We start from the raw sequence: 144,179 nt of genomic DNA, 5'->3' as shown, positions 1-144,179 counted from the left end.
TTCAAAAAGGAAGGTTTCCTTATTAACACTGTCACTCACAAATTTCTAATACACCACTTCCCCCTCCAACAAGCAAATGCAAAACTGGGAGCAGAAATGGTTTTCCCACACTGGGATTCCACTCTCACTGCAAAGCCACAGGGTCCAAGTCAGCTTAGTCCAGCCACAGCTCTGACACAGCTGTGGGACACAGGCTGCATTAAGAGCTCTGCTGACCACAGCATTGTCCTGCCCAAGCCTTGCAAGGCAAGGGGATGATGAACACACCCTTCCTCCTCAAGCTGTGTCTATGGCATGGGAAGACAACACCATATTGAAGAGCTTTACACAACTGGTCAGGAAGTTGTGTAAAGACCTGTGTAAAGTTCCTGACCTAAGCAGGTCAGGAAACATTAAAATGCTGAATTTTCAGCATAATAGTATAATGAGGAACTTTTATCTTTCAGCATCAGACACATGAACAAACCTTTCATGAATTCATGTTATACTTCTAGTGTGTCTATTATAGCATCCAAAGTGGGTGCTGCAGGCAGCAAAACCAAGGCTCGACCCTTTAGACACTTATTTATGGACATGGTTTCTGAACTCCTGCCTTGGTAAAAGTAGGATCCATTTTCCTCAGCAGTTCTACTGAATTTGCCAAGATGAATGATAAGCTGTGCTGGGAAGGAGACACTTGTAGTGGCACTATCACCTAGGCTTTAGGTGACTGCCAAAACATAGACCTCTTTTCATGCTGAGTACATCATCTGAAATAAGTCTCAAACACCTTAGTGTCCACACTTTGAGACAGTCTGTTTTCAGTATCACAAAATGCAAATCTCAGTCCATATGTTGAGAATATATCTCCTCAACAGAGAAATCTCCTGTTTTAATGTCTTTAAGCTCACGCAGTCATGAGCTCATAAGTCATTAATTGCATATTTTTAATTAAATGGGACACACTGGCAGATAGCAAAATATGAATTAAGACAGCCTATAATTACTATAACAACAAAAACACAGAATTCATCAGAAAACTAGGAAAAGGTTCAGCCAATTCTAAGTACTGTTCTAGCTACTCAGTAATAACTTGCAAAGATTTTCTTACAGAGACAGGGTAATCAGATAAGAAACATTGATTAGGACTTTAGCAATTTTTTTTTCTTGGAGAGGAATGAAAATTTTGTGGTGGACCATGTTAGTATTAAAAGAGAAAGTATAGATTTTTCTCAAAAAAAGTTAAAGGAATTTTTATTTTAATCATTTTTATTTTATAGATTATACACCAAATTATTTTGGAAAAAATCCCCATCCCTTGCATTATACCACTGTCTGCTAATAATTTTAAGAGATAAATAACATTTTTCAACTCAGTAACTCCTCCTAATGCAACAGCATCACCTTCAAATCTCCCTGCCTCTTTATGATCTCCATTTTGTTTTCCCTAGTTTGATTTGAAGCTTCTTACTTTCTTCCACTAAATTTTTGTATAATACTTACAGCACGGGGTTGCAGGCTGACTGGTATTTCCAGATATTACCAAAATAATAGCAAAGCTTATCTGACCTGATATTTCTACTCTTCCCTCCCCACGCTTACCTCCTACAATGAGCAGGTAAATATTCCCACTCATTTTTTAGACAAAAGACTACAAAGACAACTTATTTGGAAGAAAAAACAAACAAACAAAACCCCTCTGAGAGAGTGAGACAGAAAAGAGACCACCTGACTTGCAGATATACAAGGCTGCCAACAGCACTAACATACACCATTCCTGTAGACTCAACTACCATCTGTGTGCTTTACGCTCATTAATACAAACAGAACTTTAGTACCTGACTCAAAGTTTTCCTGAGATTCAGCTCCGTTGGGAATTAGAAAAGACAGATGCCACAGGCTGTGCGTGTGTGTGAGAAACAACACAAGCCAAGTAAAACTCCACACAAAGACAGAAGGTACTTATAAGATAGCAGGCAGAAGGAAAATTTCTTGAACAACACAGCACCAGATATCTAGCAAGACTGCAGATTTAATAGGCCAGTTCCCATATAGAAGTATAGTCAGAAAAGGTAAGCATAAATGAGTTAAGACAGGCTGGAGGACAGTGATGAACTGCATTTAGAATTATTAATGAAAGGGTTCATTTGCAAATGACAGCTCAAGTTGCTGGAGTCATGGCCACTTCTGGCATGCTACCTTCTTGGATAATGTCCTATTATACTTGCTGCAAAAAGTCTTTAAAACAGGAAAAAAAAAAGAGAAAAGAGGAAGGAAAAAAAAAATCTATCTTTACGATGACCTCAAAATCAGAACCAATTTACTCAGCCTGCCCTTCCACAAAGACCACAACTATCCAAAAAGCTCAGGCATTATCACCTGAGTGATATTACAGCAGCAGTTACAGTCCTTTATAAGTACTGAATTGGACATATGATATTATAGATTGTTTTCAAGAATGAAAATTATGGTATGGGCTGGCCCTAAGATGCTAATGAACACAACTTGCAAAAGGGAGAGGGATACCAATGAAAATCCATTTTCATGCTTAGTTATCAGTCATGACAGAGACAGTTTTTAAAATACAGGCATAAATTGTCAGTAAGCGAAAGAAACAGTGGAAGATTCATTCAGGCTGTTTGGAGGAGAAAAAAACCAAACAACAACACATCTCACTAGTCTCTGACAACTCTCTTATCTGAACAGATAGGGATTTGGAATTAGATCATGCAGGGGTGTGGATGACAGAGTGCTCCCCTTCTGTACAAGTTTAATTTGTGAGAGGCTAAGCTAGTTTCAAGGAAAGCAGAGAGTACGAAGTTGCTGCCTGGATTTTCCTGGTTATCCTGGAGAATGCTGCAGAAGAGCCACTCCAGACAAATAATTAGGACAGTCTCAGTGAAAGACTTTTGGGTTTGCTTTCTGGCTCCTGTGGATAGAGAGCACCCGTCCCCGCATACAAGAGAAAGTACACATCTTCAAAGGATCCAGTGCCAGACACTGGTAAGGAATTTGTCAGGGAAAGACCTTAGAGTTCAGATGTAGATTAGCTTGAGGAGGTTTAGGGTTCAAAAGTTCTCCTTCCTAAAAGGATGTTTTGACCACTCTTTAGGCTCAATATTGTCTTTCCTCCTCCATGGAAGATCTCTGAGCAAAATAGCTCCAGGTTACCTGGATTAGACAGTGCCCCCACTCCAAAACTTGGCTTTCCCGCTTCTCATGATTCTTGAAGGAAACTGGGCTTGAACCACTTCACAGTGAGAAACTGAACACCATCCATGCATTAACACAACACCAATCTAAGCACTAAGCTGTTTTGCAAGATGATCTGTCATTTGTTCTTTACCAATAAAATCCATTTTAGAAGTAGGTTGTAAACATGAGTGCATTTTGTAGGTGATTCTCATCTGTCAGCATGCTTTAGGTATCATTAAAACTAAGTCACTTCAAGAGTTTGGCACTGAAACGCTTCAAAACGTTCCCACCACTGATTATTCTAATAAATCATCTTATTGTTATATCACATTTTTCTACTGAAAGGAAAAACTAAACTTCCAGGCAGTTCCAATCTACTGTAAAGCTTTGTTCTTTGAAGGCTCAATTCCACTCAAATGTCCCTGACAGGCAATTCTATTCTTTCTGAAGAATTAAAGATTTTAAAGGTGCTCTCAGAAAAACCCTAGCGATTAAGCACTCAGATTTCTATTGGTCCTATACCAAGGCTTGTTTGTTTTCATCTAGACTAACCTAAAAATGGTCTTGTACTTTTTTCACTAATCCTCCCAAATCAGTGCAACACAATATAATTTGCCTTTTTCAGTCTCCAGCAATCTACTATTGAAAAAGCCTTTACAATCACTGCATTTAAAAATCCCCATTGCTAGCAGTCAAAAAGCAAGCAAACAATGCGATGGTTCTGATTTTCCACATCAATCTGTTCTTCTGCATTTCAAAGAAAAAATGTGATTCAGATCTGAGTTCAAGTGAAACGTTCCTTGCCTTTAAGGTTTGGAGAAAAAGAGTCCGAAGGAAAATGCCACTAGATAGTTTCTGCCTTGTTTTCAAACATAAGTTATTAGTGATTGTCTTGGTTTGAAAGACAGATATCTGCTAGGAAGGGGCAGGACCTCCCTAGAGATGGAGAATTCAAATCCCCTCCCTCCAAATTATTCCAATTAAAAGGAAAATTAAAGGAGCTTTCAGGCAGAGGTATGGGGGTAGGAATAACAGTTCTTTACTAGTATATATGGCAAAACAACAAACAAACAACAACTACAGCATCAATAATAAACAGAATCAAGAACCTTGAGGGCTTTCTTTTACAAAAGCCCAGAGCAGTTTGATCTCGGCGCCCCTGCAGGGCTCCGAGAGGCCGAACTGGAAGGAAGGAAAAGTCCCGGGCTGGTGGATGAGATGAGGAGCTCTGCGCTGGCAGCTGGAGCAGCAGGGGTGTCCCGGCAGGGCTGGGCAGTGCAGGGCTACAGAGTAGCAGGGGAACCTCCAAGCTCCGAAGAAGCAGCGGCGGTGGGGGGAGGCTGGAGAAAGCGAGTTCAGGATTCCCGGGTACACAGCAGATGACGATAGATTTCTCAGGACGAGGCAGAGGCAGAGGGCAGCCTGACCGTCCTCCTCGGCGCTGAGAGCAAGAGTGCCTCCCCCTCCCCCAGATCTGTCTTTTTGCCTTTCCCAAAGCTAATCATCTCTCCCCTCTGAGGGACACTCCCAGGGACTCAAAAACAATAGGTGTAGCCTTGTGCTGCCATATCCCTCAAGTACTCCTTTTGTTCTGACTAAGTAGTCATTAAGGCTCCTTGGAAACTTATGGGAAAAAATTCTGTGAGAAGAAAAAAAAAACAAATCTAATCCCCAACAGTGATGAAGTCCACTGGGCATTAGATCTAGATCAAATATGAATGTAATTCTGTTGAAATAATGAGAATATGATACAGCTTAGGACAATTTTCTATTTTTGGTTGAGATTTATGAAACTTACGGAAAGGTAGGCTGTACCTGGCCTAATGCAAATCTATACTATACACTCACCTAAAGAAAAAAAAAGATGAATTAATTTTATTTAATAATTTGCATTAACACCAGTTCAGTGTTTTGGGTCATATGGTTGAGATATTTGGGACATTTTTAACTGATATCCTTAAGCCCCCAGCTAGATTTATTTTATCATCAGGCCACAAACTCTGATCTATTTTTGTAAACGTGTGATTGCACAGCTGGGTAATTTTTCAGTCCTGTGGAGAAACTGTAGAGAACAGAAATAGTTTAAAAGACAATTTTGTGACAGAATCCCTCCCATTCTAAATGTCTTACACAACATGATACTGTTGTATGAATATGACTATAACAAAATGGAACTTACATAGGTAGATACAGATTATTCACATTACTATTCTTTTCAGTATTCACACATCAGAGAACCAAATTGCTAGAAGAATTTTTGGCCTGTGTAAATGGATAGTACTTCATTGACTTCAGTGGAGTTCTGCAATTGACATCAAAAGGTGATTTGAGATGATTTTGAGCTCTCAACTACAAGCATAATGAGAAGGAAGTCAGTTGTCAAACATGGAAAACCTTTTTAAAAAAATAAAAGAATACATACTTGAAAACTAAACTTCCTACAATGGATTAAACAGGAGAGGAAATATGAAGTCATGTCTTTCTTCATGCTTTGTGCATAGGTAACTTCTCAATAAGTTTAGTTAGGTTTCAGCATACATTGTGCAGTTTTTGAATAGGATCTTGTTTCCTCTGTAAATTCAGCACCTCTTAGTGGGACCTGGAAAAACTCAGGATCCCTAATGCATTTCCTTTCAGGTGGCTTAATTTACATCCTGTTTATGAAGTCTCACATTTTCATGTGACAGGTGAATGAGATAAATTATTATAAATACATTCATGATGTATTTATCAGAACTGTATCATCAGTTCTGCACAGTGTAGTGCATAATTTACTCTATTCCATGATCAGTGATGAAGAAATTGTTCTTCAAAATATCAGGACTAGGTATCCCCCATGAGCAGGTATCTCAGTAAAAGCTGAACTATTTTTAGTTACTACATTGGATTTGCAATTATTCATATTCTCAGGCATTTTTAGTCTAGGAGAAATAAAAAAAGCATAGATTTAGTAGGATTACAGGGCATTTTTTTCAACATCACATAGACCGCCAAGGACAACTATATCCTAATGTTTTTCTCAACTCCCCTGACTGGTGGTGGCAGTTCCCATATGCAGGAGTGGGGAATTTTTGGTCACTGTACTCATCCATCATTCCCACTGAAGGCTAGTAGGCACCTATGTCTCGCAAGACCCCTAAATTAATTTGCAGATGGGATGCAGATGCACACAGCAATTGGGAAAGAACTTTCTGTCCTCTTTCTTTGGCTTTTTTGGCTTCTTGAGGAAGATGGAGCTTGGGATAATCTGCATCCTTGGTACTCATCTTTTTGCCTCTACCACCACATTCCCCTAAAGTCTTGTGTAGCAGCCTTACCACAGGTAACTAAAATGGATGAGTTTTACAACAGCAAATGCTATTTTGCCACCTTGAGTTCCCCAGGTACCAGCACAGGGGCTGTACATCTCCCTGGGTCACAGAGCCTCCTGCCTTGGCAGGCAGCCCAAGAGCTGAGAAACAGGGGCAGCCATGAACCTCGGAGAACCAGGCAGCTAACTACTGCAGAGACAGAAACGCCCTTCCAAAAGGCTCAGCAGCAGGTTTACAGCCAGGAGCACTCAAATAATTTTCCTACACAAATAAATACATTAATAATTTCCAACCATTTTCTGACAACACTGAAATGTTTTTGTTTTCAACAAAATCTTGGTTTGGTTTTGTTTTCTTCTAACACAGAAAATTTTGTTCCTTGATGAGCTCTGTTTACCTCCTTGTATCCTGCCTGTCCTCTCTGATGTGTATTTATTTCCCCTTCGTTGTTTTTATTTGTTTACTACCTAGCAGAATGAAGCATTACTCTTAGCTGGGAGATGTAGGAGGTATTGTAATGTGAACAAGTAATTACTATTATGAATATTTAATCAGGAATAGGATGAGCCTTGTCTAATACACACAGCCATGTCTTAGTCTCTGTGTAAGAAGACACGTGGTCAGAATTCATATTCATTCTGTCTCTTTGTTCTCAGAAACAATTTGAAAAAAGAACAAACCAGAGCTATAGCAGGACAGAAAACTTTCCTTTTGTTAGTGGAATCACTAACAAATGGAGCAACAGCAATAAGCCAGCATAATCACAGGGAGCCACAAGTGGGCTGCTCTTTACAGAGAAGCAAGCCAGGGGCTGAGGCTGACACAAGGCAGGCACGGGCAGTGTCCTCACTGACAGGGACTGCAGTGCTGCAGGATGCTGAGCGTGGAGAGCAGAGGTGTCCTGACAGCAACACTAAGCAGGCTCAGCCAAGAATCCAGATCACTGAGCCAGCCCACAGGGATGCATCAGGCCTGAGATCAAGCCCGAAGGCAGTAAGTCAGGTCAGATCAGTTCAGGATCAGCAAAGTCCATGTACAGCCACAGGCACAGCTGCAAAATAGTGAAGCCAAGGACCAGGGGCAAGAGGCTGAGCAAAACCAGAACCCCTGAGTGAGAGAGGGGCTCAGGGAAAGACATCTCCCAGCCTGTTCTCACACAGCTCTTCACAGCAACACAGCCACACTGCATCAGAGCTATTAGCCTTGAGCACAAGGGTCTGGATTCTGAGATCCCTGAGGAGAGGCTGTGCAGACTTCCGTGTCTATACAAACCCGAATATTTCCTCTCTATTGTGGTCCCTCTCTCTGAAGGAGAGCACTCATCAGGAGAGACATCTGCTCAGATTGGTCACTGAAAGTATTTTACAGCCCTGTGTATACCTGTAGCGAGGAATTTTACAGATCTCCTGGAATATGAGCAGCCTTGCACAATATTCTTCAGGGTAAGAATTTTTTTTCTCCCTGTGTTTTAATTAAGCTGCACATGGTGTTCCAATAAGCTCTGATGCCATAGGGTCAGCCACAGCCTCTGAAGCATCATTTACAAGTGAAGTTTTGTAGCACAATGAAACCCACCACCTTAACACAAAAGCACTAAGAAAAGTAGCAAGATAGAAAGAAAATTGGAGCCATGTACTTTGCTGCAAGGTCAGGCCCTTTTGGAGGCTATGATGAACCTTCAGCCTCTAATTAAAACCAAGATATGGTAGTTTGTTTTGGTAGCAGAAATACCACAGACAGACTAAAAATACAGCAGGCCATCAGCTGTTGGCTAGACAGCAGTTAACGCCTGTGGTTTTTTGTACAGCTTCTGCCCAGCAACTGTTCAGTTCAGAGCCTAGCAAAAATAATCCCACGTCATGCACCTACTTCCAAATTAACCTCTGGTACTTCCAGTCCCCAAAACTCGTATACAAGAGAAAAGAAAAGAACTTAATAGAGCTCCAATGCATAATTTATTATGAAAATTTAATTTGATTTTAAAAAAAGCATTTGTAAATAAATGATATTTACTAACAAACGAAATCCCAACCTAATTTAAACTCTACAACACAAGGGAGCCAAATTAGGAAATGCTGAGTATCACCGTGGAGGCCTAACCAGAAAACAGACTGGGGACACAGATCTGGGTGCATCAGAGCTTGCAGGGCAGGAGCACTGCTGCCCCTTAGTTTATTTGCCATTATATATCTCTGGCAAGGTGACCATGGATTGGAGAAGGGTATCGCCACCTCTCCATCACATTGGCCCAGGAGGCTGTCATTCAACCTCCCCTTCTCTTGGAGAAAGAATTCATAGCATTGCCAATATTTACAAAACATGGTCCTGTGTTTACAATTCACCAGCGTGAGAAACTGCACATTTCTCCTTTAATATGAACGCTCAGCAAACCAGGAAAATTCATGGCAACAGCTGAGACTCTAAGCCCACAGAATCTGGTGCCTTTTGCAAGATTTTCAAAATCTCCACATAAGCAGGATTTTGTTACATGCTCTGTATGATTTTGTTTTTCTCCCAATCTATTACAATTATATTAAATGACAGAATAATAGAATTTTTTAAGATTGAAAAAGACCTTTCAATCATTGAGTCACTGCCAAACCCTCCACTAAACCATGTCACCAGGTGCCATATCTACACATCTTTAAAACAGCTGATTCCAATGCCTGGCCATCTTTTCTGTGAAGAAATTTTTCCTGATATCCAGTCTAAACCTCCCCTGGCACAACTTGAGGCTGCTTCCTCTTATCCTGTCACTTGTTGCTTGGAAGAAGAGACCACCTGGCTACACTCTTTTCTCCAATCTAAACAACCCCAGCTCTCTCAGTTGCTCCTCATCAGACTTGTGTTCTAGACCCCTCACCAGCTCTGTTGCCCTTCTCTGGACACGCTCCAACCCCTCCATGTCCTTCTTGCTGTGAGGGGCCCAGAACTGGACACAGGATTTGAGGTGCAGCCTCACCAGTGCCACCAGTACAGGGGACAATCACTGCTCTGCTCCTGCTAGTTACCTTCTTGCTGATTCGTTGGCCACCTGGGCACACTTTGGGCTCATATTTAGTCTTCTGTCAAACAGCACCCCCAACTACCCAAAGCTTTGTAGCAAATATACATCACATGGTGGATTAAAACTCATGTCTTCCTACTGATGTTAACCAGCTATACCAAGACTTCACTATTTGCATATCAGATCACCTCCTCCACTCCCTAAAGTACAACTTTTTTTTCAGTAAGGTCAAGGAAAAAAAAAAAGCCCTTTTAATTAAGAACTTCTCACTTTTTTTTATTATCTTGAGAAGGAAATTGGGTCAAATTGGAGTCCACTACCCAATATTTTCATATTTCTGGAACAAAACTACTACTGAGCTGATGTGATTCAGTACCATTGCACAAGAAAGTCCTTTTTTTTTTTTTTTTTACAAATGTTAATACCAACATAGATGAAAAATTCTTTTATAAGTATAAATCACAATCATAGAATGGTTTTGGAGCAACCTTTAAAGATCGTCTAAGTCCACCCATGACAGGCTGCAACATTTTTCACTAGATCACGTTGCTCAAAGCTCTGTTCAACCTGACCATGTACAGTTCCACTGACTGAGCATCCCCAATATTTCTCTCCTCCAGTCTATACAACCCCAGCTCTCCCAGTCTTTCCTCGCAGGAGAAGTGTTCAGTCCTTTGATCATTTTCATGACAACTAAATATACGCATCACAAGTTTTATGGCAAAGCTCCTGCTAATGTATAGATTGTATAATCAGTTCTCATTCTGATGCTAAAGAAAATTATTTTCACTGTGTCATTACAAAAATGTCAGATGTATTAACCATACATACAAGAATTGGAACACAATAGTTTTACCATGTGTTTTAATTGCTCCCTTCCCCCTACCTTCCTGACGTGTGTTTTTCCGTATATAGAAAAATTTCTGGCTCCTGGGACATACTAGAAGTCTTTGTATCTCCAAATGTGGTATAGTACTCCTGTTCATTAAGCAGCTGGCAGTGAAAGCCACAGAGTTTAAGCAGATGATGAATAAAAACTTTCTCTATCCATAGCTACAAACCTCAGCCTCTCTTCAGGTGTACCCATCTGCTATACAAGAAGATATACACCCATATGTCAAAATCCCTGGTTTGCACTTGTAAAAAAGAGGGATGTCTTTAACAATTTTATTAAATAATCTGTGGGTGCAAGCATGAGAGAACCAAAAATATGCAGCGTTTTGAACTTTTCTGAAGTCTCTAAAAAGCTGTTAGGTTTTTTGTTTTTTTGTCAGCATTGATGTTCTTTGGCTCTTCCAGAACATGTTAAGTGTAATACCAGGGAAGAAAGCGAAGGCTGCCTGGTCCTTACACCACTTTCTGGAGCTACACTACACACCTTCAGGCACATAAATCACTTTGGTGGACCAATGCTTCTGCAGTGTGGCCATAAATGTAATAGTCTGCAGGTGATGTAAGAGATGGCACATTGGATACAGAAAATTCATCATGTGGTGCCTTTGTTAAAGCCCCATAGTGGAGAAAGATAAATTTGATTTTTCTTCCTTTCCTAAAGAGTGCATGGGATCTGATTTTCATTCAATTTACTCTGGTGTAAACTAAGGGGAAATCATTAACATCTGTTAATGTTCAGGGATTTTTCATTTATATTTACATGAAGTTGTATAATGAATGGAATGAATTATTTCATGGCTCATTGTTTTCACCCTGAAAAATTTCACTGGCAACTTGATCCAAACACACAGGTTCAGCTTGACTCACTGATATTGTCTTTCAACATAATTTGATACCTTAATTGTCAAATGCAGACCATTATACATCTTATACATGAAGACAAACCATGAGAACCTAAGTCAACTCTAAAGGTAGTAATACCAATAGAGAACAAAATGAAAATATAGTTCAATTGTGCTTAAATAGAATGCTTGTGTTACATTTTCTTCTTCAGAAAGTAAAGAGTTGTGGAGCAAGACTCAAGAGTTGTGGATGTATGAGTCATGGTAATATACAATCTCAAAGATGGTGTAAAAATAAAATCAGGTTGGCTTTGTTGAAAATTTATTTTGGGAAAAACTTTGTAAATAACTCTCATAAAGCCAGAATGGCTGCTCTACTTCTTGAAAAATGAGATGATTTAGTCTGAATTTCCTTTATTTAAAAGCTGTAAAATAAAACAAAACAAAGCAAACATCTGATTGTTACACTTGACCCAGACCAGTCTCACAGATTTCATTCCAATTTGGAATACTAGTGAATTTATATATCCTTGACTATACTTCTGCAGAATTACTGCTTTTACTTGATTTGGTTTTTTTTTATGACTTCCAGGCACAAATATTTTTTTAAGAAAAATCCTTCGGAGAGTTAAGATTTGGGGCTTGAATAGATTTGGAGAACAAAGGACAGCACTATGGACATTTTGACTGATATGCTCTGTAACAAAGCCCTTTGCAGTTGTTTCTGCATCAGACCCATGCCAAAATTCCTTCTTGAATAACAGCCTCTCTTCTAGAAAGATTTAGAATATCCAGGGGATGAAGAATCAAAATCTTTCTGGACTATTTTTTTTTCACAACACAAGCTATTATTGTCACTAAGGCATACTTAGTGTTTCTGTTATATATCCTTATTGGCCTGTTTTGGAATAGCTTCTCACTGATCTCTCATGTTGCAGGGTTTTTCCCATTCATCTCATCATGTCCCTGAAGATTTTCAACTGTAGCAAAGACCATTACCAAATCTCATATCTGAGCAGTGTGCTTTCCCTCAGTTGCAAACATTGCATTTGGCAGAGTCAAAATTCATCCTCTTCATGCAGACCCTTTGTCCAATTGCTCTGGATGGGTTCATATGAGTACTTGTCATTTACTGCTTCATGTTTTAAGACATGGGAAGATTTCACAAATAGTATTTGGTACATCTGATTTCCAACCATTAAACATCTATCCATTTTTTCACTGAAAAACATGTTCCCATTTCAAGTCACTATCAAAGCCCCCCAATAAAATTTCTCTTAGATAATGCCTCAGTTGACAATCCTCTTCTTAGTCACTTTTTAATATGGACTACATTGACCACAAAATTTAACTGTCTGAAATGGCAGCCTCTTTTATAGACCAAGTCAGAAGCATCTTACAAAATTCTATAACCAAATTTATATACAATATGAGTTTTTCTGCCTTGGCTAAGCCCAGTAACTTGCAAGCTTGAAAGCACTTGCAAATCACAGCAAAGCCCATGGCTACTTATGGAGAACTGACACTGGGTTCAAGCATGTTCCACTCTTAAAGAAGTAAAAGTCACAATATATAGTTCATCTGTTGCTGTAGCTATCACATCAAAACCCTGGATCCACAAATGTCCCAATTTGTTTTTGTTATAAAATTTTAAATTAGAAACCAAACTATAACAATTTTATTTAATTTAGATGCAAGGTATCATTTCCACTGTTCAATAAAACAATTGATTCTAATAAATTTTGCTTGAGATTTTTCCATTTTAAAATAAAATGGTAATTTATCAAACCAGGTCAATTTTTTTCTCATTATGAACGTAAGTGTGGGAGAAGGCATTTTCACCAGCACTGAACCCATCCAGGACATGAGAGGCATTCAGCTAAACATTTTTGTGGGAAGATGTTCCCTAACACTATGTGACCTCAAAGGGACTGGTGGAGGGCAAGAAGACAGAAGCAAACAACTTTGTGCAGTTTTGGGTCAAATTTTAGTGTCCCTCAGCAGAGAGTTAAGGAAAGAAGAATTAAGACAGTTAAAGAAGCCTTCTTTTCCCATTGTTTTAAAGTGTTGAGACAAATGCACTGATCTTCCCCAAAAGAGTGAAAAACATCCGGTTGTCCAAAAAAAAAAAGGCCATGTGGTCCTGACACAGAGCAGGAAACAGGCAGAGTGATGGAGGTTGGAAGGACCTGCAAAGAGCAACTCCAAAGTAGAGCTGCCCTGCAAGTGACTGAACTCAACACATGTGAACAGAAGTCATGAATATGAAAGGGAAATTGAATCAACAGAGGTGTCTGTCTCTTTTTTTTTTCTATATGTTCTTTTCTGAAGGCTTGTTACATTCTGCTGTGTTAGTTCACAGAACTAGCAACTAGATGCATTAAAATGAAGCAATACTTCCTGTAGGCTTCAGCAAGATTTTCATCAAGGTTCAAAATAAATAAAACCGAAGATCTGTAAGGTCCCCTATCTCTCTCAGTACAAGGATCTATATTAGAGTCACAATCGATCATGTGGTGCCCCTGGGATTTGATTGCAAACCCATTTAGCCCACCAGCAAGTCTCCAACAAAGGCTGTTAGAGAACCTTTAGGGCAAAAACTATGAGAAGTAGGACAAACATGGGATTACTTTCCCCCTAAGTATCTGCCAAGAACCATCTTTCTTTAAAAGCCTTGAAAGAATCTGATCTTAAGTTTATATCAGGATCTATATTCCAGGCAATTATGTTTTTTAATTATTCATTCATTCTGTGTAGTTCCCTGTCCATTGAAACCACAAGGTCCAAATGCAAGAGATTTAGGTATGCCAATATGCAGATTGAAGCATGAACATTTCACATACATCTGGCCATGTCTCTACTTCTCAGAGGCTTTTCCTTTTACTTCTGCCTTTGTGTCTGGGACTCCTAACCTGGAGGACTTTATTGCTTCCCTCTCCCTTATCTCACCAAGAAAGGAAAAAGAGAGCTTCTCCAAAACACCTTTTCCTCTTCATAAACATGTCTAGGACCTGTCATTGTCAGCTACATCACCTGTGTGTGTGGATTCTTTCCACAAGCTAGTATTGCCATGAAAACATAAAAAGAGAAGCAGGGGATTTGATTCTCTATATTTGGAGTGCATAATTCAGAGCTGGATGTAATTTTCAGTGCAGCAACCTTTAATTGGCATAATATATGCTTAAGGAACTAGAGAGTTACTTGTTTTGTTGTCATTTTGTTTTGTTACGGGCATAAGATTTGGTTTGCATCTAGAAAGACAAAGTGAAGCTTCAAGTTTTTATATATTTGGAATACTTTAATAGACAATATAATGTTTTAACTTAATTAATCTAGCCTCCTTAGCCAGAATGCGGTAGTACAGGCCAAATCCTCAGCTGACATACTTCAGCATAAATTGAGTAAATCCAGTGCTTTCAGATTAAATAATTGCAGAGGTGTAGAAAAACTAAAAAATATTTATAGAAGCTACCCATAGGGATATGGTTGCATACACAAGTAAAACTAATAATACAAAAGCATATAAATCTCTATAGTGTGCACTCCATTTTTGTGAGGAGGAATACATAACTAAAAGAAAAACTCTATAGGCATGCTTTTTGTCTCACATGCTAATCATCTTAGCTCAGATTCTTTCAGAATGTGTGAGCTTTCTCTCATCCCTCTCCCAAAAGGCTATTATAGAGCAAATCACCTCTGGTTTTGCCTGAGAGAACTGGTAAGATTTAAAAGTGTGGGTAGACAGCACAAACAAGATAAATTCAGAGTCACCATTCTGAGAAGTCTTAACCCAACCCAGGAGACTCTCAAGTCCTAAAATTGGGACATCCCCAATACCAGTTAATCAAGTGCTCTATAAATGTTCATACTTTTGAAGCTCTATACTTGACTATCTATTTCAAAGTTAACTTTATAAAGAGAAGAGAGATTTATTTGTGGGAAAGTTTTATGTGAATACACTTTTGTCCCTCCTCACATGGGAACAAGGATATTTGCTGCTCATATTGTCCACCACTGACTGTTTTGCTTTACAAGTTTCAGACATCCATGCTGAACCAACAATAAACACTGGATGCAAAGAAAAGCCAGCAATCAGAGAAAACAGACAAAGACAATTATCACATTGAAAACTGTTTGAGCAGACTATTTGCTAAGTTCTTGTAAACAGTAGAAAAATCCAAAACGTAATCAACCTGCAACCAGAAAAGAGTTTCTGCAAACTTACTGGTCGTCAAGAAATTTGTCGCATTTTATTACCACATTTTATGGGGTATCTTTACTTAATAGGTACTATGGAAACTCTAAGGAGACATGACCACTCCAAAATCCTTGTCTGGATCTGATCACCATCTGCTTTCGTCTTTCTTCTTTCCCATCTGAAATCTGAGCTTAGCACAGTAGGACAGAGAACCATCAGCAAAGCAGGTTCTTTTTCTTCTACTGCTTCCTGGGACATTAATGTGCCTTAGAACAAGAGGAGAGGTTGCTCCCTGCTTTCACTGGGTCTGTTGTCTCTATACATACAGACTTGGACAAGTTAATGCACAGATCTAAAGATCAACTTCACCTTTGGTCTCTTTGGTGAGTTTGCTTCAGCTGACTGACCAGACCAAAGCCTCCTGTGATGAGGTACTCAGAGGATAGTAGACTCAGGGATAATACTTTATCTCCCACATATTATGCAAACAAGCATCTGGGGCAGTGTGGAAATGTAAATTGAATCTTCCAGATTCCAACCTTTTTTATCTTTGTCCTCGAAATTATCCTTCACACTGGACAGGGTTTTTTTTTCCCTTTAATGAAGCCAGTGATGGAAATGGCTTACTACCTACAAATAAATTTTATTCATGTGTAATACTTGATATAGAAAGTGTTGTGGCAAATAATACTCCAATGTGTGGTATTAACGTAAGTATTAAGTTGATCTAGTTAAATGGGAATTCTGTCTTATTGGGTAAATTAACTTTGGTAAAAAACCTAGACAAAATATCAAGGTTGCCTACCTAAATTTAAGCACATTAAGGCATATTTTTTGATCCTTGGTAGAAGCATCCTCTGCTCACTCTGGCATGGCTCTGCAACATCAAAAGTATCCATAAAATCAGGGAGAACTGTAGCTATGCAGCACATTGGGGCAGGGGCCAACACACCCTGGTACAACTTACAGTTCATAGAGAAACATAGTTTTCAAGCTTAAACTCTTGGAATGAGTAGAGTGAAACATTCATATGGGGTTTTTTTGGATCTGGGCCTTACCTCAGTTGGACAATTTTGATTTAGGTGAGCACCTGTGCTAAATAGTCCATATTTGCAAATGTGGTTAACAAGCGTGATCTAGAGCGAAGGAAACAAACTCAGTCCTGGTATTTCACTCATTTCATTCCACTTAAAACTGTCTTTCAATTATATCTCACCTGCCATTTTAAGATATATGTAGATTGTGTTTAATACATTCTTTTCTTCTCATGAGCATCATTTCTCACTACACCTGTCAGGTGCAAATGCCATATATTTGGACCAAGAAAACTCCAAACATTTGATGATTAGTATGTGTATTCCCACAATTGGTAACAACAACTGCAGTAGGAATGGAATTGACATTTTTAGTAATTGAAATGCATAGTCCTAAATATTTATGATTTTTAACATCTACCTCCACCCCAAAAGTAAAATGCTATAGATCAGCCTAACCTGCAGATTATACTACATTTGCATTTGTAGTTGCAAGACTCAGTTTTAAAGAGAAAGAAAGAGGACAATACCAGAATGATTAAGGAAGGAAGCTGCTTCTTTTGGATGCTGCACATGTTGCTGTAATCCTTGCTGATTTCAAACAAGAGGCAAAAACCCCAAACTTACTACATTAAAACATTGAAATACAGACCTGGCTTTTATTCCGTGCCCTTCAACTCTGGGAATTGTTTGGAGTATATACTGATGTCCACAATGATCAAGTAAAAAAAAATCTCCTTGTGGTCTACTACACATAATCCTTTCTATAACCCTCAGACTCAGGTGTAAGTCAGGAGGAGGAAAAGAACTAAAAGGTTAAAAAACAGTTCTGGTAAGGACTTCAGGGAAGATGGAGACCACACAGTGTTATTTATTTCCACTTTTTTTTTTTTTCAGATGGAAAGTTTGTGACTGACATGTTGGAGCAGAATTTAAGCCTGGCCTTTCAGAACTCAGGTAAGGGCCCTGAAAATTCAGGCTATGGAAAATTCTGCTCCTTCTTCTTATATAAGGTATATATTCTTCTTGTATAAGATTCTGGTACTTATGACCTGGCATTTTCTAGTCTTATGTTAGTTCACTGGCAACTCTAGCCAGCACACAATACATCAGTAAAACTGGGATGCTAAGGCTGCTAGAGCATTTTACCTTCCTTACAAAAAATTCAGCACAATTTTTATTCTCATACAGTCATCTGATCAAAATAATCTGTGTTCCTGGTATCAGACACATCAGGAGTTCATTTAACTCTGGCCTGGTTGACGTGCTGTCAGAAAACAGAAGTTTTAAGAGTAGGTGGATCCTTGGCATAGGGGACAAGAACTCCAGTATTTGACAACACATTTCAGACATTTAGTACACAGGATAAAAGTTCAGATTTAAAGAGGTAAAGGCATGCAGTAGGCCAGCTGGATATTAAAAAGGTTTAAAAAATTGCTCCCTAAGTGGTTGCTCAAGGAAAAAAAAAAAAAAGGATACTGGTAGAAGGGGAAAGGATATGGGAGAGAGCTGGCAGGGAGTCTTCATGCAACAGACACCAGAAGACTCCTCATCTAAAGACTGACCATGTAAGTCAGACTTCAGGGGGAGAGAAAATAGGGCTTTTCCTAGGGACCCAAGTTAGATCATATACCAGTTGCTGTGAATTAGAAAGGCCCCAGTTTACTGTGTTGAAAGTAACACTAGAGAAAAAGATTCACTCTGAAAGAACCCAGAACTGGAGGAAGAGACAGGTTTATAAGCCTATTTTATTTCCTACTCACTTTGTGTTTTCACTACCCTTTAAGAAGTTTGCTTTTTTAGTTTGTATTTGATCTCAGTGACTAGAAACCTCACTTTTAAAAAGGTGCAAGAAATCTAGCTCAAAGCTACAGGCTCCTGGAGGATCATAGCAGTGACACGTTTTACTTAAAAAAAAAAAATCTATGGGCCAGTGCTATTTATGCCAAACAAATCTGAACCACTGTAGAAGGGTGCTTCTCTTCTGCTTATTACTGTGAAGGCGTCTTTCAATTACAATGAATTTGCTTTAGTGCAAACTATTCTAAAACAGGAGCTGAACCTAATTAAAGGAAAAAAAAACAGCTTTTTTTCTACTTGCCCCTGAATTCTAACATTATCTCAGAAATGGACCATATTTACCAGATCAATACATATTGTCTTCAGATATATGTTAATGGATAAGAAGAACAATGAATTATTAAGAAATAAGCAATGATGCTTTTGCTACTGGAGATAATGTCTTTAAACAAGACAAAGCCAGAAACAGAATAAAATTAAAGTTTTTTCTTTGCCTCAAATCACTTTTATATACCAGTTCTCACTGAAACAAAGTAATACTAATATTCAAATCAGCAGACTTAACAAATACGAAAATCAGTCTAAAAACATGTTCACAATGCATAAACCAAAAATGCAGAATGATTATAACATGATATATATATAAAACCTCTTCCATGGTGGTATTTTGACTAATATACAACCTAAAACTTCCCTGGCATAACTTGAGGTCATTTCCTCCTATCCTGTCACATGGGAGATGAGACTGATCCCTACCTCACTGCAGCCTTGTTTCAGGTAGTTTTAGAGAGCAATGAGGTCTTTCTCCAGACTGAATAACCCAAACTGTCTCAGTCACTTGTTCTCAGACTCGTGCTCCAGACCCCTCACCAGCTCTGTTGCCCTTCTCTGGACACGCTCCAACCCCTCCGTGTCCTTCTTGCTGTGAGGGGCCCAGAACTGGACACAGGATTCGAGGTGCAGCCTCACCAGTGCCACCAGTACAGGGGACAGTCACTGCCCTGCTCCTAGTGGTCACAACAAGCCAGGATGCCTTTGGCCTTTTTGGCCACCACAGTTGGTTCATGTTCAGCTGCTGTCAGCCAGCACCTCCAGGTCTTTTCCCAACAAGCTTTCCAGCTGCTCTTGCCCCAGCCTGTAGTGCTGCATTGGTTGTTGTGACCCAAGTGCAGGACCTGGCACTTCACTTCTTTGACTTTGGTCTATTGATCCAACCTGTCCAGATCCCTCTGGAGAGCCTTCCTACCCATCCAGCAAATTGACACACCCAACTTGGTGTGATGTGCAAATGGAGGGTGCACTCGATCTCTTTGCCCAGATTGTTGATAGAGATATTAAACAGGACTGGCCCCAGTACTGAGCCCTGGGGAGCACTGCCTGTGACCAGCAGCCAGCTGGGTTTAACTCCATTCACCCCTATAAAAGGAAGTATTCCTCTGGTATTTTTATAGCTATTTTAAAATTTCCATGCCAAACTCATTATCCAGGACAGGTGCAGGTGGACAGGATCTTACTTTGAATTTATGAAGAAAAGAACTGAGAGAAGAATTTTTTTTTACTGTGCTATGGACAGAGAAGCAGTACCTTACTGTCTCATCTTTCCCCTGAAACTTTGCCATGAAAAAACGACATTGAGTACCAAGAACCTGGAAGATAACTGAGAAAATCACAGTGCTAAAGAAAAATCATACTGCAGGTTTCAGACTAGCGTAACAGCATCTCTCAGATCGTGTCCTGGCACAAAAAAATTGCAACAAATCAACTGAAAATGGAGAATTTTAAACATTAATTTGAAGTGAAATAAGTCCCTTCAAATGCAAGGTTTGAAATTGGCATGTGGCTTTTCAGTTTAATAAAGTGAACTACTGAGTTCAGCAAAGTCAATATTTTATTTATTTCGATTGAAATACCTGAAGGCACCTCTCCAGCATGTTCAGCACCTAATATACTATTAAAAGTGCATTTTAAAATTAAACAGCACCAAATCAATTGATTCAAGAGGAACTCACCCAGCTGCCTATTGAAAACTCCTTTTCCTTTTTCCATTTCAGAAATGAACCTTTACCTAGAGAAAAAGACTTTGCAGCAGATCAGAAACTCAGTGAAACCAACTCTAAGACAGATGTGTCAGCAGCAATTTAATTCAAGTTAATTAGGAAATCGAAAACCAAAATGGTCTCAACTGATCTAGTTAAACTTGTGTATTATGCTTTTGAGAGCAAATGTATGTAGGAGAGGATAATATTCCAACTTTGTTGCTGAGATGCAAGTGGCTTTTAGATAATGTGCAGCCAACTAATGAATAGTTGTGCTTATCAGAGAATTTAATTTGGCTCTAATGATATCATTCCGACTAAATAGATAATTTGCTTTACATATGAACTTGATATTGTAAAACACTATAGCTACTGCTGCATGAATATATTACTAGGAAACACAGGGTTTCTAATTACCCATCTTAATTATGCCTCTATAATCAAAGAGAATGCATAAATTAAAAGAATGAAATACAAAAACCTGCACTTTATCTCTGGCTTAGTAATAATACAATATAAGCACTTAGTCTCTCTGTAATTTCTTCTCTTTATATGCTGCTATCTTACTGTTTACCTAAATCCTGAGAGCACCTTGAGACATCAGGAAACAGGAGAAATAACTGCTTCCTGCTCAGTACTCATAACAGAGGACTGTTTTGTGATTGCCTTGAGTGCCATCAGACTTCACATGGGATAGCTCCTTCCCTATAAGACTAGCTATGTGAAGATAACAACAAAAAAGGGATCTCCAAAAGAGTTAATTCACTCAGCTATTGCTCCAAGAGGTGATTTCTCTCCTTGCACAACTGCCCTACATTACCTGTGCATCTTCTGCAGATTCCAGTGGAGGAAAGATTCTTATCTTCTTCTTCTTCTTCTTCTTCTTCTTCTTCTTCTTCTTCTTCTTCTTCTTCTTCTTCTTCTTCTTCTTCTTCTTCTTCTTCTTCTTCTTCTTCTTTTTTTCCCTTCATTTTCCATTTGTCCTCAGCATTTGGAGACCTAGGTGCCATTGACTTTATGCAAGGCTCCAAGCCCCTTAGACAGCTATGAAGAGTCCCATTCTACACAGTAGAAGTGATGGCAACTATACCTGGTCTGCAGGAAATGAATCAGTCCTGAGCACACCAACATTATCAATCACCTTTCCAATGACACTTATTTTAATTTTAATTTTGCAGCCTAAGACCAACAAGGGATAATTTTTGCTTGTACTATCCAGGGAGAGCAGCAACACAATTGTTATGTGGACAGTGCAGTCAAGCTTCTCTGAAGCTCTGTCAGGTAAATAACTAGGAACACTCCTCTTTGTGTGCTCTGCTGGGAGAAGGCCAAGGCTCTTCATACATATTAAATATCTACATCAAAGAGAAATATCCCACTACAATGATAGTCTTCTTCCTGAGTTCTATTACCTTTCATGTTCAACATGTGATTTTTAGCTTTTTCAAAATCTCACTCAAAGCAGGATGAAAAATATATTTACTCTAGGGATAATGATCTCAACAGTTTTGACTCAGATTTATAGTATATGTTACAAATTCTTCAGTTCAAAGGTAATGTCCCAATTCAAGTGTTTTAATAAAGAGGTGTGAAACCATGCAAAATGTTACATTGAACAATGAAACTTCAGTACAAGTTTTAGGACTGGTGCCTTTTCTCACCAAGAAGATATAATACAAGTCATAAATCAGTGATAAACAGACAGTAAGAATAATTTGTTGCAGAGCTACTATCATGTCATAAGAGAAGGTCTTCAGCAGTACTGAGTATTGAGTGAAAATTGGAGCAAAGATTTTTTTTCCATGAGATTGCTAATAAAAACTAAAAAAACCCACAAAAACAAGTGAACAAAACCTGCCCAAACCTCCAGATAAGATTATTTCTTTCACAATACCAGTAACTGCAAGTTAAGACCCTTGAATTACATTTGCAATTTTTTTTTTAATAATTTTCTGAACTTGTATTTAGTTGCAAAATCTTTTAAGCAGGAATATGCTGTGAGGATCTTAAGAAAGACTTTATAATTAGGTAATCTCATTAATGACACACAATGATTTGCAAGCAAAATATTTTCACACCATAGTTGAAAGCATCAGCAGATTGCCACTTGAGACAGCAAGGAATATTGCTGCTTGTCTTCAGAAAATATAAGCAGGTATAGTACCCCTTTTAAGCATTCACCCTATGTAAGAAGGAGAGTGTGACACGTTATTTAGCAGAATAACTCTAGAGAATGAAGCCAATTTTTAGGTATTCTTTTGAAATGTGCCATTTAAAGTCATCCTCAGAGGACAGACATATCAGCAATAGGGTTAATCACCTCAATTTGTTGGGTTTTTTCCCTGATTTAGCAGGATATCTTGAACAAAATCACTGGGAATACCATGTTTATTTGTTAAAGCCATTGTGCAATATGATAGTCAATTGATAGCTTATATCTAAGCAGGTTCTACACCATATTTAAATTCAGCTCTCATCACACAAGAAGGTTTAGTGAAAATTCAGACACCAGATTCACCTAAAATCAGCAACTAGCACAGAAACTTATTACAAGCACGCAGCTTTTTTTCTCAGGAAGTCTTCTGGTGTTTCCCTTGATCCAGTGGCCCCTTTAGCTGATTTCTTAATATAGGAGGTTTCTTCAAGTTCCCTCATGGTCTATTTAAACCACTGAGAAAATAGGCAATGTCACTGATCACAACAGGGGCCTAAAAAGCCAAATTCAACTGTGGCTTGACAAGTATGGATGAAGAAAGTTAAACTAATCGGCCTGGTGCAATAAAGACTGTGTCTGGATACAGATTTCCTGGTCTCTCCATGAAAGAATGAGGATTTGTAAACCGGTTTCAAAAAGGAGGCAAGAACAGACATATGAGCTCTAAATATTTCTAAGTCTAATGTACAAGGTTTACACCAGAAATCTTGACTACACTGACACAATCAGCATAAGCAAATTATTTCTTTCAGAAGTCTCTGTGCACCAGCACAATGGCAGAGAAAAGTTTTCCAGTGCTTTCACTCCCACTAAACTGAAGGTGACGTTAAAATGACTGTCACAATGAACCACTCAGCACAGGTCTTCCAACCTGAACTACAACTCACAGAAAGAAGACTTCAGGAGCTGCAGGGATGGGGACTTCAGGAAAACAAACATCCCACCCCAAAAATGTAGAAAAGTAATCTGCAATTCACAAACAGGCAGTGTCTAAAAGAGACAGATACTTGATTTTGCTGTAGATAAAAGAACAGTCTTGACCATCAAGATCAAGTTCCTTTGTGAGCTGATGAGAAGCTTTAGGCATCAAAAAATTCCATTTATTATTTGTACACTCACACAAAGGTTCAGAGGAGGGAATGATGTTAAACAGCCATTATAATCTCCCAATTTCAAAACTGCTAAGACATTGGGAAGTCCTGTCTGTCCTGAATTGTGTTTGTTACCAGAATAATTTCCAACAGAAATTTCAAATTCTCCAAGAAAATCATCATTAAGACCCTTTCTTTGAAACATTCTCTCTTCCAAAGGCAGAATAAGAGATTTGGGCTATGTCACTACAGCAGCTCTGTACATCGTGAGGACTTTCTCTACATAATAGAAATAAAAAATAAAAATTTCATCTATCTAAGTATTTGAGTTACCAAGAAGATTTGCACTTTACCTTTGGGAGTGGAGGGAAAACTCCATGCAGTTGCTACCCTTAGCCTGAATACACATATTGGCCGAAACAAACAGGGAAGTGTTATATACAAAATATTCTATCACATAATTTGTTTTAGATAAGCTCATTCACCTGCAAAACCAAGGGTGGCAGGTACAAATAAGAAATGTGTTGCACACCTAAACATCAAAAACCGGAGTATGAGAGCCACATGCATATGGACAGCATCAGCAGCAGAAAAGGCAGCCATAAGGAAGCATAAATCTGTAAAAGGGAGGTTAATTAGACATTTGGGAATGATAAATAGCAGATCACACACGATTACTTGATGAAGGAAAAAAAAAAGGACCAAAGTAATCAACTGGAAAAAGTCCAAATTAAAGGGAAAACAGTTTAAATGCTAAAAGAATGAAGATCAAACACAAAGTCATAGCCTATGGATAAAGAAGGGATAAAAAGTTAGGGGAGTACTTCAGCTACAGTTATGGGAAGAGATTAGAAAAGTTTTTTCATGCTAGAATTCTCCAAGACAAAACATATCAGCTGAAATGTCTAAAAGAGGAGAATGCACCAATAAAGAATGTTATATAAGTGAACATTGATACAAGAGACTATAACATATTTTGATTTTGATATGGAACATAAAAATGTAAAGGGATAATAATAGGAAAAAGCTTATCTAGGAAGAGAATAAAATAAGACAAACTTAATTATGAAGTAGAAGAAAAGCAAAATGACATAGTCAGACAAAGAAAATGACAACATAAAATAGGAACAGAGAGTTACCAATGTGATGAACCAGAATGACAAGTCCTAAGAAATCTTCAAAGAGAAGTCAGTTATTAGCAGAAGGAACTTAATGGGATGTATACCTATTGGTTAGGTATATTTATCTAACGTAAACAAAAAAAGGAGAATAAAATATACAAATCTCCTCTGCTACAAAGCCTCTGCAAAATAAAGAGAAAGAATAACTCCTTGACTATGCAGCTCTCTAGAGAAGTTGTTCAACCAGACCAGCAAATGAGCAAACTACTTGAGAAAATGTCCCTCCAATGTAGAAGAACAATGGAAAATCCATTCCAGTCTTGTTTAACATTTCCCGTATACTGTCAAGTAAAGATGTGCTAATTGCACCCATGTGAAATATCAACCAGAAAAAAAAAAAAAAGGTCTTTTTTTTTGGTAAGACAAATTGTCAACTATTATAATGTGCTCTTTGTTTATTTATTTATTGCTATTTAAATTGGCACCTGATCACCATTAGTTACAGAAAACACTCTTGCAGGGTACCTTGCAGAAATGTACTTTGAAGAAACACAGGTAATACAGGTTTATTGTTCATTAATACATTTCTGATCATGCAGATCAGATTGATATTTGGCAATTTGGATTTTGTTGTTTTGTTTGGGGTGTTTTCCTTTTTTTTCCCCCTTTCCCTTCTCTGTACTTTTTTTTTTTTGCAGAAGCTGATGCACCAATTACCATGGTCAATTGAATTACCAGGTCATCAACAGCATTTTATCACAGTTCAAATATTTGTTTCCTAATCTACCTCAAGGGGTTGCTAGTATTTATTTATTTCTGTTCTAAAATAATGGTATAACTTCTATCTAAGCTCTTCACATGCAGTGCACTTCTATCTCCCTTGTACATCCTCAATCTTCCATTCTCATATTTGCCAAAGTGTCTTTCTGGGCCTTACTCCAGACAGATTTTCCTCAAGTTTCCTCCTGCATGTGAGTTCTACTATTAAAAAGTCAATCCTGTATAAGCTTTGTGCTACATCTAAAGCAAATGCTGGTGCTGGCATTTGACCTCCCAAACCTGATTAAGTGACATAAAATACCTTTTTCCCCATAACATACCAGACATGTGACAGACAACTGATTATAATAACAATTCTAGCCTCCCCTCCTTTTTTTAATTTTTAAAGTGAAAAATTTGTACCCCACTCTTTATGGCTTTTCTTAGTCACAGTGTAAAGGTCACTGCACCATTTTTTCATCAGCTTAACACCTTACAGTAAGAACAGACACATCTTTGTGCACGGAAGTGAGATTATGAAATTATAATCCTGTTTTTGGTTCTTTGCCAGAGCTCATGTGAATTCTGCTTTTATTCCACACAGAATGATCAAATGTGTGCTATTTTGTAACATGGATGTGGACTGACAACTGACCTACTTCTGTCCCAGGGCTGAAATATTAAAGGTGGTTTTACCTTCCACTGTGGAATACCAAAATGGTTAAAGAAGGTAGAAAATGTTTTTGAAGCACAGTTAACACTAATTTTGTAATCTTTATTATTAAGAAGTACTTTCTCAGCTTTTTAAGAAATGCAGAACCAGACAAAAACAGTGAATTTAGCAAGAAGGGAGTACCACCAATGTCTGCTGTGGTACACAGTGTGGACAGTCCTTCTACACTTTTACATGAAAAATGGGAACAGGAAATCAAAAACTAGAGGGTATGCAGCAATATAATAGAATTTTAAAAGAGACTGATACAGAGAGAGGAGAAACAATACAAATCCAGAAAACAAATGAAGACAGTCCTAGTTATTGATCATTATTGCTATATTGTATTCTGCAGTTCAAGAGAGGAAAGCCATGGACTGATTTAAAGTGGTGGAAGTAACCAAGGACAGAAATTTCACATGTAACTTAGGACATTCTTTTAGTCTCATGAGGGGAAAATGAAGATGTGATTGTTTCAGACCAGAGAAGAAGTAGAGGTTCAGGACAAACCAACTCCAAAGTTATTAAAAAATTAAAAAGCTTAACTTATAAGTAACATAATACAACTAAGTTATTAGAATATTTGTAACAAGAATTAGTTTATTAAGAGATGGGGACAATTAGCCATTCCAGTCAATTTGTACTTGTAAGAAATTTTATTTAAGCAATTGATTCCAAAATGACATTTTAGGAAGTAGCAAGAATTTTTACAAAACGCTTTTACTACTTTAGAATCCAGGATAAAGATCAGATTCAGCAGCAGAGGAGGTGATGGAACATTTGACTATGCTACATTGGAGATTATCTGTGTTGAGCATATCAAAAAAATTGTGCCTGGGATTAGCTATTCAAAGAAGTTCTTTATTTTCTCCGTCTCTTTCTAATGCACACTACACTTCTTTCTACAGAACAATTTACTTTATTTCAAGGTTTATTAGGTGTTTTATTTCTAGTAGATGAATTAGGAAAAACTAATAAACCTCAGACCCCTTGGTACTGCACTGAAACCTAACACTTAAATAAGGGCGTCCAATAATCACTTTAAAGAAATGGTTAGATGTAAACAATTTTATTACTTGACGTAATTTATTATGTATTAGGGTGCTGTATGGTCACCATATCCCTATGAAATGAAATATAAGGGTGATAATAATAATAATAATTAATACTTCATATTTATTTTCACTACCTTGGTATATTTTAAATGGTATTTTGTGTAGCAGATTATATAAAAAGAGTGAAAAAATACTGTACAAATATATGTGTGTGCAGAACAAAGGCAACAGTGATTTTGCTGTCTGCACACAAAGTAACATATTCTGTTAAAACTTTGAAGTACCATTATGTTAAACAAAATGTATTATGATTCAGAGATTAAAATGCATTTTCAATTGATTCACATTCCCAATTAAATTTATGGTCAGCAGAGACATAATGATATTATTCACAAAATTGTACCAGATATAATAATAACACCCAACTGCATCTGTGCTGTAAAAAGTATAACAATAGTGCACTATCACTGGTTCTAATTACCTCTTATCCTTTAGAGACTGGCAGGTGGCCAATGAAATGTGGATATAAAATCAGAATATAATCAGATAAAGGGAGATGAAACTGTTATTGGCTTTTAGTTATGTAAATTAAGAATTTTACTCAACAGGTTATTTAGTCATCCTGATGAGTGGAAACATTCATTTGGAAGACTAATTATACAGTACTTACAGTGATTAGAACATCCAATTGTTTCTATTGCAAAGAGTATAAGGTACATCTTGAATTATATTAAGAAGTTAGTGGTGAGAAAGAATTTTGTTTATTTCCTTTACAGGAAATCTCCAAAGGAAGCCTAATACAGACAAAAGCAATTGTCCCAGTGGTGAACCTGTAAGAAATTCTCTCTCATCTAAATTGATTCTCTCTTGCTCTGCCTTTCAGACCTGCTTTGAGTAAATACCTTGCACGCAGATGTACTCAGCTACTAGAAACAGTCTTTCAGATGAAGCACAAATGGAGGACCTGATCACTTGCAATCTCTTGAGATGGCACAGTTCAACTGAAAGGACAGCAGTGTTTGCTGATATCCCTCCCACCAGGTTTCCTCAGCTACTGGGCTAAGCAAATAGCAGACCTATTTCCTTCACAAATATTTGAGTGAAGTACAAAACAAATTGTGACTTGTACTGTACATGACCATATCACATTTACTTCATATAAACATGGTTATTTCCTACCACCATTACACACTGAAAGGACAATTTTCACTTGCTTTTTGCCAGAGGGAAAAGCCTCTATTATTCAAACTTCCTAAAAGGCCATGTTACTTATTTCCATGAGCCACTTAAAATTGAATAACAGCATTTCACGATTTATTTAATGGATTAGTACATCATTAACCATGGCTTGCACAGGTGTGCAATCTACAGGCAACCCATACAACAACAGTAATTCACTAAGATATTTTGCATGACAAACACCCACCGTGCTAGTTCATGTTCATTTCAAAGGGGAAGGATTTAAGCTGCTGACATAACAGCCTCCAACACTGATCACTGTGAGAGATGAGAGATAGGTGACTGCAGATAAGGAAAACACGGAAAAAAGCAGAGGGCTTTATTCTCCAAAGACATAGCTGAGTCTATTAAAGTTCACTGTGCAAGTTTCCATTGATTTTTGCTTCTTATTTATACAAAAGACCATAATTTGTAGCATTAAAAAAAACCCAAAAACCCCAATGAAGTAAGACAATTTGTTACTATTTATTGCCTTGGCTACTGCAAGTACAACTGTCTCCTTCACAGTCCCACTTGACAAGCACAAATCTTAAAAAAAAAAAAGGTATTACTTTTCACCTTCAGAATTATATACCACCATATTGTGTTATTGTGCAATGATAACTACAATTACTAAATTATTCTTTTTATCTTCCTTTAATCTTATTCTATACTATTTGTCTTGTCAGAATGCTTGTCTTATCAGAATTGCTTGACTCACAGAAACATAGAATACCCTGAATTGGAAGGGAACCACAACAATCACTGAATCCAGCTCTGGCTCTGCACAGGAAAATTCTAAAAAATCACACTGAATCAACACTTCACTTCAAACTTTTTTTCTTTTCTGATTTCACTCTTTTTGTACAGCAAGTAAGCAGATTTTCAGATAGCTACTCTCTATTAAATATCCTACTTTCAAATTTAGGAATAATCTCAGCAAAGGTGAGATAGAATATCTGTATATCAGGACTATTTCTTTCTTCTCTATCTTTTGTATAGGACCAAAGATGACAGGATTTGGAGTTCTCTACTCTACTCTTAATTGTTTAGAAGAAAGAGAAGCCACTTCAGAGCTACAACACTACTGAAGTTCTCTTCATTATGGAAACATTCCCCTCTGCTCACTCTGGGTTGTAACTATGTTGATTGCAAGGTAGATGCAGCAGGGTAACCCCAATCCCACGGCTGCAGCAACTACTGCAGGACACATTGAATGAATTATTGCTCAATTTTCAATGCCTCTTTTTCTTGAAGGAAAAGGACAAAGAGCATGACCTTCTTGAAGTCCTTGTTGCTGAGGTGCTGTGTATCCGATACAGGTTTGAGACCCAGAAGATAAACCTGGACTGGGGTCCTTGGGATGCCCTAAATATGGCACAGTTGGCTGTGGCAGGCCCTTGTCTTTGACATCCTGTTATGAAATTTCAGGGGCTCCTGCGTGTAGGTGAATGTCTACTGTCCTGTGCAGCCCAGTTTTCCTGACTGCTAGCACTCAAGCCACCTTTGCAGTCCCAGTCTGCCTTGCAGGCCACTGTCTTGTCACTCTTATTGCTTGATGGCCAGAGATGGGATCTGCAGTCCTGCTTTGTGGAGCATGATGGTCACTCCATCAGCTCATTAGCCACTGCATGCACAGAAGGGAGAACGGATGCACAGCAAAACTGTGTCAGAAAAGCCGAGGGGGGCTCTACTCCCAGGGCAAAGCTTCACATGCAGCTGAGTTTGCAGCAGGACTAAGGGGTGGAAATTGAATAGGCAGATTTTGACTTGGTTGGTCTCCACGCAGGAGACCACTCTCAAGGTGCCAGAGGAATAACTTTAGAAAATATAACAGACCTTGAAGTCAGCAAATCAGCAGTGTTATCTCTCCTCTGAGTTGAAAAAAGCCTTGCACACACCTTTCCTTTCAGCCCTGAAAGCATTTAAAGAACATGAATCACATACCAGGATGGCAGTGTAGAACATTTCCACAGGAAGCTCCCAGTGTTGGGTAGGAAAGGCAATAGACTGAAGGAGAGTCTCTGGATATCTGTGTATTAGGTTCCTTTGCCAGGTCCCAGCATGAAGAGCTCAGAAATGCTCTCCTCAAACAGAGCAATCCTAGGATCCAAGGAGGACAAGCTGGTTGGCTTGGTGGTACATTTCCCTGTCAAGGTCTGTTGTAGATCTCTACACCAAGGCCCACGCACAGAGTCCCACACAAAGAGCAGTTTTTCAGGTCTCGGATGCATAACCTTCACCTTCTTGAGCTCTTGTCATTGCTCATCAGTCTTCTTGCACAGTCACAAGATTAACAGATTAAGAGACTTCTGGTTCCCCCTTCAAGTCCTTTGCCTCTGCAGAACCTCTGTCCAAAATACTTTTGAAAGTATCAGCAGAAGATAAAGCTGAAGACAGGACTGATAGCAAGGCCACAGTACTATTCCAAGTTTGATTCAGGAAGAAAAGACAGGCACACTTACACTGTATCTTAGCCTCGATTGCAGGCCTTTGGATAAAATGAAGTAGGGCTCAGGTGTAGAGATGGGGGGAGGTCGCAGGAGAAGATGATCAGGACCATTGAAGTCAGTCAGTACTCTCAGGGACCAGACAGCTAAACAGAAGTTTATCTTCAAAACCATAACACTGCTTTTTAAAAAAACCCCTAATGTAAATACAGCCACTATGGAGATTAGATAGACAGACAGACAGACAGACAGACAGACAGATAGATAGATAGATAGATAGACACATATAAAGTCTCCTAGAGTTAATTACTTTTATATGGGACTGAAAAAGAAAAAAAGATGTGAATAACTCAAAGCCCCCTCTGTAGAATCATGTCATTTAACATTAATCCCAGTGGACACAAAAAGCACAATATTTTTCCATTAAACTCACATTCTGCCTCCAAAGAGTAACTTTAGGGGAAACAGGCTAAAACTGAATGTCAGAGATTTTCCAGTTCAATGACACAAGACATGCACTGAAATTGCATCCCTAAACTTACATGTTGCTCGTCACAGTAAGATAACAGGCCACCTGATTGCTAAGCCTCTTTTTTTGTTTCCTGAAGCAACAATAAAAAGAAGTTTTGAAGCTGCCTAAAAATCATGCCCTTTTCAAATCAAATACACAAAGGACACAAAAAACCTGACATATCACTTCTTGCTATTCATTTCTTCCATGGTAATTTAGTAGTTTTTATGTAACGAGAAAGAAAAACGGAAGTTAGTCTAAGAAATTATTTGATTTTTTAAATCAAAAGTTATTTAAATTATTAGAACTGAGCCAAAGTAAGAACTTGTTTCTAAACTCTCAAAATCTATGGGAAAGGCCAGATTAAGCTCTCATATTTTGAAGAGGTTTCTAGCTCTCTGAGAGGAAGAGGAAACTGTCTAATGTTATCATATCTAAATATTGCCATGTTTAGATACAAATCAAGACCAAAATGTTGCAGTCGATATAATGACCATTCAGAAAGGTTTTATTGGGATCAGCAGAACCTGTGAGACATCTTTTGTAGCCACAGGACAACATATTCGTTATCTGAATCACCATCTATTTGAAACACTATTCCTGCTCTTCCCTTTTCCTCAGCAAAATGGGTGTTTTGCTGACACCCAAAGGTAGAAATAAGAAAGGTACCGTGCGTCCTTGTGCAAGCGCAGAGAGTAGTGAAGTGATTTGCAACCTGCTTCTTATTTATACAATTGTTTGAGGCTGTGTGAATTGTTTTTATATTTCTGATAGGTGTAAGTGAAGGAAAAAAGAATAAGCATTCAGTAGGTCAGTTATTGATATGAGAGTCTGAGCAAGCAACAGCAAAATTCACTATGCTAATTTATCTGCATGGGTCAATGGCTATTGACTAGCTGAAAATAAAGGTCGATCACACTGATAGATTTCAGTGCCACAGCTATGAACATATATTAATAAACACAGCACAGAATGATTTTTGACTCTGTTGGAAAGGACAGATAATCAATATCCCTGTGTCCTTGACGAGGCTGAACTCTGTACTTGGATTATGTTAATGAAAGACTAAATAAAGTGCTGATGTTTTTATATAATTAAGATATGGAGGAAAATAATAAAGTAGTTGTTGACTTTTGTTTGTTATTTGATGCTGAAATGAATAAAAACCCCATCTAAACCATTTTTAAAAAGTAACATTTTTTTTCACAAGCATCCTCTCCTATCCCAGATATTAATACTACTATACTCTTGCTGCAAAAACAAATTCAGTACTTTGCACTGCAAAAAAATGGACAAGTGGTTTGGACGATTTGTATATGAGCCCAGAAGATTGGTGTGGTTTTTTTGTTTGTTGGTTTGGTTTTTGGTTTTGGTTATATTTGTTTGTTTGTTTTTTAAAAGGGACTGTTTTTTTTAAAACAGGTGGTCAAGCTATAAAGGTCCACTGATGGCCTGGCTATTTCATCCAGACAGCATTGTTTTCTAAGACATTTGAAGTTTCCTTTTGGAAAGAAACAAAAGTGCAGAATCCTGGCAACCTGACACCATCTGGGTGCTGCCATCTCTTTCCACTTATTTCCATACCCCACCACTCTGCCTGGCATGTAGATTTGTACAGCTGAGCTGGATGAGGGAGTTAATCCGGGTGAAAACTAACCTCTTAGAGTGAGGAAAGGAGTAGGATGCAAATGGAGCAGCTCTCCACTCCCAGTGTGGTCTTTAAAGTGTTGAGAGGCTGCGAATAGGATAAGGAAACTGAAGTAGGGCTCAGCAGCATGGCCTAAAGTAACCATTAGCTGTAGTGGACGCATCCTGAGATGCAAACTGCAGAGGAGTGAGCCTAAATACATACCTTAATCATGTGTGACCTGTTCTGTGGAACGACTGAGTTTCAATCACTCACCACAAGGACTGGCACAAGTATTTTATTATGCCATTTCACTACTTTTCATGGTCATTTCAAGAAAAACCTAAATTATTCATGTATTTCATGAAATATCTGGCATTAATATTCCAGCTGTACTGTGAAACCACTTATTGAATGAAATGACTAACATTCCCACTCACTTAGAGAATAGGTGCTTTGTAATAATAAATGTTAATTTTCTGGAATCCCATGGAACTGTATGGGTCCAGCGGTGAGCATAAAAGGCTGCACTGTGCTACAAATACATATAATAGATATAGTTTCACTTCTCTTCTTGAGTTAGCAATTCCAAACAATCAGGAACCAGATATTTTACATGTTATCTACCTATTATTTTCTGTATTTTCCTGCTATGAACAAAAACTTCTGCCAGTTCTCAAACTGCTTAGATGATTAGCTTTACATCAGAACAGCAAGATTTATTTAAAAATAACTTTAATACAGAATAAGAAGTTTGATTATGTGTATCTTTTCATATACATACATACATATATATATATCAAATCACAGATTCCTAGATGATAGAGATAAACCAGGATTTCAGAACTGTAATCTCAGTTCTACACCTACACATAAAGGCACACAGATAAAGGCAGGTGCTAGTAAATCTTTGTGTCTCTTCCAGTCAACCATTTGAACTGTGCATGCTCTTGGATGAGCCTGCATCTTGGTGGTATCCACACACTGCTTGACAATAACCCGGCAGTGAATGTGTCCAAACTGCTATTCCTTATGCTGGACAAACCTTTTGCACTTGCATTATGTTGCCTCCTGGTTTTAGCTACTTTTTCTTTCACTACACAAAAAGTTGATATCTCACCTCTTTCTAAGGCACAGAAAAATGCCTTATAATAAGAAAATATCTGCATGAGAAGCAGTTAGTGAAATATAAAATCCTTGTGGATGTGAAAAATCAGAAGCATATCAGTATTTGTCTTTAATCCTTTTATTCTCCCCTCATCTCTCTGTTTGAAAACTTTTAGCTTTTCTTTCCCCTCTGAATGGAGCCCCTGCACCAATTGTCTTTCTAGTGTCCCTATCAGTAAACGAGTTTGTGTCTTAAGAAAGAGGTGGTTTCTAGTAACTAATTCACATCCCCCTTTCCTTTCAAAATAGATTTAATTTTTACTAAACCATAAACCTGTGTACTATCACTTACATTGAATGTAACAGGACAAAATATTTTTTCTGCAGTAATATTTTGTGTTAAATTTATCTGAATTTGACCATTCAGCTCAGTTTAAAATCAAGAATTCAGATTTTCCAAATATTTTTCCCTTTTCTTTTTCAATGGAAGTAGAAGTCAAATTGAACTGATTTTATTACTAGCTTACTTTGTTTCTGAAACAAACACAGCAGTTTCAAAAAACTTTTTCCTGCACAAGCAGTAATTTCTGCTTTCAAATTAACATTTTAATCCTTGACACTTTGTAAATATTTTTCCTAAAGTAGTAAGGTAACAGCTTTTGCAAACTCCTACATTACATATGAGATGTAAACCCTTTAGTTTCTTAGCATGAACCTGTTAGGTTAGATATAAGTCTGCTTAGAGATGTAAGCAAAATCATAACTGTTTATCTTTGCAGTTACCTGAACTTAAAAAAATCAAAGTTTATGCCGATTATCCTTAATATTTGCTGTTTCCGGCTTCAGTTAAGTGACAATTTGTATTTTAAAATGCGTGTGAAAGCCCGTACGCATACACAAAGTCCCTTCTACTCCATCATTTCCATCATTCATAATGGCTAAAGCCGAAGAAGCACAAGAGAATTCTTCGTTCTCTAACCAGCATTCCCAGCCACTCACACATGAAAAGGAGACTTCTTATCAGCTAAACAACTTATATCTTCACCTTCCCATCCATCTGCTGAATGGAAAAAGAGTTCAGATCATGAGAATCACGGAATTTCACTGTAAATAAAAGTGTTTAGCTGTTTTATGTTCTCCCCTCCTGTTCCTCTTCTGCCTCTTCACACGTATTTCCCAGATTTCTTTTTGAATATGACAAGAAGACCTTTCAAGTATTTTCCTCCTGTAATAGCCCAAACCATCTTTGAGCTGTAATGCCAGTCCATGTGTTGCACTGGCTTTCTGGACATCCTAAAAGCTGGTACATATATTTCACTGAAATAAATATATCTGCAGATTTGAATCAGTATAAAATGAATCAGTATTAAGCACTATAAAACCAGATTAAAGAATACTTCTACTGATGTATCCCAGTGATAATATTTAGGTGTCACAATATCAAGGTAAATTGCAGTATAAAAACTGGCTATTGATCTGCCAGTCATTTAGGTCAGACACCTGAGTGTAAATCCCTCTGGACCTGTCCTGGCCCACATACCTAGCCCTCCTTCCCATGGGGCAGCATTTTGGAGATCACTCAGCTTTTATTCTGGTGTGGAATCAGACCCCTGTTGGGGCACACAGACAGAGTCCTGGGTACCTCAGTTTAGAGGAAAGTTGCTTTTGTATACTCTTCATAAATCAAGTCTTAGAAGTTGCAGAGATACATGCATAGTTTTAACCTTAGAGCATTCTGCCCAGTACAGAAATTCACAAGATTGTTGCTTCACTCCTGTTTTTGAGGCAAACCTGCCACCAATGAGAGTCCAAAGTGTAAGATGTTTATTGAGCTTTAGTGCAAAGTGGGGAAGCTTCTCAATCTCCCACTTGAATCCTGGATGTCTCAACTGGGCACAGAGACAATGTTATCTTGGTTATTTTCAAATATATTCTCTGGGAAGATAAAATTTGAACATGAAAAGATGATATAACGATCAGCTGCATATTTTTAGCTGCATGCAAGAATATAAATATTCTTGAATATATATATATATTCTGTATGCAAGAATATAAATATATATATAATATATTTTTTTTATTAATATAAAATATTTACCTGATCCCATCTAGTAGCTTCTCAACTGCTCAATGTCCATTAAATCACAGCAGTTAAAACACACTTCCCCTCTTGTCAGCTGCCCTCTATATCTGAGTCCAGGGGCTTCCACATTTATCAAGCACTAATATGTGTCTAGAAAGCAAACAGGCTGAAGGTGAAGAGGTATCACCCATCAGCCTGTCAGCCAGGCAAACAAAACCTGGCATACAAGTCCAAGTGCGTTGTGATTCTTTCTTTTCAGAAAGATGTTCAGCAGAATAGTGTACTCTGGAGATGCCACACCTCCCAGTCAGAGAGGTGCCAGAAGTAACTGTGATGCTTAAAGTATTATGGGAATCAGGAAAACAAAGGAATCTTAAACTGTCTCCTGGTGTTAATTAAGTGGAGCTGGCCAGGTATTTGCTTTCAAAGTATTTTTAATAGATTGTCTTGGGTTATGTAACCAAAAAAAAAGTGTATTCTATTTCATCTGTTGAAACCAGTTGGGGAGATGTTTGTTTTTCTCTGTCTCTTGTAACTCTAGGGGGGATGAGGATGGATGCCTTCTGATAATAGCCCATCTGTTAAAACCAGGTGGGGCAGTGTTTCTTATCTCTTCCACCACTGTCCACTCTCCAGGGGATATCTTCTGTTAATGGGCCATTGAGGCTCACCAGTGACATGACACATTACATCATCCCATTGTGAGATGCTCCACCCAGTGGGGAGGAGCCAACCATTCCCTACCCAGATAAAAACTGAGATGTAGGAACACCAAGCATCCTCTTTTCCACTGGATTCTCAGAGGAAGACCAGACTCATCTCACTGTCACTACAGGATCACCTCTACTCCGACAGAACCACACTTGCCACTCCAGGAGGACTCATTTGGACTGCTTCCAACACCTTGGCCAACAGGGTATCAGGTCGTATTCTTGACTCCATCAGTATTTTCTGGTTTTTCCTTGCTTGTTGTTTTTTTGGGTTTTTTTGGTTTTTTTTTTGTTTTTTTTTTTTTGTATTTATGTATTTATGTATTTTGCATTTAATATTCCTAGTAAAGAACTGTTACTCCTATTCCCATATTTTTTGCCTGAAAGCTCCTAGTTGCAAAATTATAATAATCTGGAGAGAGGGATTTTTTTTATATTCTCCATTCCAAGGAAAACTTCAGTTTTTCCCTGACAGATACCTGTCTTTCCAAATCAAGACATAGATTTAACAGAACTGGTGGTGGAAAAAGATGGTTTTTCACCAGCCTCTAGATTATATGGGGATTTTTTAAAAAAGCCAACATAATCCAGACACAAACCCCTAATTTATATATCCTGGTACCTCAGTTTCAAATGGAAGTATTTTTTTTCCTGTGACTTCTTCTTTCCTTGACATTTCAGCATATTAATACTGGGAAAAAATGCAATGAAAAATACTTCAAAATAACTATAATTTGTTTGGTTTGATGATTTTTGAATAATTTTGGGAATCTGGAGAGGTCCCAGCTGACAAGAACCTGGCAAACATTGTCCCAGTTTTCAAGAAGGGCAAGAAGGAAGACTCCAGAAACTAAAGGCCTGTCAGTCTGACAAAGTTATGAAGAAGATTATTCTGGGAGGTATTGAAAAACACCTGAAAGACAACAGAGTCATTGGTCACAATCAGCATGGCTTCATGAGAGGGAAGCCTGCTTATCAAATCGGATTCCTTTTATGACAAGAAAACCCACCCAATTAATCAAGGGAAGCCAGTTGGTGTAATCATTTTGGATTTCAGTAAAGCTTTTGATAATGTCTCTTACAGGATCCTTCTGGACAAAATGTCCAGTGTGGAATTGCATTTTATGGAAATGGTTTGCTCTAGCTCACCCCTGGAAAGTGTATGGTTTATCCCAAGTCTGTACCCTCCCTGCAGTATCGTGTATCTGTAGCTCTATTGGCTGAGGAATGTTACCGCGCCCCTTTGAATCTCCCTGTCCAGAGTGCAAACGGAGAGGGCTCCTCCTCTTTGCCCGGGAGGCCTCTGGAGGCTCTGCTCTCTCCCCTTCCCTCTCCCCTTCCCTCTCCCCTTCCCTCTCTCCCCTTCCCCCTCTCCCTCAGTGACCATGCTGCCTTCCCGGGGTTGAACTCCAAATAAACCCTCATCTCATCAGCACCTCAGCAGCCGTCTGGAGTCTCTTTGCCTGCCTGCACGGGAACACCAACGACCCTAGAGCCCGGGGGGCTCCCGGGGAACCCTCCCCGGGGACTCCCCCTAAATCAAAATTACAACAATCCAGAACACAGCTGTATAAACACATCATGGATAGGTGATGGAGTCAGGTACAAAGGGCTACAATGAGTGGGATGAAATCAAACTGGCAATCTGTCACTGGTGGGGTTCCACAGGGCTCCATCCTCAGCCCTGTACTCTTCAATATCTTCATAAATTACTCGGATGCAGGACTGGAAGGGATATTAAGCATGTCTGCAGATGATACAAAAGTGTAAGGATCTTCTGACTCCCTTGAAGGTAGGGAGGCCCTGCAGAGAGGCCCTCATAAATTAAAGGACTGGACAATCAACAATCATCTGAAGTTCAACAAGGGAAAATGCCAGGGTGGGGTGGGATGGCATGGCATGGCATGGCATGGCGTGGGGCAACCCTAGATGTATGTACAGACTGGGGAATGAGATGCTGGACCTGGGAGTCCTGGTCAAGGGCAAGTTGAACATGAGCCAGCAGTGCCCTGGCAGCCAGAAGGGCAAACCCTGTCCTGGGGGCACCAGGCACAGCATGGCCAACAGGGCAAGGGAGGGGATTGTCCTGCTCTGCTCTGAGCTGGGGCAGCCTCACCTCCAGTGCTGGGGGCAGGTTTGGGTGTCACAATATAAGAAAGACATTAAAGTATTAGAAAACCTTCAAAGAAGGGCCAAGAAGATGGTGAAGGTCCTTGAGTGGAAGTCGTATGAGGAGAAGCTGAGGTCACCTGATCTGTTCAGCCTAGAGAAGAGGAGACTGAGGGGAGACCTCATTGCAGTTACAGCTTCCTCCTGAGGGGAAGAGGAGGAGCAGACAGTGATCTCTTGTCTCTGGTGATCAGTGACAGGACCTGAGGGAATGATCTGAAGTTGTCAGATCAGGGAGGTTTAAGTTGGCTATTAGAAAAATGTTCTTCACCCAGAGGTGGTTGGGCATTGGAACAGGCTCCTCAGGGAAATGGTCACAGCACCAAGCCTGACAGAGTTCAAAAAGCATTTGAACAGTGCTCTCAGGTACATGATGTGATTCTTGGGCATGCTCTGTGCAGGGCTAAGAATCGGACCCAATGATCCTTGTAGGTCCCTTCCAACTCAGCATAGTCTTATTCTGTGATTCTGTGATTGATTCAACCTTTTTTTTTTTTGTGATTACTAAATGAGAAATATTTTCAAGTTCTCAATTCTTAAAATATGCTCACAGACAAAAATAACTTTTTAGCTACCAATAGGTCACATTATTAGGCACATGAATATTTCATGTGAAAGGAAACCACACAAAGCATGCTAATCTAGCAAAAAAATTCTCCTTAACCTCTCTGTTGTGTCTCTGTATAATTTTGATGGTGGTTTTTTTTTTTTTTGTATTCTGCTTCTTTGTATTCATTTTTGCCCAGGTATTTGATCTTTTTCCTTTACCTTTTTACCATACTGTTCTCTTCAGTCTTTGCCCTCCATCACTGCCACCATGTGGAATAAGGATGATCCTTCCAAGGGCAGTGGGCTCAGTAGGATAGAGGAAAACTTGTCCTCACCTTCCTGATGCAGGGCCAAGTGGCAGGAACAAGGAGACAGGAACACGAACACATGAACACATCTTTCTCCTGAGGGAGAAATAGACTGGGAGACAACAGAACAAAGCTGGTAAAAAATCAAGGCCAGGTCCAGATTATGCACTCTATGACTTCACAGGTGTAGAGAAGGACCCAACAGAAAGATCAGACCTTCCCTCCAAAATAGCAGAGGCAAAGAAGACCTTCCTAGGCACAATACAGATCATTGTTTATTTCCTTAAGATAAGGACTGCAGAGAGAAGAGGAGATGCTGAAAAAGGATGAGGCATTTCCCAGCCAGAGGAGAAATGCAGAAATTATCAGTCTGTTTTTACTAGCACAGGATAGTGTAATAAATTTCACTACTTATTCTCAAACTGTCCTCACAGGCAGGTGGTGGTATCCAGGCCTGTGGATCAAGACCATAAAGTCTTAAAGACAGTCTCTCAGGAGCTCCAATTTCACTTCAAAGTGCATTTCTTTTTCTCTTTCTTTATGTCAAGTCTTCCTTTCCTGCTGTTAGAAAAGATACAGAAAATGAATTTATATATTCTCAAGCCTTAAGATCTTCACCACTGAGGGATGAGCCCAGACAGACCCGCACAAAATACAGTGTACAGATTCATAACATGCAAATTTTCCTTTGTGCTGTAATATCACTACAGAAACAGAAACATTACACAGCAATAATAACTCCTGTTGATGTGAAATCTTTTGAGACTATATTGAATGCCTTCATGCATTCCCTCCATCCTAATCTTTAGAGCATCTGTTTTAAGTTTTCTTTTCCTCTGCTAGAAACTTACAGAAGTTTCCTTTTTCACTCCAAGTCACTTGCAGACATTTTTCAGATGCAGAGCAAGAAAGCAAATGGTAAGGAAACAGTTAAATTAAAAAATCTTTAACAAGGAGAAAGGAATATTTGATGCTATATAGAAAACAATGGGAACATTTCATTTTGGACACCGAATTTACGCCAGGTAACGTGGGCATTATGTATCCACAAGGAGAAGTTGGAGTGTCCAGAGGGCACAGAGGGGAGGATATTCAAAGGCAGCGCCCCTGCAGGCTTTCCACAATCCCACAGCTAGCTAGCAGGACAGATTTAAGATTTTCCAGATGTAAGATTACCAGGATTTCGTCCGCCTGCAGTCGAACCAAGTAGTTTGTTACCGCGAACTGCCTCTGCCACCCTGTGGGAGTTTTTGGGAAGTGCGGGAGTGCCCTGGAGCAAGCAGCCAGCATCCTGCAATTATGGACATCGCCTGTTGCTGCAATTCCCCGCCAGCCCGGCTGCCTGGATGGAATCAACCCACACGACACACCGCCAAAGAAGATTAATCTTTTCTGCTTCATTTCTCAATAGATTTGAGTAAAAAAAAAAAAAAAAAAAAAAACAAACAAAAAACCAACCAAAACCAACAAAAAAAGCCACCAAACAAAAACCAACCAAACAAAAAACACACACGCACAAAAAAAGCACTGCCAAACAGCCCAAACTTCTGAATTTGAGCATGCAAAAACTTTGTGGCAATTGCAATCCAAATCTGTGTATTTGCACAGGAAGGAGGATATTTTTGCAATAAAATACACATGATTTTAAATGGCAAAGGCAGAACTGTCAGTAGAAACTGCTCAAATGCATCAGTAATAAGCTGTTTAGTTCCTGGGAAATTGTGTTTTGATACAAGCAGTTGCAGGACCATGAGCATATGTTTTTAAACCATTTAAAGACTAGATGAAGTAGGAGTTACAGAAATAAAATGCAGACAGTAAAGAACCCAGATTATTTTGTATGGACTAGAATATTCATTAAAAAAAAAAATAAAAAAAAATCGTGGCATTGAGTATTCCATGAACCTTTTCAGCCACCTGTATTGTAGGCATCATTGTAGACATGCAACAAAAAAAAAAGTAATTAACAGCATTCCAAAAATGTTTCATGTCCATATGTTTGGCAAAGCTATCAGAAAGATTTCTGCACATCATACATACTAAGTAGTGGAGCTAGTTGGAAAAGAAGTGGCAGTAGAGGGGAGAAGTGTGCTTATTAGTATTACCATTGCTGATTCTGCTCCTCTTTTTCCTCTTCTAGATCATTCAAAATTAAGAATTTTTTTATCCCTTACAACAAAACAAAGATCTCAAGGGTTTTATGAAGACTAATGCAATTACCTAAAACATAGAAAAAGCTAGTAGTCTTAATTATTGCTCCTAATTCTTTATATTGATGTATGTATATATGCACATACAAATGTGTTAATGTATAAATGACTACATATTTATATATACTGCTCTTTATAGTCATGAGAAAGGGAAACTGGATTCTAAGATCTTCTTAGTTCCCCGTAGAAAGAACTGTCATTGTAATATCCACCTCTAGAACTGTTAGCTGTACCTGGGAAGGCCAAGGGTTAAAGACTGTTGACTGTATTGTCTGATGCAGATGAAATCCTCAATTGCCAGCCTAGTCCTGCAGAAGAAAAGTGAGGGTGGAATGAGAGACATTGCTACTGTCCTGAAGTTTTCCAGCATTATCTTATCTGAAGGCAGATATTTTAATCCACTTGTATCTAGACCTAGGGGAAATGAGGTCCTGTGAATTTTGATCTGATTATCATTGAAATTATAAGATCCCTCTCTTTGCATGAATTATGTGTATTTTACAAAAGCTAAGAGGTACACAAATTTTGCTACACTGTGCTTACTGTTATAACTTGAATGACATTTAAACAATAGGTTTAACATTCCTCTAAGTCTGACTTCTTGTGCAGTATTCTGTCTTTATCTGGCTGACTTTTGTGTCCTGACTTGGCTTCCTCTGTGTAGCATTTGAGGATATCTGATGAGGTAACATACAGACATAGAGACCATAATTAAAAATGAAACTAGAAAAAAGACTTTATACTTTCCTGTTCTTCCCATGATAGAGAGAAAAAGTCAGCTGTGAGGGATGATGGCTGCAAGCATCTCACAGAGAAAACTGATCTTCCTGAATGATTGAGTTTCTACACATTCTCATTCTCTACAATCTAAATATGAATTTAGATTGTCCAGCTAAGTCAGTGCCGTGGGAAGCTGAGCCACGTCCTTCAGCAACAACAACATTACATGTCTTTTGAGTCATAAGGAGCTCTGATGTCTGGTGCACTGAACTAGCATCCAGGAAGGTCCAGTTTTATTCCTTGGTCAGCCAAAGATTGATGCTGATTTTGTACTAACTATTTTGTTTTAATCCACACGGAGCCAAGATAATCCCTCAGCCTGAACCTATATGGAGCTGAGTGAACCAAGTCAGGCTCAGTGCCATGCCTCAATATGCTTATGCAAGACACATAGAAGTTATTTGCCCATAGCATGACAGGCATCTGCCATCTCTTTTATAATTTTTTTTCTACAGCAGAGGGCAAAAGGGCAAAAAACTTCACCTCTCCACGTGAAGTTTTGCTGCTGTGGCCCAAGATTCCACTCCATGCAAAGTGTTGCTACAACTTCGTAGCTGTTGAGACAGGGTCTGGTTCTGCCCGTGCTATTCAGGACACAGGACCCTCCCAATCTCTTGGCTGTGCATCTTCCCAGCCCCTGCTTTGCCATGCTGGCACTGTTGGGATCTCAGAGTATTCAGTCCCAGTTTGTATTGCTAAAGCAGTAGTGAGAGACTGGACTGGGCCAATAAAAGAACCTAAAGAAGCTCTCCTTCCCTCCCCTTTCTGGCAAAGCTTCACAGACCATCTCTGCCCACGTGCCAGGGCAGAGCATGTGCACCAAGCCAGGAATACCTCCAACCCCCTGCTTGCCCCAAATGCTCCCCGTGCCCACCCAGCCGGCCCCTTTAGGAGAGTCATGAAGGAACAGAAGAGTGGGCAATGTCACGGCAAACTTGCAAGGACACACTGTACCATATCATCTGCTGGTGGCCAGCCTTAGCTTTATCCCAAAATTGCACTGGATTTTTCTGGGAATGGACACTGGATTTTAATTCCCTTGTGCACCAAGGGGATTAGAGATACAGAACAGGGGGGGATTCTTCATCTTTCCTGCATTGTTCTGCAACCTAGGAGGAGACATGATGTAAGATATCACACGTGATCTCTCAAATACAAGATTTTTAGAAGAAATGAGGGTTGACACAAACATTACTGGTCTAGAAATGGCCAGAATGGGGTAGGACTCTGGCAAAAGTAGCAGTTGCTAAATAAGGGCAGCAAAATGATATCTGCACATACAGAATTAGATCTGGGGATTCAGAGCCCTGTGTATTCTCTTTCTAGGATAATTCTAGGGAAAATGAAATAAAGTAGAAGAGGTTTAATGCTTGGGAATCTAATCACATTGGTTTTTTATTATTATTTAAACAACACATCTACTAAAATTCACTCAATGAAAGTTAAACAAGCTCACTAACAACTTAATTTTCATTTGGTAATTCAAGGTCTTTCTGGAGATGTATCAGAAACACAAGAGAAAAGCTCTCTGCCTCCATTAATGTTTTATGTCAGAGTTATAATTTTATTACAGAATTGCCTTGTTTCAGCCTTTGAGAATAGCATCATAACATCTTAGAGATTGCTATGTAGAGCAGTTTAATTACTATCTGATGGTTAGATCAACAGTGTGAAAGCACTGAGCTCTGTTATTCATGAACAAGCCTGAAAAATTAAACCACTCACTGGAAATTGTTCTTTAAATACTTCTGCAATATCAGTGGGAATTGTTTTTCTAGATTAAAATTCCAAGTAATGCTCCCTATCTATTTCTTTAAAATGGCTTTATATTTGGTTGGTTTTTAGGTTTTTTGACCTGTGACAATAGACGGTATTTTCAGAATTACTTTGCAAGTAAGATTCTTACATTTCATTGACAGTAAGGGCCCAACACTTCCAAAAGCTATCACTCACTTTTGAAATCTGAGCCGAAATCTAATTTCATGACCACTTTTGGTGTTTGAATACAAAAGTATCTCCATTCATCTCAGTCATAGCATGTACTCTGCTAATAGCTTAATTCATCGGGCATTTTATTTAAATTGAAATGTGCATTTTAAGTCAGATGTTCAGAATTCTATTGCTGGAATAATTTAACTGAGCAGAAAATCATATTGTAAATTTATGATACCACAGAAAATGCAGGCTGTTGAAAAAAAAGAATACAGCCAAACAAACCACACTTTGGATTTATTGCACTGAATTACAGAAGAGCTGAAATGGTTTGCTCAAAAGTAGCATTGTAACATTTCTCATAAATAGCCCAAAAAAAGAATTAAAATTTTAGGTCTCCTAGAGGATAGACCAAACCATGTTTCACATGTTTTTAAGAGCATGTATGATTCCTCTGAACAGCTCCTTCCTTAGTCCCACCCTGCTGAGATTAATGAGCCTAGTTACAGGCAGAGAGAAGAAGGAATCGACTCATTTTCTAATTGACATTTAGGAGCAAATGAAATCTAATTCAAGTAATAATATAATGGCTTGTCAGCTTTTGTAACATCTTAATGATGTACATTTATAAAATCCACTCTGATGATGACAGGGTTCATTGGATAGTTTTTTGAAAGGCTAATTTTATCTTGTGTATTCCAGGGTACAAAACACGGGTGACTAAAATTGTTCAGAAGAGCCTCAGTCCTAGAACTTATGAAGGGCTAAGCAACATTAAAAAACTTTTCAAAGATAAAATACAGATGAACACTGAATGCAAAGAAAAAATATCAAATAAAAGAAAAGAAACCTTCTTGAATATTTCAACCCATTGCATATCAGAAAAGACTGAAAGTTAGTAGTCAGCCTATTGTGAAGTGACTAACCAAAGGGCAAAAATATTGACTAATGAACAAGTTCTAAATAAGAAATGTTTTTTCAGAACCAGAAATCAAGCATCCAGAAGAAAATTCTGGAATTTACAGACATGCTTAGCACCTTTTCTTTCCACTCACTCCACGGTGATTTTACAAATTGCAGGTTGAGCATGCTCATGTAAGGCACACGGCCCCACTCAGGATCACAAATCTACTAAGGTTGGCAAAGACTTCCAAGACTGTTGAGTCCAGCCTTTGACCAAACACCACCATATCAATTAACCATAGCACAAAGGGCCATTTACAGTCTTTTCTTGAACTTCCAGGGATGGTGACTCCACCAATTCCCTGGGCAGTCTGTTCAAAAAAATTCTTCCTGAAATCTAACATGAACCTCCCCTCTTGCAGCTTGAGGCCATTTCCTCTTGTCCTGTCTCTTGTTGGCTAGGAGAAGAGGCTGTACCCCACCTGGCTGCAATCTCCTTTAGGCAGTTATAAGGAGCAATGATACCCCCTGAGCCTCCCTTTCTCCAAGAAAAACACCTCCAGCTCCCTCAGCTGCTCCTCATATGACTTAGTCTCTAGACTCTTCACCAGCTCTGTTGCCCCTCTCTGGAAGGATGCTCCAGCAGCCCAGCATCTTTCTTGAAGGGGTCCAAAACCAAGCAGAGCATTCAAGTGCTGAGAACGGGGCACAATCACTGCCCTGGTCCTGCAGACCACACTACTTATGTGCTATGCACAGCTACCCCACAAGTGTTGGTGGTCCAACATCTACAGTGTCTGGGAAAGAGTGTGAATACACAGGAGAACCAGACAAGGTTCCAGCTCCTACAGCTACTGCTCCAGGAGTGGTCTCTTCTACCATGCCTATGCACCTCTGTCATTGCCTACTGACTTTTGGGTGGTTCTCACTACATCCTTTTTGCATTCCTGCACAAAACCAGAGGAAAAAAACCCCAAACCTTCACTATGGCAACCCCCTCAAGTATAATGAAGGCACCTTGTCAAAGCTGCATGTGAGATGAGAGGTTTTATTCTTCACTTGAGCATGTTACAGGGTAGCCTGGGTCTGCCTTCTTTTGAGGCAAAGAGAGGGGTCTGGGGGCTTAACTGAAGCAGGGACACAAGCATTAGATGGGAAAGGTGGGAAAGAAAGGACAAAAACTGGAGACAGAGATCTGGAAATGGTGGTACTGAGGGGAAAATGCAAACTTCTGAAAGAGAAGGGAAACTGATAGAGATGAAGCTGGGCCAAGAAAAAATTGACACTCACAGCCCATACAATTCTCTAATCAAGCTGTATTTAAATTGTCACAGGGTTGCAAAGCCTCTTTTCTTTCCCTTCTACTGCCCACTATTTCAGATTGAACAACTTCACTGTGTGAGAGAAGCAGAGCCTGCAGGCTTCAGAGCAGGACCAGACGGACATTCAGACTGGAAGCAGGATACTAAGCAAGGTTTTCACTGGTGCCTAAGAATGACAAATGAGAGTCTTCTAGAAAGACTTTGCTCAATAATACCTCTTGATACAATTTTCATAAATCATTACACATTTTTACAAAAGAGTCAGCAGTTTTAAAAGAACCCTACTGGTCTTTCATCACTGCAGATAACCCACATCATACAAACAGTATTTTCCAATGTATTCTAAATGCACATATTACCCAGCAAGTGGTCTTGTAGAAATTGAAATGGCCGCCTAAAGACATTTGCCAGTTTAACAAAAAACAGCATTTTGCTGGGAAATCTGTCCAAGTTAAGAGAATCATGGACCTGACAGCAGAGGAAAAAAACCTCAAACCTTTACTTAGAAACCAGATTTAAAATTATTTAGTGTCTGTAGGCCTGTAAGAGATGTGGTAAGTTTTTTCCAGGCTGTGGGTGATCTGTCCCCTTGATCTTTCAGCCATCCTCTATTAAGAGCCTAGATTAAATTAGCTGCTAAAACACAAGGTTTGTTTTCTATGTCTATTCTTGTAAATTGAATTTGTTCTTTTGCTGTTAAAGCACAAGTAACTAGGTTAGTAAAAAGAAGGTAGACAGCACTAGAAGTTGTACCAGTCACAGGAATATCAGGATTAAAGCATCTAAGGGATGAAAACCATAACATGCTGGTATCATGCCCAAAGAATGCAACTGAAACTGTACTGATGAAATAAATTAGAAAGAGCCTTGAAAGTTTATTTGAAGAGTATAGATACAACAGTGCTTAGGACATGAAGAAGGTCATTCCAGGTCATAATTCTGTTAGAGTTAATTTCTATAATTTTATACCTCTCAGTCTTCTCCTGCCACATTCTTTTCAGAGCAAGCTACTCGAGTCTCAAATCTCAGATCTCTCTGGGACTCGAAAGAGGAGGAGGGTAGTTCTTGGACTGAAATTTCTGTTGGAGTAATTTTTTTCCCACATTTGCTGTGAGCAAATTAGTCACCAGCAAACCACCATAAAGCCTATTGACATTCAATTGATACCAAAAACACGGCAAGAGAAACATAATAAAGGACAACAAAAAATCTAGTTTATTGCTAGACTTCTACTCATAGCTCAAAGCCACTTAAGGCTCCAGTAAGCCCAGACACAAATTCCACTACTCTCATTCTGATATGTCACTTGATTGGATATTCATTCGATCAGTCATTTTTTGAAAACACAATCATGTTTTTATTTCTTCAGTTTTTTGATCCTGAAACAGAACAGCATACAGAGTTTTCTCAAGTGGGAGAAGCAGAGACCTTTATGTCTGCCAACAACTATCTGGCAATTACTGAACAGGTAATAAATTTAGCACTAGTGCATAAGATTATTTTTAAAATTTGTGCTAATTGAACTAATTGAAACATAGCAATCTTTGGAACTGCCTCATTCCTGAGGTGTCCGTCATAATGATGTATTGGGGCCTCCCATCCAGCAGATTGTGAAGAAGAGACAGGAACAGAGGTGGAACTGAAAGCTCCCTCCTGTTAAGAGGAGGAAACCATTCAGCACTCCCATTCCTGGTGGTGGTCCTCGAGTTGAAAGGTATTAACTCTCACAACTGCTACAGTTTCTGAATTTACCAGAATAGGATTAATCTCTTCTTCCCCAATGACACTGGGAAAATGAGAAGCTAATTGTCACCACTTGTTGCAGTAGTCTCTTTCAGCACTCACACTGACAGTTTCTCTACTCCATTTTCCATTTTGCCACAGCAAATCCGCAGCCCATAGCACGTGCCATAAAGCACCCTGCCACTGTACATTGTCTTTGCATTATTTTGGTTAAAGAACTAAAGCATAAAACTGGTATACACAAAGATTTCTGATATAGATGTGATTTTTCTGATGTGCTTTATCATTAGATTCCTTTTTGCCTATGTGTACATGAAATGCTCTAGGCTCAGAGAAAATAGAGTAATTTAGTATAATCAGATTTATGTAGGTGTTCTGCAAACCCTACAGACATTAAAGCATTAGAATAAGGAAGTACTTAAATAGGAGGTGAAAAAAAAGCCTTTAAAAATATGTAATTCAATTTTGTTGCCTTGTACAATGCATTATACTCAATTTACTTCCAGTGTTGCATCTTAATAAAAATTATAAAATATAACACTAACTTTTAGGTCAATTAATCTGCATATCAAAAAACTTTAAGATATCCTTCTATAGTCTATTTATAGCAATTATTCTAATAATTGCCAAAGGACACACACATTGAGCAGTACTAATCTAATCATCACTTCATATGTACAATGGGTGAGCGCATTTTCATTTTTACAATTCCTTACAAATACAATTCCAAATACAATTTCCAACTTACTTCAAGGTTTGCACAATGCTCTGACTCGTGCATGAGTTATGATACAAACAGAAATCCAGGCCTTTGGTGGTGACCATGGTCCAGTCAGGAAAGCTCTCCTCCAGTTTCACTCCTCCTTTCTTTTCATTGATGTTGTTGTTCATTACCACTTGATGTTGGTAAGTGCATATGCAACATGAGACCAGAGAAACCTCAAGACAACATCTGGCGTGCTTTCTCAGCCCTGGACAAGATTAATTAGATCTACATAATTACTGGAAAATATTAGTTGATCTGGTTTCAAAAACCTCAAATGGCAAATGACCATAAATTGACCTGTTTTAGTACTTGGTCATCCCTACCATCAGGAAGGTGCCTCTTAATTTTGAACCCATAAACATCCTTGACTTTTTAAAAAATTAATTAACTAATTAATTTTTATCCACTATGAGCATGAAGGGAATATATTCATATTCTAATCTACTTCATTTTTGCACAAGTTATTTCTGCAAAAGTTTCTTTCTAGTAATTTCAAGATCATCCTCCAAATTCCTTTCCCTTAAAGAACTTAAATTATTTCAGTGTTTTCTGGTATGTCATATATTCAGGATTTCTAACTATTCTCAGACCTTCACTGTTTTCCCTCCAAGTCGCCCACATCTTTCTTGAAAGAAAATATCTGACAGGGGACATAAAACTTAACATGAAGCTCTGAGGCATTTCCAATGCTGCCTAAAGAGAAAGGTAATTTCTTTTACCCCTGTGCAGCAAATCCTTTCGTGCCCCTTAGTAGCTTTTAACTGGCATGCTTCTTCTCAACTACATAATAGAGTAGGGATCAACTACTGGAATAAAAAAACCCCGTGATTTTAATTATTATGGAGGAAAGTTTTAAGCGTTCTTATGCTGCAAAATAGACACACAAGACAAGTTACAAGATTCAGCCAGCATTGCAGATGTAAATTACAGATGAGAGCCAAACACAGGCTCAGTTCTTCACAGTACACAGTAGAACTGACATGTTCAAACTTAGTTGGAACATTTCCTATGAAGAAGTGATGCAACGCAGCAGAAAGCAACCAAAAGCATTCTAAAACAATGAGATGGCCAAACACAGCTTCAAAATCTTAGCTTGACTGTAGGAAAGACAGCTGCAATTCAAGGTCTGTCAAGCTGTGGCTTTCTATCCTACTCATTTTGCTGATGGAAGAGAGAATGCTGTTTTTATAGCACTCAGTTCCTGCTGAAAGACCCAAACCAAGCCAGAAAGAAAATATCAGCCCCATGGAGAGGGCAGGATTTAAACCAGTTCACAAGAATTAAGGCTTGTTTGTCTAGATATCTTCTTAATGTAGTGAAAAAGAACCCTTCAGTCAAGGAAGCATCACTCAAATTCCAGCCTTTGTGATGAAGTTAAAAAAAAAATCATTTAGAAGCTGAGTGCTGTGAAAACATCTATACTTCTCCTAGTGCATACCAGTGATAACAGTTTATTCCTTCCCTTAGAATAATTAATACCATGTTCAGTTAACACCAAGTAGGAAAATCCTCCTGTAACTACCTTATTGACACAAATCTTAGCTAAGTCTCTCAATTTCTTCAAGGAGAAAGTAAACATTAGGTTTTCTGGGAGCTGGGCTGGAGAAAACTCTTCTGAAAAAGTTTTTTTGTCTTTTTCATCTCGTGGTTTTGTCAGTCCTTCTGTCTTCTGTGGTTTGATCTTGGGAGCAATCTGCATACAAGATGAGAATGAGTGTGGTTAAGAGTCCTCCTGAACAAACAAAAAGAGAAAAGAAAATGGAAAAGACCAAAGCTGCTTTTTCCTCTCTTCTCTATACCTGACTTTGAAATATAAACTAGCATGCTGTTCAGCCCAGATCAAAGTGTTTCACAGAGATATCCCCAACTGAAGAATTAATTTTTCAGAAGAAAAAGAACAATGCATCATTTGTATTGCATGTTTTCATAAGTCTTATGGCCCTTACCTAAGCAAGAAAGAACTCTGTCTGAAGCAATGAGGATAGGAAGGGAGTAAGTTCAAAACACGGAGAATAAGCCCCTGGATTTAACATCATTTGATAAAGGATTAATGCAAGTGTTTCATTCTGGGGATTGTGATGGGTATCTGATGTATGCTTTGAGTAGTCATTTTATTTCATACTTTGTTACTCATTGGATTACAGTTTATTTCCTTATCAGACAGGTCCAAACTCCAGTAAGTTTTCCTTATGGCTAAATAAACAAGGGAGATACTACAGACACAGGGCTGCTATCCTACCCAGCTGGAGTAAGAAATCACCTACTCCAGTGCAATCCTTCTTTCCCCAGTTTTCTGCCTGGGCTTGCAGCTTCATGCTGATCCCATGCATGGAGAAGCTATATGGAAGCTATGTACTTCCTTACCACTCTCCACATGACTACACCAAATCACCAGAGAATGTGATCACAGTTTCCCTTTAGTTCATCACTTGCAGCCCACTGCAGGGGGGAAAAACTTATTCAGGCTTCATTATGACCACCCTGGGAATAAGAATAGTGATAGAGACTTAGCAAGGCTAAGTAATTCAGTCTTTAACATAGGACTAAACTCAGAATGTTGTATTAATGTATCACAATTTCATTGATGATTGTATAACACAAAATCAGAATTGAACTACTCCTGGGGTAATAATTCAAACCTCTCCATGATCACAAACACTTCAAACATTATTTTATTATTTTCTTTGGATGATACATATGTGAGGATTTGCTTTATTTGTCTTTAGCTTAATGGTGAACACAGCAGTGCTGGGTTGACAGCTGGACTTGATGATTTTAGAAGCCTTTTCCAACCTAAATAATTCTAATAATTCTATGATTTTTCCAGTTCTACTTTTAACACTGTTGTTCTTTGTACATCCATTGAATGTTGATGTTTGAATCCTGGTTACAAACAAAAGAGATCAGACTATTGAGAATTATTTCTCAATGCCTTGATATTCTCCAGATTCACTGAATAATGCTAGAAAAATTACCTGAAGTAATTTTTCCCATTCTGCTCCCCTCTGCGAGATATTCCAGCAGCTCACATGGGTGAGTTCAGCCTTCAAAAAAAAGAAGTTTATTTCTCAGCTTCAGAAAACACAAATCACAACAGAGACCTCTCCTACTCTTAGGTCTGAGAACTTAACATATATTTAGCAGTTCCCACATGACCTGTACTCCACGTCAGTCACATTTTTTGGGAATTCTTTATCTAGAGAACTAATTTCCTCGCCAAGGCTGATAATGACTGCAAGTCAATGCTACTTGTTACTCTCTTCATTGTGTTTGCTTTCTATAGAAATCCACACGTATTGAGAACTTTTCCCTGTAAAATGCTGAGTCCTCTGGTTTCTTATTCCCACTTCTGTGTCTGGGAAGATGACAGAGCTGCATGCAGCTCTGGGATGGTCAGCACAGGAAGGACATCAGCCCATTGTTGTGAGTCCAGAGGAGACACAAGATGATTTGAATTATGAAGTTCCTCTCTTGTGAGGAAAGTCTGAAAGAATTGGATTTGTTCCTGGAAAAGGAAAGGCTTCTGGATGTCCCAATGTAGTAGCTTTCTACTACCTGAAGAGAGCCTACAACAAAAGACAGAGGCTTTTACAAGAGTAGGTGGTCCCAGGACAAGAAGTGATGACTTTAAACTGAGAGTAGATTTAGATGAGATATTAGGAGAATATTCATTACTGTGGAAGTGGTGAGACACTGGCACAGGCTGCCCAGAGAAGTTGTGGATGTTTCATCCCTGAAGGTATTCAAGGTCAGGTTGGATAGAGCTCTGAAAAACTTTGCCTAGTGAGAGGTGTTCCCAGCCATGGCAGAGGGGTTGGAACTAGATGATCTTTACACTCTCTTCAAACTCAAATATTCTATGATTATATTTCCTGCTGCAATCCAGTTTAACGTTTACTTTTATCTTTATTTTCAAATATTTAACAGTCTGAAACAGGGTAAGGAACATTTAAGATTTCTGGAATAAACCTATATTTTTAGAGTTTTTTTGTAACTTTTTTTTCAATGTCATCCTGAGGACAAAGACAGCAACATATTGCCCACACTGAATCGTCCCGTCCTCTTTGACAGAAGATGTATCATGCTATGGCCACTTTGTATTGATATATGTGCAAATAATTCTTCAGGAAAATTCAGGTTTTTTTCTTTCAAACTAGAATTTAAAGGCAAATATAAAGGACAAAAAAATCTCTCCGTGCTCACAGCCACACCTCCATTAACTGAAGAGAAATAAAACTTAATGAACTAGTAAGAGGATCTTCCCAGCTTAAACCCATGAAAATTAATAGACTATCAAACACGTGAGGAAGCACCATGTTATGTTAAAAATAATCATTCTCCCAATTGTGTTTTTTAGGCATTTAATTTTATGTCCAGAACAGTGTTTGTTGTGGTTCCTGTGGCTTAGAATGACAGATAGCACAGATGTTGGTAAACCTAACCATCAAATAACCAACACTGTTAACTTCTTGTAATAGTACCGCACAGTTGAGTGTCTTTGCCATAAAATATCAAGGTTAAAGCCTGAAAACCCCCACAGACAATTAATGCACCCAGTCCAACATTATCCTATGGATTGTCTACAAGAGAAACTTAGTGGGCACTCAGCTAGGCTATAAAATAATGTTACATTCCTTACGTCAGCTCCAAGCATCTCTGTGAAAGGTTGGTTGCTGCATTTTGAAAGCTATCCCATGCTGAGTATTCAAAGAACTATTTGCATTAGGAAATAGAAGTAACCAACATATTATAAATTTATACCTTTCCTTGCTTAATGCTTGTTTCTTTTGCAAATAAAAATCCCAGACACACTGAACTCATACACTGTACTAAAGTAAATAGCAGTACAAATTATTAACTTTTACTATTCTATATTCTGTTTGCCAGGCATTACTTTGGCAAGCAAGCTTTGCTTGCCAAAGAGTGTCAGCTTCCACAGACATTTTAATGAAAAGGCAAGAGAAGTGAGTAGTGTGCTTTTCTGTTTCAGAGGCAAAAACAACTGATCCTGAGATCTGATAGATCACCTCTCAAATATTTTGATCCAGTGTACTTCCAAATATTTTCAACAGCTTAGAAAATAAAATCTGTGTTTATTGGAAAAATCAGAAATCAAATACTGTACCATGCAGGCCTGATAATAACTCTAAAACTCTAAAAATATAGGTTTATTCCAGAAATCTTAAATGTATCCTTTCCCGGTACTTTAAGTCTTTATAATGCATAAACAAAGATAAGCCTGTTTTACAAAACCTTGCAAGATCCTGGAGCCCACTCCTGGATTTCAGTCAGCTTCCCCCAAAAGGAGTAACCCACGGAAGAAATCTATACTATGCCCCTCAACACTGAACTGGTTTTATGTGCAACAGGTGATGGAAGTGTATTTATAACATCTTATCTAGAAGTTCTCAGGTGAGGTTAATGGACTAGAGCTGCTATAAACTTCTACATTTGAAAAATTCAGACTCTTTAGTAAACACAATACTAAAACTGGCTAAAAATACAAGCCATGACTATCCACACCACTTCACAACCACAGCAATGCCCCCAAAAGAAAACTGTCAACTTCTCCCGTACATCCACATACTTGCACTGGAGCTAAGAATTTTGTTCAGGATGCATAATCAACCTTACTCTGTTAAAGACAAACCATCCTCACTGAGGAGGATATACGGAATGACAGTTTTGAAGACATACAGTAATTCAGGAGCTCAAAAGTTGCACAGGTAGTGCGTTTAATTTTTGGAATTATCATAGCTAATGCATGAAAAAACAATTGGATGTGTTAGATTATTGAATGAGTACATGCAGAACTTATATCTATAATTTATAATGGAGAACGCTCCTCTTCGCTATCCCATCTCTTCCTGTTCTGTTTCAGGGTGAACTGAAAAGAAAAGAAAGAAAATAAAAGAAACCAAAAACATCACTGACCAAATTATAATGGCACTTTATCTACGTAACTGCTTCTATTTGTGTGTGAAATAACTTTATATCTTTATCACACAAATAACCCATGTATTGTTGTCAATCATAAAACTTCCATTATTTTTGATCAGAAGCTATCCAAAGATGCCACAGGGTCTTAAGTGCTTTTGCAAATGTAGATACCATCCCTGCTGTAATGATAATTATGCTGAAGAACATTTTCTGACCTGTCTTGGCTACTCCCCCAAACACATAGTCTCAGCAATGTGAAATGCAACTGAAAAATCACAATAACAAAATTCCCCATTTCAGATCAACCTTTAATGAAATATTTATATATTGAGTACCGCAATAATTTTAAGTAACTTTTAAAAATAGTTAATCTGTGAGCCAACACAGACGCAACTTGTTTAATTTAAAAATGTATCAAGGTGAAACATTTCAAATTTTCCTCTATTTGGAGAAAACTGGCTGAAAAAACAGGCCAGAATTTGACAAAAATTAGTAATCAGTTCTTATTCTCTTCAAAAATAGAGTTTTCAGTTATTTTATAACTTCCAGAGAGGGAGAATGTGTCATTTACAATCAGTATCAATGACAACTTCATGTGAGTTAATGCTGCCAGATTTCAGAGAGTACTGTCAGACTCAACTCCACATTAACATTAAAAATGAGAGTGAAAACAACAACACGTCAGTTTTCAGTATTTCAGCTTCCAAACCAGATGGAATAATTTTCACAGTGTCAAATATCAAGAAGAAAAGGAATCAAGGAGAATAATCTCATTTATTCTTCTGATTAGCCTTGAAATATTCAGAAAATCTGGTATCATGTTCTACTTGTAAGACTGTTGATAGTACTATATGTTCTTTATTATTTACCATGCTACCAAGTTTGTATCCCCTTGAAATTTTACCAGCTATGGTAAAATTCATGCCATCACCATGATACAAATTCATTTTTGTTGAGAAAAATAAAGCCCAACAATAGAGGAAGAACCAACTCCCAAGTTCATCTTCCTCAGCACCTTTTCATCCAAACACTACCAAAAGCTGTGGTCTGGGAATGTGCCAAGCCTCTGACTTGCTTGCTATGCTGGACAGTACAGATACAGAGACTGAACTGATTCAACCATTGAGGCAGCAGGGAGCAAAAGCACCATCTCCTAGAGGCAAGAACTCAATGAGGTTGTGGGATATATTCACGAGAGTCCATTATGTCTTACTCCATTTTTCCCTCAAGCATAGTAGCCACTCTTTACTTTGGCTGGACACAGCAAGACCTCAATAAAAACCTACAAAAAGCAACTTGGAAAACTGAACTGTTTTTATGAAGAGTGAACTTTGTTCAAGACAGTCAGAGTTCATGTTATAAAATGGGATTCCTGCTAGGAAACAGAACCAAAGGCAGAGCCAATTAAGCACAACTAAATATTCCCAAAAGACGTGGTATGTCTTAACTTTTATTACCCTTCCGTGTAATTCCATTATCTGCCCTGAATCCAAGAACTGCTGCTGCTGCTTTCCTCAATGAATTACTGTTAAAGAACAATGAGATCGAGGGAGCTTTTTAAGCATTTTCAACATACATGAAATATAAACAATGTGGGTATATTTACATATATACATATGGTGTATGATCCTTGTCATTCTTTTCATTCTAAAGATATACATTGTGCACGACTCAGTGATGCTGAAATGAGAACATTAAAGAGGAGCCCCCCTTGAAGATCACCAGTGTTCTGCTGGGTTTTGTCTTCACCAGGAGCAGCAACCCATCATTCAGAAAAAGCAGTTCAGTCTTCCTTAGTGCAAAAATATATACATATATACACATATATATGCATGTATATATATATATACACACTCATAGATTTTTAACATAAGCATAGCACTCTGCAGTTTCCTAAAAAATTTCAGAATGTCAAGCAAATTGCAATGTTCCTTTTATATCATGAGGGCATTATTATAATTAAAAATACCATATAGTCATGCAATAGCATTCAATATTTAAAATATAGTAGTAACTTGATGTTTGTATCATGAATATTCAGTAAGTATTTATGATACAACTTAATAAGTGGTCAGTTACAGTGCAGACAATCCTAAAGCCATAGGTGAAAGCACTGAGATGTATAACTGCTTAGAATTTATCAAATCAAACATTAAGGGATTTGCATAAAGAATAAATATAGGGATGAATTTATCTGAACCATTCTCCACTGCATTTGTTTGAGTAGTAGTATCCTTGACTTTAAAGTGGAAAACTAAAACCATGAAAAGCTTTGCTAACCTTTATCATGTGCCTTCACAGTGACAAAACAAAAAGCAGGCAAGTAGGGAGTATTGCCCTCTGAAACAACATTCCCAAATCACAGCTGGGGCAGCAGCATCAGGGCAACCCCTCCTACATCTACAAGGACATGTTGTTCCTCTCCGAACACCTGCAGGGAGGCAGCCACTCTTCAGAGGGCTGTCACGGTCCCTTCGAATATCTTGGATTTACAGGGCAGTGAGAACTAATTTTGAAGATTTTAGAAAAAGCTAAGGTTACAGTTAACAATAGATGTTGCTGATTTAGCTGAAATGAATAGATAAGCTCTGCTGAAATCAGTTAAAAGTTAGAGGATGATTAAAAGAAACTGGATTTGTGATAAGCTACCCCGGATTTAATAACTCACTGCTTGTCAAACAGAGAAACTAATCAATACAACACAAGACCTCCTGTTTCCAGAAACCCACTGAAATAGTCCTGGAAAACAGGAAACAAGGAGTTCTATCATCCATTAATCACATCTGCATTGAAAAGGTTGAAAGTTTAGGATGAGAAAGACTTATTTTACTTCCTCTTTTTGGTGACTACTCCTCCCAAAAGGACCACCGACCCAATTTCCAGGAACAAACTATGCATGCTTAATAGTCTTTTTGTCAATTAGCATACAAAGTGGAGAAGTGGAAGTGACAGGGGTATGAATATACATTTGTGTTTTGTGTATTCAACATTTTTGTAAATAAAAGGCTTTGTAATTACCTGTGATCTTTGCAGTGTGCATTAGGGAGATATCCCACGAGCTGCCCAGCATTGCAATAAACGTACACTTTCTAACTTTAACTGTTAGAGAGTTTTTGTCTGTCACAGTTGGATATTGATACTAGATCGATATTCATATTTTAATAAATCAGCAGCATACTCTGATTTAAACTTTATTTCCTGAGCTCATTAAAAATACAACAAGCAATCATGACAAACAGGACCTCAATCTGCTTTTACCAGACTAATCTACGACATGAATTCAGTCCTTTATCTTGCAGGTCACAAGGTTTCATGACTTATAACTCTTAATTTGATTTGTGCACCTATAAGGATACAAAAACCCAGCCTGTGGTGGGTGTATTCATCCTCCCTCCTGCACTACATGTTGGTCTACCCTGTGTCACAGCTGGAAGCATGAAGGCCTCAGCAGTTGAGATGCTGTGAGAGTCACTCAAAATTTTTGGAGGGAAAGGTGATATTTTTGATATTCCAGACTGAAAGTTTGATCTCTACCATTTCCAGAGGGCAGCAGATTCTGACAAAACCGCCAGGCATAGATGATGGACAGCAATTTGTGGATGATAATGGCTGCAAAATTACTCTTTAGCTCTTTCTGTCCCCCTAATGGAACGGCTCCTGCATACATCATGCCTTAGCTTGAGCTACATTAGCCAAAATCTAACTATTAGTTGAATAATAGTCACAAGTGTGCAGCCACAGCATCAAGTGGCACCATGGTGTTTGGAGAGTCCCTGAGACAAGGCTGGGAGCAGGGTGGGGAAGGAGGGAATGGGAGCCCAGCTTGGCTGTCCAGCTGACTGTGAGTCACCCTAGCAGGCAGATTCTCACACTTGGGAGAACAATGCTCAGTTTTGCCTATGCTGTTGAGACCCTAACGTCAGCTTTTAACCACTGAGAGCATGTTACTTGCTTCCTTCCACAAGTCCCTGCACTCCCCAACCTCTAATGAATGCCAAAGAGCTCTGTGCCAAGCCCACTCAACTTGGCACACAAGGCACCCGATTCCCTTGGCTCGGGACCAAACCTCAGAAAACTTTCAATGTACATCAGAGCTCTTTTAAAGTCTGTTGCAGCACCAAGACATGACAAGCACGCAGTGCCTTGGCCAAAGTGGCTGCAGGGCAATGTCACCCAGATGCCCTCTGTGTGCATCACTGGCACTTTGTGCCACAGAACTGTGAGTAGGAACAGCCTGGTCACACAGTCTCCCATCTTTGTCCACAAAATGGAGAGCTGCACTCTCTCTGTGTCCCCGTAACAAGGACTGAGTGGTTCTCTCTAAAAATTACAGCAAGGGCTATTTATTTAAAATTAAAAAGGGCTAATAAAAAATACCCAGCAACTTAGTGATACCACAGAGTTGATGACCATCTCACTGTTTTGACAGTTGCTTATCGTGTATAGGGAAAAAAAAAAGGTCCCCAAAAAAGAACATTCCTATGCTTAATTCTGATGTTCATATCCAATATCAAGTTCTTTCAGCTGAAGATGAGTTTACTTTTGAAATGTCTAACTTTACACTGTAATAAAAAAAAAAAAATCAAATTCAATATTAGCAGTCATTTTTTATTAAAATGAAATGTTTAATCTAAACAAGCGACTGTTTGATATTCTTCTTTGTAAGGAAAAGACATACTTCATTTTGGCTGATGAATAACTTTTTTCTCAATTCTTTTGAACTGTCAAATTTACAATGATTAGGTAAAAAAGAGAGAAAGAAAAAATTAGATATCAGTATGTGCTTTTGAGGCTCATTTGCTAATATAGGTCAGGAAGATATAACAGCTCCTTCTCTGCAGTAGCAAGCAAGAAAAGATGCTCAATTCAGCATTCTGCCTTCAGGTAACAGTGATTTCTAGGCAATGTGAATTCTGATTTATGCAGACCCCCACATGATTCAAGATTCACCTCAGGTTCAAATACCTGGAGGATGTAGACGCCTACAGTAAATATCACAATCCTTGAGACTCAGAAGCCCATAGCACCACAGGCTCAAATCTAGGACCAAAGGCTCCTAAACATTGAGAGTACTTTCACACACACACAGTGGAACAGTTGGAATTTTCAGAAGTCCCAGGCTGTGTGCTCTGGCATGGGCATCACAACACTATTTATACAGTTATATTTTTTAAGGCCATTTGACCTTTTTCCTTGACCTGTAGAGTCCTGGGTTTAGAATACTGAAACATCAAGGAGAAGGAATTAGTTGCCCACAGGTTACCACTGAAATCAATTTCTTTTTAAAAAGTTGTGGTTTGGGGGATTTTTTTGGTGATTTTTTTAGCTTCATTTGGATTTTAATTGAGGCAGACTTCTGTCATCTAATTGAAAAAACCCCAAAACTCTAGTACCTCCGAATCAGGAGATGCTTCTCTCGGGATGTTTTTTAGCTGAGAAAGTATTCTTACAACATTTAACCATATCTAGTATTTCTCAGTTGTAACAATTTACATATTGAAATTTAAATAATATTTAAAAAATATAACTGAAGTTATCTGCCTCCAAAATTTTTCCACTGCTGTTTGCTTCTAGATTAAAATGAAAGTAAAAGTTACTTCCTACTTTGTGGAAAGTTTTTTGCCTTTCAAAAACTCATCCTCTTCTAGACCCTGATCTAAGCAGGAAACCTCTCTGAATCCAGTGAGGATACTTTACAGACAGACATAACCAATAGACATGGTTACTACCTTGCTCTTCATAAGTGGAGAAAATCTTGCTATCTGTTAAAAATTCCCCACATCCTATCATTTAGAGCATTTTCTCAATAAGAATGTGATTCATGATAGTTAACATAAGAGCCATTTCCTATGTGAGGTCATGTATATATTTTTTTCCCTAAAAGTAACAGCTCATTTTAAGAATATTTCACAATGCGTGAGAAACATCATTGAACGGAGGGTTTGGTTTAGCAAGACCAGAGCACACTAATATTTGTCTTTGTACAGAGGAGAAAGTTGCTGCATTTTTGATACACAGACAGTTAAGAAGTCATTAGACACTCTGTGCCTACTGATTCTATAGATTGTAGTTCACATTCAGACTTTTGCTACACAGCTAACTGAATTTCTGTGTGAGCTGTAAGCTATTGCCCATTGCACTGAAATATTCCAGCATTTCACAGTCATGATTTTAGTTATTTTTGCTGAAAATTAACACTAGACTGTGCAGAAGAGTCTTTGTGCTACACCATCACATTTGAGACTTTCTCTGTGAGACTACAATAAACTCAAATCTTTGAGGGCTGATTTAAGGTGGCATTACAAAACTGTCAGTTCATGCTCTGTGGCACAGGAGGATTTGACAACTAGCTGACGTGTTGTAGACGGAGTTAAAAATTTAACCAAAATTGACCTGTAAGACAGTCGGGAAACCAATACTACCTAGTAAGGCATGTTTAGTACACAGACATTACTGGGCAATACCAGCCCACTTAATCATCCAACTCCAAACAAGCCTGAGGACAACTGAAAATTCCAGCCAGTGACAAACATTTACAGGAGGAAAAGGCTTGCAGATTGTTTTCTGTCACCTGTAATACAGAGGAGAACACACTGGGTTTGGCAAAAGTAGATTATGTAACATGCAAAAAGATGACATTTTTTAATGACTTGCAACTGAAATCAATTTCACTTATTTTATACTGCTGTATTAGATTACAAAGCCATGCAGATTTTTATGTGAAAACAGATTCTAAGGAGTGATTAAAAGGCATAGTTAGGTGCTGTTGCCTAGTACTAGAGCTCTAGTACTGAACCAGGAATGTTTTCTCTTTCCTTTAACTGAATGTCCTGGGGTGACAGGACATTTTCATGCTTTGTATCCCAAATCGTGGTTGGTTTTCTTTTTTTTGTTTTTGTTTTTTTTATTTTTTTTTCCCCTGTTCCCGTGTGCCCAGTTTGTTTTGTCTGTGGCTGAGCCCCTCCCCTGGCTGCTTGCTTCTGGCTTGCTGCTAGCTTTAGGCTGCTTTTGCTGGCTTTGCTCTTTGCTTTCTGCTTTTTGCTTGTTTTTTTGCCATCTTTTTCTGCTTTTGTGTTTCCCCTTCTTTCCTTCCTCCCTTCCTTGAAGACATCGGACCTGCTTCGGGCCCTGATTCGGGAACGTCAAGGGAACACCCCCCGGAGTCTGCACGTGAAAGAAGCTTTGGCACCCTCCTCAACAGAGACTGCTCACCCTCTCTTGGACTGGTGAAAACATTTCTTGTCATCTCGGACTGTTTTCCTTGTGTTGGGGAGTGTTTTTTTTCATTGTTTCTCAATAAACAAGTTTTTTCCACCTTCTCCTCTGAGGAAATTCCTCCCGAACCCGGTGGTGGGGGAGGGAGTTGTGGAATTTTGTCCTAAACTAGGACAAACAAATTTGGTGGCCCGTACGGGGAGAGTGATCATACAAAGTGGAAAAAACTTCATTCTAATAATATTTTGGTTTCTGTTGTTTTGTGGGCATATTGGTATGTCTCTTTTTGAAGGTATAATGTCATTTGGAGTGAAAGCCTGCCTCTATTTCTGGTCATTAGGGTTCTTTGAAGTTTTAATACCTTTTTGGTCATTAGGTTTATTCTCTTATCCAGCAATAGCCCCGATATTGTCCTTGATGCATAGCTTTTGTAACCGTGGGGCACTAACCAGAATATTTATCGGGCTGGGCTTGGTTGTGTTGATTTGTAAGAGGTTCATAAAAATGTTGCTATCGTTTCCAGGAATGGATGGTTCATGGTTATGGTTGTGTGCTCAGTTTGTTAGGGGAGAAGCAGGGGAGGAGGCTTTTCAGCCTTTGCTCTCCTTCTTCTCCTCCAAATTGTTTACATCTCTATTAGAAAATGTTTGGTTATCCCTGACTGCCAAGGACACCATCTTTCTGGCATTCAATTTAGTAAGCTTTCTTTATACTGTCTGCAGTTTATATAAGATGAAGGCTGAGATTTCTAGAGGGGCTGGTGAGACTCCTGATTTAGGAGTGAAACCAAGGGTGAAGAATTCTGAGTGGCGTGGGAAATGGGAAGATATGGGCCAAATTTTAAAGGAGTTTTCTGATCCTGTAGTCTGGGACTTCCCATCTGAACAAATTCAGAACCCAGCTGAGGTGGTAAAGTATCTGAAAGAGAGGTGCCATGGTAACACTAAGGAGGAAAGGATCATTGCAGTGAGCTGGGCCCTGGCACATGCTTATCGCACCCTGCTAGATACTGTAGGGCAGCAGATAGAGGAAAGGGAACAGGGAGATAAATTAGTTACTGTCCCAGTCACTCAGGCTGCAGAAAACATCCCAGGCTCCAGGCCAGTAGTTAAACCAGACAGTAAGCCCCAACCAATGGCTGTTGCTGCAAATACAAAAGGTGGAAAGTGTAAAGGCAAGACTGACCGAAGGGTGGAGGATGATGATGATCCAAGAGAAGGACCATCACCAAAATCAGAGACCACAGCAAGTGGCATAGATTCCGGAGCCAATATTGATTCCTTCTCCCTGAAGGACCTTCGAGGCCTAAGGAAGGATTATAGGCGACAGCCCGATGAGTCTATAATTAGTTGGCTAGTCCGCCTTTGGGATGCGGCAGGGGAGGCTACCATTCTGGATGGCACTGAAGCGAGGCATTTAGGATCCCTGTCACATGATCCTGTCATCGACCAAGGCATGATGAGGAGGGCTAGCCCTCACAGCCTCTGGGAACGGGTCCTGGACAGCGTAGCACAAAGATACCTGTGTGCAGATGACCTTTATATTCAGCAGACACGGTGGAAGACCATAGAACAGGGGATCCAACGCCTGAGGGAGATGGCAGTGGTAGAGATCATTTTTTCAGATGATATAACAACTAGGAATCCGGACTTAGTACCGTGCACACCTGTAATGTGGAGGAAACTTGTGCGCCTTGGGCCACCTGAATACGCTTCTGCTCTAGCAATAATGAAGCGGGATGAGGTATATGAGACTGTGCTCGATATGGCAAAGAAGCTTCGGGCATATGCAGATGCTGTACATGGCCCAACTCATGCCAGAATTGCAGCTGTGGAAACACGACTGCAGAAATTAGAAGATAAAATAGAGGAAAGTCGTAAGAAACTCAGGGAAGAGATTAAGGAGGACCTCCTCCAAATCTCAGCTGTACAAATTAGAGGCCCTAGTATCCAACGCAGACGTTCCTCTGTTGGGGAGAGAAGGTACACCCCACGAGCTGAGTTGTGGTTCTTCCTACGTGAGTCTGGAGAAAACATGAGGAGATGGGATGGGAAGCCTACTGCTGCTCTGGCACAATGGGTGCGTGAATTGAAGGAAGGTAGGAAAAGGGAAGCAGCTCCGGTTGCCCGTACTCGAACTGTCAGGCATAATGATGATGATGACTTGTCCGATCCCCTTGAAGGAACTTCCAAGACATATGTCTCAGGAGAGAAGGATAACCAGGCTTAGAGGGGCCCTGCCTCTAGCCAGGAAGAGGCACGGGAAAACCGAGTCTTTTGGACTGTGTGGGTTCTATGGCCTGGCACATCAGAGCCACAGAAATATAAATCTTTGGTTGACACCGGTTCTCAGTGTACCCTAATGCCATCAGAACATGAGGGAACAGAACCTATTTCTATTGCCGGGGTGACAGGGGGATCACAAGAACTGACCCTGTTGGAAGCCAAGGTGAGCCTGACCGGGAAGGAGTGGCAGGAACATCCAGTTGTGACTGGCCCAAAGGCTCCGTGTATTCTGGGCATAGACTATCTCAGGAATGGCTATTACAAAGACCCTAAGGGGTTCAGATGGGCTTTTGGAATAGCTGCTGTGGAGGCAGAGGGCATTAAGAAATTGAACACCTTGCCTGGACTGTCAGAGAACCCATCTGCAGTAGGACTCCTGAAGGTAGAAGAGCAACGAGTACCTGTTGCCACCTCGACAGTGCATCGCCGGCAGTATCGAACAAATCGAGATGCTGTGATCCCCATTCACAAGATGATCCGAGAGCTGGAGAGCCAAGGGGTGGTCAGCAAAACCCACTCACCCTTCAACAGTCCCATCTGGCCTGTGCGTAAATCTGAAGGAGAATGGAGATTGACCGTGGATTACCGTGCTTTGAATGAAGTGACTCCACCGCTGAGCGCCGCTGTGCCGGACATGCTGGAACTCCAGTACGAGCTGGAGTCCAAGGCAGCAAAGTGGTACGCCACAATCGACATCGCTAATGCGTTTTTCTCCATCCCTCTGGCTGCAGAATGCAGGCCTCAGTTTGCTTTCACCTGGAGGGGCGTGCAGTACACCTGGAACCGATTGCCCCAGGGGTGGAAGCACAGTCCCACCATCTGCCATGGACTGATCCAGACTACGCTAGAAAAGGGTGAGGCTCCAGAACATTTACAATACATTGATGATATCATTGTGTGGGGAAACACAGCAGCAGAAGTGTTTGAGAAAGGAGAGAAAATCATCCAAATTCTCCTGGAAGCTGGCTTTGCCATTAAGAAAAGTAAAGTTAAGGGACCTGCTCGGGAGATCCAGTTCCTGGGAGTGAAGTGGCAAGATGGACGGCGCCAGATTCCTACTGATTTCATCAATAAAATCACAGCTATGTCCCCACCAACCAACAAGAAGGAAACACAAGCTTTCTTAGGTGCTATAGGTTTCTGGAGGATGCACATTCCTGAATATAGTCAGATTGTGAGCCCTCTTTACTTTGTTACCTGTAAGAAGAACGATTTCTATTGGGGCCCTGAACAGCAGCAAGCCTTTGCCCAGATCAAGCAGGAGATTGCTCATGCAGTAGCCCTTGGCCCCGTCAGGACAGGACCAGAGGTAAAGAACGTGCTCTACTCTGCAGCTGGGAACCATGGCCTGTCCTGGAGCCTTTGGCAGAAGGTGCCTGGTGAGACCCGAGGCCGACCATTGGGATTCTGGAGTCGGAGCTACAGAGGGTCTGAAGCCAACTACACCCCAACAGAGAGAGAAATCTTGGCTGCGTATGAAGGAGTCCAAGCTGCTTCAGAAGTGATTGGTACCGAGACACAACTCTTCCTGGCACCTCGACTACCCGTGCTGGGGTGGATGTTTAGAGGAAAGGTTCCCTCTACCCACCATGCTACCAATGCTACCTGGAGCAAGTGGATTGCCCTCATTACACAGCGCGCCCAAATTGGGAAACTAAATCGTCCTGGGATTCTGGAGGTAATTACAAATTGGCCTGAGGGTGAAAGCTTCAGTCTTACTGGTGAAGAGGGAGAAGAGCAAGTGACACGTGCCGAAGAAGCTCCACCGTATAATCAGCTGCCAGCAGAAGAAACGTGCTACGCTCTTTTCACTGACGGTTCCTGTCGCCTTGTGGGGATGAACCGCAAGTGGAAAGCAGCCGTATGGAGCCCCACACGACAAGTCGCACAAGCTATGGAAGGAGAAGGTGGATCGAGTCAACTTGCGGAGCTCAAAGCCGTTCAGTTGGCCCTGGACATTGCTGAAGCGGAGAAGTGGCCAAAACTTTACCTTTATACTGATTCCTGGATGGTAGCCAATGCTCTGTGGGGATGGCTGAAGAGATGGAAGGAGGCGAACTGGCAGCGCAGAGGAAAACCAATTTGGGCTGCTGAAGAATGGAAAGACATCGCTACCCGGTTAGAGAAACTACCTGTGAAGGTTCGCCATGTAGATGCCCATGTCCCTAGAAGCAGAGCCAATGAGGAGCAGCAGAACAATCAGCAGGTAGATCAGGCTGCAAAGATAGGGGAGTTGAAGATAGATCTTGACTGGGAGCACAAAGGAGAGCTGTTCCTAGCACGATGGGCCCATGATGCCTCAGGCCACCAGGGTAGAGATGCCACCTATAAGTGGGCACGAGACCGAGGGGTGGATTTAACCATGGATAGCATTTCTCAGGTTATTCATGACTGTGAGACGTGTGCTGCCATTAAACAGGCTAAGCGGGTGAAGCCCCTCTGGTATGGGGGGCGGTGGTCCAAGTACAAGTATGGGGAGGCTTGGCAGATTGATTACATCACGCTGCCTCAAACCCGCCAAGGCAAGCGCCATGTGCTAACCATGGTGGAAGCCACTACGGGATGGTTGGAAACCTACCCCGTGTCTCATGCTACAGCCCGCAACACCATCCTGGGCCTTGAAAAGCAGGTCCTTTGGAGGCATGGTACTCCTGAGAGGATTGAGTCAGACAATGGGACTCATTTTAAAAATAATCTTATTAACAACTGGGCTAGGGAACATGGCATCGAGTGGGTGTACCACATCCCCTACCATGCACCAGCTGCAGGTAAAGTGGAGAGGTACAATGGATTGTTAAAAACCACTTTGAAAGCACTGGGTGGGGGGTCTTTCAAGAACTGGGAGCAGCATTTAGCAAGAGCCACCTGGTTAGTTAACACTCGAGGTTCCACCAACCGAGCAGGTCCTGCCCAGTCTGAGCCCCTTAATATAGTAGATGGAGATAAAGTCCCAGTGGCCCATGTCAGAGGTTTGTTGGGGAAGACAGTATGGATTAATCCTGCCTTGAGTACAGGCAAACCCATTCGTGGGATTGTTTTTGCTCAAGGACCAGGTTATACCTGGTGGATAATGCAGAAAGATGGGACAACCCGTTGTGTACCTCAGGGAGATCTGATTGTGGGATGATATCATTGTTCGCTGAGCATTACCACCATTGTTTGTACGTTAGGTCATACAGATATGAGACAGAAGGAAACATGAAAGTGTCAAAGGTCTGAGCAAGTAAGATGGAAGGAAATGTGTTAAGTGTGGAAGGTTTGAGCAAGTGAGAAGAAAGTTTTTTTTTTTCATTGTGTTCAGTAACATGTTCACGATATGGGATAAGGGGTGGAATGTCCTGGGGTGACAGGACATTTTCATGCTTTGTATCCCAAATCGTGGTTGGTTTTCTTTTTTTTGTTTTTGTTTTTTTTATTTTTTTTTCCCCTGTTCCCGTGTGCCCAGTTTGTTTTGTCTGTGGCTGAGCCCCTCCCCTGGCTGCTTGCTTCTGGCTTGCTGCTAGCTTTAGGCTGCTTTTGCTGGCTTTGCTCTTTGCTTTCTGCTTTTTGCTTGTTTTTTTGCCATCTTTTTCTGCTTTTGTGTTTCCCCTTCTTTCCTTCCTCCCTTCCTTGAAGACATCGGACCTGCTTCGGGCCCTGATTCGGGAACGTCAAGGGAACACCCCCCGGAGTCTGCACGTGAAAGAAGCTTTGGCACCCTCCTCAACAGAGACTGCTCACCCTCTCTTGGACTGGTGAAAACATTTCTTGTCATCTCGGACTGTTTTCCTTGTGTTGGGGAGTGTTTTTTTTCATTGTTTCTCAATAAACAAGTTTTTTCCACCTTCTCCTCTGAGGAAATTCCTCCCGAACCCGGTGGTGGGGGAGGGAGTTGTGGAATTTTGTCCTAAACTAGGACACTGAACTTTCCTGTAAACTTGCTGCCCTATAAACTTTAAAGTAGATGGCTACAACCAAGCTGATGAAAAGCATGTATTCAATGCAGACTTACTAGACATGACATTGAAGCATTGCTATTTTCTAGCTAAATCAAAGTCTCTAACACTACAGTTCTATACATTTCACTTAGAACATCGGAGTAACTATAATCTAACCAGCTCAGATTAATATATCACACCAACATGTGAAGTAAAAACCAGACCAGGATAACCTCAGCCACCTAATAACAAGTAGCATGATGAGGAAATAACAAACCAGAAACTGAGTTTTAAATCAAGGAAGGAAAACCACGAAAATTCAGGCAGAATACCAGGTGGCTTTTTTGACCTTCTGCATGTAATTTTTTTTCCATATGGCCAAGTCTGCCTGGAGCACAGAAATTCACACTAATAAGCAGTAAGTTGCCAGATTTTCATAATGATTAAATTAGTTATAAATAATGGCTTTGCTATCACCAGTGACACTGAATGAATGCTTAACTTGATTGCGAACATCAAGAATGAAAATAGGATTCATATTACAACATTGTTGGGGGTTAGATTTGGTTTTGTTTTTTTTTCCTCCTCACAGAATTTTTTCCCATAAGTTTCCAAGAAGCCTTAATGACTACTTAGTCAGGACAAAAAGAGTGCTTGAGGGATATAGCAGCACGAAGCTACACCTATTGTTTCTGAGTCCCTGGGAGTGTCCCTCAGAGGGGAGAGATGATTAGCTTTGGGGAAAGGCAAAAAGACAGATCTGGGGGAGGGGGAAGCACTCTTGCTCTCAGCGCCGAGGAGGACGGTCAGGCTGCCCTCTGCCTCTGCCTCGTCCTGGGAAATCTACCGTCATCTGCTGTGTACCCGGGAATCCTGAACTCGCTTTCTCCAGCCTCTCCCCCCACCGCCGCTGCTTCTTCGGACCTTTGAGGCTCTCCTGCTACTCTGTAGCCCTGCACTGCCCAGCCCTGCCGGGACACCCCTGCCTCCAGCTGCCAGTGCAGACCTCATCTCATCCACCAGCCCGGGACTTTTTCCTTCCTTCCAGTTCGGCCTCTCGGAGTCCTGCAGGGGCACCCAGATCAAACTGCTCTGGGCTTTTGTAAAAGAAAGCCCTCAAGGTTCTTGGTTCTGTTTATTATTGATGCTGTAGTTGTTGTTTGTTTGTCGTTTTGTCATATATACTAGTAAAGAACTGTTATTCCTACCCCCATACCTCTGCCTGAAAGCTCCTTTAATTTTCCTTTTAATTGGAATAATTTGGAGGGAGGGGATTTGAATTCTCCATCTCTAGGGAGGTCCTGCCCCTTCCTAGCAGATGTCTGTCTTTCAAACCAAGACAAACATTTTATAATAACAGTCCCTTTTTACCCCTGCAAATTATACTATAACCTTTCAGAGGTGAATGAGACCTTTTCAGTCCTTTGTAAATAAAGTTCCATATCCAAACACAAGTAGTAGTTCTCAGCTAAGGCTCTCAGCCAGGCTGGCCTGCCCTGTGCTGGCAGAGCAGAGGCCTGTCCTGTACGGAATGTCATACCCCTTGCTGAGCAGGGGAGAACTGGGAATAGAGGCAGGAAAAGAATTCTTTAGACAGATGCTCTCCACCACTGTTGAAAAAAAGAAATATATGACCAAACCTTGGGTTTAGCTGCCCTAAAAGGCTAAGATACAGGAAAAATTGTTATAACTTCACTTATTACAAAAGACTGGTATATACAGCACACCCACTTTTGCGTTCACTGTAGTTGTGAACCATTCCCCAGCTATACAAATGGTGTCAAGGCTACCAAAAATTGATTGAAGTAGTGTGGATGTCCTAAGATGATAAACGAATGAAACAGACTTTGTGAAGTAAATAATTTTCTCACTTCACGCTCTGCTCTCTTTTGTAATGCAAGTAGTTAAAAGAAAATCAATAGGAAATACAAGACATTTCACACAAATGCTGGAAAAGAGACATTCCTCAGAAACGGATATAAGCTGTAGAGCATTAGACACTACTAAAACAGATAATCAACTAAATTTAATATCTATGTTAGGATGACACATACATATTTGCTGAATTTATTTATTTTGGTAGGTGTTCAGAAGCATCCTTATTTTTTTAGGGGTAGACCTTCATATGGCCTTGATTATCTGAACAAATTCAAACGGTTTTACATAATTCTGTTACTTCCTGGACTGTACTGAGTTAAGGACTGTGTTCTGCTTAATGCCTTTGTAAATACAGGAAAGAAGTTAGCTGAAAATAGAGGGGGAAAAAAGACATGAGAAGTCAGTCAAGCATGTAATAAGCAATGCCATAATTAAGAGAAAGAGGGTGAAAATGGAAAAATGCAAAACCCAAGTCAGACCTGAAAAAGCATTACTGTTTCAGGCAACGTTAACATTAATGAAACATTAATGACAGGGTAAAGGGGGCATTTTCCTCCTGCATTTATAGGTACATATCAAACTTCTAAGTAAGTTTGTAGTAAGTAAGGAAGTAATACTTATTTTATCAAATCTGGAAGCCTATTTTTTTTTCACTGACCATGAAGAGACCTCTAAATGAGACAGGACAAATTGCTCTTCTGATCTGTTAACTGGTCCCAGAGCAATACATCTCTTTTCAATACATCTCACATTTCTTTTTGTCTCTGATAATAACAAAAACTTTTCACAGCATCAAGAACATCACTGGAAATGGAGAATTACTACAAAATGTATACTACACATTTTATAAACCTCAGCTTTTCTTACAAGTCTAGCCCAATCCATGAATCAATATTTCAAGCATCCACAAAACAGTGTGACAAATGAGGCATGTATGTTTTTGCTACTTTACCTTTTTTAACTCTATATTTTAAGGCATCCCTCCATTCAGCAAGGATTGGTCCCAGGGGCTTTGGCTGGCCAGACAACTCCAGGCTGAACCCTTTCAAGCTTTCCATAACCTTATGAGGGTGGTGAAACTCCAAGACTTTATTTTCTTAGTCAGAAATTCTCATAATGTAATGCAGTAGAATCTCTGCTTCCTCAAGAAAAAAACTGTTTTGTGAAGCCTCCAGCATTTTTAGCAAAAATAAGAACATGCAAATCAGCGTTAAGCTTTAACAGCTCAGCCAGGCAGGTCAGACTTGTTGTTGAGTTTCTCCCCATATATCTTGGTTTGAAAAGACAGGTATCTTTCAGGGAAAACTAGAGTTTCCCTTGGAATGGAGAATGTAAAAACCCTTCCCTCCAAATTATTACAATTTTGCAATTAGGAGCTCTCAGGGAAAAATATGGGAATCGGAATAACTGTTCTTTACTAAGAACATTAAAAAATACAAATGCAGTCATTAAAAAAAAAAAAAACAAAAAAAAAACCACAAAAAAACCCAAACAAAATAAAAAAAGCGGAGGTGATCCTGTAGACAGGTTCAGTGGTGGTGAGATGAGTCCGGTCTTCCTCTGAGAATGCATTGGAAAAGAGGATGTCTGTGGTCCCTGTGTCCCCATTGTTATCTGGGTAGGGAATGGTTGGCTCCTCCCTACTGGGTAGAGCATCTCACAGTGGGATGGTGTAACGTGTCATGTCACTGGTGAGCCTTAATGGCCCATTAACAGAAGATATCCTCTGGAGGGTGGACAAAGTTGATGAAAGAGATAAGAAACACTGCCCCCCTGGTTATAACAGCTGGTCTATTATCAGAAGGCATCCACCCTCCTCCACTCTGGAGTTACAAGAGATAAAGAAAAAAGAAACCACCTTCCAGCTGCTTTCTACAGATAAAATAGAATACACGTTTTTTTGGTTGCATAACCCAAGACACCATATAACCATTTCACAGCCAATCAAACAGCAATGGGGATGTAACAAAACAGTGAAGAAAGGCAAAAATATAGTTAGGAACATAGGGTCATAAGACGTGGATGTTTCTGCAACATTTTTAATGAGGCTGTACTTGCTATGCCAGCCGAAGTGCCGCAGAGCACACACCTGACCTGTGGGAGACGTGTGATTTGCTTAGTGACCATCTGGCCATGGGGAAGTTGAGGAACGGTTAGAAGTGAAGCAATAGCTCTCTTTGCAGTCATTCTCAGGGCACAGTGGTTTACTGCTCTTTATTTCCACCTTCCAGCAGCAATGTTAAAGCATGCCCCTCAGCAAGAAAGGGAGATTTGATCCATAAATTTTCCCATTGCTCGAGAGGTGGCTGCCAGAATGACCACTGCACTTTCAGAGAAAGAAGTGGAGGCACAGAACGTGAACATCTCTCTTTCCTCAGTGAGGTCCTGAAAACCTATTTCTTCCTTTTTACAGGGGGAAAGGCAGGCATAGGTGGAGGATGGGAAAAGATTTCCATGACCTGGCTAGTCTTGCTCAATGCTCTGCACAACTGTTTTGGGAATCCACATCATCAGCAAGTTTCACCTTCTCTGACTGAGGCAAAAACCTCAACAAATATTATTCTTTCAGGCTTGCCGTGATGAGAATAAAGGAAATTTTATTTCTTGGTAAGTTTTGAAGGGGAAGAAGATACAAGAATGAAAAGAGACTGAAAGTATTGTGAAGAATGATAATGCAGAGAGGCAGAGTTTGGAGAAAGGGGGACACACTCAGTGTCCTTCAATTCCTCACTTTGTCCTCTCTCGCATATGCTGGTGGAGCCAAGGACCCTGCTCTACTACCTGCCATATTAGCTCCACAGCAACCTACTGAGGCCTTGTGAGATTTTCCCAAGAGAGCAGGGGAAAAGGATATGTTCTAAATAACATTTAAAATGTAGTAATCATTAATTACAAGGGTTTTGCTTGTTTAATTTAGGCTTATGTAATGCAGAAGTATTTGGAAAATAATTTCAAGCTCTTGGTGTAAGTCACTCTCCCCTCACCCTCTTGCTAGAGACTGTAAATATGTGTTTTACTCACTTCTCTAGGCTCAACATTAATGTCTTCATCTGCAGGAATAACATCAGGGTGAAGGAAGAGGAAGAAGAATGAGGAAAAGCATTATCAGGAGCTTAAGAACATCCATACATATATGAGGACTCTCTATCCAATTTAGCTGAAGACAGGATCTGGTACATGGCCATGAAAGTAACCTTTTGGTTTCACATAGGACTGATGCTGAAAAAACAGGTTAGAGAAGCTGAAAACCGACTGAGGCATCTGAAACAGCTCCCTTCATATGCAGCTCTCTGTAGACAAGAGACCAGCCTTTTGTGATTGCATAATGACAAAAACACCTAAGACTAAGTGAAGTGGTTCCACAAGTACTAAAAATGAAACCTGAAACCCATAAAATTCTTTCAGTCCTTATGTATCTGATGAATCCTGTAACTTTTCTAAAGTTCCTATTAGCTAGTTTTATATATAATGAGAAATACTTTCCTTGAAGTGTTAAGTTTTAATATACTCACAATATCAGTAGATCCATTATCAAGTAGGCATTAATTGAAGTGTATTTATCACAAAACCATAGAAGGAGAATGTCAGTTACTAGCAATGAAATTATTAAATGCACCTTTTGCAGCAAATACTCTTTTTTATTTTTTGAAGAAAGAACTCACCTGCATTTTAGACTTTAATGAGGCAAGGAATCAATAGCATGCTATGAAAAGAAACATATGCCACTTTCTCTTGAGGAGTATGATTAGCATTCCACAATTCAAAATAAGGGTTATATTGATTCACTTAGCAAATTTTCAGTCCTTATTCATGAAAAGGAGAATCAAGGAAACTTGAAAAGTCTTGCTTTCTTTTCTTCCACCTCCACCTCTCTCAGTGAGCCATAATTATCAGTGAAAAATGGAAAATATTACATTTCACTGGTTTCTATATTCTTTATAGTTTTTGTTGTTTTGGGTTTTTTTTTCCCATTGATTTGTCAAATGTAATTCACTTAAGTTTTTGGTTTTTTAAGCTCACCACAGAGACCAACCTTTGTGACTTCCACCTTGGATTTATAATATGTCCAGAGAAATACCAACTTTTAGGCCCTAACTGTTTCTTATGTAAACATTTTCTATCTTGTAGAGATATTTTTATGCTAGTATCATAGTGTTCATTAGGTATGTCATTGGTTTTGAATGGAAGATACTAACAAACTGACTCTTACATGCAGTTTTGTTTTTCTTGCTTTCTTTTCCATTGTAATCAAGGACTACAGATGATTAGAATAATGGCGATTTTTGAACCAAAAGATTCAGAGAAGGAACATGTCACTTAATGACAAAATTTTTGCTAAAACCCAAAACCCAATAGTTTGCTTAAGCTCCCTTCCCTCCTTGAGCAGGCTGCTTGTCTAAACTCCAGCTCTTGGAAGACTTCACTCCTGTGTCATCGTTCTTTTTCTGCAGCAGAAGAAAACAGTACCTATATGAGCAGTGCCTGTCCTACAAAGGGATTCAGGGAAATGAGGACGGTGAATGAAGTGCAGTTTCAGGGAGGCAAAATAGTCCTAATGTAAGAGATCTGGATCTTTAGAAGAAATCTTTCAAGTTCAACTTTCCCTTGTCTTATCAAACCCCGGGTTGAAAAAGGAAGTGTTAGGATCCAGCTTGAGTGACAGCAGCACTACTGCAATTTGCTTTAGAACATTTGCTGGGTTAGCTCTTGCCGATACATTCCATTCTAGATTTGGGCTTATTTTCCAAAAAAAAGCTGTTGAAATGGAACTGAAAAAATTGCATTTTTTGTTAGCTAATGGCAAGTTTGTACAGTGTTTTTGTCAGAGTTTTACTGCAGTAAGAAATAAGCCTTCCATTGTTATATACAAAGAAATGAAGCAAACATCTTCCTGTTATCTTGTTGGTATCAAGAGCTATCTCCATACATGTGTACAGGAACCTACATGCTCCCTGTTGTGTGTGAAGTGAGAAACTAGGACATCTGGCAGAAGTTGTCCATCTATTTTCAAGCCCATGGATTCCACACATGCAGGTTTCAGAGTTTTCTTTTTAAAATTTCATCCCTCGGTTAGGTCTGCTTAATTTCCATTAATTTTAGCAGAAAATGTGTACACACATCTACAGATGAAATGTTTGCTTTCAGTGACTGTCTAATATGAAAACCATTAGAATTTACTAAACTTTCACCATAGGCCTTGGCTTTCATTGACTTTGGTCTTAGCTATTTTTGCTATCATAAAATGTCTATTATAATAAACAAAGTCTTTCTCAGCTTCACATTTATTTTAATTTTTCTTTCCTTGGAAAAGGTATGTGAAAAGCCAACTACTCTTCATCAAGCAATATTGCATTAAATTTTTTAATTTTAAACATAGCCAATATGAATTTAAAGCAATGGTAGAAATAGACCTCGAAGTATTAAATGTCAAGATTTTTGATGCCTAGATTACAAAATGTTTGACTTCAAGTTTAACAATTATAAGTTTATACTTGTATAGATTACCAGCAGTTGAAATTACATGTTACACCATGAGGAATGCAATTAATTCTTTCTGAGTATGCTATATAATTTTGAACTTTATTATTTCTTTTGGAATTTGACAAAACTTTAAGAGACCGGACCAGAACCTCCCAAAAGATTTACTCCCTTTTCTTTTGTAAAATTAATTTAAACTATGTTTACATGACTTCTCTCAGCCAGTATCTTTGCTAGCCTGGAGATGTGACAGCACAGTCAGTAAGAGACCTGGTCGTACAGTGCTGTATTGGGTGCTACACTGCCCTTTCTTTACACATCCAAGAAAAACATCGAGCAAACGGGTGTCTTGAATTCTGAGCATAAGAATATTTCTAAATTAGTATGGCTGGTCTCTAACACAGATAAAGAACAAGAAAAACAGACATGAAAGGAAACATATTCTCATTCTGAGGGCACCATCTTAAGGTTGTGTGAAGCCTCTTTCATTCATGTCCAACATAAAGCCTTTTCTTCATGGGTTAGGAGATCCCGCTCTCCTTAAAACTGGAATAATGCATCACCTGTATGTGTGAAACATAAATGCAAAATAACATCAAGAAGCTCTCTGCTCTCTGAATTCATTTGTACAGAGGGAGCTGGGAGAGTTAAGAGGAAAGCACTTAGCTCAAAAGATTCATCAGATTAGACATCGCTCTTGAGGCACAAGCTTACATCCCATTTAACATGTTGGAAGGAGGCTGGGAGAAGGACAGAAAAGAAGCTTTTAAAGTGGCTGCTCACTTTCAATTTCCTCAGGAAAAGATAAGACAAGGACCACAATAAAGCCTGTCACAACAATTTTGGAAGCTGTAAAAGCTATGTTTTCCTTTCAAGCAGTTCCTTTGAGCACTCCATGTTCTCAACAATGGTAATTGAATGACAAAGCTTTTACAGCTTCTGAAATGTTTGTCCCTGTTCCCTCTTTACATAGATCAAGGGCAGCAAGAGGGTAATTACTGACTCACTGGCAATACACAGCCCACCAAAAGCTTGGAAATCAGCAGATATGTCATTTTTATGTTCTTTGCCATTAATTTGATAAAACAAATGGATGGAAGAGGACTTTTGAAGTCATTGGCTCTTCTCTTTCATCAGTTACTTTAGAGAAGTTAGTTTTTTCTCTTGAGCTTTCTTTTTAGACTAGCTACCTGCAATGTCGTATAAGGACCGAATATTGACCTGCTTGACCACAGGAGGGTCATTCTTGCTTAGGTATCTCCTTATTGTAATTGCATCTACATTGCCTTTTACTAGGCACTTCTTCATGCCTGCAGTGGTTCAGAGGCTTTTGCCTTACCAGATCTTCAATTCTACCTTGGAGAAACTCAAACAGTACCCATATTGGATGCAACCCATACAGTGCAAACTGGCTGCTTTGCCTCCTAACCCAATGCCCACCCATCCACACTATTCTTCAGCTAGGAAGTGCAGTCTCACCTGCTCTGCAACACTCACAGCATCCATCTGCTTCTCTTATGACACCACTGCCACAGCACTTTCTGCAGAAGGCCATGTCAGATACTTGATCTAAGTTACTGCCCAAATCCTGCCTCTTCTCCCTCTGTTCCTATTGCTGACAGGGACCTTACAACATCATGAGCAGGTTCATTTTTTGGAGGGAGACAGGACATGAGCAAGGTTGCTTCCTCAGCTCCAGCTGCAATTTGTGTTTCTTTAAAGACCATGCAACCATAGCCTGAGACTTTTTAAGATTTGAGTATAAAATGAATGTGCCATGCACATTCATCTTATACTCAAAAATGCACCTGCACAGAAATACTGAGTGAGTTTATGGTTAAAGTGACATGTTTGACAGCTGGTTTGCCTGTGTGGTGATGGCAATAAAATTTAGGACAGCCTAGTGCACAGATTATTAGGGACGATGGGAAACTCAGTCCTGCTCAAAACAAAGGCCTCAAAACCCACTAAAGATCATTCATTTAGTCTTCATTGTGGGAGGAGGCTCACATGCCTACAGCTTCCTCAGCACCAGGGCACCACAGAGGAAGTTTAACAGCCAGACTTGGCAAACTCTTCCACTTTCTCTCCATGTCAGCATCCACATCCATCTGCATTTTCAAACCAAGGATTAGCTCTAGGAGAGGGCTCCCTTTTCCAGGTGCTTGACTGGTTTCATCTTTTAAACTATCACATTTGGAAGGTGTCATGACACTTACAAAAACATCACTTGTTGCATTTGCCATCTTGTGTAAACAATGCCCACATTAATACCTACAGTCAAACATAAACTATACTACATTCTTTGATCTAACTCTCAGCCCTCTAGAAACTCTACTGTTCTTTGTATCTAATCTGGGGCTAGGGCATCCAGATAAAAATAATTAAATATTCGGCATCCGTGGTGGTGTGTCTTTGTTAATGTATGTATTTTTAGTCCTTCAAAATGGTTTGCTCTGTACCACCCTCTTTCCTTGCATAGTTGGTTTGGTCCTTATTGTATCCCCTTTTACAGCTGTCACTCTCCCCTTGGATCCACCCTTTGTTCCCGATGCTTCCAAGGCACTGCTCCTACACACCTGTCAATCCTACCCTGTGCCAGTCCCTCCCACTCTGGAAATCCCCTAATCTTTGATGTCCCAGTGGCTGGTTCAAATTGCTCCCCACCTCTTGTGTTCCTCATTGGTCATTGTACTGTAAACCCCACCTTACAATCCTCCCCTAAGTGTACCTAACTGGTACCGCCTCTGAGATATCCCTGTAAGCTGCTCTAAGTCTAGTTAGAGGTCTTTGCCTCTGCCCTTGCTCTGAGTTATGTTTGTTTTGTGTTTCCCTGATAATAAAGTCGATCCTCAGAGTGGCAAGCGGAGCCCGTCCTGTTCTTTATACCCCGATTGCCTGGTGAGTGCTGAGGATGTTCAGGAGCCCGGGAGGAAAGTGTCGTGGCACGCATTGCTTGTGGTCCTGGGGCCATCCTGGGAGGGCGCACCATGGCAGACATCTACATGCAGAAGAGAGAAAAGGAATCTCTGACTTCAAATTTGCAATCTGCAATGCAGAAAAAGCAAAAATGTTTAGCAAGTCATCTGAGTGTCACACATATACAGGTTCAGTTGTGATTCCCATCTTTGGGTCAAGCCTATACAGCCTCTTATGACAATAAGCAGAGTAGTGTGACGTTAACAGTAGGTTGCAAAAAGAGGCTATAAAAGACTCTTGATTACTGAAGTATGGCCCTCTACCTTTGATTAGATAATCTAACCTCTGCATACAATTATGTCTGTGATGAAAACATGAGTGAGGCAATTTTGAAGTGATACTGGAAATGCTATTTCAATAAGTCACCAGAGGGAAGCTTCCCTTTTTTCTACATTACAACATGCTACTTCAACCCAAAGCAAACAACAGCATCAAATGAAAGGCTGAAATATGGAGAACAAAAGTTCGCTAGAACTACTGGTGCTCTCAGCATTCAACTCTGAGTCAGTGCCCCAAGCCATCCAAAACAAATCTCTGGAGAGTGCTGAACTCTTCTTGATATCATTCACTGCTGTTAAACATTAGTCCCATTTGTGTGATAAATAAGTGCTAATAACTACTTGCCTCACCCAGAAATTAAATAGCTTTTGTAGTAAGCACTGGGAAATGCTACAGAAACAGAATAAAGTTTTTCGAATGAGGTATAAGAAGAGGGAAGGTGGAAGGGAGGAAAAAATACCTGAGACTAAGTTCTTCACCCAAATAACCAAAGAGTAAAGTAGAAATTTGGTTAGTAGAGAGAACAACAAAAGGTAAGACACAGGACAGTGTGCAGGTTTGAACAGTAGAAGAGCAGTGTGTACAGAAGAAATAAAGAAAACCTCAACCTTTATAAATACAGGAGGATCACGTCTAGGGTGGAAAGAATGTTAGACATTTCAAAGCACCAGTGGATTATTAATAATGAGACTGGACTGCAAAAACGTCATTGAGTCAAATAATTATGGCCAGAGGACTAGGAACCAAAAGCTGTCCTGGCTTCAACAGACAAGTCTTACACCCAAGGGACTTTCCTGCCTGCTATTAATTCTGTGTGCACTTCTCCAAAGGGAAAGCAGCTGTCCTGACTCCCTGCTGCTGGCATCACAGAATGGGGCTCTGGGGACACTTCTTTCCCTGGGATACATCTTCTCAGTTGTCAGGGAGTTCCTGGAGCGTAGTTCCTTGATTCAGTTTCCTAGCTGATGCTATGGATCATGCAGAGAAGTGAAAACACTGCAGGGCTGCTCTCTCACTGATGTGCTAAACTATCGATTCACACATATCTGGAGTTTTAAATTATGTAAATCAGTAATCTGCCTGTAATTGAGCTAGGTGTGACAGAGAGACCAAGACCATTAGAGAGCAATGCTGCTACTGCAGCAATTTGGAAAACTGGTACTGCTTACAAATGGTCTGCACATCAGACATCAGTATACAGTCATCTTTCTCCTTGGTGTATGAATGAAGACAGTTCAATCAGCACACACACCTACCAGCAGCTGAAAAAAACAAATCAAAGTTGCTAATAGCATATTAACAGAAGCTAAATTTAAAAATTGTGCTTTAGAATGATACAGACCTATCAGTAACACCAGGAATATGAAACAACTACTAAATAAACCATTTCTGCAAGGGAAAAATGGAGTATTTTGATGTGGTGCTCATAGTACTCAGACATTTAAGAAAATTTATACATTTTAAAACAGTCCTTTATGCCCACAAGTTCTTATAACTACAATAATGTAACATTTTTTATTCTAATAATTGGGATGATATAGCTATACTTTCAAATAGAGTTTTTTCAAAAAGTAAAACCCAAATGACATTGGGAAGGATTATTCATGCTTCTAGTAAAAATGCAACAATGTGTGTTGCACCCAGAAATATTCCCTACTAAATCTCACTAAGACATGCAGTTAAAGTACTGTCCATAATACAGCAGTAGCCATAAGGTTTTTGTGTAAAATATGCTTTGAAATAGACTTAAATAGAATCAGGCAACCTGCACTCATCACAGAATTATGAGTTTCTCAAGTTGTTCAAGGTGACAATTACTTTGAATAATGAAGATATGAGGATTTAAAATAAAAACAATAGTATGGTGATATTTAGATAAATATTTTTACTAAATGCTAAAATTAAAAGTATTAAAGGTATTTTAAGCCAGCTTTTTAATAGTGGGCTTTATTGTTTTGTTGGCATTTAATTTTTCATTAAAAAACTGGAAACAAATTAATTTCCCTCAGCTTTTATTTTTAACTGAGACAAATTCTTATCAAAAAGTCTGTGATCGAAATTCAGAAGATTGCTCTTTGAGTGTAAACATTTTTTCCTATTCTGGGAATTATAGGACAAATATAGCAGAAAAATTATACCAGAAATCAGAATGAAAAAGTGATAGGATTTTTTCATTAATCTCTATTTAGAACAGTTAAGTGAAGTTATTTTCATCTTTTAACGAATTTCAGTCATGTCATGGTTGAAAAACACTTTCTCACAGTCATCTTCAATTTCTAAAGACAAAGTAACATTAAAGAAATTTATCTTTTAGCATTCCTAAAAGCTTCAGTTAATTTTTGTTCCCTCATATAAAAAGAATAAAAAAAAGACTGTACCAATTTCTCATGTGTCATTATTTTTGGTCAAAAATTCTAATATTTGCCTGAATTCTTCATACCAAAATGTGCCCAAAGATACCTTTGCAAGGTTGTTTAAAGAAAATACTTAGTCAAAAATATGACATGTTTGCTGCTTACAAAGTAATTTCTTTAATGTTTTAGGCTGTCACTACTCCTCTACACAACATTTACTCCAAAAAAGCACTCCAGATTTCATTTTGCAGGTAAAATCTGTAGTTTGCTCAGAGAATATTCATTTTTAAAAGCTTTAAAATATTTTAAAAATATTAATTTTTAAAATATTTCTTCTGCACTTTTATTGAGCCCAAAAGATTCCTTTGGGGACTTTAACTTTTGTTTAGCAACAAAATTAGATTAAAAGTTATTTATTGTAGCCCAAAGCAAAAATGAATTCTTTTCTGTAATTCAAAACAATGTGAAGCATTTGGGGATGCTTCAGGTCCAAATAGGATTGGCACAGAACTGTGATGCCTCCAGAAGAGACTGTAAGCTGATTTACCATGGATTTGCCTCTGCTTTATTCCACTCCTTGTTTTCCTCACTGAGTGTATCTCTTGGGTAGACTGAGGGAACAAGTGCCTTGTAGAATCTCTCAGAAAGCCTCATCAAGAAATAATATACAAGGTAAAAAAAATAAAAGTGGAGAAAGAAAACTAAATCAATGCCAAAATGACTTGTTATTTTGTAACTTCTCTTTAACCACCATCAAAGACTTTGAGATGCATTTAAAACCATTGTAAGAATAATAATAATAAAAAAATCTTTGAAAGTCTAAAGGGTTTTTTCTGCCCTCCATTTTTGGAGGATGCCAGTTCTTGGAAAAAGATTTCTTAGAACTGAAGCTTGCAGGGAAGGTTTCCCAGACTATGCTTGCATTGTCTTCAAGATAAGAGACCTTAGCACAAGAGCCACAGGTCAAGGTAAGTGTAACCACTGTGGGGAACCATTTGGAAATACAGATGTTCTGCAGGAACCTTTCTATGGCCTTCTGTGATGGAGTGGTCACATCAGTGGACAAGCAAAAGACTCCAAAAGGAAATTTTGTGGCTTCTGTAAGACCTTTGACACAATCCCTCACAACATCCTTCTCTCCAAATTGGAGAGACATGGATTTATGGGTGGACTGCTAGATGAATAAGAAATTGGTAGGAGGGTAGTGGTCAATGGCTCAGAGTTCTGGTGGACATCAGTGACAAGTGGTGTCCCTCAGGGGTCCATACTGAGATCAATATGGTTTAATGTCTCCTCAGTCACATGGACAAAGGGATTGAGTGCACCCTCAACAATTTTGCAGATGACACCAAGCTGAGTGGTGCTGTTGGCATACCTGAGGGACAGGATGCCCCTTGAAGCTTGAGAAGTGGGACCATGGGAATCTCACGAGGTTTAACAAGACCAAATACAAAGTTGTGCATACCTGGGTCTGGACACCAAATACTTTTGTACACAGAAGATGTTTGAAAACAAGACGCAATTTAAACCAAACTGTTTTGCTTATTCTGTTGGAAAGCAGAATTCTCAAGCATAAGTTATGTTTCCATCTCTCCAGGAGTGTGCCACACAGCATCTCAAGGCTGATAGGACATTTTCCAGTCACTGCTGCTTTAGTAGACACATGACACTCAACACCTTTCTCTGCTTCCTCCTATTTGAACATTTCAAAACTGCTTCCTTTTATGAGGAGTTTTAAAACTCTCTGTCTTGTTTTTTGACTACTGTAACTATAGGCTCATTAAATAGAAGTGTAAAATATGACATGAGATGCAAAATAACTATATTTTTATTAATACAGTAATAAGTATAAATCATGATAAATATATTTTAATGTCATCTGTATATGAAAGCTTGGGTGGCCTATTCCCTTTTATGGTGAGCAAGATGACTACTTGACTCATAACAGTAAAATTACCTTCTTTTCAAGCAGATGTCAACTCACAGCAAATCACATGAACTAGAGGTCACAGAGGCAGTGGTGAGAATATTAAAAATATGTCTAAGATGGACTGAAATTAACTGGAAAGAAATCCATGGATGAAACAGTAAAAAGATAACTAAGGAAAAAGGGAAGGGAAAGATTTCTCAAAATATTAATGTGTTGCAGAGAATGAAATTTTTTGTTCTTGTTTTCCCTTTGACCCAAGTAGTCAAATCTTCCAAATTCCCTTGTAAAATTTCAACCCAAAAGCCATGAAAATGTGTGAGGCTGGTTTGTGGCTTTCTGTTATGCAGTTATTCAATACAATGCTTGTTTTCTTCAAAGCATCACTTATAAGCAATTACTAAGTTTGTTTTTGGAAACATTCCTAGAGAGGAGAAAACAATGCAGGTTTTTGAGGTGTATCTTAAACACCATCTGATTTAATTTTTCTTATACATCACTTCAGAAGTTAGCAAGGAGTTGACCCCTTTCCTTGTAGATCAGTACTAACAAACCCCCACATTTTCTGCTCTAAGAATAAAATTAAAAAAAAACCCTAATAACATAACTGGAAACCCAGGCCAGCAGCAAACAGCCTTGGAGGCATAAGCTGGAATTTAAGGAGTCATGGAGTAGTTATCCAAGCTCAACCAAACTCTGACGTGGAAAATCATACAGCACCACCTTGTGAACTTCCCTAAAAACACTCTTAAAAGGGACTGATACAGTTGGCAGCACAGACTTAGAGCATGACTAGGAAAATGAGTGAAGGCTTTGAAGGTTGGATTCAGAACGCCTATTCCAGATGAAAGCATCTCTTAAAAATAGTAAAAATGGATTCAAGTAGTACAGAAATAATGCAGGAATCAATGAACCTTGGAAAAGTTACCTGTGAGTATATTGAGTACGCAAACAAATACCACAAGTGTTACCAAAGTCCTTCACCACAGTAGATGTCAGTAATTCTTCTAAATAATAGCCAAATCTTTGAAACTTCTGTATTTCTGCCCTCCAGGGAATGGGGCAACCCTACATCAGTAGAGCCACTGACAACATCAACAACCAGCTCTGAATTAAATGGCAAAACCTTTCTGACAGCTTTTGCTACTTCAATCCAAGAGCAAATACACCTGATTTGGAGGCAATAAAAAACTGAATGTACAGCCACTGCATCCCTCACACACAAACAGAGAACACCATAACCAAAATATTTTTACAGAAGAGGAAGCCTTCAATCTTCAGTCAAAAATCCACTTATGGTAAAGGTATCACCAGAGAAGAAAACACTGGCAACAGCTCCAGCTGTTCTATTTGAAGGGTTCATCTATTACCTATAAGAAAATCAGTGGGCCAAAAATATGAACTGAAAACTTCCATACCTTCTCTGAACTTTTTATGACCAGGAGGCTTTGCTCTTTACTCTCCTTACTAAAAGTCACAACAGTGTTAGTGAAACACTAACTTTACTAAGAGGGAACAAAAATTAATCCGATTTCCCCATATTCATGTGATGGCAAACTGTGAAGATCTTATTAAGAAAAAAATCTGAGACAACAAGGATACCTTTTTTTGCCTCTTAAAAGCCAAGTTTTTTATTTTTCCTCTTTTCCCTGTATACATTTTTTTCAGTGTTCCAGTCTGATTTCTCACTGTTACTTTAAAAAAGATAAGTGGCCATAATTGCACATTATATGCCAGGGAAGATTTTAGCAATGTTTTGTAAAAGGACAGTGTACTTCAATACTCCTTATCTTTGTAGAAATAATACATGTCTCATAGCCTAGAAGTACATTTGGCTTGACTCTTGTGGCCCTGTTTTGCAAATTACAGTTCACAGTTAATTCCTCAACTGTCTTCTAGCATTTTATTTTTATTTCAGTGAAACCCACTTTTAGGTCTCCTTTGACTCTTTGTCCAAGTGCTGCACTACTTTCTACTTTCTGTAAATTAGTAACTTTTCATACATATAACACCAAATCCTTTGCCAAAGGCAGCACGGATTGCATTGGTTCAGTTCCTTTGCCAGTAAAATAGGGTTTTTTTCCTAAACAAAAGAAAGATAACAGGCAAAGAGTTGTGCTGAACTCCTGCTCCTTCTTACTCTGTTCTTTATGTCTTTAATTACTCTTATGTTTATAATTTGCTTTTAATCTTCGTGAGCTGTTGAGGTCAGATTGAGAGGCCCATAGACAGAGAAATGACATTGTCACCTGGCACAGTGCACAGTGCACCTTGGAGCAAGGGTTGCATTTAGAAGTCATCAGACATAGAGGGTGCTGTTGCACTGAACATCCAGCCCTGATCTTTGTGCGGCTCTGAAACCAGACATTGTCTTTTTACTGGGTCTTATAGCTAAAACTCAGGATATTTATTGTCATTTACTAAATAATAATAAAAAATACTACTAAAAATCACTTCATTTAAAAAAAATCTTCACATTCATTCTTTTAAAAGTGGAGATGACATCTTCCTGGTTTTAGTAGTAATCAAATTTCTAGTTTATAAGCCTGCAAAGAAAACATTCATTTCAGTGCCTGATACCAGCTGTAAGTTTTAAGTACAATAAGAATTGTAAGATTGACTCATGTTGTAACAGTCTAACCCGGAGACTTTTTGTTGGTCTGTTTTTTAACCACGAAGCATCAAGAACAAATTCGTCATTTTCTGTTTCTCTTGCAGAAGTCAGTGCTATTAATATTTCCCTCAAAGCAGAAAAAAGTGTCAGGTTAATAGATGGGTGACTTAAAGGAAGGAAACATTTTCAAAATATTTTTCAATTTTTTTTTTTTTTTTTTTTTTTTTTTTTTTTTTTTTTTTTTTTGGTGTGTGTGTGGAGAGTCTAGTTTTAATATGAGGATTTCAATAGGCACATTATTACTTTCAGGTCGTCTTGCTCAGGTTTCTGGTATATTCCTTCACTATCAGTATCTGGGTGAAGAAATAAAAAGTGAGTTAATCAGCTTCTGCGAGCAAGAGATGTCTCTCTTTCTTTATATTGTAGGTTGAAGATGGCTTAAAAGTCCAGGCACCTGTGCAATATTTAGAAGCCTCAGACTTTGGAAATTTTTATCTCCAAGGCAGGGGAGAAGAGGGAAGTAGTAGGTTCCCCTTGCTTCTCTATCCTCTGCCCAAGTAACATGCTTGTGGAGAAGAATTTGAAATACATAGCTGGCTAAAATGTTAAAAGCTTAGCCTTAAAGGCTAGACAGTGAGTAGAGAATCAAAAACTCATTTGAAAACACATTCTTTGCTACTCCCACTCCTAATTATTTTTGGGTTGGCTTTATGACAGTCAGTAGGAACAAGTGCTGTCTGAACACTAGACTGGCAGGACTGAAAATCCAACCTTCATATTATTAATGGATTTAATTTCTTCTTAAAGAACAAAAGATTCTGTCTCACATTCTCTTTTTTAAAAAAGCTTTCTCTTTTTTATTTCCCTGAAGGAAAAAAGATGCTGACATCCTCTGAGTAATGAAAACTCGTGCTGTGTTTATGATGTATTACAAATTTTGTCTGATCCTAGTTTGGTGTTGCAGGTTGGCAGCACATACGTGAGTTCCAAAGAGAAAGAAAGGACACTGCAGTACAATGCTCACAGCTCTCCTCTTAGGGGCTCGTAGTGCAGTGATGAGAGCAGTGAGAACAGTATGGCTGGATAAATTGTCACCCCACTGGGCTTTGTTGATTTGCATCCTTGGTAGAGATTTTGCCAGGAAGATATGTACTTGTGCATTGAGGTTTGAGTTTTTCTTTGGTTGGTTGGTTGGTTGTTTTATTCTGTTGCTGTTTGGGTTTGGTTGGTTGATTTTTATTTTTTTTTTAATTTAAATAAATGCTATATGAAGAACAGAATGAAACTACCTTTTTAACTGGCAGATTCATATTCTTTTCTGTACTGGTGTAGATATAAAGAAACAAAAGGGAGCCCTGACTGACCCATGCTAGGAAAAATTGATAGAAGTACATCAGCTAAAGCAGTCCCTGGGGAACCACTGATGTCACATTTTCTGAAAGGAAACAGGAACAGAGCTTACCTACCACAAATTTAGATCACAAGCTCTCTGGGACATGAACTTCACCCATTTGAGTGTCCATCCCCTTTCATCACACATCTCAATGATGACAGAAATCTTTTTCAAACCACACTGTAAAAAGTGATTTAATACCAGAGATTCAGTTCAGTGGATTCAAGACCAGCACAGTACACTTACACATAGAATACACATACAGTGCTTAAATTGGCACAAATACAATGTCAAAACCCAAAGTCAAATTTTGAAAGCATTAGAGCCTCGATTGTTTAATTGGACCAGCATGATCAGTGAGGTGAAAGAAAATGCAAAAGAAATGTGTGGCAAATCGAACTTCACTGCCAGAGTCAGACAGACACAATTTCTATTATGAGATTTTGAAATATGCATTTTGATGTCTGGTTGCTGGGAATAATGGAAAGTTAAAGATGACTCAGTTCCAGAGAACTAGTTGATTATGAGTTTTTTTAGAGTCAGCTGAAATCATGAGCTGTAAGATCTGAAAACTGAGGTTTGTCCATCAAGGCAAAAGATCATTTTTAAGCATGATAAAAGAACCCAAATGGCTGTAGAGATGACAACTCAGTAATAATTTGTAACTGGAGAACAGCAGTTCAACACACTGAGATGAGCATTTACAAGCTTACAAGCACTTTAACTGCAATAAGCTGACTCACTAGCACTGATGCATTCTCCTCTAAACCAAATCAGAAAACAAAGGCCAGGCTGATAAAAGATGCTCTGAAGTTCAGCCAAAGGCTTTGAATCATGGCGGAGCTGTTATCCTGCTGGTATTCCTGTGACAGAACTGTAGGCTCCAAGTAGCTCCAGTTCTAACCAGCCCTTTTCACCAATACATTACTCCAGACAATTGTCTGAGAGCAAGTCAGTCCAAGTGTGATACTCTTTTGGAGCCCAGTCTGACCTAAGCTGGAGAGCCAGTGAGCTGAGCCACATCCTCAGCTTTTCTCTTACTCTGTGGCAAGACAGGTCTGCTTTTTCCATCTGAGCTGAGACAACAGCGAGCCTTGCTTGACATTCTGTTCCCATTTCAAGAAATCTCCCAGACTGTTGGTCTCTCCCTAACCTCTTGTCTGATCATTGCCATTTGACCCTGGCTTCGGTGAATAATCAAGTTTTCACTGATGTGTCTGATGTCCTGTTTTGTTTGAAGTGGTAGATCTTGCCAGCACTTCAACATTCCATGGAATTGCTTTAATGCCTCCTCACTCATCTACCTGCCTTGCACATAACCTGCAATCGTATCTCAGTTCCCTGTAATTTGCATCTGAGATAGGATCAGTTTCCTTTCATAGGTTCATTGTCTTTCACTGTGTTTCAATACAGTTTTGCATGTTTATGCCAGCTATAAATATGGAATGCAATTAAATCTCTAATATAACTATCACCTGTGATAAAATATTTTCATGAGTAATGTCTCCTCTCTCATCCTTGCTGCTCTAGGAAAGCAGTTTACTTATACAAGTGGATTGGGAGGATTTATTGTTGGTCTGGGAGTTTTTTCTCACTTTGGGGAAAGATTTTTTTTCTACGTCTCCCCTTGACCCTGCCATTCTTAAGCTGCAAACCGATAATTTATTCTTTCCTCCTCTTTTGTATGTAACTGGTGGAGGAGGGATGTTGATTTCCTTATTTCTCATCCACCTTTGGATGTCTGGCCCAGCCTAAAATATCTTCAATTATTGTGAGTCTGCAATTTGACTTGGCAGCCCCACTGCTTTTCAATAGGTGCAGTTCCCTGCCTAATGTTAAACTTAAGCAATAACTGCAGGAATGTCACTTCATGGCTTTGTTCTGCCTGCAGTGGCTAATTGCAGGGGACACAATCTGTAGCTAACCACCTCTTTTTTATACTTCTTCACTAATATCAAGCCTGTCGTTTCTGTAGAATGAATGTTCCCAGTTTCATCAGCTTTGATCACACTGGAATCAATTTTCGGTTTTCTTTTTCATTCAGGTGCAAATGGCATTCAAAATAAATACCCTTTCAAACATGATCTTGGACCACAGAGCACATGGCAAAATAATTCCAGTTGCAAGAGCTGTTTAAGTATCTAGAATTTCCACCCCAGAATTGTTTTCAGCATCTTCAAAGACCCTTATTTTACCCAAACTGAGATGGAAAAATTAAAATACTGGATTGGTGTGAGGAATGGAAACATCTAGAAAACACAATGAGTCAGAACTGACCCTGCAATGTATGATTTGGATTTACTGAGTTAAAAAAAGGCTCTCCTTTGTGTCTGGGTTTTGAAATTGGTTCTCTATGCCCACATTAATAAAAGCAGTAATTCAGGGACTTTGGGCCAATTTCCCACTTCTACCAGCCAGACTACAGCACTTGAACTGAATAAAAACTCTTGGTGAACTTTAATAACACAATAATATTGAAAAAAACACAGATACTGCCAGAAAAGAATGTATAGCTGTAAACAGCTCTGCCTTTGCTTCACTGCAAGCAGGACCAGCAATAAAAACATGTCCTGCTGGGCACTGAACCCTGCTCTCCCAGCTTCCACATCCAGAGAAAATAACAAACACATTTTGATGATATGATAATGATAACACATCCTTAAGGAAAATTATTCACACAGTAAATCTGGGGGAGAAACCAGCCAGAAACCGGAATGGGGTGCTGGGGATATTCCCCACACTTGAGCTTTAGCTACAGTGGGGAGTGTGGCTGTCTCCTCACTGCTTTCTTTTTATCATTAAAACTCTGACTGAGCATCTGTGAAAATCTTAGTGTGATGCATTTAATTTTTTGAGGAGAAACTCAGATATCTGCCTGGAGAAGGTAGTTTCTGACACCTAGGATATCCTCATTTTTGTCATTCATAAGGATTCATGTGAATTCCTAAGGATTCACATGAACTGGTAGTTATTACAAATAAAAAAGGTGTGTAAATATAAAAACAATTTATTTATTGAGTTTTCATCATCTTGCTGAAATCAATATAGCCATGAATGTAAAAAGTCATAGGAACCATACTACATATAGCTTCACAGAACCTTAGTTAATGGAGACCCTTCTCTGATTTTCAGGAAAGTTCTTTTGAAAATATTTTTATTTTGCTTTTCTTCACAGAGAAAGAAACCCTCTGTGTCGTGGGCATTTTTAATCTAAAGTAACTTTAAGATAAATTTAACAGGATACTTCTGTCCTCCTCCAACCTTTGTTACATCCCCAATGTTAAAAGTCCAGAGTAGGACAAGCAATAAAACTTCCTAGGGGCCACTGACTGGAGGATACATTTAATTTCTTCTAAATAAGGTAGGTACTGTTGCTGGGTCCGTATCACTCTGAGTATTAGTTTAAACTTGAAAGGGATTACTAGCTCAAAGTTAGCCCTAGTGTGGAACCCAGAGGTTTGGACTCTGGGGAGACTGTCTGCCATCTGACTCCTTTGCTCTGCATGAATGAATGGTATGTTTATATTTAAACACTTACTTGGTTACCTGGTCTGTCTCTTTGATTCCACAGGAGGGGGTTACCCTCAAAAAAAACAGGCTGGAGCTTGCTGTAGCTGGAGAAATCTCAGCATGTCTTGTGTAAGAGAGTTTTATCTCCAAGCTGTCTGTTAAGAGCCAGGACACAGGAACCTGCTTAGTTCAGTACGTACCCACGTAACTGGGTCACACAAGAAGAAATAAAATCAGTAGAGTCTGAGCTGTCTGGTTTGTGGGTTTATTTCATACAAAAAGAGACAGTAGGTACTACCCTCCTGGGCATTCTGAGTCCTAACTGTAATTTACTCAGCAAAGTCACACTTGTTTAGCTAAATGGCTTCCACAAAAGGCATATCATCTGATTTGATCATATACCAAGAGATGACAGATCTGCTGTTCTTATTTGAGATCTCTTACACTGTTTGATTAGTCCTTTAAGAAAGTTAGTCATCAGCTTTGCTGAAATTTCATTTTAGAAAGTGCTATCAAAATCTATTTATCCCTTGTACTTCTTGCACACTACAATGAAGAACTTACAATTTTTAATTTTCTAAATTCTTTTGCATTTTCTTACTGTAGAATTAGGCAATAAATACTTAAAATTGCTTTTTGCTTTCTCTTTGACAAACTTTAGAACAATCTATTAAGCTTTCTCTGTAAGAACTGTTTGACAGCAGTCAGATCACTTTATCCATAATTTCTCCACCTTTCTCTGCTGCCTAGAGAAAACGACAGTGAGAAAATACATAATAAGGAAATTGCATTTCCACCAAATTTTAAAAGACTTTTGAAGAGAAATACAACTAAAACACCAAAAGCATGCTTGTTTTACATGTTATGGTGACGTGAATGGTCTAGTACAAAACAGTTAAATCTCGGGCTTTATGCACTTTTTCTATTGACTCATTTCTTTGTTTTTGCAAGCAATAAGTCTTGCTTCTTATTAGGTTTAGAGGTAAGCAGCAAAAATTCACTACTGTGAATTCTTGTCTCAATCAAAACCAACTCTTCAAATACTTAGGAAAAATGGTGTGACAATGTCTTGGTTTTAGCAGTGTAGAATCCAATGAGAACAGTTTAAAAGTCTGTTCTAATCTATCCTTGATATGAAAGTAATAGAAGATTTTGTAACATTTCTAAAGAAAAGACATTGGCACCCTTTTCCATTCATATGAAGACTGCAGTGTCTGTTTCATGTCGGATACAAAATAAAAGTTATTATTTGTCACACAGTGCTCTAATGAAATAAACTGGATAACACAGCTACGTAGACTTGGGGACCGACAGCCAGAAGGAGAGGCTGACACATTCTGTGCTCTCCTTCTCCACTCGGTTCCACTTGAGAGAAGCCAGACCTGCAGCTATGGGGACCTGGGGTGTGGGACCCTCTGCTGATGAACAAACACCCTTTCAGACAGAAGCTGTGAGTAGAGCTGGCTCCCCACCAGTCTGCAGCTCCTGCAGCAAACAGAAAATCAGCAGCTACAGTGCACCTCAGCAAGGCATCCTGCACCCTGGCACTGGCCTGGGGGACAGCCCTGTGGTGAAATCAGGTCTGCAGGCAGGAATGAGGCAATCCTGAAGACTAAGAAAAGCCCATTCCCTCTGCCTCTCTGACCTCACTGGATCCTTTGAAATTGCAGAGAATACTTGCCAATACAAATTGGCAGATTTCATTTCACAAAACTCATGTGAGTTAATTCTGCTGTAAATGTTTCTCCACCACATTGGAAAGAAGTCACGAGCATTTGATAATATACATGAATTGCATATCCATGCCCTGCTTCTACATGGTTATTAAAAACACAGTCTTGCACTTCACACCCTACTGAATGCTGACATTGTTACAACCTGATACCCTTTCTGCTTGAGGACTAGGGTAGCTTGAGATCTAACTAGCCTGTGCCACTGAAAATCTAATTACACTTGTGCTTTTTCTTGCCAGAGCTGCCGGCAAGTTGAAACCTTTGGCAGGTGTTTCATTTCCATAACTACTTGTGCTGTGCTGTGTCTCCTGCTGTGAGCCCACACAGCACCTCTTGTCTGATGATTGCAGTGAGAGAGACTCGCTGAGGTGCCTTCCCTGCCTCCTGTGATCTCTGCTGCTGAAATAAACAGCCTGGTATGCGGCAAGCTCACTTTCTGCTTGTTTGTGGATAGGAGCATGGCAAGGGTTCTCTTGCAGAGAGCAAGTAAAATTTGTACTGCTAGGAGATAATTTCTCTCGTGTCAGAGCTGACAGGGCAGAAGAAACAAGAATGCTTTCAGGTGCACAGATATCCTTTAAAGTGTAACTGCATTGAATTAGCTTCAGTCTCTCAGCATTATTTATAAAGGAAGGGTCAGACTTACAGAGAGGATGATGTGAAGAGCACTTGTCTAGGATTGTAGCTGCTGATTCTAGCACACATGACAGTAGTGTAAATAGGAAAGTGAACTGTGTACAGCAGAAAAACTGCAGGATGACAGTTCTGTGTTTCCTTGAGCTTTTTTTTTTTTTGGGGGGGGGGGGGGGCGGGGTGGGGAGCGAAAAAGGATGACAACACAGGGTGCTGAAATTTGTTTTCTCAAAACAAGTTGTTTGTATTAAAAGTCCAGACAGCCGCAAAGACCATGTGACTTAAGAAATGTTCTGCATTCTCTCATCAACAATAGTTGTAGGGTTGAGCTGTTTGTTTGCTCTGACTCTTTCTGGGAGAACCAAGGGTAACCCAAGAGTCGGGCAGGCGTGGAAGCAGGCACGAAGGCAGGCAAATCTCCTAAAAACTCAGCTGGTTACAGCTTGCTCTGCAAGTGTGGCCCAATAACAGCCCATTTGCACATTTAACAGATTCAGGCAATTTACCAATCACCTGGCAGTGCCAAGAGCAGTACTTGGGGCTGCTTGGTAGCTGCTGTTTCAGTTCTCAATTAAAAAACAGTAGTAAATGCTGCTTTGGTATAAATGTGTGGAGAGAGACCAGCTGGAAGCACCATGGGGTTTGATAGTCTGCCTGGGCCCTCCTCTTCCTTCTCAGTAGAATCTGCACATGGGCCTCGGATGATGTGGTGACCACAATTGCAGAAGCTCCCACCAAGCTGGTTCTTCCCCCAGGTAGGGACCCCAGCTGGGTGATTGCCACCAGCTGTGTGTTCATCCAGGCTCTCAAGGAGCTGGCTGTTCAATAAAGCTGCATCAGGACACCACTAGCACAATAACCTTCCTGATATCCCCTCTCCCCAGCAAACGCCCCTCCCCACACTGAATTGCTAGAAGAAAGATGAGGAGTTCTGAGTGGCAGAGCCATCCTCTCATCAGCTGGTGTCTGTTGCTGGTGATTTCAAGCTGTTGGTATCAGTTTTGAAGCTAGGACTGTCTTTTTTTTTTTTTTTTTCCTATGTATGGATTGCAGGTTCTCCTCTCCTCTTATCCTTGCTTTCCTGTTCCTTTTTTCCTTTGATATTTCTCCTCTCTTTCTTTTATCCAATCCAGCTTCTGCACCCAGAATAAAAATTACTGGGAGGTTTAACCTGGGGAATTATGATTACTTTGCTTGCCTGTTCAGATAAGGCTTATACCTTTAAAAAATACTTATAGCTGCTGGAAGGCACTTAACACAGGGGATTATTTCCAGGTACCTTTGCTGAGCTGCCCTTCAGTGATGGGAAACAAAAGTATCTCATTTTACAGCTGCTAAAATTCTATGCTAAGTCAAATATGCTATGCTAAGTCAAGGAACACTTGCAGGTTTGCTGGTTTACAAAATGCATACACTCTGGCAAGTGAACTGCAGCTCTTGGGAGAAGCAGCAGCAGTCATAGCCCTCTGTACTGGGAAGCAATCTATTCCTGTGGGGTCTGATGTGCTCTCTCAGCACAAGCTCATGGTGATGCTATCTCAGAGAAAAATAGACTGTCTCCCTTTTGCTTTTTCCCTTCTGCAAACAAGTAGGAGGTTTTAAATTTATTTTACTTTTAGTTTCTTTCTTTCTTGTTGGTTTTGTTTGTTTGGTTTAGTTTCTGGGTTTTTTAAAATAATATGTTCTCTTTCATTTTGTTAGAACACTGATGTCAAACTCTTCAATTGCTAAAGAGGTAAGGAATGAGGAAACAGTTTACTATTTCTAAGCAGGCAGAGTGAGTTCTTTCCTGTTGTAGTTGGAAATTTTTATAAAATATTTCAGAAAATTTGACGGCTGATAATAAACTTTAAAAATCTCCTATCTTTATAGGAGAGCCAGTATAAAATTCCCCTCAGTTTTGGGCTGATTACTTTATCACTGTGCTATGTACAGCCTATGTCTAACAAAGCCATTCTCTTTGAATAAAAGGATTTCAAGTAGTGGTAAAGACATGCCACAATCTATTCTCATGCTTATCCACCCTAATTTTTGGAAATACCTATATTTTACAGTAGCAAATGTTCTAGTTTCAGCAATGTGGCAATTGTTTTGTGTAGTATATGAGCGCCCCCTGAAATACAGTGTGTCTCCTTTTGTGTTTAAGTAATTAATTCACTTTTTTTCCTTATTTGTGAAATCTAGTGTTTAAATATGACCCCAAATTTCAATTTTACAAACTACTATTGAAGTGGTTTTTTGAGCTACTGGAATTGTTTGGTCAGAAGCACTATATAATACATTTCAAAGAGCTGGTAAGACAAGTAGAAGACAGGAGGGCTTTCTCAGAACAAAGAAATGTGCTTCAAATTAGGCCTGGTTTTGTTACCATAGCAATGTAATAACACAGCAAAACTCTCTACAGATATTATTCCAAATATTCTAGCTTTGCAGTTTCTCATGGACGTAGAAGGACGAACTACAATTCTTTTCCTTGTCAAATCCCAGAATATGGGAGTCAGGGAGAAGGGAAAATCCTATTTTAGTGTTTCTTCTTTTTAGATTTCTATTAGTAGTTTAAAATATTTTATCACAGGTGATAGTTATATTCTTGATTTAATTGCATTCCATATTTATAGCTGGCATAAACATGCAAAACTGTATTGAAATACAGTAAAAGACAATGAACTGAAAAGTTGTCATAGTTTAGGAATGGCACTCCCCAGTTTAGTGCTGCCACTGAGACTCTCCAAACCAGGTGCTGCTCACTCGCTCCTCGCTGCACACAGGGCTGAGAACACAGGAACAGACAGTGCAGCACCTGTGCCTCTGGCTCAGCCTCTGAATACACAGCAGGGTCCTGTAAGCCTGGACTTGCTGTAGTCACAGAGATCCCACCAGCTCTGAGACCTTCCCAGAGCTGGGGGTAAATTGTGACTGAGTCCTGCTCAGCTGGCTTTTAGCCATTCTACATTTTGTCCAGGTTGCTGGGAGCAGCACCTCATATCCTCATAATCTGATAGTTTTCAGCAATATGAGTTCAGTCTAACGTTCATTATCATCAGGTAAAAATGTCTTTTGTTATGTTTGGGAGCAGAGGAACTGAAATAGTCCTGAGTCACTGAATGATATCCTGTAACAACTTTACGCTGCTTTGAGTACACCTTTGCATCAGCTAAGCAAGTTACATTGTGAGTTTAATAGTGGGGGTTTGTGAATTTGGATTTCTTTCTGTCCCAAATGGATTGTTTAAAACCGTGATGCTTCTGTTTTCCAGTCTTATCAGTGGACTTTTTATAGCCATTTGTTCCTATGGAGATACTGTCTTTCAGTTTAGCTATAACCTGATGCTTAATCTCATATATTTTCATCATCATATCCCTTTTTAGCTCACAATATACTAAGCCAACTCACTCTATCTTCCCCTAAAAAATGGTCTTATTGTTTCTCTAATTCCTTCTCACAGTTGAATAAAAAGGTTGTTTACAAACATGGCAAAATCAGAGCTGTTAATGTTGATGTCAATTGCCCCTCTTCAACCAGAAGTACTTATTTTCATTTATTTCAGGACTATAGAGGCATTTTTCGTCTCTGTGCTTTTTAGGCAACGTGTGATGAAGGCCATACATCCAGATGTTTTCCAATTCAGGTGCTTACAGTTGAGATTTTTACAGTTTGTAAAGACGTTTAATCCACAAACATTTAACCTTCTGTTTGTGTACTTCTGGTCTGAGGCAATTTTCAGCCCAGTCCACTCCTTCCTAATCAGTACCTCAGTACTCTCCCATATAGACCATTGTTCTTTGAGCACATGCCTTGGTCACCACTTTGGACCAGAAAAATATGCACCCTTTATGCAGTGTGCCTGAAAGACAACTGATTCATACCATCTCTATAAAACAGAAATGAACTCTTCGCTCAGTAGTCCAGATTACTCCATTTTTGTCTCTTCCCTTGGCTCCTGTCAGAAATTGAGTTGGAATTCTATCCCCCTGATCACATCCCAATCAGATGTGGAACTATTACTAGTACTGTGAGTTTTTCAAAAAACTGTCTGGCAAAACTATGCTTGCATCTTTATTTGCATAATTTTAAGCCTTCTGTATACTAACACCAAACAGAAGTTTTGTTGCTCTGCTCTACCCTCTTCTACTTTATTCTAGCTCTCTCCTACTGTGAAATGGACCTCTCATAGTCTACCTGTGAAAATAAATTCATGGTGATTAGATTATGTTTTTATCCATCTACTGAAAACTGAATGATAACTTACCCTTAAAGGGCACATCTAGACATGCCTAGACACCTTTAGCAAAGCCCTGGGCTGGTCAGTCCTTGATAGAACAACCCTACTGACAGATGCTTTGCCAGAAATAGTTAGAAACTTTTTGAGAAGAGCTGTAGAGGACATGGAAATCAACTCTGCAGAGAGGACAGGGAAATATACAAAAAAACCCAAAACAAAACCAAAAAACAAACAAACAAACAAAAAAACACCACCAAAAAAAGGCAGGAGGGCAGAAGTGAATTTCAGGAGGTTCAAGGTAGATATGTCAAGAATACATGATCTCTCTATCTGTCTGGACTTCAAGTGTCAGTGCATATTCAGCAACATATTTAATTTTACTTTCAGCCACTAATCAGAAATATCAGCAATTTTTCTTGTCTCCTTCATGATTTCTGCTGGTCTGGACCCTCTACATCAAATGCATTCTAAATATATAAAAAATATTATAAAAGGCCTAACACTGCAGCATGCATCCATCAATCACAGTTTTGTGGGCATGAGTCAAGATAGGTAGTCTCTGATATCTTGATAAAAAAGTCAAATCAATAGACTGTATTAAACCACCCCATGCCAACATACACATGAGAAGAACAAACTCTGTTATTGGTTTTGCAGCCCACTAAGCTGTGAAACAAAACCAAGGGAAAATGGTTGTCACTGTCTGTCATTTGTTTAACGAAATCCCCCGAATTAAAATGCTTGTAGGGCTAATGAATGAAGAAGTCACTGGAAACTGGTGGGTCTACTGAAGGACAGTCAAAAAATAAGCAACAAAACCTGTTCTGGGTTCTCAGTATCCATAAGGAATCTCTCTTATTTTATAATGTAGGGGAAAGAAAAGGAGAAAAGAAAAAGTAAACACTTGATGTTTGCTACCCTGAAGACAGTCAAAAAGGTGAATCTTGGCAAGGAAAACAAATTTTCTCTCCCCTCCCCTTCCTGATCCTGAAAATACCCAAAACTTATTTTTTCTTATCTGCTTAGCCCTAACTGGACTTGTGTAGTTAAAAAAAGGTGTGGGGATTTTTTTTTTAATATTCTGTACTTTAAAAGCTACTTTACCTGTTGGAGGGAAGTGAGAGAAGGTGTACTAATTTATAAATAATTCTCTGGTTTGTCCATTCCTAGTACAGAAAATGTTTGGATGCAAGACATTTTCTAGATTCCTGATCAGCACACATCCAATTCACTTTCTCAGTCACTCTGGTAGAGGATGTAAATTAAATTCAAGTAGGTGGGTAGTGACTCAAAATTACCCTTTTTGAATTTCATCACAGATTTCCAAGTGCCAGCTCACACAATGTAATCACACTTGATTTGATTCTGGGTGTGTTCAACTGCATTGTGCAAGAGCCTTTGGGTTTATTTATAAAATGATATTTCTATTGCAGCTTTTTACGGTACAGAGACTGCAATAAACTCTTTGTTACAAAACAATATTAGTCTGTAAAGAAGTTCCTCAAATCTGACACAGATAAAACCTTTCTTTTACTTCTACTGAGATGTTTCAATCAGCCCAGGGTATCATGAGGAACAGGTCTTTCCAGTGAGACACTCCAGAATGAGCTGAAGTTTTGTACAGAGATAGTAGTGGAAACAACTGCAGTATTAATCAAAAAATGCTCATAATCTTGAGAACTTTTATCCAACTAAACTAAAATAAGCTGGAGTCCTTGAGTGTTCTAGCTGTCATACATCATACTGCAAAGTAACAGTGCTGAGGCAGTGCACAGATAGGATCTGTCGCTCTTTAAATGGGCTGTAAGGCTTCTGCAAAAGTTTAACATTAAGTAAAATGTTGAAAACTCATGGAAAAGTACTGCTGCATCAACCAGTGTTTCAAAAAGTATCCAAATGTCAGAGAACACGGACGATGAATTTTGTTGGAAATACATTTTATGAAAACAACTAATACTTGAGATCAGAAAAACAAATTCAGAGCAAATGGAAACAAGAATGTAATGTTTAGAGAAGAAATGCAGGATGATTGTCATTTCAAAAGCAGAACAGCTTCAAGAGTGAATAAACCTGAATTTGTTTATCCTCTCACAGGAAATTATTGCAAAGGGAAATGTGTTTTATTGTCACATGGTGTAGTTGACACTTAAAGGCTCAGTACAGAAACATGCAATACTTGAAATTTCAGTGCCTGTGCAAGCTGAGAAGCTAGATATTGTTGGTAGCTACTGGACTTTGGTTTTAAAAAAAACATGCAGTTTGACTCCTCTGAAAAAATACCCTTCAATTTATGGCATTCTGTAGGAATTTCCGTAATATAGACACATCTGCTATCTCACACCAAAACCATATCTGAGTGATACAGCGTGAGGTGCCTCTGACATGAGATCAATTGTGTAGATATTAACTTCTCAGGGTTGCTGTTCCCCGAGATTCTCCTCGGGGTTGCTGTTCTCCAAGGTAATAAGGTTTTCTCCCAAGGTTGCTGTTTCCTGGGAGTTTCCTCTGGGGTGCTGTTCCCAGGGGTAATAAGGTTTTCAGTCTTCTCTTTGCCCTAAGTGTTTCACACCAGAGGTAGAGACGACAAGCTGAGTCCGCCAGTGCATGTTTCCAAGGTTGTTTATTCTTCATTATCTCAGTTCTTTCTCAGCTCTGCCAGGCCTCCCTGGCAGGGTACCTTATCTTAGTTCTTTCTCAGCTCTGTGAGGCATCCCCAGCAGAGCAGGACACGCGGCAGACTGGGCGGATCAGAGAGCCCTGCACCTTATGTACAGTACCCCTGACCCAACCAATGTCCAAAATGTACTTTTTATTTACAAAATTTTACTAATGCCTACTACCTATGCTAACATGTAGTTTCTACTCTAAACCAATCTCTAAAATCCAACTCAGCAAAAGATGGGGGACGAGAGCAAGAACAAGGAGCACAGGGGCCACTCCCCAATTCCTCCATCTTGCCTCTTCAACCCCATATACTGAGAATCCTAGAGTCTACATTTACATTCTATGATAAACTAAATACTACTTATTTTGAATTCTCTCAGCTTGTGATTCTTCATACAATGTGGGCATCCACTCCCATGGCCAGGGATCAGAGGCAGTGTCCTCCTGGGCTCTGTGTGAGGCTGGCTGACCCCCTTGTACAGATCCCAGACCCCCCTGTCCGGTCTCCAAACCCTCCAGGGTGGCCAGAGGGATGTTCTAGACTCCGACATTAACTAAACAACAAAGTTTTGTCAATAAAAATAACTGAACATAGAGGGTTTTATGATTTCTGTATAGAATGTACAATCCAGTATTTTGCTTAGTTCTTACCAGGGTCAGCTAAAAGGTGAGGAAAAAAACCTGCTAGGCACTGATATCTGAATAGCCACCTTGGCTGAAGTTGGAAATACTGATAGAAGTGTGCAGACTGTATGTGGAGTTTCAATTAACATGAACCCAATTGGTTCAGGCAGAAGTAAAAACTAATCAAGCTACAATGATTGTAACACACGTGCAGTGTCACAAGTTGAATCACAAAATCCTGAGAGATGTAAAGGCTGCAGAGAAAGGTGTGTGCCTGTCTGAGGGAAATGAGGGGGCTGACAGTGATGGGACCACTCTTGATCTTACACAAACCTCATCTCTGAAAGAAACATCCACTGAAGTACTGAGAGTGGCACAAAATCATTGTATCAACTTTTATCAAGTGACAGAAACTCTCCTGGCAGTTCCAGCAGCACACATGAGTGCTGAAAGGATATCACAGCTCTTATTCACTGCTTCATTGCAGAGCTCCAGTATGACAAAAAGTGTTAGGAATTGGGATGTAGTGCAGTCAAACAAGATGGTCCTCATTGTGCATGGCAACAGAAATTCTTCAGGAACATTCAAATAAAGTAAGATACATAAAGTTTAAGGAGTTGAAGTCTGAAAACCAGAAGTAATCAAAAAAGAATGTAATCTGAGAATTTTTTAACCACTGATGTTGACATGTCTTTGTGGGGTGGGGAGTTGTGGGGGAGATTCTGAACTGAGCAATAAAATAAAATTTAAAAAAATGGTCCAAAACTGTCCACAATACACATAAAATCAACTTCAAGCAGACATATGTTCCAGAAGAATAAGACATCACCTTCTAAAAGTCAAGAAGAGGTGAAGGAAATAAGAACTGAGTCAACCACTTTCCCCATCAATGTCTCAGACAAACAGCGCCATCAGAATGTTCTGGGGAAGGAAAGCCCAAGGGCGTGAAATGACCGGCTGATTATTATTATGGGTTTATCTACTTTATGAAACTCTATTTTTTACTATTAGCTGTTCCTGGAAGAAATCTGGAGGTCAGTACACCTTCAGACCCCCCTGCTGCATTGTGCAGAGGCTGACAGTTCACCTTGGCAGTGAGCACAGCCAAGGCAGGGAGCAGCCCAGGCTGAGGGGCTGCAGAGCTGCTCCTTAGTGCAGCACAGCTCCCACCAGGGCTGGTCTCTGTCTCAGCAGTGAGAGCAGACACGAAGAGCATTTCCACTGGTGCTATTTGGTTTGTAGCATTACTGCTATCTTTGTCTTTCAATTTCTTATGAAATTAAAAACACAATTATTCTTTTTATTTTTTCTCCTTCAACTCTGCGGTCCCACAATCACCTCTCCCACTTAAGTCGGCTTCACTTTGCAACAACACATTTCTTCAAAAAAGCTTTCAAAGGTTCCACAACCTTGTTAGACACACAAATTAGTAACTCCTTTCTTGTCCTAAAATAAATAGTTCAAAGTGGCTTAACCAAAAAGAAGAAAATATTTATTACCAATTTGCTGTTTGTCACATCTGTGTCTCCCAACAGCTCCTCTCCCTGCTCTTAGTAAGATGTCCTATGTCTATATGTCCTAAAGGCCACTGGAGCAACAAAAGGACTGACAAGTTTGCACAGCAAACAAGCTGATTTGGCATCTTGCTATCTAGGTCCTGTCATGGTTTCTTCTCCCCTTGTCCATTGGTGAAATCCCACCTCAAAAAATCCCCTAGGAGGAAATTTTAAAAAACACTACCCACAATAGAAAATATTTGTTTGCATTTTGTGTGTGCATTACTTTGGATATTAAGCATCTGGAGTCATCTATTTACTAATGACAGGATGATGTATCATAAACCTATAAAACAGGCAAGATGGAAAATAAAAGATACTGTTAAAAATGCTCTTATTTATATTTAATTCTGATGCTTATGAAGAAAAAAACTATTTAACTCAAAGTAAATTGTAGAAAAAATGTGATGAAACATAAACAAAGGCACACTGTGAATAATTCTTCCACAGAGTCAAACCTAATCAATATGAAATTTGGTTTGTGCTGTGGGAAAAAAAAAAAAAGCCAGTGGAAGCAACATAAGTGCACAGAGGGACCACAGATGAGATAGCATTAAGCTCTATTCACTGGAATAAACAGAGATACACACAATCAGTGCTCTTACAGTCACAGATAAAAACCATTTCTCAGAAATCCCTATGAGATCCTGACTTTCCACTAGAAAAAACCAGCACGTTTCTGTGCTGAAGGGACTGTATCATGATCATATGAACCAAAACATAATGTTCAAGTTTTTTTTTTTTTTTAATGTCATTATCTAGTAATCATAGAATGACCTGGGTTGGACAGGCCCTTAAGGATCATCTCTTTCCTTAAGGATCATCCTCCTGCCATGGGCAGAGACATCCTCCACTAGATTAGGTTGCTCAAAGCCTTGTCCACCCTGGTCTTGGACATTTCCAGGGATGGGGCATCCACATCTTTTCTGGGCAACCCGTTCCTGTGCTTCACCACCCTCATAGTGAAGGATTTCTTCCTAATATCCAACCTAAACCTGCCCTCTTTATTCCCCTCTGTCCTGTCACTACATGCTCTTGTGGAAAGCCCCTCTCTATTTTTCTTGGAGGCTCCCTTCAGGTACAGGACGGCTGCAATTAGGTCACTATGAAGCCTTGTTTTTTCCAGGCTGAACAAACTCCATTCCCTCAGCCTTTCCTCATATTCCACCCCCATTCAATAGCCTGTCTGGGCTGCATGCAGAAAGTGCCTGGTGGTGCTCATGACCAGCCTCACCTGCCAGCTCCTGCAGGGGTTCAAGCAGAGCACTACTTGGGAGGAACCCCAAAACCTTAGTTACATACCTGCTCTGGTCTGAAAGAAGGGAGTGATTTTGTGGACTATATTGATTTCTAATCTGTTACAAAATTACCTTAATTTCTCTTTAAATTGAAAAAGAAGATTTCTAAAAGAAATGCTTTTTAAATATCCTTTGTTTCGAGTTCTCATTAAAGTGAAAAAGACAAGTTCTTTTTTGTGTAAAACCAAAAAACGAAAAATATGGGATGTTAATTGATGTTCTTATGGGTTATGACATATTAAAATTATGAAAATCAGTGTATATATGTTATATGAGAATACAAGTTTCAGTCTGCCTTGAAAATTCGCTAAGACAAAAAGCAGGCACCACCCTCGAATTTAACATTTAGAAAGGAGACAAAGGATTTACGGGAAAACCGACCTTCTCCTCAGCATCAGAAGACACATTAAGATAAGCTATCAGTCTTCTCCTCCCTGGATGGCAGAGTCGTCAGCCAACACCCTCATTCAAGCGTTGAACACCACCATCAGAGGACCATCATCATCAACATCTCCGGAGATGAACTTTTACCATTCATAACCTTTGGTGTCCATTCACTCACAGGAAACTAGAAATTGACACCTTGCAGCAGAGGAGAAACTCTCTTCAGCTAAGCTGGAGACGACTATGAATTTGAATAACTAGCTTGAAAACAAAAGGCCTATGAGGAAATTTTTGCCAGAGGCGGAATAAAGTGTATAAAAACTAAGCCCCGAACAAGGCCAATGCGTGAACTCAAGGGGGATGGCAGTCAGCCAGGTACTGCGTCCCGGTTCACCCTTGACATTTCCTGGGTAGAATCATCAAGCATCTCTGCTGTGGGTGGTTTTGCCGAAATTCTGTAATTCGATCCTTTTTTAATAAACCAAAAATTATAATTTTAATTGGACTACTGTATTGGCATTTATAACACAAAAGAAAAAGATTTCTGTAGTGATTTTTTAATTTGCCTGGCCAAGCTGAGTTTTTGAATGTAGAGCTTACTCTGAGAGAATGCAGCAACAGAATAAACCAGAGTAAAGAGCCATAAATTCAAGCCACTGAAGGCCATGATAATCTGGCAGGCAGTTCTATGAATTTAGAAATAATGCATATTTAGTTAAAACATGCAATTAACTCTTTAAGGTTCTATCTCCTCATGAAACACATACATCTCATTTCTACTTGTTAAGAACTTGGGTTTTTAGTAACATATTAAAATTACTGGTAGTTTGAGTAATTTATCTGTCAAATTCTATCATTCTTTTGCACAAGAGTACTTGCAGAATTTATAGTAGGCCAGACTGTTTTGTTGTGTCTGGCTAGAGTCCATACATTCTGATCAATTCTAATGATCCATCCTACATAATTCCCAACAGCAGACTTCATGAATCTAAATATGTATTTTTATGGAAAAACAGGTGGTTTAATGCGTAAATGACAAATTGCTGTGATTTTAACTGACAGGCAGAAAAAATTATTCTAGGATTTTTTTTTCATTTTAATTCACCATTTTTTTTGTGCACACAGTCTTGTGAAACCTAATAATATGATAGAATTAGGCCACATTGTTTGAAATGATGTTACAGCAAGATATTAGGATGAAATGATGCTTTTCATAAGAGAGAAAGGCTGATTAACATCTCAAATGTACTTGCATGGAGACACCTGTTTCTTATTTATATTTAAGATGCTGTGTAATGTCTCTATAGCCATCATTTTTCTTCTTTCAGTAATCCATTATGTTCCTGGCAGGGAGTCTTTCCATCCTATTTAAGAGAATAAATACAATAGATGTCTGAAAAGACATTAATAATAAGGCAAGACCAGCCTTAAGGTATCAGCAAAAGCCTGACTGTGGTTTTAGCCACTGTGCAAAGATAGACAAAAGAAAAGTTGGACTCTAGCTCCTCGTTGAGGATAGGCCATGCATATCAACACATGTTCCACTTCCAGACCCTTACCACATCAAGCTGCTGGAAAGGCAGACAGGCATTCTGTACTTCCTTTTAACCAATTGTGTGTGGTTAAACAGCTTGGATATACACACAGATGGATGCTATGGAGGGAAGAGCTCACGACTCTTGAGAGTCAATTCGGCACATTCAAGGACAGCCAGAGGTCACCGTCACTGGAACAAGCTGCTGCATTGTTGGTTCCCATTTTGCATTTTATGGACATCTGTGGCTAAAATCACACTTCACATTTCATAATGCCAGTAAGAAGAAAACTAAATGGCACATCTCAGCAGTCAGGCAGGGCTGAGACAAGCAGGGCCCTGGACTTGCAGGCAGAGTCCAGAGAAGTGATTTGCAGTCAGCAGGCACAGAACTGCCCTTGGAGTCAGGATGGAGGGTCAGAGCAGCAGTGCTCTTGGGCAGGACTTTGTGACAAGTAAGAGAGAGACTGGCTGGAAAGGGAGATTTTAAAGCAGCAGCTCTTTAGTTTTATCTACAAGAAAAAAATAGTCAAAAGGACGTGATGTAATCACAGCTATAATGCATGGGAAGTGGAAATTCTGGAGGAAGGAAGGATTTTTGTCTTCTTTTTTATTGTGTCCAGGACCAACCAAACAAAAAGTCTCACGCAGAGAAAGGCAACAGAAAAAAATTTAATAATTATAACAACAACAATAATAATGATGATAATAATAATCTCTCCATTTTTCCATTGAAAACTAAGTCAGGGTGCCACGCACTTTGAAATACATCAGCTTATATTAACACCAAGCAATCCAGGCCAAGTGACATTCTGTGTCACATCTACTTTTGCTTGTGGATCTTCCACAGTCAATCATAGCAGAATATTTCTTCAACACCTTGTATTTTAATAATTCCTACTCTCAACTCAGAAGCATTAGTAGGTTAGGGAGAGGCAGTGGCTAGAGGTATTATTGTTATAGTAAATATTTGCTCTTACAGGTTTAATCCACTGTGTGGAATTTTCAGTTTTGCCTTGGATGTGATTATTTCATCATCTTGATTATTTCTGGGTTTAGTTTTCATAGTTTCCATCCTAGACATGTTTCTGATGCTGGACTGGGCTAAAAAAGGGAGGGACAAAATTGACAAAATTCATTTTGTCCAAGAATGCCGCATAGAAAAATACATTAGACATCCATCAGTGAGATGCTGCAAGAAAAAAATCTTTGGTTCCTGATATTTTTGCTTAGTGTTCTGTAATATGCAGAAGTTCTACCTAGCAGAAAATCTCAATGGACCAAACAAACCATGAGCATCCTGATCACATCTCCTCACTGCTCCTGTGCAGTGCTGGTAGGTAATTTGGAAATCTGGCCATAAAGCCACTTCATCAGGCCCCCAAAGACACTACTGCATTTTGGAAATTCTCAGAAAAGTAGTCTGGGATGATTGTTATCCACCCTTATTTACCCTTTTAACAGCAGAAATAAAAAAGAGCACAGGACAGAATAACAGCTTTGATCTATTGATAAATTAGAGACAAAAATTATTCCCAAACAGATTCTTGAATCTGCAGCCACAAAAGCGTTTACTATAAGACAAGGGTTATTAACCATTAATCATACAGGTTGGACTCAATGATCTTGAAGACCTTTTCCAATCTTAATGACTCTATGATCCTATGATGAAGACTTTACATGTCAGACTCAATCTCATGCCTGCTTCTTGTCTAGATGAGCGAGGTGCTCTGGACCTCTGCCAAGCTGTTTCATTCTCCCACGCCAATTTTGCATCTCAGGTCATGAGTGAGAGCTGGCACATTCAGGAACAGAATATACAAACCAGTACTGGGAGCTACTATGCTATATCCTTTTTTTTTTTTTTTTTTTTTTTAAATTATTATTCTTGAACTCTTACATACTCTTACCCACAATCATGCAACTGGACAGGTTTTACAGAAAAATTTCTGAAAGAAACAGTAAGTGCTATATTAGAATAAGAACCATTGACACAGCAGCAGCTGCTCCAGTAATGAAGACCATCTGCTCACAGATAGAGAGGAGCACCAAATTTATTGGTCTGATACAAGGAAGGAGCATTCCAGTAGACAAAATAAAATAAAAATAATTAAAAAAAAAAAAAGAAAAAAAAAAAAAAAAAAGAAAAAAAAAAAAAAAAGCCAGGAGCACTACTGACAGAAAAAGGACCTAGCAAGTGGTACAGGAATGGCACTTAAGTCCTGCGACAAGAAAAGCTGTCTCACCCCACCTACCCCACTTCCAGAAAGTATCCATCTGAGAGAGATGATGCTGAAGAGGCACTGGTTGCTTTAGCAGATGCATGAGTGGAGCTGTCAAAGGTTTTAACATGATACTCACTTCTCACACAAGCTGAAGAGAGACACGCACAGTGGTGCCCTAAGTACCATCAATGAGTCTAAAATGAGAAATTGCAGCACTACAGAAAAGCAGGAAGCACAAGAATACACCAACATGGAAACTGAAGCCAAAGCTCCAATTAACCCCTCTTCTGTCCCCAGACTCAAAGAAATATGCTATTTTGGAAGTAGAAATATGCTATTTTGGAAGTCCAGAGGGTCTATGAATAGTTCAATGTACTGATTTCAAGCAAAAGAGAGCTAAAAAACTCCAGAAGAAATTCAAACAGAAAGAGGTATTTGTTAAGGGTACTCATGATTCCCATCTGTCTCCAGAAAGTATGCTCAACCTTTTTCTTCAGAGCCTCTCCATAGTCATTTGCTAGTTCTCTTGCTGCTTTCTTACAGTCTGAATTATAAGCATTTCAGATGTAGCAATGTTCATAAAAACCCCTGTCTTTTCATAGCATTTGGGTGTTCTTCTTGCCATCTGATCAGTGGGAAATGAAGCTTGTTTAATGCACTGGTCTCTTTTTGTGAGTGTGGAGGCAAACAGGAAAATGAAATTATCTTCAGTTTTCCATATAAGTATGTAAGTACTCAGTTCAAATATTAATCTTAAGCTTTCACTGAAAGATGTTCTGGTGTCTGGATAAACTTCCTCTGAAACTGCTGTCTCATGAAGTGAATATATCCTCACTTCAGGCTGTTGGAACCACACCTTACTGCCTCCAAAATCCTGGTCACAGCTGGAGGACAGACTTTTGAGGAAGTTCATACGTGTCACAGGGGGTTTCAGAGCAAATACCTCTGTGTCCAGAGAGGTACCAGCGCAAAACTTTTCCATGGGACCAACCAGTGACTGTATTTTTTCCAAATGGGGCTTTGCCAAGGTATGCTTTTTCAATCCCACATGAAGTAGCCTTAAACTCACATCTGTGTTTGTGTGTTGTGGCTGACACTTTCAAACAACACTGTCCCATTCACAGGATGCAGAGATGCTTATTTGACTATCATGCTTTGCTGCTCCTTTTTTTATTCTTTTTTCCTCTGGTCTAAAGCATGAGTATGAATGATATAATATCTGTCTAGAAAGGAGTGCTATTACTTTTCTACCAGCTAATAACTAGTCCCACCTCTCTTTTGGGTACTCAGCCAAATTCTATATAAAGCCAGGTCAATGGTGAGAAATGCTACAAATGTTCTGGTTTGCCATTTGGTACACATTTTTGGGGTGGACATTAACACATTCGGCAGAACAGAGATACAGTTTTTGGTGACACATTTGTTTGCCAAATGGCAGTGATGTTCAGAAAGACAACATGGAATTATAGATTTGTTTGGGTTGGGAGAGACCTCTGTGATCATCAAGTCCATCTGTTAGCCTAACACTGCCAAATATACCACTAAACAATGTCCCTAAGGGCCCCATCTGCCCATCTTTGAAATATTTCCAGAGGTGGTGACTCCACCATTTCCCTGAGCAGCCTGTTTCAATAACTGACAACCCTTTCCATGGAGGAATTATTCCTAATATCCAATCTAAACCTCTCCTGGTGCAACAACAGGACATTTCCTCTCCTGCTACAGCTTGCTACTTGGGAGAAAAGGCCTATCTCCACCTTGCTGTCCTCTCCTTTTAAGTAGTTGTAGAGAGCAATAAGATCCCCCCTCAGTCTCCTTTTCTCCAGACTGGTCACCCCAGCTGTGTCACCTGCTCCTCATCAGACTTGTGCTCCAGACCCTTCACCAGCTCCATTGCCCTTCTCTGGACCCTCTCCAGGACCTCGATGTCCTTCTTGTAGTGAGGAGCCCAAAACTGAACACAGGATTTGAGGGGCAGCCTCACCAGTGATGAGTACAGAGGGATGGTCACTGTCCCCATGGCCACACAAAGAGAAAAGACTTACTTTCTGGTTCAAGTGAAAAAACAACCAAAATCTTAAAAGAGTCGTTTCAGTCGTGTTCGTCACTTCTGGGAAGTTTTACTGCGTACAGAGTTTGCACAATGACTCTTCTGCTCCTTCCCTGAATATGGAGTAGTCTCAATTAAATTTTACTCATTTGAAAGCTGAGGAAGCTCAGGCTGTGGTCAGCAGATACATTTCTTGGCTTTCACACCTCAGCAGAACCTTTGGCTAGGGACACAGTAGAGGACTATATCCTGCTTTCCTTAAGGTACCTAGCCTCTAATGCAAGATACCAATCCCAAAGGTCACATACTTTGACTCCATACACAGGTCACTGGGAAACACAGGACATGTAAAAAAACATCCCAAATGTCCTTCAGGTTTAGCAGAGAAGAATGTAGACTTCCATACAGAAAAAGCATTCAGTATATCTGAATTTTTACTTCTTCACCAAACCCTCCGACAATGTATAGTTTCTGTTTTATCATATAGCCAGAGGCTGGGGCTCTGGCTGACTTTTTTTTTAGAACACAGCTGCATTTCAGAAGATCAGTTTTGAATTCAGACCAACAGTGGGCATTGCAGCACGTGCCAGTGACACCTGTCAGGAACTTTCAGGGACATTGACTATAGAGGGAGCCTGAGACAAGGTAATGAAGTCAGACTGGCATTTCTAGATAACATCTGCTATGATTTGTCTGAAAATGGGATCAGTTACACTCCAGAGGCACTTCTTTCCTATCTGTTCGAAGAGGGAATAGCAGATGAGTAATATAGTCTACAGAACTAACTTTTGAAAGTCTTGGGTTAAGATGACTGACTCTCCATAGTCATCAACTTTGCACACTGTGCAGCTGCCCTCTGGTTTACTTTTCCATGTTAAAAGATTGTTGCAAATAGTTGAGCAGAAAAAATCAAAAAATCAGTAGACCAATCTGCTTCTTTTAATGCAAAGTATTGTTAGAAACTTTTAAAAGAGACAGTTATTAAGATAGTGAAAGTTTATTAAAAGATTTGCCTTGATCTCAGTTTTTTAACCTAGAAATTGGAGGCAGCTGTGCCCCTGCAGCCCATGGAAGTCCATGGTGGACCAGATATTCACTGCATCCACTGGACAACCCCACCATGGAGCAGGGGAATGGTGTGAGGAGTCCTCTCCCTAAGGAGGAAGTAGTACAGACAACATGTGAAGAACTGACCACAAACCTCGTTCCCTCGTCCCCTGCACCACTGTGGAGGAAGATGTGGAGTAAAAAGTCAAGCATGGGAAGGAAGCAGAGGTGTGGAGAAGATGTTTTTAAGATTTGATATTTGATTGGCAACAAATTAAACTCATTTCTCTGAGTCGAGTCTGTTCAGCTCATGATGGTAATAGGTGGGTGATCTCTCCGTGTGCTTAGCTCAGGAGACTTCCTTTATGTTTTCTCTCCCCTCTCCAGCTGAGGAAGGGAGTGATAGAGTGGCTCTGGTGGGCACCTGGTGTCCAGTCAGGGTCAAACCACCTCAATATTATTTAATTTCCCATAGTTATTTGATCTTTAAGTTGTTTCTCCAACATATTCAGGAGATGATACAGAGTTTTCTCTCCAAACATCTCTTCCTCTCCCAGCCCCTTCAAGCAGACCTCTGCTTAACACCCCAGTCTTCTATTGTCAGTCATCTTGCTGCATGCTGTTCTTTTTTTTCAGAAATAAATGAAACAACAAGTCTCCTTAGAGTGGAAAGAAGAACTTTTTCATGTGCAGGGAAGCTTCAGAGAGTATGCATGAAACTTAGAGGAGCTGTCCAGACAGTCTGCAGATTTGAGAACCAGCTGCGAGACTCAATCAAAGAAAGAAAATCTCACAAAGACTTTTGGAAGTCATAGACAGAGAAACTTTGATCAGAGAGCAGGATCAAGATAAAAATAAGTAAGATGAACTCTGGGTAGAAGGATCTGATGAGATTGCCAGGCAAAAAGCAAAAAGAGAGGAAAAAAACCCACAAAGTGCTTCAACGAAATTCTGAATTTGGATTAGGAAGACTAAATCTTCTTCAACCTAAAATCCTCCAAAAGCATTTCAAATGCCATTACTCCATCTTAATTCTTCCCTTGTGTAAGTTCTTGTATTTGTAAATTTTGTTTCAAATATAAAGCAAATACCAAATATCTGCAGTATGTTAGTGAACTTGTAGCAAGCCAAAAATAAATTAATTAAATTAATTAATACCCAGACAAACAAGCCCCAAAAATCCCAATTGCATGTAGGCAGACTTTGGTATCTAGTCCCAAGCTGTAGTAACACACCTGAGCTTTCCTGTCTGAGTGACGCAAAAAGTGATTGTTGTCATTAGAATGAAATAGTATTTGTGGTTATATTTCATTTACCTAGAGCTATATCCACTTTCAGGGTATAATTTAAAGATTTTGAATCCTCATTATCACTTTGGTTTAAAGATCTCAGATTATTCAGTTTGCAATAAGCAAAAATTTACTTGTAAGAAACAATTGTCCAGGACATAAGTTGCTTATTGTTCCCCAGCATTGCTGCCAAAGGGCTGTTCTGGTTCTCATGTCCCTGGAGTTTAGGGGTACTGCAGACCTTTCTTTTGAAAACCAGAGATTTGGGAGTTCATTTTGCTACACTTAAGCCAGGCCAGGTCATCTCTGCACAGGTAGATGTTTCCACCTCTGCCACGGCCCAGCCTGAGAGGCTACACTGGAATCATCATTAATTATCTGGCAAAACCAGGAGAGTGCATTCAATGGCTACATAAGAAATAACACAGAAGGCTTTTTCTTGCAGTACATTTCGCTGACATCTTACACATTATTAACTCTTGTACATACTCCAAAATTACTTGTTTCCAACAAATTCATGCTGTTTGTACTTGTGCATTAAAAGCACAATGAAAAGTGCCTTAAATGACAGTTACATTTCCACTGTGAGGGTTTTGCCAAGTCTGAAAACTTCTAAATATTTCCTTTATTTACATGTTGTCATAGTAATAAATAAAGTTTTATAGGAGAAGTGATGAATTGCATTTCTTTTCCTTAAGTATCGATTTTCTGTTATTTAAGAAATATTACAAGTGGGAAAAAAAAGCAATTTTTTTTCAGTGCAGAGATAATGATATAAATTAAAGCTAATAAAGGCAGCATATTCAAATAGAGCAGGAATTTAACCTATTCATAAGAAATCTAGGCATTTTAAAAATGGTTCTAAATTATATAGCAAGGTCATATAACACTCCCTTAATGGAAAATGCATTCAAAATGTAGCAATCCACCTGTTTGAAATAAGAATATTATTGAAATCACGTGAAAAGATATTTCAGCTCACCAGAAAAGCTGCATTTGTGATGTCATATTTGTTGATGCTGCCTAAAGATTCAGCTTTGAATTTTGAATCAATGTTTAGTTTTTTGTTTTCTTATCTCACAGAAAAAATGTGAAAAAAATGAAAAAATATGCTTTGAAAAATATGCCTTTTTTCGTTTTTTCTGGCAAACACTGAAAATTTTTTCTCTAGAAACTTCAGATAAATCTCAGATGGGACAGTGAAAGCAGAACATTAATGTACTTACAGACTTTGATAGAGAAAAACATTTCTTTTTCAACTAAATGCCAAGAATCCATAAAAAAGTCAGTGACAAGAGTGGGGTTTTTTTTCCCCACACTTGAGTTTATGTAGTTGAAAATAGACTGTGGCGGGCAGCATTGTGTGAAGAGTTAGCCAGAGCTTTGAAGTAGTGCTATCTGCACCTTTCTTTATGTGAAACTCCTGGAAAAAGCTGTCAGTCTCTAAAGATAGTCTTCTTTGTCACATGTTCAGTGTGCCTTGTCACAACAATGACCTTCTGGCACAGCTCTGTCGCACAAGATGCATTAAAGAAAGTGAAAAAATTGGCAACAAAGTACCTACTTTTTCCCAGACTTGCTCTCACCACCACTTTTCTGTACCTTCCTGAGCTGCAACACGGTTTGCACTGTTCCCTCTGCACCTTCAAGAGAACTGAGTGAGGCCCTTTCTCCCCAGCCAAAGCCCCACCCCTCTCTCCATCACACTGGAGCTGTAACACTGCTGCCTAGCTGCTCCTCTCCTGCCTCCCAGCCAAGCATACTGGGCTCCTCCCAGGGAAGGAAACCTCGGGTGGGATGGACAGAAACATGGGAAAAAAATAGAGAAAGAGTTGTTGAGGAAAGAATAGTATGTAGTCAATACACTGTCCAACTTATTTAGGAAGAACCAATCTTGTGAAGAAAAAGGGGTAAAGGAAGGTTAAGGCAGAGGTTTCTGAGCAGAATCTGATTTTTATGATCATGTAGAAACTTGTGCAAATAGCACCTGGACCTTTGGGGTCTTTCAACTGGTCACTCTGACATTAACAAGAATAGAAAAAATGATGAGATACCATCAGAGAATATTGCAATTGGGATGAAAACCTTGGTGCAAAGGTTATTCTCATTTTATAATGCACTTTCTGTATCTCAGTAACTGTGATCAACAGTGACATTTAAATGTCAGAGGTGAAATCCATACTTCACCAAAGATAGCTCAGGTTTCCTAACCACAACAAAGAGACCAGAACTGGACCAAAGACATTCACAAGGAGGTTTATAATCTCTAAATACATATTGTTATTCCTCCTTCCACTGCTCTTCCACTAATATGGCGTTAGCATCAATTTCCATAATGCATTGGGATGAAAAGATGAAGCTTTTTGATTCTTATAGTTGAAAAAAAGGAACCTTCTTGGGGTTTCACTGCCAGTGCTTTAATCATCCCCACCCCAAAAGCTGCAGAGATTTCTGAAAGACAAAGAGAGAGTGGTGAGAGGAAGATATCTGTTAGAGAAATTATTTTAATTTCCTGGAAATTATTGCAATAGCATATGACATATCAAAGAAATCCAGACTCCACTGTTTCAGTACTAATAATAACTACTTTATATATATATATATATATATATATATATATATATATATATATACACACACCCTTTCACGAAATTATCTAGATATTACTTACTCTAGAAAAAGTCTTTGAGACCGTGTTTGTCTATCATACTCTTGTAAAACACTGTAAAGCACAGTAAGATCCAATAGGGTTGCAGGATTTAGGAGCTAATGTAACAAATATTTCCTTTTTAAATGAAATTAAATAAAATAAAACTCTCAATGGACATGCAGAGCAGTTAATCTATTTTATATTTTGTTTTACGAACAAGAAAATAGCACACAAGCAATGTTAAATCACTTGAAAGAGTTCATCATAATTTTGTGGGATCATTTAGCCAATCTTATGTATCACTAGGAAAGTTTTGCAGAACATTCACTCCCTTAGGGTTGGGCAAGGATGGAAAGTTTGTATTAAACAAAAACAAAACTCTTATATGCTTGAAAATTGTTGAAGACTTCAATATCCCAAAACAGATTAGCACAGATTTAAACTGACAATGTTTTGGGACATTCTGAGATTCATGCAATATACTTTAAATACTGTACTGCAGGCTTGTTCTAGTGAACAACACAATCCTATTGGGCTGTTGCAGCCAGAGTTCTAAATTGCACTGATCTGATGGCCAAAAATCTAAGAAATCAAAGAACTACTTGAGAAGTGACATGTATTTCTTACTTTTGCGCTTCTGGCTCATCTAAGATTCTTGTTGTGGCACCTGGGAGTGTGTTGGGAATGTAACCAAAATGCACGTAAGGTCTCTACCCTGAAATGCTGCAGATATGGTAGCAAAGAAAACATGGATGCTAATGACACCCAAGTGAATTAACCAGTAAAGGCAGTGCAAAGGAAAGCCTAAAAACATAGGGAATATTTCCTGAATAAAATTGCATTGTAATCTTTCTTTTAAAATTAATTTTGAGAGCAGATTTCAGCAAATTACCTTTGTTAGTGTAATTAGAAGCCGGGTTCTCATTAGAAGCAACCATTAAACTATCTATATATAGAAAAATGGATGCTTTTCTGCTTTCTACTGTCTGTACCTATCAAAGTTAACACCTGCTAAATATCAGTACTTTTGTAACAGGAAACTCTAAGCAAATTTCTCTAAATTGAATCTGTGTTTCTAGCATAAGAGATTACAGTCATGTTCCTCATACTGTCTTGATTGTTCAACTTATTTAGGTATCAGCCCTTTTGGAAGTTGAGATCCTTACTAATTTCAGGCCATTTCATCTTAAAATTCACCTCAGAACTAAATTTTCTCTGTGCTTCCCTTATAGAACAACAATAAATGGAGGCTTAGAAACTCATCTTATGCTATTTGGCCTGGTGATGTTAAAACATTATGTGACCTCTGGAGCACAGTAATAGCCTGGAAGCACGACTGGAAAGTCCTTCAGGAGCTGATAAACCTCCCAAGTTTCACAGACAAAAGCTCTGTGTATTATACTTCATAGGACACAAAGCTGTGAAAATCGTTCATCACCTGGATCCTGAAACTGCAATTCCTTTCAGTTATTTAGAAATGCCAGCTGAGATTGCCAAAAGGAGCACATTTTTGAGAGGGACTGCACAGTCTCTTGAAGGATTGCTATAAAGCCAGACTATTCCTCAAGCTATGCAAAGGCTGTGAAAAAAAAAAAAAAAAAAAAAAAAAAACCTTCACACGTTTTCTTTCTATAACTGATTATAAAATTCAGGTTTTTTGTTAAAAAATGTTGCTGGTTCTCATTATTTCATTTGAATTACAGAGATGTAATTGAAAAAGGAATTGACCATTGACCTGAACTGCAAATTCATTAAACTAAGACTGAGTCTGTGGCATACAAAACAGTCTCCAGCTGCCTCAGTCACCAAAGGTTATGCTTTAGAAATTTTCTCTTTTGAGTCAGGATATGCAGCAAGAGAACAGACTCTTTACACTGTTACTACTGAAGATCTGGCCACCTTTCCTTTTCTAGAAGATGTAGAACTTGGAGAGGGCAACACAAGTCAAAGGATGAAAGGATCTGGAGGTGTCACCCAAGACACTGAGCATGACACAGAAGACATGCTACTTTGTAATGAATTCTTTCAGAAATGCAGCTGCTTAATACAACCAGAGTGAAGTTCTTCACCTAGCACAGAATATAGGAATGCTTTCTTTCCTCTGGCAAACTGCCTCTCAGGAATTAAAACATTTAAATTGCATGCCAAAAATTTACCTTCTCAATGCACATGTGACAAATAGAATTGATTTTGTTTGGGATTTTTTGGGGTTTTTGTTTTGTTTTCTCTGGTTTGTTTTTCTCTTACTAGGTGTTATGGTTGGAGAGCTGGATGGAGGGATTTGTAAGCTTAGAAGCTTTATAGGTCTGAAGTAAAAAAACAGCTTCTGCTCCTGTTTGTCAGATACTGAACTTGCTTCCCTGGACACTCTTCAGTAACCAGAGCTTTTTACGTTCACCTGTCCTGAGGGTGTATCTTGTGCTGCAGTTAACATCTAGCATTAAAACATTTGGCATTTCTAAATTACTTCTAACCCCTGAACTGCTGCTACTCACATTAGTTCACTCCAGAACACGCATTTTGAAAAAGTGAGTGTCAAACATAGGTAAATTAATTATAAGGTAATCAGGTACAAACATTTTCTACTCAATATTTCAATAATCTCAAGGTAGAGTTACCTGACCTACAAAATTGTTTCCCTCTCAGATCTGTTTTTGCCCTTCTAATTAGAAGTGTCCAGGATATTTAAAGCCTTTTAAGAGTCTGAGCTAATGAAAGGGAAAGAATCATAAAAAAAAAAAAAAAAAAAAAAAGAAAGAAAATCCAAAGAAAAAACAAACAAACAAACAAAAAAGGCAAAATAACAGTATCTTCATTCTGCAGTCCCAGCACATAATAAGAAAAAAAGAGTGCCTGTATTTTGAAAGATATGCCAAGTTTTACCTTCTTGTATCACCTTCATGTATTCCTTCATGAAATTAAATCAAAAAATGGCCTCTACAACAAATAGTATTATAAGCTGAAGTTCAAGCCACCAGGTTACATTTTACTATACAGTTAGCAGTTTACTTTGAGCCTAGGTAGCTGGCAGATTTATAAAAGCAATATTATTCTGATGGGTTGGATTTAGTTAATTTTTTACCTAAATCACATCCAATATTTTTGAGGCTGGTCCTTTGTTAAAACAGAGCAAAATATTTGATGCCTTTAAATCAGAAAATGAATGAAAGAATATATAAAAATGTATTTTCCTGTCCATGTTGTCATCATTAGAAAAATAATGTTTACAGCTGAGATTTCCTGGTTGTCAGTGAAGGCATTGCAACAGAAAAGAAGAATGCCGAACAGACATCATAACTTCTGGCTGCATTTCAAATTCCTTCATTAGGTAGCAGATACAGTGAATCAGGAAGATTCACTGACATTATTTAGGGGAATGAAGATAAAAATATATGGTGACTACAATATTCAGGTTAAGAAACTAAATCTCAGAAGGCAAGAAATATAGCCCAAGAGGAACTCAGAGCTCCTCTGACTCAAATAAGGACTTAGTGATTTTGGAGTAAATTACATTTTTCCACAAGATTTTTTTTTTTTCATTATTTCTTAAAGCAACACAGAAAGGTAACAAAAAACGTGAATGTACTTTGTGTCTTCTTTCCATATCCTACAGAAAAACTAAGACCTTATGAAGACACATTTCCACAGTGTCTCATAAGGCACAGACTGCTGTGTCCACAATATAATGTGTGAGTGGGGCAAAGGTTGTATCTCAGGACACAAATTCAAAACTCTGCTTTTCTTTGTTTATCCAGATACACAAGGAATTCCTTATCTCCCTGAACATCTCTTTTTGGAATTTCCTGAGCTCAGAAGATCCTTCTAAATGACAATTAAAAATTATATTTTTCAGAATAAATTAAAGTTTTCCATTAAGCAGCTACACCTTTATCTCTTGAGTGTCCCAATACTTGAATAGCAATCACAAGATTGAAGCAAAAGATGGATGAAGATGGCAGGTGAAGCTTCTATGTTTGAGATCAAGCTCCATGATTGATGAAACATCAAAAACAATTGTAATTATTGTCATGACAGGTGTATATGCTGGCAGTGTTAAAATACAGAAATTTGAAGTCATAGCTTATCACCGCAAGCCTAGCTAGGTAAGGACACACTCAGGAGACAGAGGTCTGGGTTCATGAGAACAGCAGGCAGGAGAGCGAGAGCCCTGCCTTTGTTTATAATTCCTATTATATACCTCTCACAAGGTGACCATGGATTGGAGGGTGGTTATTCCACCTCTCACCCGCATTGGTCCAGGAGGCTGTCATTCAACCTCCCCTTCTCTTGGAGATGGAATCCATAACAAGGGCGGTATTTACAAAACATGGTCTACTGTTTACATTTACGAGCATGAGAAGCTGCACACTTCTGCTTTAATATGAACGCTCAGTAAACTAGGAAACTCAGGGCAACAATAGCTCTTCCCAAAGTATTTCTGTGATTGCAAAATAAAACATCCAGTGATAATACAGATAAAATAGTGTCACTTACTGCTTTAATATTTCTATCATGTAAAAAACTACTCCTACTTCCGCAGTTGTTAACTATTTATTTGAAGTGAAAGCTCATTTAAAGTAGAAATCAGCTTGAGAGAGGACATGTGTATGGAATCCCATTTAAAAAGGAGATAAATCATAGAGTCATAAAATCATGGTTTGGTTTGGAAGGGACCTCTAAAACTGTCTAGTTCCAACCCCTCTGCCATTTGGTGGGACACCTTCCACTAGACCAGGTTGCTCAGAGCTCCCTCAAGTTTGGCCTTGAACACTTCCAGGAATGGGGCATCCACAACTTCTTGGGGCAACCTGTTCCAGTGTCTCACCACTCTTAATAAAGCATTTCCTTGTAATATCTAGCCTAAACATACTCTTTTTCAGTTTAATGCCATCACCCCTTTATCTGTCACTACATGCCCTTGTGAAAAGTCTGTCTCCACCTTTTTTGTAGGATCCCTTCAGGTAACAGAAGGCCAGAATAAGTTAACCCCAGAGCCTTCTCTTCCCAGGCTGAACAAACCTAATTCTCTCAGCCTTTCCTCACAGCAGTGGAGCTCTGTCCTTCTAATTATCTTGATGGCCTCCTCTGGACTTGCTCCAACAGATTCATGTCCTTCCTGTGGTGGGGCTCTCAGAGCTGGATGCAGCACTGCAGGTGGGGTCTCACCAGAGCAGAGTAGAGGGGTAGAATCACCTCTGGTCATGCTGCTTTTGATGCAGCCCAGGATTCCATTAGCTTTTTCATCACAAAACCTCATTTGGCTCATTAAAAGTAACACAGCATCCTACACTCTGCCTCAAAAAGCCTCTTTCTATCTATACTTCACTTAACAAAACAGCACCTTATTCACTTCATTGATTTTACTCCCACAGACAAATCAAAAATTTACAATTATTTGAAGGGAGAAATGAACTCTTCATCCCATTAGCATCCATGGTAGTATTTCTCAATATGTACATATAGCCAAATTATATGATGCAAAAGCTCATGAACATTTAGGTTTTTTGCAGACCATCACAACATTTCTTTCAGAGATAAAACAGTACAGATTAAAAGAATCTTCAAAGTTGGGAATGGATCAGATGGGGCCCTGTTTATAATTCTGTGTTTGATAACTAAAGCACTGCATGTGGCAGTGTTAAAAATGAGACGCTTGACACGGCCAATATATCAAGCAGCAATTTAATAATTAATTAATTAACATGGTAAAGTGTGAGCAAAGAGGCAGCGCTGGGTACAGTGGCAGGGGTTTTCCCTTCCAACTGCACACCCATTGCTGGTTTTGATGGTATTTTATACATATTCATAAGCTTTCTCAGCAGTTTCCATTTCTAGTTTTAACGTCACAATTCAATACCTAACAGCCATAAATCTATAGATTGTCCTGTATAATTCTATGGACCATTGTGATCTATTCTGATATTTCAATACTCCAGGATGTACTTCCAGGATATGTTTTTCCAGGTGGTGGGATCTGGCTTCCAGGTGTGGGGGTCCCATCTCTATTTTCAAGTCCATCCATCTTCCAAAGCTGATGTCCAGTTTTCCTCTCCAGGAGCCATAAATCAGTGAGCTGAAGTCATATCTTCATGTCCAGGATGTTTTCCCACCTTGTGTGAGGCTTGAGCCCCCTCCTTATTTCCTTCTTTTGTCTAAAAAAAAAACCTTTTTGCACTCTAAAACTACAGTTTAAAATTCTTTAATACAAAGCAAGCTTCTAAAGTTATAATTAAAGAACACTAATTGCAGAATAGCTTGAGACTTATAATAGATAATTGCAAGCAAAAGATTTATTCAAAAACTTCCTTCCATGCTTTCCTCAGCTATTTATTAGAACTCATCTTTATAACTGTCCCATGGCTGTGTTCCATCACTATGATTACACAGATTTTCTTCATTTCCCTGACACGAAACATAACTTTGTATTTCACAGCAGAAGTGACTTTCTTAAAGTGATCATAATACTTGAATACTCAAAGGATATTTGAGCATTCAGGATATTTGGATACACAAAGGATCTTAACTTTGTGGCATCCAGTATCAGAGATATTCCGTTCTCTATGGCTGGTATTCAGAAGCAGGTAAAGCTTTCTTAAAACTTAAGTAATATCTGGCTAAAAATGTACATATTTTATGACATGCAGAGGGTATACAAAGTTTCACTTTCAATTTACTCCTTTCATTTTAGCGCAGGTCTTACTACTGACAAAGCTCCTACTGGGACAGTAGTTCTGGAGTTGGTACAAAGATATGTGTGAAACATGGCCCCTTCAAAGGCCTGTAAGAGCATGAAACCATCTTTAGGGAACAACCTGAACTAAAGTCAAACTAGTTTGCTCAGATTTTACCTCTGAGTTTTTAGCAATGCCCCATTCTCCTTAGCAGACAAGCGCTATCCTTTGCTTTCAGGGAAGAGAACAGCTGAGGTCACCTGCTTCCTCTGAGGGATTTCCTGAAAGAATGTTCCATGGATATGAATTCTCCATGCTGGGGCCAGAACAGAATCTAGAGTCCAAACCTGTAGTTTAATCTCCCTTGAAATGCGCAAATGTTGGGTCTTGCATTCTTGATATTCCAGCAGATTTTCAAGTCTAAATGAAGTTTGAAAAAAGATGAAAATGCGTCATCTCTTGTTTCAGCTGAACCTCAGAAGATACACTGTCTCAGTACTTTGCCTTGGGCAGCTATTTGGTGATGAGTAGTCCCAAACTGAGTGATACTGGTGTGCATTGTACACAAATAAGGAGAATTTCTACCAGCAATGCCTTTATTATTGCATAGAATAACATCCTATTCTACCTGGAGACAATTCTTACAGAGAAGGACAAGAAGAACAGTTCTTGTCTTAGAGGGGTAATTAGGTTTGTCTGTATTATTTTGAGCACTGCATTTCCTTGGGTGAAGCTGAAGATAATAATAACAGAAAAGCAATTACACTCACCTCATCTCCCCGGCAAAAACTTCAAGATAATAAGTAAAGATTTGTTTTTATCCAACCTATATAATTTGTGTTTGTCTTCATGCACAGCCAGGATTTTTTTCCAGTCTTACTGTAGTTGTTTGTGTATTCAAATAATTTGAAGCATCAGTGATAATTTATGGTTTACACTGTAACATGACTTCCAATGCCTTAGTGTAAAAACCCTCGAGTCAATCAGAACTTGGCAGGTGAGTGCACAGGCAATTAAATCTCTGGAGAGATATCTGCATAGTTCCTGTTTTTCAGAGAGCTTTCAGACTCACTCGGGAAAGGTTAAATTGGGGGAGTATGAAAAGTGATTACCTCAATGGCAGCAATTTTATTTATTTATTTATTTATTTTTATTCAGACATCTTCTTTTGTTTCCCTCTTCTAGCAGAAAACAAAGTTTGACTTTTTCTCATAAATCAGATTTTAGGCTGTAGTGAATACAGCTTTAGAAAGTTCACTGAGTGGTTTTTATCATGTACTTGAGGGGTGGATATTGAACTTTACATGAGCTGATCTTGCATGAAAAGAAATCTCAGAACTTCAAAGAGATGTTATTGTAAGAGGAGATATTTTTATAGCAAATATTAAGTTCATAATATGTTTAATTCCTCTGCACTTCAAAATGGTTGCTGCAGATTATTGCAGGAATGAAGTGTTTTGTTTACGCCCTGCTGTTAGTGGCTCCAAATTTATGTGAACTTCTGTTTCTTTACTTACCTGCTGACTTTTACAAAGAATAAAGCTCTAATAAGCTCTTGCATGTTTGTTTCAAAAATATTAAAGCACAGCAAATTGCCCACCTACGTGATTTTCGGTTTTCTTTAGGCCACCTGAAAGACTATATGAATGACTTTTCATCAATGCATAGCACAACACCAGCAAGATTTACAATGGAGCCCTTCAGGGCTGTGTCCAGAGGGATGTGCCAGGGACAGAACTCGGTGGTACAAGTCTGTATTTCCACATAAAGGAGTATCTGAGCATCAGTTAGGAAAAGTGGATAGTTTTGGGGATTGAGATAATTGAAATAAGGTAGGGTTCGACTCTACAACATTCAAAGGCATTATTGAGGAGCTAATAACAGATTCTGAAACTCTACAGACAGAGCTCTTCAGAAGGAAAGAGCCCAAGAAGGGAGCATTTTGTGCGGATTAGTTCATCTCAGGGGGGAAAAAATAATCAAAACACAAAGGAGACACTATGGACATGAAAGAGGCATGTGATTTACGTGAGGAGTTTTCTCTGAAACTTAGCTAAGATGTACAGAGCGATGGGACTCCACCTGATGCTCTGCTGATAGCGTTCTCCCCTGCCATGCTGTGCCCAGCACAGGTTCCCCAGTGGTGGTGGCAGCACTGGGGGGCTGCCCTGAGCCTGACACCGCCAATTCCAGCAGCTCCAGCTGGGAGCTGGAACACACACTGGGACAGGTATTTCCCTGTGGCCCATGGGAAGGCCCCAGGATGGAGCAGAGAAAAGTGTGAGGAGGAAGAAGTGGCAGAGAGGAGCTGGTGTGGGCTGGCCACAGCCCCCATTCTCCATCACCCTGCACCGCCCAGGGGGAGGAAGTGGAGGAGCTGGGAGTGAAGGAATGAGGTTGTAGCTGAGAAGAAGCACTGAGGAAGAATGGTGTTATTTTAGTGTTTGTATTTTTTTTCCACTAGCTGAATCACTAAGCAAATATTTTAATTTTTCATAAATTAAGTTCGTTATTCCCAAATCAAGTCTGTTTTGTCTGTTGTGCTGGTTTGAAAGCAAAACTAGTGAGACTCCAAGTCAGAAACACTTTAATAGGAGAGAGAGAAGGAAAAATAAAATAAAATAAAATAAAATAAAATAAAATAAAATAAAATAAAATAAAATAAAATAAAATAAAATAAAATAAAATAAAATAAAATAAAATAAAATAAAATAAAATAAAATAAAATAAAATAAAATAAAATAAAATAAAATAAAATAAAAGCAATAGCACAAAAACCACTGACAGAGTCAGAATACAACCTGACACCCTTTTAGTTAGGGTAGTGGTAGCAGTCCAGATGAAGTGGTCTTGTTGAAGCAGTGATCCTGTAGAAAGGTCTGGTAGCTCTTGTCCTCTGGGAATCCAATGGATAAGGCCTGCTGTGCTGTCCCAAATCCCAGATTATATCCAGGTGGGAATGCTTGGCTCCTCCCCCTGGGCAGAGCATCTCACAATGGGCTGATACCACTCTATGAGTCCTGCAGTGGGTCCTTGACTGCCCATTAAACAGAGATGGCTCCAGAGGGAGTTACCTGTGAGTCATGGGCAAGGCCTTGATGGCCCATTAACAGAAGAAAGTCCGGAGGGAGGGGGCAGGGAAACACTGCCCCAGCAGGTTCCAACAGCTCCTGAAGATGGTGATAGGATACATACTTTGGATACATCTTACATTGTAACCTAGGACATCTGTGATAGTGATAGATAAGTGATAATACTGTTTTAATCCAGACCTGTGAGATTTCTCATTCTTGTTTTTTTCCTGTTTTCTCCCCTCATCCCACTCATGGGGTATGAGCAAGTAACTGGGTGAGGTTTTGCTGTTGATCAAAATCAACCCCATGATACAGACAGAACATGACTTGGAGAACTCCGATTGATGGTAGTGTAGAAATACACAAATCTAGAAATAGACCAAGCATGAAGGCTAATAACTGAAACAAACTGTATTTGCCAGGGAGCAAAACCAGTAAAAGTAGTATGAATACAGATGAATACTTTTACATTAAAAACTTGAAGGGGGTGATCTGAAAATGTCTTTGTAAATGCACAAAGCAAGCAAAAAATACAGAAAACATCCAGGAAAACAGAAGCATTGGGAAAAAAAAAAAAAAGAAAAAAAAACCCCAAACCCAAGAAGGGTCAATTCATAGTCTGGCTTATATGACAATGAGCATTTGCAGTAGTAGTATGACACGTGGAGCCTTTTTTTAGTAAGTGAGAGAAGTACTTTATCCAAAGGGAAAACTATGATACTTGAGATATGATGAAAGGGATCAGAATATTAATTTAAAATCAAAGGTAAATTCTGGATGAAAATGGAGGTTTCATGCCGAAGGCTATATTTTCTGAGAGTTCCTTCCAGTGGGATTCAGACTGCAATTCTTATGCAAGCCTATAAGCAATACAGTGTATTATAAATAACATCAAATTTCTTTAACAGAATTAAGTTTGACAATGAAGGAGGCATCAATAAACACACTGAATAACAGGATCAGTTCATCAGCAACTGAGTAATTTTAGTATGTACATGTACATGTACATGTACACCATACATCTCTTAAAGGCATAACTGAAGGCATTGCTGCACATTTAATAATGTGAATCTATCAAAGTATTTATCCTCGCTTTCAGATAACAGCATATTTCATGTGTGAAAGAGATTTTGGGTCATCATTCACAATTTGCTGTACTGAGACCAACTACATCTTCTAAATGCTTTTTGGAGTCTTTAGCTTTGTTCTAAAACTCCTTCAAAGCGAAAGAAATGCCCCTCTTGAAGAAGAAAGACGTTTTCTTCACAAGTTTTGTGTGTAACATTTAAGTCATTTATTGGGAAAATGTGGAGAACACTACCATTGATTTCTATCTCAGGAAAAGTCTTCATTCTAGGAGGATGAATAAATCAATTAGACTCTCTCTTTTTCAGCAGAAGTGAAAATGTAAATCCTTACACCTGTAAAGTGGAGACAAAACCATTTCCTTGCTGCAGAGGAACACATGCCATTGCTACTGTTTTGGGTTTGCATCAACTGCTTCTGTAGAAGCTTCCAGAAGTTTCCTCCAGGTCTTCTGGAGCCAATTCCAGCTGGCTCCAGGACAGACCTGCTGCTGGCCAAGGCTGAGCTAGTTAGAAATGATGGCATCCCCTCTGTGATAACATATTTAAGAAGAAAAAAAGAAGTTACAGTGTAGATCTAATTGCAGGCAGAGAGGACAGGAGTGAGAATATGTGTGATGAACAGCTCTGCAGACACCAAGGTCAGTAGAGAAGGAGGGTCAGGAGCTGCTCCAGGCACTGGATCTGAGATCCCCTGCAGCCCATGGAGGTCCATGGGAGTGCAGAGATCCACCTGCACACCACGGAGGGGACCCACACCAGAGCAGGTGGATGCCCAAAAGAGGCTCTGAACCTGTGGGAACCCCTGCTGGAGCAGGCTCCTGCTGGGACCTGTGGACCTGTGGTGAGGGGAGCCCACTCTGGAGCAGTTTCCTGGTAGGACTTGTGACCCCACGGGGGTCCCACCCTGGAGCAGGCTGTGCCTGAAGGAAGGACTGCTCCTGTGGAACAGTGACCCACCCTGGAGCAGGCTGTGCCTCAAGGACTGCTCCTGTGGAACAGTGACCCACCCTGGAACAGACTGTGCCTGAAGGAAGGACTGCTCCTGTGGAACAGTGACCCACCCTGGAGCAGGCTGTGCCTGAAGGAAGGACTGCTCCTGTGGAACAGTGACCCACCCTGGAGCAGGCTGTGCCTCAAGGACTGCTCCTGTGGAACAGTGACCCACCCTGGAGCAGGCTGTGCCTGAAGGAAGCTTGTGAAGAACTGCTGCCCGTGGGATGGACTCACATTGGAGAAGTTAATGGAGAACTATTTCCTGTGGTAGAGACCTCATGGTGCGGCAGGAGAAGGACTCCTCTCCTCTCCTTGAGCAATTGGAAGAAACAAGATGTGATGAACTGACCATGAGCCCCATTCCCTATCTCCCTGTGCCACAATGGGGAGGAAGTAGAGCTGGGAGAGAGTGAGGAAGGGAGGGGTGTAGGGAAGGTGTTTTTAATGTCCTATTTTACTACTCATTATCCTGCTCTGATTTTGTTAGTAATAAAATCAATTAATATCTCTAATTAGAGTCTGTTTTGCTGATGGACAAATCACTCATCAGTGATCTCTCCTGGTCCTTATCTCAACTCATGAACCCTTCATTATGTTTTCTCTCCCCTGTCCAGCTGCAGAGGAGAATGAGAGGACAGTTTTGGTGGGTGCCTGGATCCAGCCAGAGTCTGCCCACTACAGTTACCTAACATGACCAAAATGCTAAATGCTAAAGCAATTACAGTTCCAGTCATTTAAAGAAAGAAATAGCATTTTCTTGGAATATTTTCAAATAGAAGAACAAAGCTCCAGAAAATTAACTGTGGAAAATAATCCTCCACTCCTCCCACTCTCCAAAAAGCTAGATTAATTTATTTCTCTTTAACAACAGTAATTTCTATGGTTCCGGCAATCTGATTCAGCTACTCAGAAGAAACAGACTATTTTGCAATAGGAAAATTATCTATGTAGCAGGTGTTCCAGCAATTTCAATGAATTGCACTCTCCAAAATGATACCATGAAATGAAAAAGTCCTCTTTAATTAGAAACTCCACTAAATATATATATATACACATTTACCATTATGAAATAAAGACAGAAGTGCTGCTAAGCAGGCTCAGAGCTGCTAAAGCTCTATAATAAGCTAGTTTTAAAAATTATATTTATAAATGAAATTTAGAGCCTAGTGGGGTCCAAACTGTCTTGACTAGTCTTAGTCCAAATAAGCATGAAAGAGATACACACTGAGCTTTTTTTGAAGCACAGCCTCTTCAGAATTCAGAGGTATCTGCTCCTTCTACATCTGAAGGGGAGAAACAGAGACTTTCAAGGTAATGTTCAGAGCACCTAAGGTACTATCTTGCTCTTTGGTCACTTTCATTGGGGCCCCCTCTGCACCCATGAAATACAGAAGGAAAAGCTGAAGCCCTCAGTGCCATAATTTAAAGTCCTAAAACAGCTATAGAAAGTGAGGCAAACCAAAGATCAAGTAGGATTTATGCCTTGTTTAAACTGGCATCAGTATTTTCTTTCATTACTACCTGAGCATTTTTGTATCATGTCTTGTGGGAGAAGGAAAGGCCTTTAGAAAAGCCCATTGGATTTTTGGATAGAATATTAATTTAAATACTTTCATTTCTTTCTCTGCTTGGGCTTCAATTCTCCTTCTTTGGCATTTTTTTCTCCTCTACCCTGTGGAACCAGGTATTAGGGAGATTTATAGTTTCTTCCAGGAGAAAATAGTAGAGTTAATGTGGTAAATCTATTTCAATACCCTTCACACTGACTGTTATGATGGAGAAATATTAGTTAAAGCTGAGAAAAGGCAATAGTGGTGTGTTGCAAGCAGCATGGTCCATGCTGATTGGACCAAGCACTAGAGTAGGCTGTAGGAGACCTGATTTTGGTGCTGTAGCTCTACTAAGGGACTTTGATGCTCAAAGTCAAATAATTTTCTTGCTCTTCCTGTAAACAATTGAAGTTAAAACAGTAAGATTCATCCTAAGCCCTTCATGTTCTTTGATGGAGGACCAAATGTCATATCCTGAAAAGTTACCCACAACTGAAATATCAGCTTTTGTCTGGAGAATCGAAGATAGCAAACACTGGTCTCTTTGGATAGCTTTTAATTTTATGATTTTATTTGATAAAGAAACAAGTAGCTGGAGAGAACAATCTGTTTCCAAGAAAATAAATAGGACTGATCATCCTGTTTTTCATTCACTGTTCATCTTGTTAAAAGCAAGCATTCAGGATTAAAACCTGAGTTGTGCTTTAATTTAATGTTGAGGTTTTAATGCTGAACTTTCCAAACCTTCTACAAGTGTCACTGTGTTTTATACCTTCTGGGAATAAATAAATTACTTTTTTTTCTCCTTGCATAGAAGCCGATATTGTCAAAATACGAAGGGACATCTTCACGGAATCCTGTGTAGTCACATTTATACTCTAAACACCTCGAAAAGTACTAATGCCAGGGACCCGAGGTCCTTAAAACAACCTGTGAAGAGAGTGGAATTTTAGGGTGAAACTGAGAACACATCAAGTAGGTGCCTGCAAAGGTAAATTGAATTCAGCAGCTGCCAGATTCTGAGCATGGGTAACCAGACTGATCAGCAGGCACTCATTCCATGTGATAGCATTGCCCCTCCAAAGCCCATATGCCCCACAGTATGGCCCGAGGTGCTCAGACCAAATTAACACCTGCCTTGACTCCTGTGTAAAGATCCTGGCAGCGGATCCCATCTGCCAACACCACACTTCAGAACAGAGGACAGCTTGTTTTCAACAAGGAGGTATTTTCATTGGAGCACAGAGTCCTTATTCCCCACAGCACCTCAGAACAAGGACTGAATGTTCCAATTGAACTTCCCTCTTTATTTTCACCAGGCAAATCTCTCGGTGTGTTTTTATACTGCTGCTGGCACTGTCAAAGTTAAAATTGTACCTGTTTCATGGCCAAAAGGAGGGAGCTAGTCTACCTGGATGCCAGTCTAGCAGATATAGTCAGGACTACCTGATGCTCCAGGGAGCAACTTAAATTTTGCAAAAAGGCACTCTCTCACATACAGCAATCAACATCTTGAAAACAAACCCAGCCCAAAGCCCAAACACTCAACTGGCTCTGATGCAAGTGTTTGAAAAATCTTCTTGTGGGCAATAACTGTAACAAAAATCAGAATTCCTGCTGTGAAGCAAAACAAAAAAAAATTCAAAATTAATAAATACAGCTTGTAGATTTCACTAGCCTTTCTGAAAAATCGGCTTTCTAATTCCAGAGAACCTTTAATCCACTAAAGTAGAAGCATATGCTCTATTCTTAGCTGAATATAATCCAGTGGATAGCTATAATCACTTCAATAGAATAAGGAACAATAAGCCAATATGTACTGCAAGTCAGGCAAGATATTTATTTTGTCAGCAGTTGGAATATATAGCTGCTCATGTTTGTTGCTGTTTCACATTCATCATTACATTTATTTGCTTACTTACAAACTGGTATGAAGTGGTACTGCTCTTTCCAGCCAAATAAATTACAAACTATAGACATCAGAAACATTCTACAGAAATATGAATTCCACATGAATGGGACACAAGAATGGGGAGGGAGGGGGAGACAAAAAACAGTGCTCACTCTTGAAGATTTAAACCAAATTCTGCTGAGAGAGAGAGGATCCATAGGGTTGGAAATCTGTGCTGCCTGTTGTGCACAGTAACATATCCATCCATTCAGTTTAATATTTGCCAGGGAAATCGCAAAGCCCTCTCAGGCTACAGCAGCATATAATCTCCTTGAACGTTTTCCTGAGCTCCTGACTCCGGAATGCATAGATAAGTGGATCGATGATGGAATTGCACATGATGAGGATGAGGTAGAAGTTAAAGTGGGACATGAAGCACACACAGTAAGGGTTGTAGGGGCAGGAGATGTAGAAAATCAGGTGTAGGAAAAAAGGAGCCCAGCATACAACAAAAACTCCAATCAGGATGGTGAGAGTGATGGCCCCTTTCATGTTGGCCCCTTGGCGAACAGGGCCAGTCCCTGGAAGAACAGCAATCTTTTTTATGTGCATGCGAGCCATCATAAACATGTGGACATAGAGGGATGCCATGAGAATGAGCATAGTGAAGAACATGCTGATTAGGCAGATGATGACAACACTGCTGTCAGAGTAAATGATGAACAAAACGCCTGAGACTGTGCAAGCAGCCCAGATGCATGTGATGATAACCCCTACACGCTTCACTGTCATGATGTTATGGTACTGGAGTGCGTAAAAGATAGTAAAGTACCTGTCCACTGCTATTGAGAGAAGACTGCAAATTGATGCAAGCAAGGAACTGCAAATGACTGAGTCGATGACATTGTCAATGTTTATGGTAAAGCTCTGTGCATCTGTGTCTGTGTTGTTTAGCAGCGTGATGACAATGGTTTCTGATCCGTTAGATACGCTCACTAGCATGTCAGCCACTGCCAAGCTACAGATGAAGAAGTACATGGGTGAGTGGAGGTTCTTGTTCTTGGCTATCGCCACAATGACCAAGACGTTCTCCAGCAAGCTGATGATGCCCAGAGTCACAAACACTTCAGGAGATACAAAGAGTTGCTCATAGCAGCCTCCCGAGGAGTGGCCCTTTGCATTGGGCTCGCTGGCCCCTCCGTGCAGTCTGTAGCTGTGGTTCCAGAAATGGAGAGGCTGGAGTGTCCCACGATGCTGGGTGAAATTCATCTTATGGAGATCCTTTTTGGCTTCCTGCTTTTAAAATTCCTGTTCCTTTTGCATTCCTTTGAAAACCTTCTTTGGCTTTTCAGCTTGAAAAAAAAAAAAAAAAGAAAAATAAGCTATGACTGAGGCAGGCAGCAGTTCAGAACACTTTGACTACTGTGAAAAAATAAGATTTCAGACCCTGAAGAATTGCTTTACACCCTTACAGACAGTTTCTAATCATCATCACATTTACCTTGGTGATCTATGTCACAGTGTCCCAACAGTCTCTATGTTTGTATCAGATTCTCCCATGTAATCAGTTCCTGTTTAGTTCACTGGGATGCTGCAAGGCTTTTTTGGTGTTTTCCATTGAAGAGATGCGATCATAAAATGCCGAAGTGACGGCAGCGGAGCAGAAACTATTTTCAAACTGCAAGCACCAGTCTCTCTGTCAGGCACTGCATGCTGGCTGCCTGTTTTACCGTGTGTGGAAGAGAAAAATATTCAGGGCACTCTCCGCCTCTGCTTTTCTTTCCAGCCAATGGGACTCAGGAGCCGCAGAAAGTGGAGGGGCTGCTGATTCTGAGCCTCTGCGAAACATCGCACAGCACAGAGGGTTCAGATGCAGCACGAGTTACCAGTAGCTACAGGAAAGCAGACAAGCTGCCAGAGATTGGCTTCTCTCTTTAGCTTCTCAGAATAATATTTCAATACTGATTTTCAATTTGCAAAACTTTCAGAATTGTACTAGCAATCTTACGGAATTCTTGCAGCTGAAGTGATAGGTTTTATTTTTCTGAATTCTGATTTACTCTTGCTCTTTCTGTAGCATAAACTTGTTCTGCCTTGTATGTGTGGCAAAATAAGAACAGGAAAGGGAAGCAAAAGAATATATATTTCCTCTTGGACCTCCTCCCAAGTCCCCTTTGCCTTGCTACTTTTCTATTCCTTAGCTGTCCATTTCCAAGATGTGTTGCAAGGTTACATTATACTCTCTAATAAGATTCTTATAATTTTTAAGATATAGAGGCAAGATAAGGATCAAAAACAACATGAACCAAAGTCACAAATGGCTTAATAAGCTGTCCTAAATAAAGTAGTTTTTTTCCAGGTAATAGACTTTTTAGTAATCTTATTACTGAGAAGGAAAAGATGCTAGAGTTCATTGCAGAAGCCCTGTCACCATCAAGAATTAAGATACTGGGCAGAAAAATAAAATTCAGTATTTAAAATAGGTGAATAAAATCAGCAGGAGACAAAGTTGGAACCTGTAAGAAATAGAGCTCATATAATGCTAATGACACAAAAGCATTAATAAATCTCCTAGAAAGCATATGGCCCAGGAGCCCTGGAAGCACAGAGATATCCCTGGGCTTACTGGGCATGAGCTGAAAGTCAGCTTGTGTGCAGTCTGTCAGGAAAAGGCCTTGAGAATAAGGAAGAAAAGAATGCCAAAGTAACATGAAGAGACAGGACAAAAGTTGTTTTGCTGTTACATCTTCAAGCATTGCAACTGAGGATTGACAAACAAGTACGCTGAACAAAGCCTAAAAGACAAATGGATTTTAAAGGCCATAGGAAAGTTAGTCACTGCACCTGAGAATAATGTTTTCAAGGAAATTCTTTGAAAGAACATTTCCAGTGGACTACCAGGAAGGCTCTGGAGGGGTCTGTATCTGATGCAAACGTCTATTTCCTATAACATCTCTAAATGTTTTCATCCTCAGTGCCTTAGCTGGTTTTAAAGTCAACCAGCAAATAAAGACATATAGGATGACAGAATGCATGTAGATGCACAACTGTCTGTATTTAACATCTCAGCATCAGAATGAAGTGTGATTTTACTTTCACATTTGGATTTGCTGTAGACCTATGGTTATGAAGACCTATATTGGAAGAAAAGCCTCAGTCAATTTTTTCTGGGCCCTTTTTCAGATAGATTGCTTCATAGAGTAAAACATAAACCACCAAACAGAATAACTTGTGGCACAGGAAATCCCACATTTATCAGTTTGGAATACATCATTTACCAGAAGCACGCTTGAAATGGAATAGTTTGCTGCTGAAAGGGTGAGATTTGCTTTCCTGTCAAGACATAATGCAAGCCAGAATTCAAAAAGATTTTTTATCTTGTTAGTGATCCTCAGGCCACCATGCAGTATTCACTAACTCCTGCCACAGACAGGACGTGCACGCCCAACCCTTAAGGAACAGAACTACAGAAAAATTGTATAGAGACTGATGCGGGAGAGAAGCATCTCCCCAGATAAAATGTGTAGTCTTCAAGTTATCCCAGGGAAACAGTCACTCAGCATCCCTTCTTTCATGAACCTCTCCATGCTGGAAGTGCCCACGACACAGGGATCTCTCCTTCACCTACTTAGGTGGACCTAGATCAGGTGAAGTTTTGCAGAATAGAGAGAAGCTTCCTTCAGGGGGTACTGCCCCATTTGTTGCAATTATCTGTCTGTCTATTCCCCTCCTGGCTCCTCCCTTTCTCTGCACATTATCTCCATTCTCATCCCCATTTACCTTTTTATTTGCTCTCTCCACCCAGAAGCTATCCAGATGATGCTCCATTTCGATTTTTCACTGAATGTGTCATAAAAATATAATATTGGTTACAACAATGGAAAGAAAAGCTTGCTTTTTTCCCACCCACAGCCATCACTCCGATCCAAATTTCTGCCTATGCTCTGCATTCTTGGGGCACATTTGTTTTGGTGTTGACCACTCATATTTGTGGCATGACATTTCACGACTGGAGGCAGCAGACTTAAGGTAGCTTAGCAACTTAATTGAAGCAATGAAGAGGTGATGTGCCATCAGCCTGCTCTAAAAGGTAAAACAAGCTATATGAGCACTCTTTTAAATGGGACATGTTGTATGTACATCTAATTACTTCCATGGTAAAGGAGGGATGCATGTCTCAGCCTCCCATTTAATAAGAAATAAACCATATAATGCTAAAATTGTTCTAAGTATCCTAGCTCTCTCATGCCTGAAGACATGTTAATATTTCAGTTATCTATTTTAAAGATGATAGGAGTATTGTGTAACAGATATTGCCTAAATTATTTCTTAAATTTTAAAAACTAAAGCTGAGACAATATTTCTTTTAAAAGTGGTGGCTTGCAAGCTTTTCAGCACCATGGAAAACCAGCCATGGTTGCAGAAAACTAGAAACTGATAACAGTGATATACTAATATGAGCTCCATTTCTTAAGATAAATAAATCATCAAAAAGTATTTGAGCAAAGTCTCTCCTTTTAATATAACTCCCCCATGTTCTATGCTCTGTTTGCAGATGCTCTTTGACACCTGCCTTCCAGACAGGGTTAGAGTCATCTCCACCTCCCAATATTTTTGAGAGATTAATTATCCTCTGGCAGTTGAACTTGAAAGTCAGATAAAAGCATTCACTGAAATCAATGAGCAATCCCAAAAGTGTTACAAGAAGACAGGCAGAAACATGAGCAGGCTGTACAGGTCCACTGTGGGAGAAAAAGAAAAGTAGAGGGAGTTCACCCAGGCCCTTTCTTGCTCAAATGCAGAGTGTGTGAGATCTCTTTGAATACCATGAACGTGTTACTCAAGAACAGAGATAATATTTAGCACTCTGTGTCTGTAAGTGGAAATAGAGGAGTGGCTGTGAGAAGCTGAGTAGAAGGAAGAACCAAAGAAACAGGTTATTAACATTTAATCAGTCCCTTGGCATTGTGTGAGTACTGGTACTGTTCAAAGGGTGATGCTGCATTTACATGCACAAGCATAATTCATGGACGAGTTTGATTACATGGGCCCAGATCCAGATTTTCTGTGCATTCAGAAACTCATGTGTATCACTACAGTAAAAACTGTAGTATATTTTACCATGCTTGTTTTGAAATTTAAAAAAAAAAAAAAGAGCCAGGCAATAGCTCTTAGGAAGCCTCTACGTGGTTTTAGTCCGCATCACCTCTCTATGTTACAGAGTGGCAAATTCCACCTAACACTCAAAATATCCACCAAAAATTATTAAAATAATGCCATGTACTTCCACCTCCTACCCACAGATGTCTTTGGAAGAAAAATTTCTTTGATTCTTCCTGGTTCACCAAATTAGCCTCAGAACAGTATGGGGACACTTATTTGTTCACATTTTTGCACCAGTAGTTTTCTCTCAGTCTCACGACATCCCTCTGGATCGAATCTCTCTTCTTTAGTCTGTCCACCATTCACACCCTCAATTTACTACAATCTGAAAATCTCTAGGTGATGCATTCTGTATTAACATCCCTGTTAGTGATGGAAATATAAAAAAAATCATTCCCTAACTCTGTTGTTTCCCAGTGTTCAGGATTTTGATCACTATCTTTTGGGATCATATGCAAATAAAAACACTGGTGGAAAACCAGTGGGAAACTGGTCTAATACATTTTCACCTAGAATTTTGTCTTGGGGCACTGATTGCCTCATAATCTTACTCTTAAAGTGAAAGGAATTTTTAAATCAAGGAACTTCTGTGTTGAGAGCAGGAGTCTCGGTAGCTTGTCTCTTGTCCTCATGTCTGCTAGTTACAAGAATAGGAGAACTGTTTAGTCAGTCTGGAGACTGAAAGCATATAAATGATGAATTTCTGGAAAATTATACACTTGCACTTGCTTGAAAATGCTGTAAATTTGCAGAAGTGGAATGCTTTTCATTAAAATGGCATGAGAAGCACAGAGGCTTTAAACACTGAGCTGTTTAAATCTGATCTCATTGCTATTTTAGATGATAGACATTGTGATCATGGGTACTATTAATTTGCAGACAATGCAGCAATCACTATCCCTGTAGTTTTTCTCCTTCATCACATCTCTCACAAACAATCAATTTTCCTTTTCTTGATTGTAGATTTAGGTGCTTGTCTGTTCAGACTCATCTGAAGCACTTTGTCCATGTGACTCCACAATCTCCTTGGTGTTAATATCCCTCTCCAAATATCTCTCAAAAAAAAACCACATGGCAACATCTGGATTTAAGTATAAAATAAATATTTCCATCAATATAGATCAGCAAATTAAAAAACAATAATACTTTTTTTTTAAATAAATAAGCCATTCTTTAAATGAGTTATGATGTTTAATAATAAGCTAACCTGGTAATTTCTTTGTTCATGATATTTGAACATAAATATAGCAGATGTAATACTTCTGACATTTACACACACTTCTTCACTCCTTTTATGCACCTGACAAAGAAGTTTCCAGCACTACCATTCTTTCTCTCACTTTAGATCATGAGATAATTTTATATTATGAAGTTTGAAAAGATCTTCACTTTTCTAGTTTATCATCTTCACTTTTCTGTCATAATGATATTCGCTTTTTATCGCTCTGAGAAATGCAGTAACATTTTATTCTAGCTGAAAAACAATCTAGTCAGTCCAGCTGTCTAACCACGAAAAATGGTATGCCTCATTATAACTGAGAATGAGAAGTAGAGAGCCATGGCAGAAAAATTGACATATCATCATCTAAAGAAAGCCCAGGATTGCACTGTGGGGGAAAAGCAACTGTTTTGTATGATGCCAAATCACTTCAGTTCAGTTTCTCAGAAAAGCCTGCTGAGTTGGGTAAACCCAAAAGTTAGTATGAGATGGAAAGCTACTAACTTTGAATTTTTTTTTCCAGTCCACTCACCTCTGAGTGTGCTGTTATTCCAATGGAAAAGTCAGACATTACCATGTCATCATTTCTTTAGTAGCTTTACAGGAAGGGAGAGTGTTGCAGACAGGCAAAAGATGTTATAAAAGAAAGGCCTCATAGGATCAGGCCTTGCTCTGCTGAATTACCAAGCTAGCCTGTCACTTATTCTAAGTGCAGATAGCTTTCAAGTTCCCATGCGAAACAATCTTGGGCATGAGAATTCACTTGCATAACAACCTGTTCTTGGGGAGAAAAATAGGTCTGCACCTGCATAAACAGCAGATCTGTCCTATGAGAATCAGTGAAGAAAATATGTAAATGTATCCAGAGAGAGAAAGTTTGATAGATATGTACAATAGCCCTCACTGACCAATGAGCTGAGTTTCACTGTATTGCTGACCAATTAGGTTTAACACAGTGCCTTCTGATATTTCCTAAAATTATGAGCTTTGTAAATAAAAAGGAGGCTTTTCTGCATGAAGAAACTGAGTCCCAGCTGATTTATTACAACAGAAGAGTTGTGTACTTGGTGGGCACTGTTCAAGATGCATAATTTATGCCTGAAGGGGCTTGCATACATGCATACATACTATTTCTGAAAAACAGATTATTTTAACCCTTATTGAATGTTCTGCACAAAATCTTGCATATATATATATATTCATATTCTATATCTGCACAGTGGATTTTCACAGTTTCCATTCATTTTGGTAGCTCCTCCAAGCACTCTGTTTCTTAGCAGAGATATTGAAGCAGTCCTGGACAGAGTCTGCAGGGAGTGCTTAAGCTACTTGTTAACTGTTTCCCTCCATAGGAGCTCTTTGAAGCAGCTGGAAGTCCCAGAGTCATAATCTAGTATAAGACATAAAGCAGATGCACCAAGTGATGTGATAAGTGAGTGATCCAGCCAGCAGCAGTGTCAGGACAGGACTAGATGAAAGGACAAGCCTGAGAGTAATTCCCCGAGGTAAGTGCATCCTCACTGACACAAAACCCAAAATTGTCAATGTCTTCTCTGAGAACTGGGCACAGAAGGGGAAAGTACAAAGTGTCTAGACTTTTGAAGTGTTGCAGTGTGTCTGCAGTGATTTGATTTTCTGACAACCTCTTTGCAACAATCATCAGCTTGTGGTGAGAATAATACCCCCTTTCATCTTGTGACAACTGTTGTTCCTCCTTTGAAGATCTCAGGTACTTTAAAAAGTTTGAGTTAAGATTATATTGATAATGAAGCTGATCCACTGGAAAGCAGAAATATTTTATTTTCAAATATCTTATAGAGAAGTCTTCTAAAATTCAGGGGCGTGAACCAATTCCTGTTTTTGAATAGCAGAGCTGATCTGGATCATTACTGAAGAACTTCTAGCCCTCACTGAATGGTTATTTTTCATGAACTCAGGAAGAGTCAACTTTCTTCACTTTTCAGGTATGCCCTATAAATGATTTTCTTCTCTACTCACGGCACACAGATTTTTTGGCTTCCTGTGACAGAGGCCGATGACTTTCTGCCGTAGCAGACTCTCATGAAAATGACACAAGCTTGTGTCTTTATGGTGTTAAAACTCAAACTCTCTTTCTAGAAAAAAAGAACAGAAGGGAGAGAAGGTAACCATGGCAGAAGAGCAACACTTGAATCAGCTTGATGGCTGAGAAGTCAGCCTGGACTAGGAGATACTTTTACTTCAACAGACAAGATGGGACTGGTGGCAGTCTAAATCCCAAAAGTGAGTTAAAGATTGATAAGGGCTCAGAGGCAGTCTACAGAGCTGTAGATGAAGGTATATCACCTTTGAGAAGTGACCAAGTGTTATGGGTTGGCGCTGGCCAAATGCCAGTGCAGCCATGAGTGTATGTTTTTCCTAATGAGCTACTGTGTGATGTGGTCAAGAACAGAGCAGAGCAGGCCTAAAATTTGAAATAGAAAGACAACTTTATTAAACTACATAACAACAGACAATAGAAAAGAAAAGAAAACCCAAACACCCAGAAACAGAAATGAAAACCTCCCAGAACTTTTCTTCTCCTCCCCCCAATTTCCATCCCTTACATGTTCAACAGTTAACACTTGCACATTACCCTCATCTTACTTGCTTAAACCTTCCACAACCCTGCGTTCCCCATCAGTCATCATCCCTTAAAAAAAAACAATCTTCAATCCATCCAGGGAGAGAGGAGTCTCTCTCGCACCACAGACCCCCCACAGGAAACACAGGTCCACCCTCCCGTGTTCCCATGTCACCCATGGCACCGCCCGGAGAAGTCTGCCAGGGTGACACCCTCCTTTCCATGTCCAGTGCTCTCACCACCGTCCATGGACCCAAAACCGCATAAAGGGCTCTTTTAAGGATGCTTGGCCAAGTACCAAAAACCAGCCATCTTCTCATATTGGGACAGCAGTCCCCCCCACATTTACCCCTGGGGCCGAGGGTTCCAAGAACAGGCCACAAAGTCTTTGGTTTTGAACCAAAATGCATCCACCCCAATACAGTCTTATTTATGTTCAGGAAAGTCCAGGGTCCGTCTATGGCTAACATTACACAAGAAAAGTCCAGCCCAAAAGCCACTCCTCTTCCTCTCTAGCTGATCTGGGGGTCTTTTCCATCGTGCTTTATCATCTCTGTCCCAGGCTGTCCCTTTCTATTCTGAAACCACCAGCCATGAGAATCAATGTCTGGGAACAGTTCTCCTCTGCCTCAGAAAGAGTTAAAAGCTTTGATCTCCCAGCAGGGCCACAGGCTCAGGCACTGGCAGGCTCCGGCAGCTCCCACACGCAGCAGCAGCAGCTCGGCACCTTCTCCCTGGGCAGGGGGAGACGGGACGGGGGGGGAGACAGGACTGAGGATGGGGGAACGGAAGGCACCTCCAAAGTTCTCCATCCCTCCATCCTGGATGGGGCTGGTTCAGCTCCAGTCCTGTTCTCTCTCTCTTTCCCCCCTGGGGCCCCGGGCCTACCTCAGCCTGACCACCTGGCCCCCCTCCCCCACCCAGCCTGGTCAGCTGGGCAGGGGAAGGGGGAAAAGATGCTCCTGTCCTGAAAGCGGAGCCAGAAAGAAGAAGTCAGTCTGGGAGTCCGTGCTTTTAACCCCTTGTGTCCTCATAGGTGTGTCCAACCCCTCAGTGGGCACCGAAGGTGCCACCATTCAGACCTGACCACTGATTGGTTTGACCTCACCTTCCTGAAACTTTCCCCTCAAACCAGGATACCAAGAAAAGCCCCAGAGTTCTCAAGCTGGATTGAAATTCTTTAATGTATTAGTAATATTTTATCTGTCTTGGTACAGTAAAGAGATTTTGTTGAAGCTAAACATTTAATTGTCAGACTAGAGGGTTGTTTGAAACCTTTGAGAGTTAAACAAGGAAAAAACAAAGTACCAAAGCATCCTCACATGCCATAGGTCAGATTTTTCAATGACAAGGGGAGTCTCTGCAGCTGTGTAAACTAGGATGTCAAACGGCTTTTTTGGATGTCCAGTGGGCAGACTCATTCAGCTAGTCCCCTACTCCAGAGTGAATCTTACTGTGGCACTGTGTGAGCAACAGAGATGACTTTTCTTCCTCATGTCTGCAAAAATGAGGCAGAGAATTGTAAATGTGGGATGCAAGGAAAACAAAGCCAATTTAAATGCATGCTACATTTCCTTTACAGTAAAGCAAAAAGAAAACAAAGCTAAAATCTCTCCAAGGACTGTTAGGCTGGACAAACATATATCAATATGCCAGCATGCAACACCTTAGGATACTGTGAATTGCTGCAGATAACAACAAAAAAAAAATTAGAAGAAAAAAACCTGAAAATGTTAAAAAATTAATCAGGTAAAGAAAATCACAGGAAAATTAGGAAATTTTGTAAAAAATGCCCAAGGAACCAAAACCATTTTTCATCACCCTGGGAAGCTTTTATTAGCTCACTCAAAATTTACATGCCAGATAACTACATCCTGGGAAGAACTGACTGATTCAGGTTTCTTTCTGAGAAAGGCAACAATTTCCAGTAATTGTTGCTGATGGTATTAAATAGAACTTCTTTAGCAAGTTATTTTAAGAACAAATCCTACAGTGGTTTTTTTCTGATTGTTTTTGAACTCAGATACACAAGTTATAATTAAATCATATTGTGTGTTTTCCTAAAAAATTCTGTTGCATCCTCATTTCTTTAATTTATTAAATTAAAAATTCTGAACTTCTTTGAAAGACACCAAACAAGCATCTTTTTTTTTCTGCCTTTGAGGAGGTTTTCTTTATAATTTTAGAAAATATTTTGAAGACAGAAGGAGAATAGTAAAACAGAGGAGTGAACTAGCTCATTTGTACTACTAAATCTGTATGATTTATCACATGCTTAGGGACAGATTAATTCAGTTATGCTGCATCATGGCCAGAAGTATAAAGAATGAGAAAGTTGCAACACTGCCTTAAACAAAGCCGTAGTTTCCTTATGAGAACTCTTCAGCAAAATGGAGTACTTCTTTTTACTTCAGGTTATATGAGACATTCTTATAGCTGATAGAGCAGCTGAAGATCCCCCGTGAAACCCACAAAGGTTCTGAGAAACAATGAAAAGCAGGCAGAGAAGGAAAGCAGACCTCACTTCAGCTGAGAAGCTACTGATGGAAAGAGCACAACCTTCCCCATCAAGTTTTCTGAGTGTAGATGTATGTGTGACTTTCATCTATTGGGAAGTGCAAGCAGTGCTAAGTCCTGATAGGTTTTTATTTTAAAATAGCTCTTATAAATATCTCTCTATATGGCTAGCTAACAGTACGAAAAGGATTTTCTGCAACAAAATGTAAACAACTCCTTGTGAGGTTCATCACCTTTTTTCCTACCTCTCCTAGTATAAAATCCACACAAATTATAGTTAGCAAGGTCACCAAAATTCAAGCAAGTGATTTTCTGCATTAAAGTGATTAAAATCACTCTGAGGCAGAAAGTAGTTTTCCGTCTCAGAGTGATGAAGAAGTGATGGAAGACATGTAATTCATTTTAATTAATTTACAGGAGAGAAAAGGGAAAAAAGGGTGAAGTATTACAGGTCTGTTTTAACTATCAGATATGGCAATGTGCTCCCACTGCTTGCTGTATGACAGTGCCTAAGTACTTTGTATTAAACAAGCAAGCAATTTAAAGGCCAGTGACATTTTATTTCAGGTGAATTCTCTCATATAAAATATATATTATTTTCTTTACATCTTACACTACCTTCCCAGAGACAATTTTCCTTACGTAGTGACATGGAATTAATGAAAGTAGTGGACTGAAACCTTTCTAATGCTTTTTGAAAGTCAATGGCATGAAGGAAAGTTTGTTTAAATACTTGATCTGCAGAATTAGCAGTCTGTTCCTCTTAATCACAGGATTTCACCTTAAGTGTTTGAGATATTTATTTGAAGGAATCAAATGAACATGGAACCCCACTGTCATAGACAACAGGAAAAATACAATCTATTCCTCAAAGAACAATTGTCATCTCAGAGTGGATTGAGTACTCTATGGAAAATAATCTTTTCCTGGCCTCTACAATCTTGACCTAAATGACAAATTTACAATGCACCCAGTCTCACAAAACAATCAATGTGGTGCAGTTTTCACTATTCCTATTAATTCAAAGCATTTTCTGGGATCTCTAGTCATGGAAACTTCAGCTAGTCAACTTCAATCAAAATTTTAAAAGACAAGACATTTAAGGAAAAGGTCAAACTTCATGAGAGGCTTAGCTCTTTAGAGGTTTTTATTGCTTGCACCATGTGACATTTTCTATCCTACACAGAGTTTCTAAGCCAGCACTGCAGGAGTCAGTGGCAGATACAATTAACAAGCTACATTTCGGGACAAGTTTCTTGAAAAAAATTACTAGTTTTATAATGCTACCAAACTCTCATGTATATTCTAGTTTAACTTGTGGGTTTTTATTAATTTCTTTTATGCTTTCTAGCCCAAGGGGTCTCCCCTCTTCAGTGTTTGTGTGGTAGGTTTCTTATCTTCAGCCTGGGTTACTGTTCAGATTGCTTCTTTGAATTCACATAATAAATACCCCTTACTTTTTCATGTCTGCATTCCATTCATTTGCTGTTTTGAGATGAACTAAAAGTGGTGGTCAGACTTAGTACCTTATGGTCAGAGAGACACCTGCATTTCCTACTCTGCCATTGCTACATTCCTCCAGGAGTTGTGCATTCTCCTCTTATTTCATACACAGCAGGGAATCATAACTTTGTCTAATTCTACCTGAGCTTCCCAGTCAGGCTGAGACATTTCCTGGAACTTGTTAGAACATTTACTTTTAAACCTTCATTTGAATCATGTCATTTTCTGAAATACCAATTCAGTTCCATAAGTTCTTCTCAGGGTCTTGGAAGGTTATTCTAAAAAATGTAAAGGAAAAAAAATACCATAAAATTTATTTTTTATTTTATTTTATTCTCAAAAGTAATGCTCTGAAACTTTTTAATGACATCATTTTAGAAATACAATGTCTTCTGTTGAATATATTGCTAAAACAATATACAAAAAATATGTTGTGAATATATGAACCTTTTTTCATTCCTCAGTTGTGGGAGCTCTTTTGAAATCAAAGGAAAAAATTGTATTAATTCATTAAATGCCTATCTTAGGTATAATTATCCCAAGTCTAGCTTTGTCAGCCATCTTTCATTTAGGCTAGGACATAAAAACCAAAA

The 144,179-nt window shown here is 39.3% G+C and overlaps 1 protein-coding gene and 1 long non-coding RNA gene across 5 annotated transcripts in view; both read right to left on the bottom strand.

The window, feature by feature from the left end:
- Window positions 1–48,232: 48,232 nt before the first annotated feature.
- Window positions 48,233–114,339, bottom strand: LOC134552178 (uncharacterized). Of its 3 annotated transcripts, none has more exons than XR_010080802.1 (5): window positions 114,230–114,339; window positions 87,970–88,076; window positions 79,240–79,351; window positions 52,613–52,681; window positions 48,233–51,369 (listed from the first exon to the last, which is right to left on the bottom strand). It is a non-coding gene; the product is annotated as an uncharacterized LOC134552178 (long non-coding RNA). The 3 variants fall into 3 exon arrangements; XR_010080801.1 differs by having other exon boundaries at window positions 48,233–51,330; XR_010080800.1 differs by lacking the exons at window positions 48,233–51,369; window positions 52,613–52,681 and adding an exon at window positions 53,229–55,524.
- A 16,177-nt stretch (window positions 114,340–130,516) lies between these two features.
- Window positions 130,517–144,179, bottom strand: part of MC4R (melanocortin 4 receptor) — a 14,590-nt gene continuing 927 nt past the window's right edge. Inside the window, exons 2-3 of one of the 2 annotated variants that reach the window (XM_063420060.1) lie at window positions 143,728–143,864; window positions 130,517–131,934 (exon numbers count right to left, since the gene is read on the bottom strand). In XM_063420060.1, coding sequence (XP_063276130.1) covers window positions 130,856–131,851 — 996 coding nt within the window. In that variant the 5' untranslated portion in view covers window positions 131,852–131,934; window positions 143,728–143,864 and the 3' untranslated portion in view covers window positions 130,517–130,855. Of the gene's footprint in view, window positions 131,935–132,083; window positions 132,438–143,727; window positions 143,865–144,179 lie in introns of those variants that run through there. The other variant, XM_063420051.1, reaches the window with a different exon arrangement.

Source organism: Prinia subflava, chromosome 1 (assembly GCF_021018805.1).
Source record: "Prinia subflava isolate CZ2003 ecotype Zambia chromosome 1, Cam_Psub_1.2, whole genome shotgun sequence".
Taxonomy (NCBI): domain Eukaryota; kingdom Metazoa; phylum Chordata; class Aves; order Passeriformes; family Cisticolidae; genus Prinia; species Prinia subflava.
Note: the sequence above shows the minus strand (reverse complement) of the source record. Positions and strands in the feature narration are given on the sequence as shown.